The sequence below is a fragment of the Chlamydotis macqueenii genome, chromosome 11 (genome assembly GCF_036417535.1).
Source record: "Chlamydotis macqueenii isolate bChlMac1 chromosome 11, bChlMac1.mat, whole genome shotgun sequence".
Classification (NCBI taxonomy): Eukaryota; Metazoa; Chordata; class Aves; order Otidiformes; family Otididae; genus Chlamydotis; species Chlamydotis macqueenii.
Genome location: NC_141566.1, coordinates 890,498 through 1,003,382, shown reverse-complemented (window position 1 = coordinate 1,003,382; position 112,885 = coordinate 890,498). Strand labels below are relative to the sequence as shown.

General features: G+C 63.3%; 7 protein-coding genes and 1 long non-coding RNA gene across 21 annotated transcripts; 3 read left to right on the top strand and 5 right to left on the bottom strand.

Moving 5' to 3' along the window:
- Positions 1-1,258: 1,258 nt before the first annotated feature.
- SASH3 (SAM and SH3 domain containing 3) lies at positions 1,259-5,823 on the bottom strand. 3 transcript variants are annotated; one of them, XM_086756373.1, is made up of 8 exons: positions 5,635-5,823; positions 3,925-4,020; positions 3,542-3,691; positions 3,330-3,477; positions 3,103-3,254; positions 2,732-2,938; positions 2,290-2,440; positions 1,259-2,176 (listed from the first exon to the last, which is right to left on the bottom strand). In XM_086756373.1, exons 1-8 carry the CDS (start codon positions 5,686-5,688, stop codon positions 1,992-1,994), a joined length of 1,143 nt encoding a protein of 380 aa, XP_086612499.1. In that variant the 5' UTR covers positions 5,689-5,823; the 3' UTR covers positions 1,259-1,991. The 3 variants fall into 3 exon arrangements, with proteins under 3 accessions (XP_086612499.1, XP_086612497.1, XP_086612498.1); XM_086756371.1 differs by having other exon boundaries at positions 1,259-2,179; positions 5,635-5,821; XM_086756372.1 differs by having other exon boundaries at positions 1,259-2,179; positions 3,330-3,474; positions 5,635-5,821.
- A 551-nt stretch (positions 5,824-6,374) lies between these two features.
- On the bottom strand, positions 6,375-11,817 carry XPNPEP2 (X-prolyl aminopeptidase 2). 3 transcript variants are annotated; one of them, XM_086756241.1, is made up of 21 exons: positions 11,657-11,815; positions 11,342-11,415; positions 11,121-11,231; positions 10,973-11,036; positions 10,662-10,766; positions 10,436-10,522; positions 10,186-10,332; positions 9,993-10,094; positions 9,660-9,741; positions 9,100-9,295; positions 8,871-8,960; positions 8,658-8,767; positions 8,495-8,572; positions 8,317-8,388; positions 8,128-8,188; positions 7,951-8,020; positions 7,719-7,827; positions 7,361-7,420; positions 7,160-7,236; positions 6,966-7,064; positions 6,375-6,695 (listed from the first exon to the last, which is right to left on the bottom strand). In XM_086756241.1, exons 1-21 carry the CDS (start codon positions 11,700-11,702, stop codon positions 6,400-6,402), a joined length of 2,136 nt encoding a protein of 711 aa, XP_086612367.1. In that variant the 5' UTR covers positions 11,703-11,815; the 3' UTR covers positions 6,375-6,399. The 3 variants fall into 3 exon arrangements, with proteins under 3 accessions (XP_086612367.1, XP_086612368.1, XP_086612369.1); XM_086756242.1 differs by having other exon boundaries at positions 7,723-7,827; positions 11,657-11,813; XM_086756243.1 differs by lacking the exons at positions 6,375-6,695; positions 6,966-7,064; positions 7,160-7,236; positions 7,361-7,420 and adding an exon at positions 7,434-7,482 and having other exon boundaries at positions 11,657-11,817.
- A 4,226-nt stretch (positions 11,818-16,043) lies between these two features.
- APLN (apelin) lies at positions 16,044-17,794 on the top strand. Its single transcript, XM_086756559.1, has 3 exons — positions 16,044-16,175; positions 16,856-17,027; positions 17,112-17,794. The coding sequence occupies exons 1-2, from the start codon at positions 16,052-16,054 to the stop codon at positions 17,020-17,022; spliced, it is 291 nt and encodes a 96-aa protein (XP_086612685.1). The 5' UTR covers positions 16,044-16,051; the 3' UTR covers positions 17,023-17,027; positions 17,112-17,794.
- Positions 17,795-21,451: 3,657 nt separating this feature from the next.
- OCRL (OCRL inositol polyphosphate-5-phosphatase) lies at positions 21,452-42,747 on the bottom strand. Of its 4 annotated transcripts, none has more exons than XM_086756191.1 (24): positions 42,683-42,747; positions 42,498-42,577; positions 41,829-41,908; positions 40,890-40,928; positions 40,096-40,206; positions 39,939-40,010; positions 39,391-39,511; positions 39,141-39,302; positions 38,495-38,596; positions 37,914-38,028; positions 36,013-36,129; positions 35,676-35,863; positions 34,046-34,157; positions 32,836-32,945; positions 31,723-31,858; positions 30,593-30,703; positions 30,126-30,291; positions 29,671-29,906; positions 26,344-26,367; positions 24,391-24,510; positions 24,083-24,167; positions 23,583-23,710; positions 22,998-23,109; positions 21,452-22,882 (listed from the first exon to the last, which is right to left on the bottom strand). In XM_086756191.1, the coding sequence occupies exons 1-24, from the start codon at positions 42,713-42,715 to the stop codon at positions 22,758-22,760; spliced, it is 2,685 nt and encodes an 894-aa protein (XP_086612317.1). In that variant the 5' UTR covers positions 42,716-42,747; the 3' UTR covers positions 21,452-22,757. The 4 variants fall into 4 exon arrangements, with proteins under 4 accessions (XP_086612317.1, XP_086612316.1, XP_086612319.1 ...); XM_086756190.1 differs by having other exon boundaries at positions 39,915-40,010; positions 40,096-40,203; XM_086756193.1 differs by having other exon boundaries at positions 39,915-40,010; positions 42,683-42,744.
- A 723-nt stretch (positions 42,748-43,470) lies between these two features.
- Positions 43,471-47,690, top strand: ERCC6L (ERCC excision repair 6 like, spindle assembly checkpoint helicase). The gene is made up of 2 exons (XM_086756376.1): positions 43,471-43,526; positions 43,688-47,690. The coding sequence occupies exons 1-2, from the start codon at positions 43,483-43,485 to the stop codon at positions 47,520-47,522; spliced, it is 3,879 nt and encodes a 1,292-aa protein (XP_086612502.1). The 5' UTR covers positions 43,471-43,482; the 3' UTR covers positions 47,523-47,690.
- A 2,412-nt stretch (positions 47,691-50,102) lies between these two features.
- On the bottom strand, positions 50,103-51,263 carry PIN4 (peptidylprolyl cis/trans isomerase, NIMA-interacting 4). Its single transcript, XM_086756374.1, has 4 exons — positions 51,182-51,263; positions 51,000-51,070; positions 50,780-50,899; positions 50,103-50,273 (listed from the first exon to the last, which is right to left on the bottom strand). Exons 1-4 carry the CDS (start codon positions 51,219-51,221, stop codon positions 50,115-50,117), a joined length of 390 nt encoding a protein of 129 aa, XP_086612500.1. The 5' UTR covers positions 51,222-51,263; the 3' UTR covers positions 50,103-50,114.
- Positions 51,264-53,539: 2,276 nt separating this feature from the next.
- On the bottom strand, positions 53,540-80,608 carry NHSL2 (NHS like 2). Of its 7 annotated transcripts, none has more exons than XM_086756433.1 (8): positions 80,368-80,608; positions 60,086-60,238; positions 59,137-59,273; positions 58,779-58,983; positions 57,763-57,894; positions 54,861-57,068; positions 54,626-54,758; positions 53,540-54,242 (listed from the first exon to the last, which is right to left on the bottom strand). In XM_086756433.1, exons 1-8 carry the CDS (start codon positions 80,606-80,608, stop codon positions 53,930-53,932), a joined length of 3,522 nt encoding a protein of 1,173 aa, XP_086612559.1. In that variant the 3' UTR covers positions 53,540-53,929. The 7 variants fall into 7 exon arrangements, with proteins under 7 accessions (XP_086612559.1, XP_086612565.1, XP_086612564.1 ...); XM_086756439.1 differs by lacking the exon at positions 80,368-80,608 and adding an exon at positions 79,444-79,465; XM_086756438.1 differs by lacking the exon at positions 80,368-80,608 and adding an exon at positions 76,464-76,491.
- Positions 70,646-71,863, top strand: LOC147599330 (uncharacterized). Its single transcript, XR_015259704.1, has 2 exons — positions 70,646-71,095; positions 71,757-71,863. It is a non-coding gene; the product is annotated as an uncharacterized LOC147599330 (long non-coding RNA).
- Positions 80,609-112,885: the final 32,277 nt, after the last annotated feature.

Here is a 112,885-nt window from a genome sequence, read left to right as displayed (position 1 = left end):
TGCCTGGCTCTGCGTTTCTCAGCCGTCCTCCACCAGCTTGCAGAGCCGGGGCTCTGCCCTGGGCTGTGCCGGCTACCCTGGGGCTGGCTGTGTGGTGGCGGCCATGCGCCCGGCAGCTGGGCTGGGAAGAGCCTCGTGTCTGTGGGGTCCCGGCGAAGGCCAGCGGTGGAGGGAAGGCCGTTTTGGGCACTGGCAGCTCCGTCCACGCCGCAAGCGCTGGGTGCTGTGCCCCACGGCAGACGCGCGGTGAGCGGGTGGTGGGGGGAGGATGCCCTGCCTGTTTCTCCGCGATATGCTCCTACCTGGCAGCCTGACCTTGCTGCTCCTCCCCTGGCCTCGCACGCCGTCCTGCTCGGAGCAGAGCGAAGCGGGGAGCCTCGTCTCTCCGGAGCCTGGCACGTGCCTCCCGGCTTGCTCCTCTTTCCTGGCCCCTCGCGGCATTGGCCTGGGCCGTGCCTGGCAATGGGTGAACTGGTATTAACATGGCGGCCGGCGCTGCCCCCTCTCCCGCAGGGCCAGGGTCTCCTGTCCTGGGCGAGAGGGCAGAGCTGTCCCCCGGGCTGCGGCGGCACCGTCACAGCTGCCCTGCAGCTGCCCCAGCGCAGCCAGAGCTGCCGGCTCGCAGCTGCTGCCACCCCGCAGCCAGGCCCGTTCCGGGGCACAGGGGTCCCAGGCTGCTGCCCGCCCCTCCTCTCCACCCGCCCCAGCGCTACCGACCCAATCTCAAACTCGTGGTGAAAAAGTGTGATTTTTGGTTCTGCTGTTATTTTTCCCCGAGGCGGTGTGGCGTGCTGCCGGCCGGGGCCATTGCGGTGCTGCGGGCACCTGTGGTTCCTGTCTGCGCAGGTCAGGTTCTCCGTGAAGGGAGTGGGGGTAGGGCGAGGGTTGGGGCTTTTTTTTTTTTTTTAAATTCTCAAACAATGAAGGAAACGTAATTGGTTTGAAAAATGGCTGAGCTGTAGCCTCTGCCTCTGTCTGTGCCTCCCCGAGCGGCTGCCTCTCTCCTTCCCCGTGGCTCTCCAGCCGCCACACCTCCCATGTCCGGGTGGTTGTCCTTGCGTCCTGCTGTGCCCCCACGGCAAGTGAAGGGGGGTCCCGGTGCACTGATGCTGCGGCGCAGGCTGAGCCGTGACACATCCCGGCGGGTGCGGCCAGGAAGCGTCCTGGGAAGCTTTCGGCTGCCGGCAGACACTGCTCCATTCCCCGGCTCCCTCCCTGCGCCCTCCTGGCAGGTAGGAAATGGGCTGAAGGCCGGAGCGAAGCGGACTTGCACGCTTTTATTGGGATGGAGCGCAAAGGAGCTGGAGGTGGCCGGGAGCTGGAGGTGGTCGCATGCAGCAGCAAGAGCCGGGTGAAGGGGCTGGGGCAGGATACCCCCCGCTGGGGAGCAGCCTGGATATTTACTAGGGGCTGCCCCACGCTCCCGCGTGGCTGCCGTCCCTCGCTGGCTCCTGCCCACGCAGCGCGGGTCTCACCTGGCTCGAACCTTTCCCCACACAACCCAAACCTTCCGGCAAACCTTTCCCGGCCCGTGTGAGGAAGATGCTGGAGGGAGGCAGCATGGATGCCCACCCCAGCGCGCTCGGTGGGAGCTCCACGCTCTCACACCCAGCTGCTCAGCTCTGGCTTTGCCAGTCCCTGCCCGCCGTGGGCCTCCCCGTCCTTGGGGGCTCCTGTGTGCTCAGCCCGGCCGGCGAAGGATCCAGGAGCTGCTCCTAAAGCTGCAGTTGAAGGTGGGGCAAGCCCAGCAGAGGCAGTCCGGGCCCGCGGCATCTCTGCAGGGAGCGCGGCGCCCCAGGGTGCCCAGAGCACCCGCGTCGGGGAGCGGTGTGAGGCAGGGCTGTGCAGAGTGTCCTGGGGTCCCGTGCGCGGCCGTGGGGTCCCGCTGCTGTGGCTCACCAGCTTCCCCCGCGAGCTGCTGGCCCCTCCAGTCCGGAGCCGCTGGCAGGGCCGCAGTGGGAAGCGGCTGTGAGCTGCACCCATGGGTGGGCTCAGGGGGACTCTGCCAGGGAGAGCGCCTGCAGCGGCCCCTCAGGACCTCCTGGCTCGGCCTCGTCCCGGCTGCTGTCTAGGGTCTCCGATCCCTCGAAGCAGCCCGAGTCCCGGGGAATGTCCTCCTTGGACTCCAAGGGTGCAGGCTGGGCTTCGGAGCTGTCGCCTTCCTCCGGCTCGCTGGCTGCTGGGAGAGACGGGACGGGGCGTTCGCGGGCAGCGGGGCTGCTGCTGGGGCTGCCCGGCGTGGGGCCCTGGGCAGCGTGGGGTGCCCCCCGGCTCCCCCCCGGTTCTTACTGTCATAATCCAGGAGGAGCTCGGCGGCGGTGAGCAGCTTGGCGCGGTGCTGGGGGTCCGTGATGTTCAGCTCGTTGAGGTGGGTCTCCCGCAGCTCCTTGAAGTCCTCCAGTGTCTGGTAGCCGTTCAGCAGCAGGGTGGAGGTGTGCTCCTGGGGTGGGAGGGCGGCGGAGGGCTGAGCGGGGTGCGGCGCGGCTCCCCGAGGCTCTCCCCTCCGGCCCTCGCTGCTAGCCATGCAATTCCCGCCTTGGCGCAGCTCCGCGCCGGGGAACTTGCCACAGCATCATCCAGAAAAGCCCAGCCATGCTCGGGCGCGCGGTGGAGGGACCCACGGGGACGGGGGATAGCGAAGGGCCGCCGGGAGCCGAGGGGAGGGTGGTCCCGCTGCTGGCACCCTGGGCTGGTGCCGGGTGCTGCCGTCCCCCACGGCCCTGTCCCGTACCTGCAGGCTGATGCGCTCCAGCAGCTCGTGAAGGGTCTTGGGCTTGGGCCGCTTGCTCTTGCTGGAGCCCCGGCTCTTGCGGGCAGGGGCCGTCTCCTCGGGGATGATGTCCACGTAGATGAACTTGAAGGAGCCCACCCTGTTGTTGAGCAGCCCAGTCCAGGTGCCCATGGGCGGCTTCTCGATGATGCTGATGATGTCCCCTTTCTGGGTCGAGGGAGATGGGGGTGGGCGCAGGCTCGGGGAAGGCTGAGGAGCCCCCCACCCACTCAGGGGGGTCTCCAGCTGCCCTCTCTCCCCAGGGCCTGCGCCGCGGTCCTGCCCCTCGCCCCAGCTCTCCCCAGCGCCGGGCTGGCCGTGGGGCGGCTCACCTGCAGCTTCAGCGAGTCCCTGTCGTAGGGGCTGGGTGTGAAGTCGGTGTGGACGCGGGCCCGGCCGCAGAAGGGGCCGGTGTAGGCTGGGCCGCTCTCCTCCAGCCGCAGGCTCTCCCGGTTGCTGCACCCGGGGCTGGAAACCTCGCTGCCTGCGGAGGGGAGGGGGGTCAGGACGTGGCCGGCTGCGGGGCGGGGGTCCGGCGTCCCTCCGCGGCTGGGCTCACCACTGGACAGCTGGCGGCTGAGGGATGGGTGCCCATCTTCCTCCATCTCCAGGTAGGACAGGGGCACCTTTTCGTGGCTCGGCTCCTCCGTGCTGCTGGCTGGGGACAGGGGGCACAGAGACCCCTCCTCCTCCTCCACGTCTCCCTGCTGGGGGGACCGGGCTCAGGCCAAGGGAGGGGAGCCGCCCCCGCCCGCCCGGACCCCCGCGCACCTTGCCCTCGGCCAGGGCTTTGACGGCCATCCTGCCCATCTTGCGGTTCATGGTGCGGGAGATGACAGCCCGCCACTTTTTCCCCAGCTTCATCCCGCTGCTCCGCGCGGCGTCGCTGGGGCCAGCGCTGCTGGACTCATCCTCGGGGATCTGGCAGAGGGATGGAGAGTGAAGGGACAGCCCTGCCCCCCCGGCAAACCTCAGCTGGGTCACGCAGGGCTGCAAGACCCCAAATTCTACCGGGGCTGAGCCTCCGGGGCTCCCCGCGGCCCGTGGGCCACCAGTGGGACCAGGAGTTTGGGGAAGCAGGCTCTGAGAGGGGCTGTGCCTGGCGGGAAGGGGGTCCCGGGGGACCGGGACGTGGCGGGGGGCCGGGCACTCACGTTCTCCTCCAGGTTGAACTCCTTCTCGCTCGGCGCCGGGGAGCTGACTTTGGCCTTGGCAAAGTCCTTGAAGCTGCTGGAGCGCTGGAGGGAGAGCTGGGGGGGACGGAGGGGGGTGAGGGCTTCCAGCCGGGAGCAGCCCGCGCCGCAGGGGCTGGGCGCTCCTCTCCCCGCCCTGGGGTGCCTGTCCCACGGGGGACGGGGTTCCCCATGCCAGCAGCACCCTCGGTGCCGGCCGGGGTCCCGGCACAGCCACGCGGTCCCTGGGTGCCCGGCAGCGGTGCCGCCGTGGGAGCCGGCGGGGCTGGGCGAGCTCGGCCGGGCGAGCTCTTGCCCCGACCGCACCTCAGCGATTTCCTCTGCCGAGCCGCCGCGGCTGCTGCTGGGGCGGAGGCCGCCGAGGCCCTTCCCAGCCCGTGCGCGCTCACGCTCGGCCCCGCGCCTCCCCCTCCTCTTCATCCTCCCGCCCGAGCATGCTTTACGGCTTGCGTTTGCCCTTTGCCTGCGGGGGCTGGCTGGGATGCGGGACACCCGGCTGGGATGAGGGACACCCGGCTCCGCCCCCGCTGTGGCTTTGCTCGGCGGGTCCCGCTCGGCTGGTGCGTGCCCGCGGAGGAGGTGCCGGCTGTTTGCCCCGCTCCGGCCCCGGCACCCCCGAGCCCACCAGAGCCGGGCGGCTGGAACCCCTCGGGTGCCCCCTTGCACCGGTAATACCAAACAACTTCGTGCAGCCGGGAAAGCTGCAGCACCAGCCGGGGCGGGAGGGCGGCCGTGGGGCTGGGGCACCGTCCCGCCCCCGAACGCGGCAGCGAGAGGGAAGTGAGAGCGGCAGCGGTGGCAGGGCCGGGGCAGGGGATGCCCGCCGGGACCCGCCGGGCTCGCCGGGCCGCCCCCCGCACAGGGAGGGGGGGGCTTCACCCAGGGTTCCCCCGGGAGCTTCCCGTCGCGGAGCTGCCGCGGCGCCTGGCTCTCCCGGGCTGGCTGCCCGCTGCGGGCAGGACCACGGCACCGGGGGCTGACCCCCCCGCTCGCCTCGGTGGCCCGCGGTGGCCAAAGCCCACCGGGGCCTGGCGAGAGCCGCAGCGCCCGACGGTGCCGGACGCGGCGGGGGCCCGGCCGTGGCCGCACTGCCGGCTCCAGCCCTCCAGACGCGGGGCACGGGGCGGCACAGGGCCCCGCTGGGCCGGGGCCGCGGTGCCGGTGCGGGCGGAGCCGCCGGGGGCTCCCGGCGCTCGGTGCGGTGCCGCCGGCGGAAGCGGCTGGCACGTGACGGAGCCGCCGCCTCGCGCTGCCTCGACCGCAGACACCTTTGCGCGCGCGGGCTCCCGCGCGCACCCGCTCCCGCGCGGGCAGGAAACGGCGGGCGGCGGCGGCGCGCGCTGCGCCGAGGGGGAGCCGCTGCCCACCGGCAGAGCCCCGCGCGTCCCCCCGGCACCGCGGCTCCCCTGACCGGGGCTCCGTGCGGCCCGGCTGCGCATCCCACCGGGCTGCGAGCCGGGGCGGGAGCAGGGCGCGGGACGAGGCCGGGACCCCGCACCGGCGAGGCGGCGGCGGGCGGGGGCTGACTGCCGGCCCTGCTGCCCCCGGGCCCCGCGGGGCTCTACTCCACGGCTGCCCCGGCCCCCCGGCACCGGTGCTCCCTGCCCGGCGTCCCGTTGGCAGCGCGGGCTCGGGGATGCCCGCGGGCAGCCGGGCGCCGCCGGCGCTCACCTTCCTGTGTCCCGACTCCTTCTCGCCGGCGTTGGAGGGCTTGCGGCGCAGCATGGTGCCGGGGCCCGGGGCCGAGGGCGCAGCGCCTGGCACGGCACGTACCGAAGCACCGGCACCGGGGCCGGGAAGCGCACAGGAAGCCGGCGGTCACATGAGAGATGCTCGCAGCGCGGGGCGGCTGGCGGGCGCGCAGGCTGGGGCAGGAGGAAGGAAACCCGCCACGAAGCTGCTGCCCCGCCTGGGCCCCCGGGGCGGGGATGCCGGCCTGCGCCCCGCCACCCCTCGGCGATGCGTCCCCCAGGTGAAGGATGGGGGTGCCCAGCCCCTCCGCCGCGCCCGCTCCCCGCGCCTGCTCGTCCTCCCCGCCAGCACACGGTGGCCAAGGCCTCCGTGCAACGCTTGGGCTGGGACATCCCCATGCCCACTGCATCCGTGGGTCCCCCGGGCTGGGTGTCGAGCCCGCGTGGGACGTGTGCACCGGCCGCCATGGGGGTGGCCCCAGTCGGGCTGGCTGCCCTGCACCCTCTTCTTGCTCCAGTTCCTCCATCTCTCGTCCCAAGAATTAAAATTTGCCCTGAATCCACCTCCTCACCCCTGGTGATGACTGGGCTGCCCCAGGGCAGGGCACGGGCATGGGCACGCACGTGGGGCTGGGGGCCGTGTGGGGCCAGGCCCCAGCGAGGCGGCGCGCAGGCTGGCAGCGCACCAGGCTGCCGCGGCAGGGCACAGCGGCATGCAGGAACCGCCAACGTTGCTCATGTTTAATTACAGACGAGCAAAGGGAAAACAGAAAAAAAAAAAAGGAAGTGAGCGGCAGGGAGAAGAAACGGCTGGGGCTGGCCGGCGCGGGGTCAGGCCTGCAGCCCGGGGAGCAGCGCGGAGAGGAGGGAGGCAAGGGCCAGCGTGCCCAGCGTGGCGGCGGCGATGGCGGCATGGCCGCGCAGCGGGAAGGGCTCGGTGCTCCGCTGCAGCCAGCCGTACTCCTCCTCCAGCCGCTGCCGCTGCAGCTCCGGCCCCACGCGCGCCCGGATGGTCTCGTAGTAGGCGTTCAGGTACCGGATCTGCAGCCAGGCACCGCGGGGGGCTGCTGGGGGGCTGCCCTGGCCGCCTGCCCCCCTTGCCCACCCCATCCAGCTACCCCGCACCACGATCACTGGCCCCCCCTGCAGACCCCACTGCCCCTCTCCATTCGTGCATCCCTCCCCCCCCCGGCCCCGTTTACCCACCCTGACCGCATGCCACGGCCGTGATTTCCCCGGTTTGCACCCCCCCAGCCCCACACCCCGGCCCCGCACCCCGGCTCTGCCTCCCCGCCTCGAGCATCTGCGTACCTGCTCCGGTGACAGGAGGCTGAGATCGATGAGGTTGCGGTCGTAGGGCACCAGGGACACCACCTCGAAGGTCAGGAAGGGCTTCTCCGTGCTCTGGTGCTGCCGCGGAGAGGGGGCGTTGGGTGCCCTCACCCCTGGCTGGGCGCAGCCCCCGGTGCTGTGCCACCCTGCCCAGTCCAGCCCCGCCGCGCTACCTCGGTCTGCGCCTCCACCACAAGGGCAATGTCCTCGATGCGGATCCCGAACTCGCCATCCCGGTAGTACCCGGGCTCTGGGGGGCAGGAGGGCGCCTGCTGAGTCCCGAGCCCAAGCAACCCCCGCAGCCCGTCTCACCCTGGAGGGGCCGGATCTGGCCCCAGAGAGCCCGAGGCGCTGCCGGGGCGCTGGGCGCGTACCGATGGAGGTGAACATGCCAGCCGTCAGTGGCACGTTGTTGGACTGGAAGCCCACGGGCCCTGCAGGGGACAGGGGACGGGTTACAGCTCAGGGGGATGGCGTGTGCTGTGGGGATGAGGACCTGCCGAGGACCGAGGCGTCACATCGGCAAGAGCCATGTGGCCACCACAGCGAGGACCACAGAGCCACCTCGTCAAGGATCACGTGGCCACCCCAGCAAGGACCATGGGGCCACCCCGGCAAGGACCTCAGCACCCTGGAGGTTGGGGACACCCCCCCGCAGCCCCAGCTGAGCCCCTGTCCCCGTCCCCTGCAGCTCAGCCCACGTCCCCAGCGCTGGGGCCGGTGCCGCAGCACCTACACTCGTGGACCGAGAGGAAGTTGCCGATGCCGTGGCCGGTGCCGTGGCCGTAGTTGAGTCCCACGTCCCAGAGTGCCCGGCGCGCAAAGGACTCCACCGTTCTCCCTGGGGAATGACCGGGTGGGATGGGGGCCAGCGAGCTGGCGAGAGCCCCCACCATCCTCCTGTCCGTGCATGGGGGTCCTGGGCTGGGCCGGGGGGCTGCCCAACGCCCGGCTCAGCACCCACCGGCTGTGTTGGGCGGGAAGACGAGGCGGGACAGGTCAATGTTGCCCATCAGCACACGCGTGTAAGCTTCCTGCGAGGGGCGTGGGGGGGGGCTGAGCGTGGCGGTGCCAGGACACCCCCCCACCTCGGTGCTGGGTGCCACAGGGGGGTGCTGGCTGGCGTGGGAGGGGCTGGTACCTTCTGGAGCGGGGTCGGCACGCCCCAGTGCACCGTCCGTGTGATGTCCGTCGTGCCGTCCCTGCAACAGGGGGACATGAACGGGGCAGGGGGGTGATGCAGCCCCAGCACTGGCTTTGGGGGCCCCTGCCACCACCATGCGCTGGGGGGCTGTGCGGTGCCGGGGGATCCACGTTGAGGGCTACGCACAGGTATTGCCCTCCGGTGTCCGACAGGTACATCTCATCCACGGACAGCTTCCGGCTGCTCCCGTTGGAGGGGCTGCGAGGGGACGGGGGTCAGAGCACGCTCCCAGCCTCCTGCTGCCCACTCCCCACCGGCGCTGTCAGACTTGACACGCCCGGCCCCGACTGGGGCCGAGCCGTACCTGTAGTGGGCCAGCGCGGCATTGAGCCCGCTGGCGGAGATGGACTGGAAGCTGGGCCCGCGGCTGTGCTCCTGGGCGCTGGAAGGCAGCAGGGACGGCGATGCCGGGGGTCCCTGGCTGCCCTGCACTGGGCAGGGGCAGGGGCTGCAGCGGCGGCACTGACCGGCGGAGCGCGTCGATCTGCTGTGCTCCCGAAAACTCGTCCACCTGCCCCCGTGGGACCATCTTCTCCAGCCACAGCAGGTACTGGATGACAGCCACTGCGTCCCGAACCTGGGGGCGGCCCAGCAGCATCGGGGAGGGGGGTGTCAGCACCCTGCTTCCCCCACTGCTCCCCGCTTCTGCTCGGGGCTGTGGGGACGGGGACAGATCTTACGTGGGCAGCTTGCAGCATCTCCTGCTCCTTGGCGTTTTTCACAGCCTTGGCCAGCATGACAGGGGAGTAGCTGTCCTCCAGCAGCTTCTCCTGCGGGGATGGGCTGGGGGTGGCACGGCTGCTCGCCCCTCCCGTGGCCCGGGGGCGGCTGCAGCGCATCCTGTGCCCGCCATGGCACCACGGCTGTCAGCGGCGCGGGCGTCGAGGCCGGCATACGGCGGGGCCCCACCTGGGGGATGGCGCCGTAGAGGCCGTAGGTGGTGTACTCGCTGCCCAGCCAGACGGTGACGTTGCCCTGGGTGTAGCGGCGGAGGTGGGCGCCCGCCTGCTCGTACCCCTGCAGCTCCACGCACAGCGGCCCGGGACAGGCTTCCTGCAGGGACTGCCGCGCCGCCGCCGCCAGCCGCGCCTCGTCCACGAACAGGCTGGGGAGGGACACGGGATGGGGCCAGCACGGCCGTGGGGTGGCCTTGGGGGCATGTCGGCCGAGAGGAGGGGGCTGGGGGCTGCTGGGGGGCTCTGAGGGGACACTGGGTTGGGAGAAAGGGTTGGCCTTGGGCTGTGCTGGAGGGGAGGGGGCTGCACCCCAGGGTGGGCTGGGCAGGACGGGGCTGCACCTGGGGGGCTTGGACGGGACAGTCCGTGGAGCTGGGCACCGCAGGAGGGGGTGGGCTCTAGGGAAGGGGGCAGCTGGGCTGAGGGGAGGGTCCCGCGCGTGCTGGACCTGGAAGGGGAGGGTGGGTGCTGAGCCCTGCCCGTGCCCCCTGCCCGCGGGGCGACGCTCCTTACGTTATGCTGGTGTTGGTCAGCAGGGTGTAGGCGTAGAAGACGGGGTTGTAGGGGATGTCATCGCCACGCAGGTTGAAGAGCCCTGCGGGAACCAGACCTCCACGCCTGCGCTGCCGGCTGCCCTCCCACCCCGGGGCTCGGAGCCCACGGCACCCACCGCAGCACCCACTGCAGCACCCGCCACGGCACCCAGCACAGCACGCGCCGCAGCACCCGCCGCAGCACCCACTGCAGCACCCGCCATGGCACCCAGCACGGCACGCGCCGCAGCACCCACCGCAGCACCCACTGCAGCACCCAGCACGGCACGCGCCGTGGCACCCAGCTACTCACAGGCCGTCTCCTCCAGCCCCGACAGCAGCACGGCCGTGGGGCGTCGAATGTGCCGCTCCATCTGCTGCCGAATCCCGGCCACCTTCTCCTGCCAGCCGCTCCCTGGGAGGGGAGTGGGCGCCAGCTGGGCTCAGGGACCCCCACGGCCTGCCCAGCGCCAGCCCAGCAGCCCCGGGGAGGCCGGCGGTCGTACCCGTGAAGGCGGCCGGGAGGCTGTAGATCTCGCCAGAGGCTGGAGGAGGTCTCTGGTCGCCCCACGCCTGGTCCACCAGATTGGGCTCGATGGGGAGCAGGGTCCTGCCCGAGCCGGCCAGAGCCCAGCTGTAGCTGTTCCAGGTCTCTGGGGAGGGGGAGCAGCCCGTGGCGGGGGGCACCCGGTAAACCCTCACCCAGGAGCTGCCCTCCCGCCGGACAGGGTCACCCCGTGGGGTGGCCGGCCCTACCGACGGAGAACAGGAAGGGGTCCAGGCTGACGTTCCCGCCCTCAGGAACGGCTTCCAGGATCCACAGCGCGATGGACTCGATCAGGGCTGCGGGGGACAGCTGGGTGGCACCGCGGGGACCGGCCACATCCCGGCCCGCGCCGAGCCCCAACAAGGACGTGGCTGGGGCCGGGGGCGTCCCAGGGCAGGGGGGACGCAGCAGCCCCCCAGCCTGCTCCCCACTGACTTGTCCTCTGCAGCTCCCAGTTGCAGTCCAGCTGCCGCTCAGCCTGGGTCCAGTAGCGGCTGTCAGTCCACAGGGCAGCCTTGTCCTGCGTCACCACGCCAGTGCCTGGGACAGGAGTGGGGACTCAGGCGTCACCTCTCCCCCCTGCTCCAGGTTCCCGTGTGGAGCGGGACAGTGTCCTGCCCCGGGGATCCCCAGCGATGGGGACCAGCAGGCAGCTGGGTGCAGGGACCCCAGGGCAGAGCGGATGCAGTGAGGACGCGGTGAGGATGCAGTGAGGACGCGGTGAGGACGCGGTGAGGCTCCCTCACCTGCGGAGCCGGTGAAGCCGGTCAGCCAGCCCAGCCGGGCATCCCGCTCGGCGATGTACTCGCTCTGGAGCCGGGGACGGAGCCGTGAGAGGCGGGCGCGGGCATCGGCCGGCCGGTCCCCGGGCCCGCGGGCAGGCGGCTGCCTTACCATGTGGGCGTCCGTGGAGGGCACGATGTAAGCCTGGGCGCCGTGGGCCCGCATGGCGCCCCGCAGCGCGGCGAGCCGTGCCGTCGTGTCGGTGGCCGTCGGGGGCAGGTACTGGCGGCACAAAGGCACGCGTGCTGGCGGGGGGCACCGGCTGCGCCGGGGGGGCTGGCCCCGCGCAGGGCGCCCCGGCAGCAGGGGGGGCTGGGCGCTGCGGGGCTCACCGGCGGCTCCGCGGAGCAGTCACGCACGTCGGTCCTGGGGGAGGCGGCCCGCGGCGGCCGGCCCGCGGCACAGCCTGGGGCGTGGGGGCACCTCAGGGTGCAGCCCGCCGTCCCGCTGACCCCTCGCTCCAGCCCCCAGCCCAGGGCTGCGTCCCCCCTCCCCAGCCCCAAATACCGAGCCAGCCCGGCGACGGGGCTTTTTTTTTTTTCCCAAAAACCAGCGAGCCCCGGGAATAGCGAGTGAAAGCCACTTCGGGCCGCTGCCCGGCACCCCGCGCTGGGCCCACCCAGCTCCCCGCAGCCCCTCCGACGTACCGTGGAGCAGGAGCACCCAGGCTGCCGCGCACTGCCAGGGGTGCATGGCTGCCCCGGGGAGCCCGGCGGGACGGGGAGCGGCGGGGACGCGCGTCCCTCCTCCCGCGCCTTCGCCCAGGGGCGGGGGGGTGCCGGAGCGGACGGCCAAGGCCCGCAGCAGATACCGGGGGGTTGTTGTCCCGTGCGCGGAGAGCGAATCCTGCCCCTAAATAAAAGCAAACAGCGAAATCAGCACAAAGTCCAAAGATCCGCCGGGAGCAGAGGTGAGGCAGCGCCAGCTCAGCCTGGCACGGCCCGGCTCCCCGCGGTCAAAAGCCGGCAAGAAGGGGCTGCGGGTGCTCCTCTGCCCCGTGCCCCCCGCGAAACCTCTGTCCCCTGGGCTGCGGGGGGCTGGTATGGGGGCCCCGCGGGGCGAGGGGTCCCAGGAGCCTGCGGGTGCTCCGGGCTGCGTGAGGGGCGGTGGTGCAGGAAATCCCGGGGTGTGCTGGCGAGGGGACAGCTCTCGCGGGGTGTCCCCGGGCGAGGCTGGCTGGAGGGCACCCGAAATCCCGCCACTGCCGACGGAGCGGAGGCGGATGGGGTAGGGGCAGAGCTGGAGAGGGGTCGTGGAGGAGCGCGGGGACCCGCAGGACGCGGGACCGCAGAGCGACGGGGCCGCAGCGCGTGGGGGGCTGGCATCCCGGCTTTTAGCCGGTGCGGTTCCACGGAAAAGGTACCGGGCTCGGAGAGACGGGGCTGCACGCCTGACCCACCCCCCCCCGCCTGTGGGTACAGGTTTCTGGGGAGCAGGAAAAAAAAAAAAAACAGCGCTGGGGCCTGCTCTCCGTGAGATGCACCCAGATGCTCTCTGGGATGCGCCCTTCGTCCTGCCAAGCCCGTGAGCTCCAGACCGCAGCGGCATCTGCCTCACTAAAAACCTCACTGCGTTCGTCATAACGAGCCTTGACCCTGAGGCCTGGCGCTTTTATTGCACGTGTATTTCCTCCACTGCTACAATGGCTTCTCCGTGGTTATGGAGGAGGGGGGCTGGCTGAGGGACAAACCCTGTCGGCAGGCGCAGGGGTGTCCATCCCGGGCCAGACAGGGACTGTCAGGGGAGGCCGTGTGTCCCCACCCAGGACAGGGGTACCTCCCTGAAAAGGGAAGAGGTCTTGCAGGAAACCTGGGCAGCAAATCCCTGTGACCCTGGCGCGGAGGCCGGGAGGGAGCCGTGCCCGGGCAGGGGTGCAGGCAGGGATGCAGGGAGGGATGCCAGGGAGGGATGCGGGCAGGGATGCAGGCAGGGATGCAGGCAAGGATGCAGGCAGGTGTGCTGGCAAGAATGCGGGCAGGGATGCAGGTAAGGATGCAGGCAGGGATGCAGGCAGGGATGCCGGCAGGGATGCCGCGTTTGGGGCCTTGCACTCCCAGCACACCCCGTGGGGCCGGTGACCAGCCCTGCTGCGGTGTGAGGCCAGCACCCTCCTGCCCCGGGCTGGGGAGCAGCCTTGGCCCTGGGGCTGGGGGGCTGGGTGGCTGCGTGCCCCCATGGCCACTGCCGGGCCGTGCCTTCTGTCTGTCCGGCTGTGCCACCGCGGCATCTGTCCAGCGGTGTCACCGCGGCATCTGTCCAGCTGTGCCACTGGGATCCCGCTCACCACGAGGTGGCACCAGAACCGCGCTGTGCAGCCGCGCAGACCCCTGTTCCCGTGTCCCCGTGTCCCCCTGTCCTGTCCCCTGTCCCTCGCCCACCCGCCCGGCGCTGCCGCAGCCCCGCTGCAGCAAAGCCTGGCGGTCCCGCCGCCCCCCTGCCGCTGCCCGCGGGCGGGCTGAGGCCTGGCACACTCGTGTCACCAGTGCTCTCAGGCTGCCCGTGCCTGGTACCACCCTCAGCCCCCAGCTCAGAGGACCCGGGGAGGGGCAGTGGGGGATCCCCTGGCCCAGCACGGGCAGGACCGGGACGGGAGAGGGGGGACGCAGGGTGACACCAGAGCTGCCTGTAGTTGTTAGGGCAACAAAAGTTTCTCAAGGATGTGTGATGCGGTTGCCGTGGTGACAGTCAGGCAGCGGTTTGCTGCCATCCTGCTAGTTAGTGAAACATGCTAATGAGGCTTCCATCCTCCCTGCCTGGTCCCTGCCCAGTGCCAGGGTGGGGACTGCACCCACCGTGGTGCCCGGACCCCCGTCCCCCACCGCCCTGCCTACCAGCTGCCCCTCGCCGCACAGCCGCACACCAGGCCCCTGGGGTCCGCAGAGAGACGAGAGCGTCCCCCACCCCTGAGCCCAGCACGGCAATGCCATCCCCGATGCCACCCCCCCCCCCCCCCCCACGTCCAAGGGCTCAGCACAGGGGGGCGGCACCGGCCATCCCCAGGGACCCCCGGGGCCGCGTGCCGCGCCGAACACGCCAGCGTCAACAGGACGAAGCGCGTCCGGTGGGGCCCTTCCCTCCCGCGGGAGGTTTCCTCGAAGACGAGCTGGAGGAAGGCTTTGAGGGGGACATCCTCCCTTTGTGGGCTATTGTTGGCCTTCCGTCACCTGCGCGGGCCGCGGGGTGACTCAGGCCGGGGTGACGTGCCCGGCGAACAGGACGCGGGTCGGGCAGGCAGGGAGGGTGTGCGAGGCTGCAGGAATGCGGAAGCGAGCGTTGGCACGGGGGTGCTGCCTGTCCCGAAGCCCAGTGGGTGACGTGGGCCCGGGGGTCCCTGCTGTGCCCCAGAGCCTGGCAGCTGGCCCGCAGGCTCCCCACTGTGCTCCAAGGGAGCACCCCGTTCTGGGGTGACCCTGCAGCGGGGGGGCTGCAGGGGACCCTGCCCAGAGCCCTTGGCCAGGCTGAGGGGGACACAACCAGCAGGATGGCCTCCCTCCGCGGTGCCCGCAGGGCTGCACCATGGTCCCCACACGCCCCCCCCTCCCCCCGTAGCCCCTCCTGCAGCCCCCCAGCCTGCCCTCACAGCCCCACACAATCACCCTGTCCAGCCCCCCAGCACAGCCCCCTTCCAGCACAGCCCCCCCCGTACAGCCCCCCAGCACAGCCACCCCCTGCTTGCCCCCCCGGAGGTGCCGTCCCAGGGTCCTGCTGTACCCACCACCCACGTTTTGCAGGGGCGATGCCTTGCACCTTGTGGGGGGCTGCTGGGTGCCCACTCAGCCGCTCCATACCCCCCCGCAGCTGGGCACGGGAGGGAACAGGTAACGAAGAGCTTGTGGGTCGAGATTGGGGCAGGGCGATCGCTCCGTTACCGTCACGGGCAAACCAGGCACGACTCGGGGAAAGCAGTTTAATTTCTTGCCAATCAAATCGGAGCAGGAAAATGAGAGAATAAACCCGAATCTTAAACCACCCCCCCCCACCCCTCAGCTTTGCTCCCGCGCAGGGAGATGGGGAGCGGGGGCTGCTGTTGGTTCATCGCATCTTGTCTGCAGGGGCCCGTGGGGGTCTGTGGGGCTCTGCTGGGGTCTGCAGGGGTCTGCAGGGGGCTGCGGGGGCTGAAGGGTGACGTTCAGGCACGGTGCATGGGTCCCGTGGCCTCCCTGGCTGCGGGCAAGGGGGTCCCTGGGCTGTGGGAGACCCCAGCTCTGCCTTTGTCAGCTGCCACCACACCGTGCGGGGGGCTGCGCCTGCACATGGGGGGCGAGGAGGGGCTCTGTCTGCACCCAGGCTGCGGCGGTGGTCTGTCCCCCTCCCCACACGGGCCGCGGCACCCTCGCTGTGCTCCCGGCCAAGGGGGCTTCGTGTCCCCCCGGGCAGCAGCTGGATGACCTGGGGGCAGCGGGAGGGGGAGCTGCAGGACCCCTCTGAGGGCAATGCCCGGCTTGGGGGGGGCGGAGAGGCAGGGACTGTGGGGCAGTGGGCATGGGGGTGCCAGGACAGCCTCCTGCCCCCTTGGGGGCCTGGGGATGGGGGTGGGCTGGAAGGAGGCCTGGGCCAGGATGGGAGCGGGTCCCAGATTCAGGCTGGGTGGAGGGTCCCAGGGTCCCAGGGCCGGGGGGGTCCTGGGCTAGGAGTGGGAGGGGGGGTCCCGGGGCCAGGCTGGCAGCAGTGCTGGGGTCTGGGGGCCAGGCTGGGTGCTGGGGTACCGGAGCCAGCCTGGGTGGGGGGTCCTGGGCCAGGATGGGAGGGGGATGGTGGAGGCAGGCTGGTAGTGTGTCCCAGGTCCAGGCTGGGTGGGGGACCCCAGGATCCCAGAACCAAGCCGGGGGGGTGGTCCCAGAGTCCTGGGGCTGGGGGATGTGGGTAGGAGACCCCCGGGAGCGACTGATGCCGGTGGCAGGATGAGGCTGGGGGGGTCCCGGGAGGGGTGGGGGCTCTGGGGCGGGGAGGGGCGGGGCGGGGCGGGGCGGGGGGCGGACCCCCCCCGGGGGCCACATGACCGGGCGGGCGGCGGGGCCGGGCCGGGCCCTCATCGCCTACAAATGCGGCTCCCCCGGAGCGGGGCCGCTGCTGCCCCCAACCCTCAGCCCCCGGCCCCCGGCCCCGCCATGGCCGCGCCGCGCTGGCTGCTGGCGCTGCTGCTGCTCCTCTGCCTGAGCGCCCTGGGTGAGTGCGGGACCCCCAGGCGGGCACCGAGCTGGGACCCCCGCCCCGGCTTCGGGGAGGGAGGGGGGGCTGTGCGCGGGGGCCGAGCGGGGCTGGGGGGGTCCGGCACCCCCTGCCTCCCACCTCCGTGCCGACCGGAGCTGCTGCCGTTGGGCCGGGGGGGACAAAGTGCCACGAACCGCCCCCCCCGCCCCGTCCAGCCGGGCGGCCCCAGCGTCACTGCCACCGGGCGCCGCGGGTGACAGCGCGGGGTGCCGGCGGTGGGGCCGAGGGGGTAGGGCCCCTTCCCCTGGTCCGCACCCCCAGCCCCTGCCCAGCGGGGACGCTGGGATGCTGCCAGACCGGTACTGGGAGCGGGGAGCCGTGCTGGGAGCTGAGCATCTCTGCCAGGCTGCGAGGAGAGGAGGCTGGGGGCTCGGGGGACCCTGCCCGTGGCTGGCTGGGGGGCAAAGCCCGGGGCTGGGCGGCTCCATGGCCCTCGCCATGCTGATGGCAGCGGTGGCACGAGGTGGCTACGCTCGGGGCAGGTGGCCTGGCTGCCTCGGCGCAGGAAGCACTCGGCCGGCGAATGGCTCCTGCTCGGGGCAATTCAGGAAACGGGTGGCCCTGGGCCCCACGGCATCCCCGGCCCACGTGTGGGGTGGAGGGGACCCGGCTAATGCTCTTCCTGCCGTCCCCAGGGCCGCTGTGCCAGCCGCTGGATGGGACGGATACAGAGGACGGCCTCGTCCGAACCCTGGTGCAGCCGCGGGGTGCACGGCGTGGGGCTGGCCACCGGCTGGGCAGCTGGCGGAGATCCCGGCGGCCGCGGCCCCGGCTGTCCCACAAGGGTCCCATGCCCTTCTGAGGCAGGTGAGGAGCAGCAGGGTGTGGAGGGGGGCACGGGGACGCTGTCAGGAGGGGACTCATGCATGCCTGTGTTTGTTCTTCTTGCAGGGTCACCACCAGCGCTCCAGGGATGCGGCTCCTGTCGCCTGCTCTGTATCCCAGCCTGTGCCGCTTGTCTCCCGCGAGGAGAGCGCGGAGGTCCCACCCGGGAGCCCTCAGCTGGTGTCGCCTCCTCCCCACGGTGCCTGTGGGTGCCTCCCGCGTCCCCTCACCGCTTCCTGGGGCTGACTGGGAGCCAGTCGCCCGCATAGCTTGTGGTGGGGCCGGGTGCCGGCCCTGGCCCGATGGGCACGGGGCTGCCCTGGGCACCGCCAGGACCCGTGGCCTTGGCACAAAGCACTTTGTCGGGCGGAGGAGCTGCTCCACAGGGGTCTGTGAGCTCCTCGGGGCTCCTGCCCCAGCCCTGCCAGTTGCCCACATGCTGGGGTGAGCACAGCTTGTCCTGGGGGGGTGTGGGGGGGTGGTCCTATTTATTCCCGTGGTGCTGATCCTGTGCCCTAGGGGAGCTGCCCTCCCCTCCCTGGCGAGCGTGGGGTCCCCTTCCTGCTGGCAGACCCACTGTGGGACAGCGGGAGAAGGGGGGTGCTGGGGGGCGCAGGGGTTTCAGTGACAGACACTGACATGTGCCGAAGTGGGGGCCCTTGCTCTGGGCACTGCCGGGTCCTGTTGGTGAGCGTCTCTCCTGTCTGTAAAGATTTATTTTGTGTGAATATATCTTTGTTATAAAAGAGTTACAATGACAGTAAGACCTTGTTTTTGGAGGTGTGGGCAGGGGTTGCTCGCTGAGGGAGAGTGCTCCCAGGGCCCCTTTGCTCCCTCCTGTCAGGGCCCGGGGTGGATGGTGGCTGAGGCAGCCCCCTCCCCAGCCCAAAGCTGCCCAGCGAAGGGAGAAAGAGCTGCAGGACTGCCTAGCTGTAAAATCAGGGAGGAGGGTGGGAGAGCACAGGAGGTCTGTGTCCCCCCAGGCCGGCAGAGGGGCTGGCTGCTGGAGGAGGGGGTGCTGGTCCCAACTTGGGCAGCATGGGGAGAGTGGCTGAAGGGGCCCTGGGGCTGTGGAGCAGAGACCTTGGCTGCTCCGAGACCCCGTCTTTATCCCCTCCGGGGTTCCCCTGGCTTCCCCTCTGTGGCAGGCATCAGCTGTGCAGTGCAGGGCTAAGAGCGGGGTGGCAGGACGGGCTCTGCTGCCGAGGGCCATGCGGGGATGCTTTATGCCCCGCATAGGGGATGCAGCTGCTCACTGAGCCCAGACACCGCTGGGTTAACAGCTTTTGGAGGGAGGTATGGGTGCTCCTGGGATGCTGTTGTTGCCGTTGTTACCAGCACCCGCGGGTGCTGGGTGCAGCGCCTGTGTCCAGCAGCGATGCTCCAGCCCCGATGGATGGCAGGCAGCCATGCCCGTGCTGCAGGATGGCAGCCCAGTCCCGGGCACGGCTCTCTCACTGGTCCTGTTTGACTCTGCTACCTGCAGGCAGCCCCAGCAGCTGCCAGAGCCCCCTTTCCCCCCAGCCCCAGCAGCTGTGGGTGCCTGGTACCTGGCATCCCGGTGTCCCCATCCCCACAGGGCTGTGTGCGGCAGGACCCATACGGGGGGCCGCAGACTGAGGGGCCCTGTAGATCCTCGCAGGGGGGTGGGGGCTGAGCCCTTCAAAGGGATGGGAGCCCCCCCGGAACGTGCCATCCTGCAGCCGGGACCCCCGAGCGAGGCAGTGCCCGTACGGGGCCCCCAACCCCCTGTTGTGTGTGGGAGGCCTCCCACGAGGGACATCTCCGCGCGGGGGGGGGCGGCTCAGCCCCGGCACCGGGCAGGGGAGTGCGGCCGCCGCGGGGGCGCGGGCGGGGGGCTGGCAGCGCCGGCGGGGAGGGGGTTAACGGGGCCGCCGAGCAGCGGAAAGGCTGCAGCTGCGGGGCTGGGAGCAGAGCCTGGGGAAGCAGGGCTGGGCCCAGCTGGCCTCCATTAGCTCATCCTGCGGGACTGGGGCGGGATGTGCGGCCCGGCCACGCGCCAGCGCGCTCCCGCCGTGCCGCCTGCCCACGCCCGCCGTGACCCGCCACCCGCCCCGCGTGCCTTGGGCGACCCACGGCCGGCCCCGCTCCGCCGTCGCCTGGGGTGGGTGGGCGAGGGCTGCCAGCCCCGCCCCGGCCCTTGCGCGCGGCTTCCAGCCCCAGCAGCACCCCCCGGGGCAGGACGTGGTGCCCCAGCCGCAGCCCCCCACCGCGGCTGACCCCCAACTCCCGCTCCGGCCGGTGCGGGGTGGTCGTGTTGGGTACCACTCCTCCATTGCCACCCTATGGTGTTGCTGCTACTGGTTTGAACTGGGAGGGCTCCCCCCGCACCCCAAACCAGCCCTCAGCACTAATGGGTCACCCTCCCACCCTGCCTGTGAGCTCCTGCAGCCGGACCCCCCCTGCCCGGGCACAGGTAGGATGGAGCTGGGGCAGGACAGGGGATTGGGGCAGGACGGGACTGGGGCAGGACAGGGGACTGGGGCAGGATAGGACTGGGGCAGGACGGGCAGCTGGGGCAGGACAGGGGCCGGGGCAGGACAGGGGACTGCGGCAGGACAGGGGACTGGGGCAATACGGGTGGCTGGGGCAGGACAGGGACTGGGGCAGGACAAGGGACTGGGCAGGACAGGGGCCAGGGCAGGACAGGGGACTGGGGCAGGACAGGGGCCGGGACTGGCCCCGCAGCCTCCCCTGGAGCAGGCTGCTGCAGCCCACGCCAGGCGAGGCGGCAATGCCCCACAGCCTCGCTGGGCATCGCCCAGCCCTGAGCATGGGGGCTTGGGCAGCAGCCAGGGGCTGCACAGCTGAGCCCTGACCCCAGCCTTCCCGTGCCAGCCTGGAAGGAGGAGGCCAGGGAGGACCCCCCCGGTTGGGCTGTGGCCAGCCGATGCCGGAGGAAAAGGCTCCTGGGCCGGGAGACCTAAGGAATCTCTGGCTTTTCCTGGCCTGGCGGACTGCCCGCGGGCAGGTGGGAGGCTGCCGGGCTCGGCCACGTTCCCCGCACACCGCACACCACGGCAGCTCCCTTGCGTGGTCCCTGCGGTGCCGGAGCCCCTGCATGGCGGTGGGGAGCCGGGGCAGCGCGGGTGCAAGGGCAGTGCCGGGACAGGGGCACCCAGAGCGGGCAGGGAGCAGCGCGGTGGCCACGGCTGCCGGAGGTCGAGGCTGAGGGCTGCGAGGTCTCCAGAGCCGGGGCAGGCGGTGAGCGCGTACAGGCGGCCCCCACCCCGGGCAGCTGCCTGGCTGCGGTCCCTGGGTGGGTGCGCAGGCCCCGGCACAGCGAGGACGGGCGCTCTGCTGGGTCCCGGCTCGCTGAGTGGGGAAGCAAGGATGCTGGGTGTGCTGGGAGAGGGGCTGGGAATGGGCTGAGCAACCGCTGGAGCCCTCCGGTCCTCAGGGACCTCTGGCTGCACCCAGGGGACGGGCAGGGCCCAGCGCCCCACCTGGGGACAGCGGTGGACGTGGGACACTGGCTCTGCCAAAACCACGGGCTGAGCCCACCTGCTCCCGGCAGGCGCACGCTGCTGGGGTGCTACCAGCCACACCAGTCCCACCACCCTGCCGTCACCAGCACCCGCCAGTGCCCCCGATGTCCGTGGCGGGCAGACAGGCACGCGTAAGCCCCCTGCCTCTGTGCGGGGAGCAGAACAGCGCACCAACAGCCTCCAGGGTCCCCCAGGCACCCCCGAGCCCCTGGCCGAGCAAGGAGGATGGGCAGGCCCAGCCTTCAGCCTCTTCCCCGGGGAGCAGCAGTGCTTCATGCTCACTCCGGCATTTCCGCCAACAGTGGCAGGAATGTGGCGGCCGCAGGAACAATGCCGGCACCTTGCACCGGTCCCCTCGCTGACGGGGCTGGGAGCAGCTGCCGGGCACGGCCCTGCTCTCAAGGAGCCGGCAGGAAGCAGATGGAGATGACACCGGTGGCCGTTTCCTGCAGCAGGACGCGCAGGCTTTCTCCGCTGCTGCTCCAGGAGCCGAGCCAGCGGGGCTGGAGGGACCCGGGGTCCACGGGTGTCACTGCTCGGGCCCACACAAGCCCCGTGCCACACGCCGGCGCTGGCAGCCCACTGCGCCCGCTCGCCGGGCCAGTTCCCCCGGCTGCAGCGTGGCGCGTGCCAGGCCACTCCGCGGAATGGGCAACCGGTGCCAGACCCGCCGCCGTTGTCCCCTGGCCCTGCCCGGCACGCTGTTGGTGGCGGGCGAGCCCCAGGAAGGGCTCAGCTGCCTCTGGAAGGCTCCAGCTGCCGAGCCAGCGTGCAGAGCCCCGGGCAGGGAGGACGGCGGAGCCAAGCCGCAGCTCTGCATCACAGGATGCTGCGGCCCGGCAGCTACGTGAGGGAAGGCAGGCTCGGTGCGAGCGCCTGGTGCAGCCCCGCAAAACCTTGCACAACGGAGGTTTATTTGGAACGAACAATTTCCCAATAAATTATGTAATTTAAAAATTTTAAAGAAAAGGAAAAAAATAAGAGCCACAAGGTAGGGGACCCCCGGCAGCCCAGCCGGCGCACGGGGACCACGGAGCTCCACGGACCCCAGGGGCTGAGCACAGGCACTGGCGGGGGCTCTGGGACTGCAGCCCCCCACCCCGCGTCTCTCAGCTGAGGCCATGCAGCCCCCGGCCCATGCAGGCAGGACTCTGCTTAGTGTTTTGGGGGACAGGCCTCCCTCCTGCCGCCCCTCGCGGTGCCCCCTCCCCACAGCTGTGTGACCTTTGCACTATGGGCCCCTCCCTCAGCACGACACCCCCACACACCCTCCAACCACTCCTCCGGACCTTGCGGCGCATTTCTGGCTCATTCCCACTGCCCCAAACCTCCGCCCAGCCCGTACCTGCTGGGAGCACAGCAGGGAGGAAGGGAAGGACAGCACCCAACGCCACCCTGGCCACCCAGCCCCGGTCCTACCCCCGCGCAGGGCTGGGAGGGAGAGGAGCTGCGTCCTGCGCCGTGCCACAGACGTGTCCCAGGACGCTGGGGCACAGGTGAAGGGAGAGCGGAGCAAGGCCCAGGGACAGTGGCAGAGGCCAGGAGTGCGGGGACAGGACCGTGTGCCAGAGCTGCACACTCCAGCAGGGAGGGGAGAGGAGAACACCCCGCTGAAAGAGGCCAAATGTCCAGGTACGCCTCCGGGGACAGCCACAGGGACAGCACAGCGACGGGGCACGAGGGCTGGCGGGGTCTGCTGCGCGGCAGAGCGTGACATGCGCCCGAGCCAGTCCGGGGCAGAGCTGGGCTCTCACCAGTCCCGTCAGCACATGCCAGCACGTACGCGCAGCCACACAGCGCCAGCCAACCGCGCCGCGGCCTTCCGAGAGCACCGGCAGCCTCCACCCTTCCCTGCAACAGCGCCAGGGAGACGGGGCTGAAACTGAGAGAAGCGTGACTCGGGGAACCGGCGACGCTGCTGCGGGATGGGCGGGCCGCTGGCACAGTGCTCGGGTATCGGCAGATGCACCCAGCTCCCAGGGAGAAAGCAGGAGGTTCCTGTGTCGGATGGCAGTGCAATGAGTGCGCAGGTCCTCTGCAGCGCAGGGCAGAGCGGTGGGAAGGAGAGGGGAACACGTCCCTTCCTACTGTAAACACGGCCCCTGCCGTAGCTTAGAGCCTTTTACCCTTCTGGAGCTGCCAGAGGCCCGGCCTCCGCGCAAGGCTGGCGGCACGGGCCGCAGCTTTGGCACGCGGGCGGGAGTCACTCCTCATCCCCGGCAAGCAGGAAGCTGTAGAGGAAGTTGATGGCACGCTGGCGGTCCTGCTGGGTCTGCTTTGCCATCAGGTTGGGTGGAGGGCGCAGGAGCAGGCTGGAGAACAAGGCGGCTGCGGAGGTAGCAGAATCGGTTACCGGCCAGGAACGGAGGCCTTGCAGGGCGCCGGGAGGGGGTTATGTTTTGGCGAGGGCAGCAGGAGCCGAGCGGAGAAACGCCACACTTACCGATCATGGCGACAGTGACGTTGTTTTCTTCTGAGTATTTGAGCAGCTCTCGGAGGAACGACATCAGGTACCGAAACACGCTGCGATGGCAGCGAGGCAGCTGAAAAATCACCTGCAAAGCAAACAGCCAGGAAGCTCTCCCAGCTCGCACGGCCGCAGCCTGGGCTGCCGAGGCACGCTGGACTCCAGGTGGGCTGCACGGCAGCAGCACGAGGACCAGGACAAGGGGATTCCTGACAACAGTACCAAAAACGTGCCCCAAAACTTCTTCCTCTGCCCAAGGACACGTTTGGCCTTGCCTGTTGCCCCACCAGCTATTTTTAAGAGCCACTCAAGCCATAGTCCTTAAGGAAAGCACAGGAACCGAAGCTCTGAGCAAGCGCTTAAGCCCTCGAGACCAGCGGAGGCTCTTCCACTCCTCGGGGCACCTCACTGCGAAGAATTTCCAAGCGCCTGCTCCCAAAGCCCCTCGCCAGCTCACAGGAAGGGAGCAGGACCCAGCAAGCCCCAGCCCCCAGCTCGCAGCAGCGGGGAGAGCAGCCCTGAGCCCGCAGCAAGCAGACGGAGACAGAAGCAGCACCGTACCTGTCGGCACAGCCGGCTGCTGTGCGACCAGTCGAGGCACCGCTGATACAGCTCGTAGCAGATCACCGGCTCTGGCAGCGCCTCCAGGAAGATGAGGAGTGCTTCAGCCACAGAGTGGTTACTGCCCGCTGGACCGGGGGAATCAAGGGGCAGGCACGTGGAGCAAGTGGACCACCTCCCTCCCGAGGCTGCCCCACCTCTACCCCACAGAAGTCCGTGCTCCGTTAGCCCCTTCTCCAGATCGTGCTCCCCAGGGTCCACCCTCACCAGCCCTCGCGCTTGGCACAGCCTTAAGGAGCTTCCAGAGCCCTGGCCCTGTGGCTCCTTTACCCAGCACGCGCTCAGCTTCCAGAGGTTATCTTTGGGGGGAGAGCAGGGAGCCAGCCCCCAGGAGGGACACTGCCAGCGACAGGTTGCAGAGCAGCTCTCCTGAGAGGGGGCTCTCCCAGCAGAGCCCAGGTCCAGCAGGCTCCGGGGAAAGTCAGGCGCAGCAAGGATACGGATTGTCTCGGGGATGCTGGTGTCCAGGCAGTCAATGATCTGCTCCAACTCTTCCTGCATGCCGGGTGTCTGGAACAGGTCCTCCTGCCAAAAACAGCACAGAGATGGACAAAGACACCTTCCTCAGAAAGGCTGGGACACGCAGTGACAGCGACGTGAAAGCGGCACCCCCAGCCAGTGCCTCAAGCACAGGGGAAGAGCCCCGCCCTACAAACACCAAACTGGAGTCGATCTCCAGCTGCTGGCCATGAATCAGGTCGCCAAGCCCTCCAGAGCCTCCCAGCCTGGCAGAGGCCCTCTCCCTCACCTGGTGGCAGCCGTGCTTGAACAAATGGTCCACCAAGAGCCAGATCTCCTTCGGCACCTGCAGCGGCGTCTCACTGCCATCCTCGCTGTCCAGGGAGCCCATCTGCAGCACGGACTTCTCCTGGTGGCAAAGAGCACACAAGGTTTCAGGCAAACCTCTGGAAGGGCCTTGGTCAGGAAAGCCATGTCTGCCCTCCGGGCTCCAAACAAGCCCGGTTTTGTAAAGTTTTTTTCCCCGTTTTCCGAAGGAGAGGTGCTGAACACAGACTACCGACAACACTGCCACGTTTCCCCGCTTACTCAGGCAAAGCAGCTGACGAGCTCAACTGCTCAGAAATCTCCACCACACCAACCTTTAGCGGGATCAATTCTATGATTCTATGATTCTTTTTTGCTTGATGTCACTCTCACTTTGCGATCGCTCACGTTCCCGTGCGCTCAGGAGGAAGCCTGCACAGCTCTCCTGAAGCACATCCAGCAAAGCACCCGGAGACCGGCACAAGCAGGACCACAACCCAAGCACACAAGCAGAGAGGAGGGCCGCAAGCCAAGGGCAAAGCGCTTCATTTCGCCCGTCCGCTGAGGTGCCGACTGTGACCGCTGTCCCCTGCGGCACACACGCTCGCAGCCAGCGGGGGCTCAGTTCGGCTTCCCGGGGTGCACCCAGGGGCACCGCGGGCTGGCACGAGCAACAGCCACGCTTGCCGGGCAGCAAGGGACGGCTCTGCTTTGCCCCGCACACCGCAGGACTGTACCCAGCCAGACCCACCTCTGCCTCGCCCGGCCGAGCACCCGGGGAAGGCTGGGCTGCAGCGTGTCGGGCGAGCGCGTTGCGGCTTTCCTCTGCGGGGGCAAGGGTGAGAGCTGCGGACCCCCGCCGGGCCCAGCCCCTCAGAGCAGAGAAGGGCCGGTCCTGCGCAGGGCGCAGGAGGAGGAGGAGGAGGAGGAGGAGGAGGATGTGGGCTGGCCCTTCGGGTTCCCCGGAGCAGCGGCGGGCGCCGAGCGCCCTCTTCCGCCGCGTGCGGGGAAGGGACCGCACACCGCGCCCTCCGCGGGAAGATGCTCTGCCAAGGGATGCTTCCGCAAGGCAGGCACCGCTCCTGCCTTCCCGGGGCCAGAAAGGAGCCCGGGAGCTCCACCTGGTTCACCCCCCCAGCTCAGTCCCTCTCGGAGCGGGGACACCCACCGCCTCTCCTGTTTGGCCCCGTCCCTGCGCTGACGGCCCGGAGAGGGACAGGTCACCCAGCCCGGGACGCCTGCGCAGAGCCAGCCCAAACAAGTGACCAGCCATCTGAAGTGGCACAGCGAGCACAGGAACAACGCTGCCACACACACCCCCCAGCCCTCCGAGTGACACATTTCACTCGCCTGGCCCCCAGGGCAGAGCAGAAGTGAAGAGAACAGCAGCAATCCTGCTCACCGGGGGCTGCGGGGGCCGGCAGCCCGAGCCCTGCCGCTGGAGGAGGCACAGAAACATCTGCCTCCTCCGCGAGGCCCTCCCTCGGCCTCCGTAGGGACACCCCACGATGGGAAGAGCCAAAGCCTTCTGTTTTCTAATTCAGCACTCGCCCCACACATCTGAAGAGGGTGCTGTGGTGAGTCCCACCTTATGTGCACAGTTAGAGCTAATTCAGGTATGTCAACAGTTGCCAAATCCTTCAGGAAATATCTATCATTGCTGCTAGGATCAGGAGAATTTTGTTTTTTTTCCCCAAAGCAAATTTGGTGAGCTTTAAGCAGCTCAGTTGGGCTGGTCCGTCTTGGCTACGGGGTCACTTTGTGCTCCAGCACGTTCTCATCCCGTCCACAGCTGCGCTAAGAGGCTTTGCTGGAACAAGCGCTCCCTCTGCACCCACCTCCCCTTCCCTCTTTGGCAGAAAACAAGGGGAAAACTCTTGTTCTTTACAAACAAGACATTGAGAAGCAGACTTCCCCAGCAATTGCTTGCAGTTACCTTTTCTAAGAAGCTGTCTTCTCCCTGAGAGCAGTGGGAAAGAGAGAAGAGGAAAAAGTATCGTTAAGAGAGAGAACAAACTCTCAGATTAAGCAGAAACCTACTTTGCATTACAAGAACCACTAAATGCCAGGTCCTTCACATATTTTGCTGACATGGCAGAAGTTAAACGTGTGGCGAGAGATTTGCCTGCCAATTAGCAAAAATCCTGCTCACATGATGCACAGCCTCGTCAGGATTTCTACAAACTCCTCAAAGGGGCCTTGCAGCATCACTGCTCGCTGTCCAGCAAATGGCCAGGCCACAGGCAGGGGAGAGGTGTCCGCCAGGAAGAAGTTCCCCTTCCTGCATCTTCCTGGTCAGGAATAAATATCCCTGTATTATTTCAGCCATCTTGCCTCGTGAGCAGGCCAGAGAGAAAATGTTCACCAGGCTAAATCTGTATTTCTGAGCGTGTGGCAGCTGTGGAGCTAACAGGCCCCCTAAGCAGCTTTGCGTACAGTCAGGGAAATGAGCGTTTGTGCTCAAAAGCCCAGGCTGCTGTCTGTCTCGACCTAATAGCATTAACACTGCACGGAGGAGCACGCCAAAGCCCCTCCGGGCTGCACGTCCAATCCCCCCGGCGATCCTCAAACACGGCGTCCGCTTACCAGCGCGGTGCAGGCTGCCGGCGTAAGACACTGTTTAGTGGAGACTGCAGGAGGAAAGAGAAGCAGGTTGCCCAGGCTGAGTTTTGGCAGATCGACCTTTCAAGGTGGGAATAACCGAAACGCATTCCAGGGCTGAGTTGGAAACAGAGCCGCAGCCACCACGGCGCAGGGCATGCCTGGGAGGGAGCAGCATGTCGGGCTCCCCCGTGATTTCTGCAGCGCCTGCTTCCTTTGGGGGCTCACTGAGTTTTAACGCAGCCACAACAGACTGGCCTCTCGCAGAGAACAGCTTGCTCTGAACACGAGCTGGCGCAGGTTCTTCTTCCGAGGCACAGGGGGAGGGACGCAGTCACAGGTTTGGGAAGCCAGATAGCCCCGCTGTGCAGGAGAGGGGCTCGTTTCATAACTGGGTGAGTCATCTCTATGGTCTCACCACCACCTACCTGACTGCCTGCCCTGCTGTCACCTCTCTTCCTGTACTGTTCAGCACAATCAGCTCCGTGAGACCAACCTGCTCCTGACAAAGATTCTTCAAGAGGCTTCTGAAAGCCTACAGTAGGATCCCAAGAAAAAGTAGGATAAGACACTAATACTAAAATCCCAAAGGTGAGATTCTCAAGGAGAACTAGGAGAGCCATTTTCAAGGAAGCTCCCACCTACACTTTGCTGTTCTGCATCAAACTGCCGCCCAGACCCTTGCTGACCTGCATTCTCACTCCCGATGCAGCGAATGACAAGCCCTAACACTACAGAAGTGCAGGAGGGAAAGCGATTCTTAATACACAAACACACTGCCTCCCTCGCACGCAGTCTAATCCTCAGCTAAACACGCGTAACCAGACCAAAATGCTTCGGGGCTGCAGAGCGGTTAGCACGCGCACCACTCTCCCTTACAGAAAGTGCTCAGCTTGTCCTGTCTCCAGGAATTTCTCAACTCACTGGCACGGTCAAACCCAAAGCACTTAAAATAGCTCTAACGTGACAGCAGCTTTATCATCTAAGTGACTAAATTTTGCTTCGGGCCATTATACATCGTACTCCTTGAGTTTGCTCAGCGTGTTCCAGTGGAAGTACTGCAGTCACACCGACCTCACTCACACAAGAGACCACTCCTTCGCTGCAGATACCGGGACAGGGTGCTCTTCTCTGACTGTTTTGCTTCCTGTACTTCTGTATGTTTCACTGAATAACAGAAGGAGGAAACCTATAGGTAAAGGAAGCAGAAGCAGCCTCAAAGTACTCTTAGAGAAGTAACAGTGTGTGTCTCTGGGGGCAGAAGCTGAGTCCAGGCCCAAGTTCCTGTCTATCAAGCAAGAAGCAGTGCTGAGCACGCAGCAGGAAAAAGCGGGTGGAAAAGCCACCAAGACTGATGACACGCTGCAGACAAAGTTCAACACATTTCTAGAACAAGACTGACTTCCGGTTGAATCCTGAAAAGCATGAGGAGCCTGAGGCCTGGATGAGCTGCTTGAATCGAGGAGCCAAATGCCGTACCTCGCCACCGGGATTCTGCTTAGCCTGACCTTGTGATTACAAAGTCAAAATCCTTGCACAGAAACGGTCTTGCTGTACGTTCAGAGCCTGTGAGAAAGGCAGACAGCCACAACAAAAGGTGGGAACTGGAAGGGTCAGCAAGAGGCATGGGGCAACTGCTCAAGGGAAGAGCAAGATGTAAGCAGATGGGAGTGGAAGCTGTCAAATCTGCAGATGTGAAAAAGCAGAAGCTCACTGGACAAAAATGCATGTAAGGCTGAGACTGCAAGGTGTGAGAAGAGAGAAAGGGTATCACGTCAGAGAGACTAAAAGAATTGGGCTAATCTGCCAAGTGAACAGAAAAGGAATGCCTTTCCTGGGTACAAGCGTGGGTAAACAAACTAAAACTCAGGAACTGCCAAACCTCACCAAAGCAAGGCCAGGAAAGGCCATCGGAAGAGAGGAATGAACGCAGGCTGAAAACAGGAACGAAGCTCCCCAAAATGAGGCCTGACCTCTGAAACAGCCTTGAGACAGCAAAAAGATGAAAGGCGACTGGGGCACAATTGCATCCCCTCATGCACACACAAGTGCCTTCCGCAGGATCAATACTGATGCGAGGGGCCGGTGAAGCCTGGGGAGAGGAACAGTTATCTCTGCACCGCAGAACAGCTTGGTCACTGCAGGCGGCGTGAGAGGAACCGGCCAGAGAGGCTGCGAGACTGCTGAGCGGTACTCATCAGTACACCCAGCAGCATCAGTCCTTTCTTCGGTCCTCCTGCTTCGGTTGCTCCTTCCCCTGAGCAGTGCGAATGCCACAAACGTCCAGAAGGAAAAGGATCCTGGAGCCCTCGTCACCTCGGAGGAGAGCATTTCAGTCATGCCTCTTACGACACACCAGTGCCACCCAGCTGAGCCCGCCAGCACCAGCACGACAGTAACAAAACTGTCATGGGATCTTTTTGTCCCACCAAACAATCTTTAGAACCTACTCAGAAATAGGGGATAAAGTACAGGCTGTTAAAAACCATTGGTTGTGGAAGAGGGAAATAATAAAAGAGCACCTCAAGCTCTGGAAAAGTACATCAGCTCAGAGCCACAACAGCTGAGCCAAGCTGAAGGCATCACTCCCGTTTTTAGAAGTAAACAGAAGGGATATGCTCTCTCCCTGTTAAGAGAGCTGCTCCAGAATGCTGCCACTCACCAGGTCAATGAGTTTGGTGACTGGAACTTCTCGGATCGGCCGTCTCATTCGGCATAAGGCCTCCAGGGAGGTGCCAAAGCAGCTGGGCAGGTAGGTCCCACTGATGGTAAGGAAATAGTCCTTCCCTCGGTCCAAGTGGAGGACAAGAATATCTTCAATTTTATCCTCGCCAGAGTTCAGAAGGGTTACTGAGTCCTTACTGACGTACACATCCAGGGAGATGTCCGTGCTCTCATCTGCAACAGACAGGAGCTCTCAAGAACACGCAGACACTCTCCAAAAGGGATGACAAGGACAAACATACAGTGGCAGGGACAACGGCCACAAAACTGAGATGACAAACAGACAAGGATGATAGCAAGAAAGGTGAGACACAGGCAAGATGGGAAGGACTGAACGGAGATGGGGTGGCGGTCTACAACAGTAGACACTGTAGAAACCGTGGAAAAACTCACCTGGCTCCAGGTAACCTTCACATGGCTCGGCTCGAAGCCATGGCTTACAGTAGTGGCTATCGTTGAGCTTTGGGATGAAGGAGAAGTGACAGGTGACCTGCCCGTTATTGGTGATCTGGAACTTCTGCTTCTGCAGCTGACGGAACTTCACATTCTCAAACTCAAACTGCAGAGCAAAGAGAAAACACAGATCACGTTAGTGGCCACAATGGTACACACAGCGAGGCACCCAGGCTCTGCAGCGGCAACCCATGCCTGAGGAATGCCCACACAACGCAGAACTCCTGACAGAAGGCCTGCCGAGAAGGCAAGACATCTCTTCTAATCCAATTCCTGATCATAAGATAATGGATGAAGTTCAGTTTCCTATAATCCAGCTTACTGAATCAAAGTCTTTAAAAGTAGTTCTAGCACTTCTAAGGCTGCTGCGCTTGGGAAGTGGACAGTGATTCAGGTTTTGTCCTCACCTCTCTCCTGCTGAGCTCCAGCGAAGGAAGGAAGTCATTCTCCATTCTGTCCATTATACGAACGATGTCTTCAAACAACTTCCGATACTTCTGCTCATCCACAACCTTTACCTGCAGAAGATCAGAAAACATTCAGCAAAGTTTCTGACTAGCCTCACAGGAAGTCATGAGTAAATTACAGAAGTGAAGTATTTCTCTAAGCACTTGCTACGCGCAGCTGAAAGGCTAAGAGAATTTGCACGCATGGGTACACCTCCAAGCTGCACGTGAAACTTTACGCATATTTTACCCCTGCAGATGCTCCCAGGGTCTTTCTGGCTGCTGATCACACTACTGGGAGGTTACTGGGGGCATCTCTGTGGGACAGCATTGCCATCCCGCAGCATTACTCATGATGCTTCAGAGAAAGAGGAGAAAGGCTCTCCTTTAAGGAGACCTGAGCTACCTAGGGAGCAGCAGGTAGCAAAAATGGACACGGACTGGCTCTAGGAAAACCAAATCTGCTGCCAGCCATTCACCACGAAAGAAATCCAGATGGGAACCAGTGACACACTCTCTTAGCACATCAGAGGCAACACTGCAACAGCAGCTACAACAGCAGGGATGTCCCTGCTCCTTGCAGGGGTGTTGGACTAGATGACCTTTGAAGGTCCCTTCCAACCCTAACCATTCTATGATTCTATGATTCTACTTACAGGTTTGTGCTGTCTCCTTGCGGAGGAGAGAAAACCGCAGCTCTCCCACTCCAGCAGCAGGTACTGTGGGTTATACCCAGAAGGCAAGCAGCAGCACCGCTGAAGCAGTCCACGGGAACGCCTTTCCATTTACTGCATGACCACCCCTGCTCAGGTAAACCCCAGCGATCGCTTGCGTTGCTGTGGCCTAGCGCCGTCCCTGTGCTACGGAGGTAAGCTGCACTGCACACGAAGGCCACGGCTGCCGAGTTGCCTGCTGAGCAGAGGCTGGCATGGCTGTCAAACAGCAGCACGATTACACAGCGGACACACCTTATTTTTATTTACTCTGTCCTGTTGCAACAGCATGAGCAGAGGTGCCCTGACTGCATAGCCAGCTCCCGAAGGAATGCGTGACAATAACATGATCCTACCCCAGCGTATAAAAATAGTTACCCCGATGCGGAAAAGCGCGCTGACTGGCTTGTGGTCACTGGTCTTCAGGTCCATATGACTGCAATACCGGAGCTGATTTATGTTCCCTCCTCTCCAAAGGATCCGATCACACCATGCTGGCACACGACACTTCCCACTACAAAGAAAAACAGGTTACCAGGGAAATCCAACAATCCTAATAAACCATCCAAGCTGTTCCTCTTCCCAGCCCGGCAGCTCTCCGCCCCCACCATCAATGACTGCATCAGCAGTGATGGGATGAACTCCTATCACTTCCCTCAACTTGAACGCTATGTTATTTCTTCTGCTCTCTTCCCCTTTCCCTATACAGCAGCTAAAATTCCCATCCTTCCCAGCACCAGGAAACAAAATAACCCCAAACAAGACTGTTTCCACAGCCTGAAGCCATGTGCGCTGTGACCCAAGCTCCACTAGTTTCTTTTGCTGACAGATCTTTCTGCCCGCTACAGTCTGATCCATCGCTTATTGTTTCCGCTACGGAAAGTCTACTCAGCTATTACTATTGTGTTGTGAAGTCTGGATCCTGGGTTATCCTTCTCCAGATTAACTACTGTGCTGATTCATAAACACGGGCAGAGTAAAATCCAATTGCTCTATGGTTTGAAACTCCTTCCTGGGAGTTTCTCCATTTTGAGCATGCTTCTGCAGCAGATGCACAAATGTCTGCGGGAGACACCAGGCAGAGAGGAGCAAGCAGGAACCACTGCTGCTGCCGCAGCACAGCCACCCCTGCGGGTGTGCGGGTCAGGGGACAGGATGACTCAGAGAAAACATTTCCTTATCTCTTCAACTGCTTTTATACTGCTTGTCTGTCCCTGGCAGCAGAAAAACCCTCCAGTGCACGGTCACCTGCGAGTTCACGCTTTACCTGCCTTCACCTACTGGAATCAGGAGCGACTGAGGTTTAAGGTCAAAGTATACACGGTCTGCTTGTTTCAGAAAGTAGAGGAAACAAAGGAGCACAAACTTGTCTGTGCACTCCAGCCATCACCGTAACACTGAGAGGTATTTCCAGCTTGAGGAAGCAGGAAATCAAGTTCTGTGAGAAAGTGCTTTTTATGTCATAAACATGTCCATTGGCAGGCAATTTACCTGGAGTCCCAGCGATCTGTTTTAGAGTCATATTTATATGTGGGGATGAATTTTATCTCTCCCTCAGTGAAATCTGCAAATGCTTTCTTCTGAGCACGCTGAATATTCAGCTAAAGCAGAAAAAGAACACTTTGAAAAAAAACAAACACCCCAAACCAACAACCCCGCCAGCCCCCCCGCCGCACACGCAGCAGTGTCAGAGAGCAGATCTACGGGCAGAGGACGGCAGCCTTTGGCCGCGGGGTTCACCAGCCATTCCCCAGGCTGCCTCGCAGACCTTACACCCTTAACAAAGGTACAAATTCAACACACCAGTGGAACATTTTCAAAACAGACTGAATACAAACTGGCACAGCGCTGCTTACCAGACCGTGTAGACAGCACAAAACAATAGTTAAGGGAAATATTAATTGCTCCACTTGTGCTAAATGCCTTCTTTAGTTTTCAGGCTTAAGCATCACCATCATTAACATCTCACTGCCAATCATTTTAGCAAAAGTCTCCAGGAGTGCGCTTGGCTGACAACCTGATGCTACTTTCCTTTCTTATTTACTCTTCTGAAAAATTTCCTAGTTGTTTTCCTCACAAAATCTAAGCTACAGTGGTTTTCTGCATGAAGCTCTGCAGTAGAGCAGAAACGAGCTGCAAAAGAAAATCAATCAGATTTACTGTTAAATTGTGTGTCAGGGAGGATATTAAACTATTTCTGTTCATGTTTCACAGGCACAATCCTTCATTGTAAAGGCACCTGGTGCTGTCTCGGTTTCCAATGTGCTGCAAAGAAATGCTGAGTGGAGGAGACCAGAGCACACAATTTGGGTCAGACTGGCTGAGCAGAGAGCCTCGGCTACGAGCGCTGCTCTCCAGATCAATACCTCTTCCAGAACACCCATTACAGCAGCTTTTGTTGCTCCTGCAAATCCCTGTGTTCTAGCTTGTAGTTTGTATGTCAGCGAGAACTCTTCCAGTGAGATGCAAAGACGCTTCTATGGTAATTGCCCAGGTCGTCCAGTTAACCCCAGTATAACGTACGACCCATTTTTGTTTAGGGGGCTGATGTTACCAGGACACCCGGAGCTCTGTCTAGGGTCTAGCATCTATTTCTATAGACACTTATCGCAGAGCATCTGCCAGCTTCTTCTGAGCACAGCACATCTTACACCAAGAAGCCCTCACAAGCACAGAGCAAACAAGAGCGGAGTTCACTGACCTGGTCGTATGTCAGCAGCTTCTGAAGCTCGTTCTTACTGATAAGACTCTTCACTTCACTGGCATCAGGGAGACAAAGCCTGTAGTTCAAGTCTCCTAGCCAGATGACAACACTGAAAACAAACGTGGAAAAGAAGAGTGAACAGTTAGTATGGCAGGCCATACGGGGAAGAAGGGGCACAGGAGAACAGGGGGTTGGCTGCTGGTGTTTAAGGTTGAGACACGTGGAAGACAAAAGGAGACATGAAAGATGAGTCTGGCAGCAGAAGTTCCTAGTGGCGGCTGATACTCCAGGACTAAGTCCATCTCCGTTGGAATCCCACATGGAGCGAAGACTTAGTTTAATAGGAGGTGCTTGAGTTTGCCTCAGTCTGAAAAAAGCCCGAGAACATCACTGACTCTCTAATGAGGTGAAACCAGCGTATCTCACCAAGCTTCATAACCCCTCAAGCTACACAAAACCCATCCACTGTTCAGGCTCTCGTGTACAGAAGAGGGCAGTGACAGAGCTCGTTAAGCAGAGCCTGCTTGTCAACCAGTCAGGCAGCCTGACGCGCAGGTATCTGCGTGCTCATACCTCGTGTGATACCATCGTTTTACCAGTTTGTTTTCCACCGCCTGCCTTTCAACCACATCAGGCCACTACGGTATCATCTACCTAGCAAAGACTGGCTGCTGCAGAACTGGCAAAAGCAGAGTTAGGTTCCTGTCGAGTTTATCACCTCCAGAACGTTACTGTCCTGTCTCATGCACCAGGCATACCTCATCAGCACCTGCTCTTTGCTCGCCTCTGGGCTTTCAAACAGACCTACAGCCCTCTCATGACCAGCAGCTAAAGAAACAGTTGCGGAATTCACTCTTTACTCCATAAAGGTTTCATTTAAAGATTAAAACCTAAAGCCCTCTCTAATATCAAAGCTCTTCCTGTTTATAGTCAAACCTCACAATTTCCATTAGTGGATTATCAAGGATAATCTAATATTTGAAGTTTTTTCTGTACTAATCCACTCTACATTTTATTTTCAGTTTTTAAATGTTCTAAATGTTAACTACAAGAGTATTAATCATTTGTATCAGGTTTAAGAAAATTTAATTTATATGCTTTGTTGTACACACGTTTGGGTTTGACTTGGATTATTCAGCACCACTGTCACCTCATTAAAAAAAAAAAAAAAAAAAAGAAAAAAGTATTGCCTGTGTATCATCCAAGTCATTTAAAAAGAAGCTGAAACAGCAATCGTAGTCACTTGTAACTCAAAAAGCCTACATAGCATAGCGTCTGCCCATCCTGCTGTCCCTTTCCTTCCCCTCTCACACTCCATTTGCTATCACAAAAGCTCCCTCAGTTTCTTCAGGCCCTGGAATGCTCAGCCACTGACTGAGGGCCGGTGCCTGCAGAAGCGGAACTATCCTAAAGGACACGCAAGGAAAGGGCCGTTACAGACAGGCTGCACGAGTCACCGCAGCGAGAAGGTGACCACGTCGTCTGACTGCAGGAGCTCTAGCACAGCAGAAGCCTTGGCGTTTCCTAAGTCAGAAAACGCATCTGCAAAATCTCCTTTGCTGTGGCTCTGACTTGATTTGGATGATTCAACACCACTTCAAAACGGAAACCAGCAAAATAAGCTTACTCGTGTTTCGTGATGTTGAGCTGAGGTAGACTATCATCGGGGGTTACAAAACTCATCCGAGCACAGATATCCTTGTAATCCTGATTGCGCCGCTCGAAGTCCTCCACATGCGCGGCCAGGTGGGAATTGACAACGCAGAAGGTGGTGTTGTGGAACACGAACCGCACCGCCACACCGCCCTTGTTGCCCTGGGAAGAGCAGGTATCAGTGGTCATTAGGGAAGGCGGCAGGTGAGGCGCCAGGGAGGAGACAGGGAGGCACAGACAGGTGACCAAAACCAGACTGTGCCATTCCTTGCATGGACAGACGAAGTTACAAACCGGCCTCGGTGACTCACCATCTTTCCCATGATTCCCGTGCCCACAGATTCCGTCATGATCTCTCTGATATTGCTCAGCTGATCCTTCCTAGCAAATATGAGCAGCATCATCCCAACCAGACGGACCATTTGCACCTGCAAAAATAAAAGGGATCCTGAGTTCCCAGAAAGGCAGGGATTTGCCTGCTCCACCTGAGCTCCGGCTCTTTGTGCTCAATCCCCGTTGGCAGCACCGCCCAAAGGACCTCCTGGCCCAAAGCAAGGTTCCCCAGGAGCCATCAGCTGTGCTGAGCTCACTACATTCCCCACTCTGGCGCTTCCCTACAAACAGGGCTGCCTTGCGAGGTAACAGAAACTCAATAAACACGTAGCAGATCTGTTTGTGAAGTCTCAGCCTTTTACACTGAGTTGTGCCCTCATCAGCAAAACACCCAAGGAAGATGCTGAGCGCTCTAGTTAGGCACGTCGCAGAGAGCTGCTGGCTACGGCTGCTGCCGAGGGCTGCAGGTTCAGCTGGGAGTCGGCGCTCACCTTTGCTTACACAGAACCACAGCGGAGCCAGCAACACGTGCCAGAGGGGAACGGACAGAAAAGTTCTCATTTCCCGAGACAAACGTGCCTGGCACGTGAGATATCAAAAGGCAGCCGTCTCCAAGCTATATGGACTGTCTGTGTTTCAGAACACACTTGTTCTCCAATGCAAAGTCTCCTTCTGGAGGGAAGAGGTTCTCCTCCACTGCAGAGCTCAGCCCAGCGGTGTTAACACAGCGCTGATGTGCACTGTCCCAGCAGGCATCTCAGGTCTGCCGCTGATTCTTCTGCACACGCTAAGCCAACGCACTTCCCAGTCCATGACCTCCCTGCGCCTTCAGAACAGCGGGGTCACAACTTCGAAAGCCAGCAACAAGGCCTAATCTTCTTGAGCACAGTCTACGCGCTCACTTTAGAGCATAAAAACGTTAAGATGCGCTGGGATTAAGCCTGCGTAGTGAGGGAAGAAGCTGAGATCAGAGAATTCAACTGGAAGAGCCCAAGCACTCAGTCCATCCTGCAGGAGTGGAATTTGCACGCAACCACAAGCCTTATCTACGGTTTCAGTCACTTCCCCCTGCCTGCAGCCATATCCTGTTCTCTCCCTTTCACAAGCATAGGAGAAATTCACCTAAAATTCAAGTAAAGCAAAGGGACAGGAACACGAGCCTCTCTGCCGCAAAAGTCATGACCCTGGCTCCCTCTCGGTGAATCTCAGCTCAGTAAGGTGCTCCGTTTTCCTGCCGCGGTCACCTGTAACACGTGTCACCAAGCTGAACTCAAAGCAAGCAGGGCAGGGGTGTGACAGTCAACACATGGATTAAGGAGGAAGGGGAAACTAGTTACTGTATTTAAGGCTGGTACCTACGGCAGAGATAAAACACAACAGCCTGCTCTGAACCAGCCAGAATAAAGTCCTGCCGCCACAAGTGAAGCGATTCTGTCCCAGAGCAGTGGCCTCTGGAAGATTTCTCCTCAAAGACTCTCCAATTCCTTCAAGAAAAAGCTATTCATTTAATTTGCCAGCTCAAGACACACCTTGTTTTTCTAGCACAAGGGTGAGAGGGTAACACAGATACAGAATTTGAACCCGCTGCTATGATTCTACTGAGCATGCTACTTCCCCGACACCTACCTTGTATTTTATAGTTATTTTGATCCACGTCGTCATAAATTTATACCTCAAAGTATAATATCCCCCTGCAGCTCTGGGGTAGAAATAGACTCTCCAGATTTAATTCGCATACTTGCAGAGATACACATGTGCCAAGTACACAGCCTTTGTTTCTCCAGTCACCGCTCCTTGGGTCAGGTGAGGAATGGGGAGCCCCGTTTCTCTTTTCCGTCTGACTCCGTGACAAGACTCCGCAACGCTGAACAGAACTCACTTTCTTATACTTAGCCTGAGGGTGCAGGGACTTCTCCACAGCAGCCAGCCATTCCTGCTCCTTTGCAGAGTCAAAGTAGAAAAAGGCCTCTGTGCTAAGGTCCAGCTCCTGGAACCTAAAAAACCAAGCCAGCTTAGCACATCCCACCTCTCCTACAGATCACCCTCTTTCTATGGGAAGGTTCAACGGGAAACCTCTAGCAACAGCTCTTCTGGGAAGAGGCGCCCCTCATTCCCACTTGCTAAATAAAGCAGCAGAATTTCACCACAGTGCCCCTGAGACCCTGCTGCAATGTGGTCCAGCAGCCAGCTCTCTGAGAAGTATTTCTTTAGGCAGAGGACAAACAGAGCGCTCCGTGGACGCATCTAGGAAAATCTATTTTGTTACGTCATGCCAGCTTCATTTAACCTGATAGCCTGCCTCATCCAAATGGCTTTCCCCTCAGACAGCTCTTCTGAGACACAGCTCAGCTTTGTGCAACCTCTGAGAACACGACAGGACCTTAAAACAAATCCAGCCCACCAGTATCCGAGCAAGAGCAACAAGAAACTGTAAATAAATAGGCGGTCACTGCTGCTCACCCGATGCAGTAGAAGTCCGGAGGCTCTGTGTCACACACCAGCCAGGGTTCCAAGCTGCTGTCTGGAGACTGCCCGTTTACATTCCACGTTCCCACAAAAAATCTACAACACAAAAGCAGCTGAACTGTTAGAAAACGCAGTAAGGACCGCATCAGCCCAGTCTCTCCAGCGCAGGCACAGCAGCACACAGGCTGGGAGCAGACACGCCAACTGTCCACGCGCGGGGCCATGCCAGCTGCGGGGTAACTGAAAACTCTTCCAGGCTTGGCTCATCTTCAGTGGCACTCATCTCGGGGATTCTACAGAATGCTACAAAACTAAAGACACTTCACCGGGGCCAGCGAACACATGGCCCTTTTAACATCGTGTCACGTGGGGCAACAGCAGGACAGTGTGCTGGGACAGCTTCATTATCCCCCTTCTGCCCAGCTGATCAGTCTCACTTGAGGGCCAAGAGATCTGCACACACAGGGGAAAAGATGCAAAGGGAGAAGCTGCACTGCGGGCTCTTATTGACTCTGAGTTTGCACTGATCCTCATCAGCCACCCAAGCCACCAGATTTCAAACCTGGGCTAGATCTGAGCTCACAGAAGAGATTAAAGAGCTTCACCTCCAGGCACACCACTCCTCAGCCGCAGCTCTGACCTGAAGTTGTGCAGGTTGACATATGCCTTCTCTCTCTTAGCAAGCACATGTTTGATGAGGCCTTCTCTCTGTCCTGACTGCGTGCTGGGCAAAAACATTTTGCGCATAGTGTTGGTCACCTTTGGCTGGTCTCTGGATGTACCTTCTCTCTCCCGGTGAAATCTAGGAAGGAAGCAAGAGCAGAATTAAAACTGGTTCTGCTGTCTAGGAAGAGAAGGGAAAAAGGGAACAGATTCACCGTGCTACTTACTGCCTATTCTGAGGCACAGGAGGAGGTGGGGGTTCCCGGCGAGATCCTGTCTGGTGGTTTTGCACATTTCTTTTCTCTTCTAGGCTTAGAGTGTTGAAGTCATCCTCAAACTCCAGAGGTCCTATAGTAGAAAAACAAGCACAGTGCCCTGAGAAACAATTTAAAACAGCTCAGATCAAGAAGGAAAAAAAATATAACTCCATAGAAAGTGAAAAAGCAATATATCAACTCTGATGAGTGCGGGAATGAGAGAGAGGAGCACTAACCACAAGTCAAGGCAGGAGGGAGCTGAAAATGCACAAACCAAGGCACTAGGCAGAAGGCAGCAGTCAAGAAGGAATGAATGGTCCACAGCAACAGAATCCAAGGACCAAGATGTTTTATATTGTGCAGGGCAATGTGAAGTGAGGAAACGGGGCAGAGGCCAGACTACTGAGTGCAGGGTACGACCCAGCTCCCTGCCCCCACGGTCCCCATCACCCTGTGGACCACAGAGCATACAAAGGTAGCAGCCAGTTCAATACCCGAGGAAGAGGCCTGCGATAGACCTGGAAGGTTCTTCTCCACCTGATGCCAGCTGGCTGAGTCCTTTGGTTCACGAAGAGAAGCTTTCAGGTGGGCTGGAAGAAAAAAAAAAAAAATCAGCCCTGTTAGAAACTGCTGTCAGTCAGAGGATTTCACAAACACAGCAATAGCTCTGCTTACCTTCCTGTATGCTCTGCACTTCTGAAAGGAATCCTAAGCAACGCTCCTCATCAGGGATTTCAAAGAGCCGCTCTGCAGTCTCGTCACCTTGTATCCGGACCTTACAGCCTGCTTCAGGCACAAACAAAGACTCGCAGGGTCACTCAAGGCTGGTTCTCAGACATTATACCCGGAGAGTGACCAGGCTTTCTAGCTATCCCTTGAGCTCCCCAATGAAAGCCAACTTCCAGCTACTGTTTCCAATGGAAATCTGCACCTAAGCTCATCTCCCCGCACTTCTGAGACCCGCCCCCCCGCCTCCCTCGGGGTACCATCAGTCATGTCTTCCCGGTTTTAGGAATACTTCTCCCTACTGCGATCTTGCAGAGAAGAGCTCTAAAAGCAGTAAAAAAAAATTCCTTGAAAGGGAAAGCAAAACCAGTGACTAGACAGAGCGCTGAGAACACTGAAAAAGGCAGACAGTAACCTGGGCTAAGTACAGGTCAAACGGAAGGGAGGTGAGAACAGCTCAGTGTGACGCAGGGCCTTGAGAAAAGGTTTAAGAAGTTAAAGTCTGACCAATTGCCAATACTTCACTCCGGGCATTTAAGACCATGCCTGTCAGGACAACTGACTGTCTAAAAGAGCCAGACAACAACACTGGAGGAAATACAACCCCTGCTTGATCAAAAGAAAAACACGAAGTACGGAGGAAGGTTATGAAGTGGTAGGTAAAACATGCACGCGTTAGCGCCCAGTGGCAGCCTGTTTCCTGAAAGGAGCTTTCGCTGCACGACTGCAGGTGTGAAACTTACTGTTTGTAGCTATATCGATCAGCAGAGTTTCTTCTGCCTCTGGAAAAGAGAAAAACAGGGTCAAGAGAGTTCTCACTGAATGCTGCAGTAACCGAGTGCTCAAAAAAGCACCCTGCCTGCTGCCAGCCACAAAAGAGTCCTAACAAAGGAACAAAGTGTTTTAATTGACATCTGTACTATTGATAACAGTTCTAGGAGAAAAAAGGGTCACTCTGGTCAGCCATTTCCCACAGTCAAGGTGTCACAGGGGAGACTCCCAACATTCAGAGCTCTCGCGCCCCTGCATGGTTTGCCCCACATCAGTGTAGCTCCTCTGGGAAAGGGCAGCCTGACAATGAACCTCAGAGCTTGTCTACCCAGCAAAAAGGACGGGCAGAACCACACTGAATCACACAGAAGTCCCTAAGCCAGTCCAGGAACAGGTGCTTTTATTCCTGAACAAGCACGTGCCCCAGGGACATACACTGCTAGTCACGCTCTTCCAAGACAAGGCCTAAAGCTCCTTCCCATTCCACGAGTGGCTCTCCGGACCCGAGAGCTTGCCGGACCTCACAGAAGTTTTGATCTAAACACGCAGGAATCAGACTAAAGCTCCCAGCTCTTGCCATTATGGCGCAGACAGACAGACAGACATCAGCAGACACCAAACGTCAGCCGCTGCAGACAAGTGCTGAACATGCTGGCTCTGTACGACGCCAAGCCTGCCACCCGTCTGAGCAGCCAAGTTCCTCCCAGCCGCGTGCTGACATGGAAAGACTTCCCACTCGGATGAGGAGGAACCAGGATTCCAGAAACCGTGGGTTTTAGTTTCACGGGGAAGCACACAATCTACACGGGTGCTCAGGAGGCAGGTCGAGAAATGCCACAAAATCCGGGTTTTGCCGACCAACAGCAGTGCATTCCTGCCAGCGCAAGAGAGCCCGCTCCAGGAGTCAGTACCTTGCACGCATTTAAAGCGGCTGTTGATGGGAATGTAATCCGGATCAGAGTTTTCCTTCTCCTGTGACTGGATAACTATCCTAGAGACAGAAAAAAAGCCTTGTAAAGACACCTCCCTCCTCGTTTACAGACCAAGGTTAACACGAGAGCTGTGTTTGCAGAGAAACGCAGTGTTTGATTTTCATTGCTGCACGACAGGGACGGGAGAGGAGAAAGGGAACAAAGCTGGGAGCCACGCGGGATGCGAGCGCAAACACGGGAGCGTGCGGCCAGAAAGGCAGCGCGGCGCGGCTCTCCCCGCGGTGGGGCAGGCCCAGCCGGGGGCGGCGGCCCCGGCTCCCGGAGAGGCCCAGAGGCGCGGGGGGCCGAGCGGGACGCGCGGCCGGGAAGGCAGCTTCTCACCGCGCCGCGCCGGGTTCGGCCCCCGGCAGCTCCGCCGGTTCCCTCCGCGGCCAGCTCGGCGACCCGGGGGGCTCGGGGGTGGCGGAAGAGAAACGGGACACGGCGCCCGCGACCCCTCGGCCCCCGCAGCCGCAGCACCCGCACAAGCGGTCGGACCGGCCTGGGCGGCGGCGGCGGCTCCGCCGGGCAAACGACCGGAGCCGGGACGGGCCCGCACGGGACGGGGCCACCGCGGCCCCCCGCCCCCAGCCGCGGCCCGGCACTCACCCGTAGCGGCCGCTCCGCCGGCCCAGGCTGAGCACGCACGGCTCCCGCCGCCCGGCCCGCACCTCCGCGCCGGCAACGCTCTGCACCCGCAGCTAAGGAAACGGACGCTGCCGCCCGCTGCCCTCCCCGCGCCAGCCCCCCGCCCGCCCGGCCCCTCTCGCCCCCCGGCAGCTCCCGGCGGATACGAGGAGGCCCCAGGCCGCGGCCGGCGGCTCCATGGCGGCGCCTCCGTCTCCCGGCGACTCCGCGCTGATCCCCGGCGCGGGGCAGAGAGGCGCCCGCGGCCCCCGCGCTGCCCCCTGCCGGCAGGCGGACCGCGGCCGGAGGCGGGCCCGCGCTGGGAAAGGGGCGGGGCTCTGGGGCGGGGGTCCTCGCGTGGACTCGGCGGTCCGCGAGCCCGGCTGCGGGTCCGCCCCGCCCGCCTCCCGCCCCGCCCCGCCCGCCTCCCGCCCCGCCCCGCCCGCCTCCCGCCCCGCCCCGCCCGCCTCCCGCCCCGCCCCGCCCCGCCCCGCCCGCCCGCCTCCCGCCCCGCCCCGCCCGCCCGCCTCCCGCCCCGCCCCGCCCGCCCGCCTCCCGCCCCGCCCCGCCCCGCCCGCCTCCCGCCCCGCCCCGCCCCGCCCCGCCCGCCCGCCTCCCGCCCCGCCCCGCCCGCCCGCCTCCCGCCCCGCCCCGCCCGCCCGCCTCCCGCCCCGCCCCGCCCCGCCCGCCTCCCGCTCCGCCCCGCCCCGCCCGCCCGCCTCCCGCCCCGCCCCGCCCCGCCCGCCTCCCGCCCCGCCCCGCCCCGCCCGCCCGCCTCCCGCCCCGCCCGCCTCCCGCTCCGCCCCGCCCGTCCTGGGAAACGGCACGGGGCGGCCACCAGCGACGGCCTGGCCCCGCCCCCTGCGCTGATTGGCTGCGGGCCCTGCTTATTTGCATGTCCGCCAGGCGGCGCGGGGCAGGACGGGAAGCGGTGGCGTTTGAAGCACGGGGCGGGAGGAGCGGCGCCATGGCGGCCCCGGGGCGGGAGGAGCAGGAGGAGCGGTACCGCAGGTGAGCCCCGGGCGGGGGGCGTTGGGGGACCGGGGGGTTGCGGGGAGCGGGCTGGGGGGTTGGCGGGCTGCCGGGGCGGGGCGGGGGGGGCCCGGTGCGGTCGGTGCGCGGTGCAGGCCGGGCCCGCGGCGGTGCGATCGGTGCCCCGGTGGCTCTTGCAGGCTGGTGAGCGGCGCGAAGGTGGCGGCGGGCGACGGGGAGCTGGAGGAGGCCCTGCGACTGTTCCGGCTGGCGGCCGCCATCCGCCCCAGTGAGAAGCTGCGGGGCCGCATCCAGCGCGTGGAGGAGGTGCTGGCCGCGGCGGAGCAGCAGCAGCAGGAGGACGAGGACGGTTTCGTGGACGTGTGTGGCAGCGGCCTGCTGATCTTCGGGGAGATGCACGGGAAGCTCTTCCAGCACCAGCGGGAAGGCGTCGCCTTCCTGTACCGCCTGCACCGGGAGGGCAGGCCCGGCGGCATCCTGGCGGATGACATGGGCCTGGGCAAGACCATCCAGGTCATCGCCTTCCTCTCGGGCATGTTTGATGCCGAGCTTGTCCGGCACGTCCTGCTCATCATGCCCACCACCCTGGTCAGCAGCTGGCTGGCGGAGTTTGCTCGCTGGACCCCCGGCCTGCGCGTCAAGGAGTTCCACGGCACCAGCAAGATGGAGCGCACCAGGAACCTGGAGAGGGTCCAGAGGAAGAACGGCATCGTCGTCACGACCTACCCGATGCTCATCAACAACTGGAGGCAGCTTGCCAGCAGCCACGAGCAGGAGTTTGTCTGGGACTACGTCATTCTCGACGAGGCACACAAAATCAAGTGCCCGTCTAACAAAACAACCAGGTGCGTATATGCGATTCCTGCAAAGCACCGCCTCCTCCTCACGGGCACGCCGGTGCAAAACAACCTGCGGGAAATGTGGTCCTTATTTGACTTTGCGTGCCAAGGCTCTCTCTTGGGAACAGCCAAAACTTTTAAAATGGAGTATGAGAATCCTATTACGAGGGCGAGGGAGAAGGACGCAACTCTAGGTGAGAAAGCACTGGGGCTAAAGATATCTGAGAATCTAATGACAATCATCAAGCCGTATTTCCTCAGAAGAACCAAAGAAGACATCAAAAACAACCGCGCTGACAAACCAGATGCTCCCCTTCCTGAGGATCCAAGCGAGAACAGTGCTCCCGTCATGCCGTCTCTCACTAGGAAAAACGACTTTGTGGTGTGGGTGTACTTGGCACCCGTGCAGGAAGAGATCTACAGGAACTTTCTCTCTCTGGATCACGTGAAAGAAGTGCTGATGACAACCCGGTCACCTTTGGCTGAGCTGACGGTCCTGAAGAAGCTGTGTGACCACCCCAGGCTTCTGCCTGCGAGAGCGTGTATCCAGCTGGGCCTGGAAGACCAGGGATGCTCTGAGCAGGACCCCGGGAGCGAAGCAGGCGTGCTTTCAGGCGCTAACAAAATAGATCACCTCTCTGACGAGACCTTGATTCAGGAGTCTGGGAAAATGCTGTTCCTCGTAGGACTCCTAGAAAGACTGCGAGAAGAGGGACACAGAACCCTGGTGTTCTCGCAGTCGAGGAAGATGCTGGATATCATAGAGCACGTCCTGTCTCGCAGACGGTTCAGGATCATGCGTATTGACGGAACGGTAACCCACCTGCTGGAACGGGAGAAGCGCATTAATGCCTTCCAGAGTAACAAGGACCACTCCGTCTTCCTGCTCACCACGCAGGTTGGCGGCGTCGGTATAACCTTAACCGCAGCCAGCCGAGTGGTGATCTTTGATCCCAGCTGGAATCCCGCGACAGATGCCCAGGCCGTAGACCGAGCTTACAGGATCGGGCAGAAAGAGAACGTAGTTATTTACAGACTGATTACCTGCGGCACGGTGGAAGAGAAAATATACAGGCGGCAAGTATTTAAGGACTCATTAATAAGACAGACTACCGGTGACAAAAAGAACCCCTTCAGATATTTCTCCAAACAGGAACTAAGGGAGCTTTTCACGTTAGAAGATACTCGAACATCTGCAACTCAGATCCAGCTGCAGTCTTTGCACGCCACTCAGAGAAAGACTGACCTGCAGCTGGACGAGCACATCGCTTACTTGCACTCTCTGGAAATGTTTGGCATTTCTGATCACGACTTGATCTACACGAGGGAAATGGCTCACGAGGAGCAAGCTGAGAGTGAAGAAGCCCACCAGTACATTCAACGGAGGGTACAGAAAGCCCACGAGCTAGTTCAGTTGGAGTCCCAGCTGAGAGACCAGAGGATGGAGGAGATCAGAAACGCTTGTGAAGAGACGTGGCAGAGACCAGCAGCATCGGTTTCCCAGCAGAAGAAGCCGTCTCCAGGGTTTAACAACACAAATAACTCTGTTTCACCACCAGCAGCCGATAAACGTGAAAATGATGAAGTTATTGATCTTACAGAGCGCGAGGAGGTCCAGGTTCTTAATGTCAGCTCCAAAATGACAAGTCTGACTCTTGATGACTTGGATGAAGAGAAACTAGCACAGGATGTGTCCAGCATGGATACAGAGCTGCTTCATACCAGCAGGACAGCGAAACAATCCAAGATTCAGGAATCTGAGCAAAACCTTGACTCGAGCACTATACCATCATCACCTGGCCTTCACCTACTCGATAAAGAGAGTCAGAGCCTGGAACAGAAACAGTGCTCCCACATAAATTCCGACGGCTTGGCTGAGGCAGGGGATGGCCTGCCTGGGCCCTGTCAGCACTCAGCCGCACCAGACTCGTTGGAGGACCATCCCAGAAGGTTACGAGATGCAGAAATGTCAGGTCAGGTACTCGACCCGCATGCTGCCTTGGGCGCAGACAAGAACAACGTTCCCGAGCCAGCTTTGGCTGCTGCAGTGCCAGGTTTATCAAACATTACGCCAGAAATCCATGCTGGGCTCCAGAAGCCTCGCGTGTTGGAAGCCAGCTTGGAGGAGACGTCTGTGCCTTCTCTCCAGGATCAAGTTGACTTCAATCTGGTGTTGGAGGAGTCTGAAGACGGATGCCAAGATGCCTCAAATAGGGAAAGATCACTGGAGCACTCAGAAGAGAAGGGCTTCCAACTAAAAGCAGAAAGCTTTTGTGAATCGCCAACAAAAAAGTCTCCCACAAAAACCCGGCTGAATGAGAACAGTGGCTGTGGAAAACCCTGCTGCCCAGCTGGAGAAGAGCCAAACAGCTCCCTGCAGGGGAGCGAAGCATCAGAGGAAAGCAGCTGTGCCTTCACTTTCGGTAGAAAGAAATGCTTGCAAAGAATTGTTTCGGACAGTGAGGATGAAGACCACTCTGTTATGATCTTGGAGGAAAACCAGTCTGAAAAAAGGCCTTCTCCCTTGAACAGCCCTCTGCATCAGTTTCAGGAAGGAATCAGTGCGTCCACTCCTAAACGTGACAGAAGCACAGCGAGAGTGATCCTTTCTCCCCAGCTAACCAGCAGTGGCAACAGGTCTACTGCCTCCAGGCGATCTCTCACCAGCCAGGTGCTGGATGAGGTTGAGGATATTGGAGAAATCATGGGAACCACTGATGAAGACCACGATGACAGCGACGAGGAGCGGGACGAGTTTCTGGAAGAAGCTGAAGAGTGTAGCGGGGAATCTGCCGAGCCTGAAGAAGAACCCGCTGGAGAAACGCTCGGTACGGCTGAAGAATCCTTCCACCTGGACAGCATGTCCTCCGAGCAGTCTGAGGCAGGCGAGACAGAGTCGTCTCGGGAGGAATCCACCGGTGATGCCGAGCTTCAGTCGGGTGAGCAGATAGACTACTTCACCCGGGAAAGCGCCTCCGAAAAAGAGGCTGGTCAGAGTTCCTCTCCTGCCCCAGGTGACTACACCGCCTTGGTAGACAGGGGGAAGAAACTTCAGGATGATGGGAAGCTACAGGAGGCGCTGAACTGCTTCCTGCAGGCCCTTGACATAAGGAGCGGCGACCCTGAAGTTATGCTCATGACTCTGAACTTGTACAGACAGCTAGCCGAAAAGTGAAATGTGCACACGCCCGTTAAGCACAGTCTTCCTTCTTCTCGTTAAATGTTTGTCTGAACTACAGCACTGACTTTTTTTTTTTTTCTCCATCGGTTAAGACCGATGGCTGCAACATGCACTTCTTTCATGGTGACTGAACACGTTCAGCACCTCCTCCTGCGAGAGGAAAGTCTAGGAATCTGGTTGTTGGGTGGTGGGTGCTGGGGAGGGGACCACTGTGGACTCGGTTCACAAAGATGAAAACAGTTCCTGCTCCGGTCTGATTATTCAATAAAAACGTTGTCTCTGTCTGAACCCCTCTCCGAGCTTGCAGCCCTGGCTCCATCTGTCTGCCCTTCCCTGCCTCTCTCCTGCGAGGATGCCGCGGGGGAGGTTCCACGGCAGCTTCGAGCAGTCCAGACTCCAGCTGCTCCAGCTCCTCCCTCCCCGACCCGAACGAGCGTCACCCGCCTGCGGCGTGAGCTGGGTGCTGGGGCAGAGAGCAGAACTCCCGTTACCTGGTTCTACCCTGGCCGGAGAACGAATCCTGGGGGCCTGGTTGCTGCTGTAGCTGCCCCGAGCCGCGGAGGGCAGCACGCACCGCCCGGTGCCAGGCCTCACGCTCACGGCGGTGCCGCAGAACCCGCTCTGCCCGCATCCCTGCCGCACGGCTGCTGTAAAGGGGGCTGGGGGGGGCGCTGCAGAAGGCCTGCAGTAGCAATGGGGCCTCAGCTGCTGCAAGGTGCTGAACACCTCAGACCCTCTGCTGCTGCTGGAGGAGTCAAGGATCCAAAGGAGGCTCCAGCCTGACCGTGTTCGGCCCCCCGTGCCCCCATCTTTCCTCCCCTCTGCGCAGTACTGTCAGTCTGTTCCCGCACAAAGACAGTGGGAGGGGAAACACTGATTTTGAAGTTTTGAGCTGTGTTCCCACAGGTAAGGAAGTCCTCTGACCTCTTCCCACACGCGCTTTGGCTGCAGTAGATGAAATATTTCCCACTGCTGTAGGCACAATGGAGCGGGTTTGTGGTTCAGAACCAAGCAAGCGTAAACTCAGCAGAACCCTGTTCTGGCTTTTAGCAATGCTTGCCCCTCTGCCAGCGCGCTGAGACAAACCTGGCCGGGGCGCGCCCACCACCGTGACCACCTTCTGTATGGAACTCCCCGTGACGACTCGGCAGGGAGCTCTGGTGCTGCCTCGCGCCGCGTGCGTGTTTAGTGCCTAGCAAGTCTGCCTTGTGCACCACAGTGCAACAGCCAGGGGGACACCCACACCTCGCCCAGCTCTGCAGGTTGTGAAGAAGGAACTGGTCTGCTGCATTCGGATGCTTTGTACTAGCAGACACGACAAACAACGATCTGTTGGTCCGGGAGATGTGCCAATGTGCTTTTGCTGGTAGGTAGAACAACGCTCAGGTAGCTGGGAAACGAGTGGTTTATTAATAGAGCCTCCCTTAATGAGGTCACATCTGCTCTCGCGCTGCAGAAAGGCCTTTCTGCCTTTCACAACAAAATATTAATGAGCCAGAGCTTTGCACTCATTTGTTGGCCTCTGAGCTTTCCCTTCTCTTCACAAAACAAACACCCCAAAAAGGGAGGGAGGAGAAAGACCTGCCTGGGCTTCAGTCTCGCCTCTTCCTTGTGTGTCACCTTGGGAAGGGCCTTGCGTTCTCCGCGTTTTCTCCCCGTCAGAGCCCTCTGATGCCACCCGACGCTCGCCGGCACACAAAGCCGGTGTCTCTTGCTAGAGATGGATTCTGTGTACACTGAGTGCTGCCTGGCAGCAGGTCGGGGATCGCCGCGCTGGGATATCTGTTGCCAAGACCCAAGAAGCAGGAGAGGTACCGGGCTCTGACCTCGGTCGCTCACGCTGCCATTCAGGCAGCTTTACCAGGACGCAGCCTGCCAGGCTCGGGACGGGTACCGCACACCTCGCATCGGGGGCACGCGGGAAGCAGCAGTAAGCATTGAGAGGCTTGAATGAGAGAAACGCCAACGTTTCAGAATCTTCCCCCAGCTTTGAGCGGGTAAGACGTAGCTTTAGGCGTGGGCACCTCTGTACTCGGGAGGACTCCTTCCCCGCGCCGCTCAGGGCAACTGCGGGGACCAGCCGCCTGCCCGGCGCCGTGACCGCCAGCTGCAGCCGTGGCGTCGCCCACCCTCCGCCGAAGGGACCCGAGTCTGGGCTCTGGGCAGAAACTGCAGCACAGGAGCTGCCTGCACCCTCGCTGCCGCGGAGGGGGAGAACGACCAAGGCCCCGGGGAACCCCTCTTTCCCTTGCTGCATCACTTACACTGGCAGATAAAAGCCTGAGCTCCTTGTGCGGGTGGATGGATCGTTGTCTGCGCAGGGGAAAAGCAAGAGGCTGGCCTGCCAGCCCGAGCAGATTTCAGCAACGGTGAAAAGCTCCCATTTCGCCTTTTCCAAGGCGCGCTTTACCTCTCCAGGCAGGGTCCGGCTCTCTGCCGGCTGTAACCTGTGTGTCCTGCCACAACGGCAGCGACGGCCGGCTGCCTCCAGGCATGCCGCTGGCTATGACCGGCTTGCTCCAAGGTCGAGGTGCCTGGGAAGCTCTCGGGATTCAAGCAGTCACCAAGGCAACAGCCATTCAGATTTTATTTTCTGCCTTCCACCATGATAATGTGGTACCCAAACTTTGTTTTGACAGGAGGATCTGTGTACACTGGCTTGTCCATGCTGCTCACGGGCAAGGCGAACGCCGCCTCCTGGAAAGGTCCCACCATGGAGCCTCTGGTCATCCAGCCCAAGTCTCCCTGGAAGAAGGAACAGCAGGGTTGAGCTCGGAGAATCTCCCTGCAACGAGGGCTTTGGCAGCAGGGAGGGAGGGTGGGTGGGTGATGTGCGTGCGGTGAGCACGGCTGCGAGGGAGGGCAGAGCTGCTCACGGGGGGCTGCCCTCGGCAAGTGCTGCCCGGCTAACGCCGTGCAGGCTGGGCTCTGCCCTCCCCGAGCTCCGGGCCCCGCGCGGGGCTCACGGGCCTCAGCTTTGCTCCGAAGCAGCGTTTATGGCTGGGCCACCGGCACCTACCTGCGCCTCTGCCCAGCCGCTGCGGCTGCGCCGGCCCGTGCTCGCCCGCCCCACCGGGAACGCCGCGGCTGCCGTGCTCAGAGCTTTCCCGAGGGCCCCGGGAAGGGCTGCCCGATGGCGAGCGGCCTCCTCCGGCGCCGCAGCAGCAGGGTGGCCGCAGGACGCCAGGCCCCGCGCCGGCCGCGCTCCCCCGGACCCCGCACCGGCCGCGCTCCCCGGGCCCCGCACGCACCCCCTGCCTGGCCTTGTCCTCGCTGTACTGCGAGGCCACTTCGCTGAACCGCACGCCGGACTTCAGCTTCTCCATGGCCTCCATGGCTCTGCCGTGCTTCTCGCACAGGATGTGCCGAACCTGCCGGGGGGGGGAGCGAAGCGGGGCCGTGGCAGCCGGGCCGGGCCGGGGGGGGAGCGGGGAGACCCCGCCGCCCGGCCCCGCCGCGCCCCGCGCTCACCTTCACGGCGCTGCCGCCTCCCTTCGGGCCCTGGGCTTTGCCCTCGCTGCTGCCGCCGCCGCTGTCGCCGCCTGTGAACGCAGCGCCCTGAGCCGAGCCCGGCCCGGCCCCCGCCGCCCCCCGGCCCCGCCGGCCCCCGGCCCCGCCGCCCCCCGGCCCCGCCGGCCCCCGGCCCCGCTCACCCTTGCCCGCCTTGCCACCGCCTTTCCCTTTCGGCGCCATCTTGCCGCCCTCAGGCCCCGCCGAGGCCCCCGGGCTGCCCGCGGCGCGCCGGGACGGGGCTGGGGCTGTTCCCGTCCGCGCCCGGCCGCCCCCAGCACCCCGTGCTCGGCGCCGCGGGCTGACCCAGCACCCAGCCGGGGCTGTCCCCAGCACCCGTCCCACCTGCCCCGGGAGCCCAGGTCCGTCCCTAGCCCCCCCCCGCCAGCCCCAACACCCACCCCGGGCTGTCCCCGGCACCCACCCAGCACCCAGGCCTGACCCCGGCACCCACCTGGGGCTGTCCCCCACACGCAGGGCTGCCCCCAGCACCCCAAATCCGTCCCTGGCCCCCCGCCATCCCCAGCACCCCAAATCCGCCCCTAGCCTCCCGCCATCCCCAGCACCCCAAATCCGCCCCTAGCCCCCCCGCCATCCCCAGCCCCCCGCAGTGTCCCTGCGCCCACCCAGAGCCGCCGGGGACACGCGAGATCGTGCCAGAGGCTGCGTGGGGCCCGCGTCCCCCGGAGCCAGGCGGGGGTGTCAGGGGGTGCCCGTCCCGTCCCCGTCCCCGTCCCCGCAGCACCCCTCCCCGGGGCCCCGGGCCGCCGCAAGAACCAGCACGCAGAGGCAGCCTCAGCAGGGAGCAGTTTACCAAGCCGGGATTAAAAGTACAACGCCCAAAGTGCGGTCCGCGGCGGGACACCCCCGCCCGCGGGGCGCTCCCCGGGCCCGCTCTGCCCGCAGCGAAGCGGCGCAGACTCGGGGCTGCACCCCGGGCCGGCCGGCCGGGGACCCCTGGCCCCGCGGGGGGAGCCCGCTGCTCCGGGCAGGGGCACGAACGCCCCCGCCCCGCGGCCCGCCGGCGGCCGGCAGCCCCGCCCCGCCCGAAGCCTCCCGGACGCGTCTTCCCCAACACCGGGCGCTGGGTTTTTGCGGGGGTGTCCCCCCTTCGCGCTCGTCCCCAGCCCGCTTTGCCCGCTGCCACCCCCGGCTTCCTGAGCAGTCATGTGCAAAACGCACCCGTCCCAGAGCTGCCCGCCCGGCCCAGGGCCCCATCCCGCACCAGCACCCTGCGCCGGGCCCGGGGGCAGCCGGGTGCCTGCGGTGGAGGTGAAGCATGGAAATTTGTTAAGAGCTTTTTTTTTCTTTTCTTTTCTTTTTTTTTTTTTTTTCCTGAGTTTCTCAGCCTGGATCTTAATTACAGGCTTAAATCTGCAACCCCAGGAGAGGGAAGGGAGCGATGCGCAATAACGGGAGGGGAGGGGGAACCAGCCGCAAGGAGAGCAGAGCCCCATTTGGGGTCAAACCCAGCACGGGCTTGTGGAGGGCTGTGCTCCCGGGGGGGCAGAGAACCCCCCAGACCAGCCCCGGCCCCGCGGAGGGGCAGCTGCAGCGCTGCCGTGGTGCCTGCCTTGCCCCACCGCCGCCCCGACCCAGCCGCATCGCCCTGCCTTGCGCACAGGAGGGCCGGGGTGCTCCAGCGCTTGCAGAAATGTATAAAGAAATAAAGCAGCGATTTTCCTGAACACCCCGTTTCTTCACCAGCCAGAGTCCGTCCCTCTCTCTCTCGCTACAGGCGCACATCCTGCTCGGCCTTGCTCAGCTCCCCTGCGGCCGGGGGCACGGCGGAGCGGTGGGAAACCACGGAGGGAGAGGGGACCCCTGGAGTCACCTGGTGACGTCTGGCTGGGTTTGGCCAACGGCTCGGCGGCCACCCACGGCCCCCAGCAGCTGCCGCGGCAGATGTTTGCAGATGCTGTGGCGGGGTACTTTGGTGGGATGCAAGAGCTGCAGAAGGGCTTCCCAGGCAGCGCTGGCCTGCCGCAGCCCTGCCTTCCGGCAGAGACACAGCCGCCGCGCCCCGCGTCACCCATGTCGACAGCCTGGAGCAGGGCCCACTCGTGCCGGAGGCTGGCGGGGCGCGGGGGGGCTGGCGGGGCGCGGGGGGGCTGGCGGACTCCTGGGCGTGCTGCGGCCGGCAGCGCGAGGCTCCCTGGGGCTGGCGGCAGAGGCGACCCTGGGGTTTGCTTTTGGACCAAGAGCTGAGGAGCTCTGAAATGCAGCATTTTGGGGGCTTTTGAGGGGCTGGGTTTTGGCTTGAGGTCGTGGCGCTGGCCGCGGACACCGGGCGCCTGCTCCCCGTGCGGCGGGGAGGACGCTCAGGACAACGAGGGGGAACCGCTTGTGGCTCTTCCAAAGCAACCTCAACTCCAGCCAGCCCTCTTGCGTCTTCCCAAAGTACATCTCTGTGTATCCAGCCGAACTCAACCCCGGGATCTTTGCCTGGGAAACTCAAGGTACAACGTCAAAGGAAAGAGAATAAAACAGCATCACCACCGTGCATTAGAAAAGCCATTTAAAGTACCACATGCCGAAGTGACCAAACAGTTTCAAGCTAGCTTCGCTGCAGGCGCCGAGGCACGCCGGGGGCTGCAGTCCCGCTCTGCTTCCCAAGCGGGCGCCTTCGGTCCCGGGAGCTGGCTCAGCCAGGACGGTCCCAGCCGCGGTGCTGCCTCTTCCCTCCTGGAAAAGGCCCAGCTCCACCAGACGGGGGCTTGGGCTCCAAACGCTGCCTCTCAGCCGGCGGCTCTCCAAGGAAGAAACAGAAGCAGAAGAAAACCCCCGGCGGGACACATGGACTCACGCGGACAGTCAGGAGGCCCCTTCCGCAGCAACACTCCCTCTGCAGCCATCTCCAGCCCTCCATGGCCAGAAGGGACCAGGCAAGGTCAGGGGTGGCTTTTGGGGCTGTTTGCACTGTCCAGCTCGGGGGCAAACTCCATCATCACCCTCCGAGCCAGTGGGTTTGTGGTCTTGAGCAGTTCGGCAGCAGATGGCCGGGTGCCGGGGCTGGTTTTGCTGCTCTTCTTCTGGAGCAGGGCTTTAAAGTCTTCATTCCTGCTGGACGACTTCCCGGTGCTGCCCGCTGCTGCTGGGGACTCGCCGGTGGGGGAGCCCGAAGTCTTTACAGGCGAGTGGGAGTTGGGCCGGCTGCCAAAGCTGTCACCAGGCTCCTTCCGCCCCAAGACCTTCCTCTTCGACCTGGGCACCAAAGAGACGTGCGGTGGGAGCAGCCCCAGGCAGGAGCTGCTGCCGTTCTGCACGGGGCGAGGTCCTACAGCAAGGGGCACAGCGCCTGCCTGGCTGCGGCTGTGCCTGCTCCGCGTGCGGCAGGTGATGGACCTAGCTGGTGGCAAACGCTCTCCTGGCAGCCGGGTCCCACCTGCCCCAAGGCTGACGGAGCAGTGGCCCCCCCCCCCCCCCCCACGCTGCTGACCCAGCAACAGCCGGGTTGTCCCCAGGACCGAGCATCAGCCCCGGTGCGGGAAATTTAAGGTGTTGAGGTGAGGAGGACGCTGCGCCCAGCGCTGTGGCCGTGGCAGGACGCAGGAGGTGCGGGGTCTGTGCCCACGCAGCAGCCCTACCTGTGGATCACGGTGAAGAGATCCTCTGTGGTGCGGGATGTCACGAACACATCGTCATCCTCCTCCACGATGGAGTCAGCCGTCTTGTCACTGGCAAAGCTCTTCTCCTCCACGCTGGCCTCTGCTGAGCTGCCTGTGGATGAGGAGAAGGCAGCCGTGAACCGCCCTGTGCTGGCACGGGGTGATCCCCCCGTCCCCGGGATGAAACCCACCAGAGGAGTGCGGAGACCCTCACCTTGCTCTGAGGCAGGGTCGCCAGCCTGTGCTGTGTCCAGGGCCTTTGGGGACGGCGGGTCCTCGGCGTCGGGGTTGCAGCAGGTGGGGTCAGCGTCCAGCGTGATGATGGGGCTGGGGGTGGGCACTTGGTCCCCCAGGCCAGCTCCCAGCAGTGCTGGGGCCGGGCTGAGTGGCAGGTAGAGCACGCTGGGTTTTTTGGGCACCGGCGGGGGCACCTTGGCCTTCCTCCGCTCCCTCTCGCCAGCACTGCTCTGCTCCAGCCGTGGCTCGTCCTCCAGGCTGCCCTGTGAGAGCCGCTGGGGTCTTGCTGGGGCCAGGGGTGTGGGGGGCTCCCCCGGACCCCGCCTCAGCTCTCCTTTCCGCAGCACCAGGAAGCCATCCTGCGGCAGCCCCTTCTCCTTGCTGGCGGTGCCTGGCGGGGACGTGGGGGACAGGGGACCCTCCTCCCGCAGAGCTGGGGGCTTGGGCAGGATGCTTGGCGGCCGCTTGGCCAGCGGTGGCTTCTCTGCCACGGGAGGCTTCACCTTCCTCTCCGGCCCCAGGCAGGGACCGCGCGCTGGCTCGTCGGCGTGCTCTGGGCCATCGGCGTTGTCCTCCGGCTCCGAGCGGCTGACGGAGCGGAGGCGGACAGAGCGCAGGTCGGACTGTGTCACCACTGGCATGATGGGTGCGATGGGGCTGCTCTTCTGGGCCAGCTTGGTGCCGAAAGTGGAGTCGGAGTGGTGCCGGCTCACCTTTGTCTTCCCCTTCAGGGAGATTTTCAGCCCCAGGAGGTCAAGGTGGGCGGGTGGCGTGAGCGGCAGGTCAAAGGACAGCCTGGACTTGGGGCTCCTCTCCATGGGGGATGTGGGGGGCAGCGAGGATTTCCTCTCGGGGACCAGTGGCCTCACCCGCACCTGGTGCGGAGAGTGCCCGAGGACAGCTGAGGTGGTGACGGTGGGGGTCGCAGTCTCCGACTGGCTGGAGTACCCGCTGGACGGGGACATCAGCCCTGTGGGCCTGCTGGGGGAGGAGGCCTTGGGGTCTGCCTCGGCAGAGAGCTGGGAGGGTGTGGTGGCCCTGGAGACGGAGGGGGACGCGAGGGACTCAGAGCTGCCCCGTGCCTTGCTGCACTCAATGGCCGTGGTCCCTGTGGCCGTGCTCGAGCTGGAGAGGGACTGGTAGGGATCGCCGGCCTTCCAGTCCGTGAGATGCCACTGGTGGGGCGCAGCCGTGCCGTCGGGCTCCCTCCCCACGCTGCCCTGGGGGTCGGCGTGCACCAGCCGGTGGCCTGGCGGCTCCTGCGGGAGGCACAGGCTCTTGGGTCGCTGGTCCTTGGGCAGCGCCCAGCCGGGTGCCGTGGTGGCGTCCTGCCCCTCTTTAATCAGAGAGACGCTGCGCGTGGGCGGTGAGGGTTTCTTCTTCGCCTTCTTGAGGGAGATGCTCTTGGAGCGTCGCCGCCGCTGGCCCTCCTGCTCGGGCCCCAGGGAGACGTTGTCGGTGCTGGTGCTGCCCTCGGAACTGGCGCTGGGATAGCCCAGGGCGTAGTTGGCGCTGCCCCGTCGGGTCTCGGCGTACGCGATGTCCACGGAGCAGAGGGAGCCTGAGTCGGTGGGCACTGACAGCGACCGCTCACGGAACCGGCACCCTGGCCGCTCCACCTCCAGCCGCGCCGGCTCCGCCGCCGGCTCCGGCTCCTCTTGGCTTCTCGGCAAGAAGTTCACCTTGGCTTCTTGGCCCTCGCACCTCTGGCCACCTTCGGAGGAGCGGGGGGACTCGGGCACTGTGCTGGAGAAGGAGCCAGGCCCGTTGCTGCCCATGTGCTCCTCCGTGGCGATGAAGAAGGAGGCGGTGGCGGCGGGCGAGCCCGGGCTGGGCGATGGGCTGGAGACACCTGTCGAGGCGCAGATGGGCCCCTTGCCCTGGCTGGCGGCGGGGCTGGGGGGGCTCGTGTAGCCCCGGGCGCTCCAGGGCAGGGGGAAGGGGGTGCCCTGTGGCCCGTTGCACGTGCCGGCGCAGGGAGTGGCCGGGCTGTCCATGGCAGCGAGTGGCTGGCAGCAGCGGGCCCCAAGGTCGCTGAAGGTCTTCCTCAGCGGGGCAGAGAGGGGCGGGCGGGGGCTGGTCTCCTGGGGCGCCTTCTCCCCACTCGCGGCCTCGGGCACGAAGCTGCAGGAGAGGGACTCGGCGATGGGTGCTCGCGTGTTGAACGTGGGGCCGTTGGCGCCGCCTGCGAGGAGAGACACAGCCCGGTGAGCATCGTCCTGCTTCGCTCTCTGACGGCGGGTCGCTGGCACGGTCCTGCCCCACATGTCGTGGGGTCAGGACTGGTCCCACCCTGCGGATGATCTGTGGGGCAGCATCTCTACCCAGGCATGAAACACACCCAGGAAACACTGGTCCGTGGCCGCTCCGGGAGCGCTGCAGGCGCCCTCAGCCACTCGAGTGCCCTCGGCACGCCAGCACGGGCCGGCTCGCCAGCCCCAGCAAAGACCCAGACAGGTTGTGTGCCTCAAACCCCACGCACCCTGCGTGCGAGGTCTGCTCACAGCCGGGGAGGGTGGGCACGGGGCAGGAGCTGCCGGAGCTGAGGCTGGGCTGGGCGACTCCTGTCAGTAGGAGAAGTTTTGGTGACCTTCCCGCCTTGTAAACGTGCAGGACCCCAAGGAAGAGGCTGTCCCCAGTGCTATGCCAGCCCCAGCGCCAGCCTGGCGTCACCAGCACCTCGGTGCCCAGGAGGGAGCAGAGCCGGTGCGGTGGCCTTTCCTCCCCAAGGCCGGAGCGTCCCGGGGAGCCTGTCTGTGCCCGGGCTGGCTGCCAGCCCCCGGAGCGGCTCTGCCCACCCTCGGGGCAGCTCTGGCAAGTGCCAGCCCTGCCCAGGTGCTGCCGGGGCACGAAAGCGGCTGCGCGGTTCTTGCCGTCACCTTGGTCTCGCGGGGACAGGTTAGGGAATCCAATAATGGTCCGTCTACGCCGCAGGGTGGACTTGGGGTTCATCGCGGTCTCTGTGTTAAACAGGGAGTGACGAGCACTCGCGTGCCTAGCAAAGTGCTGCCCTGTAGCCAAAACAAACAGGCTGTACGCGGCGGTGCCAGGAGGGGCTGCCGGGGCGAGGGCTTGGACCCCCCTATTGCCGTGTGTCCCCCGTGGTCCCCTGGCCTGGGATGGCGATGGCAGGCAGGAGCGTGGGATGGCAGGGGTGAGCCATGCAGGGTGAGCCGCGCGGGAGACGGAGGCACGGCAGGCGCTGCCGGAGGGTGGGAAAATGGAGATGCTGCCAGGTGGAGGTGGGATGCACAGAGAGCTGCGGAGACCGGCCCCGCTCCATGTGACAGGCTCTGGTCTGCGCTGGTGATGCCAGCCCCACACTGCTGGGCTGTGTCATTAATGGGGCCACAGTGGGGACATGGACATGAGGAACAGCAGGGCGGGCAGAAGGACCAGAGTGGTCCTGGAACGTCTCTCCATCGCGGAGGGAAAGGGTGGAAAGACATCCTTGGCCTTCAGGAGGTGCACCCTGCCCAGCCCTGGGCCCAAGCTCCCACCTGGGGGCAGAGCATGGCACGTGTCTGCAAGGTCTGGGCAGGACCCTGCGGCTGGGAGTGGCAGCGCCGTGAGGGTGGATGGATGGACGGATGGACAGACAGACAGGTGAGACAGGCTGGCCGCATGGAGCACGGCGAGCACCAAGGCGACAACAGAACCGGCTGGCTCGGAGGCGTGGCACAAACAAGAGACCGGACGGTGGCGTGGCCAGTGGATCAGACGCACAAAGTTGTGGATGGCAGGAGAGATGGCTGGGAATGACAGATGCCAGCATGGCCCTGCTGTCCCCTGCTCTGCCCCTGGTGCCCACCTGGCCCGCAGGGACACAGGCTCGCAGCACCAGCCCCCCTCCCAGCGCCGTGCACCCTGCGGTGGCACGGAGACGCTGCCCTACCCGAGACATTGATGGGGACGATGTTGGTTTGGATGGAGCAGGACTGGTGCCACTGCTTCTCCTCCACGGTGGGCAGGGGGAAGGCCCTGGTCCAGGCTGGCTGCTTGTCCGGGCTGGTGGGGAGGCTCAGGGAGGCGTCGGGTTGCTGTGTACCGAGCGCGGTTGTGCCACTGGTCTCCTCTTCGGTTGCTTGCCGGCTTGAGGGCTGTGGGGGGAAAGGCACGTGACCACCAAAGGGACAAGGGTGGGACACAAACGGCCCCTCCTTGGCCCTGCTGCCTGACCGGCCACACCACCCCCTCTCCTGTGGGGGCTGTGTCGCCCTGCCCCACGCCCTGCCCCACGCCCTGGCACTCACCATAAGCACGAACTCGAGGCGCTTGGCAGGCGGGGGTCGGGGTGACGGCTCGGAGGGGGTGTCGGGGGGCAGGTGACCGGCGGCGCGGAAGGTCTGCCCGGTGACCCTGCTCTCGGCGTACTGCTCCTCATACTCCTCTGCAACAGAAACGGCGCCTGGGACCCCGCTCCAGCCGCTGGCTGGGGCTGAACGCTTTGCTCCCCGGGCGGGAGGAACGCGAAGGGATGTGTGCCTGTCCCCCGCTGTCTGTCCCTGGGCTGCCTTCCCGTCCCCGCCCAGCACGGACAGAAGGTGGGGAAGGCAGACCCCAGGGAGGAAGGCCAGGGCTGGGGGGCAGCCGAGGCAGCGCTGGGACCCCGGCAGCCCGCCCCGCTCCTCTCAGGGGGCTGCCTGGGAACGTGCTGGGTGCAGAGCCCCGCTGGGGACAGCCAGGAGGGAACTCAGTGTCTCCCCATCCTGTAATTGTTGAGCTAATTAATGCTAGTCGTTATGGCCTGGCGGAAACCAGGTCTGCTCAGGCTGACTTGATGAGATTACAAGCCGGGGGAAGGCTGGGCGGCTGCGGCCGCGTGATGGCTTGGTTAAGAAATTGGAAGGAAACAAAATCAACATCCAGGCTGATCCGGTTAGACAGATCGGCGGCCAGCTCTCCGAGGCCCTCGGGGGCAGAACCGTGCTGCAGAGGGTCTGGCGGGTGCCCTGGCACCAGTCTGGGCCGCAGTCGCTTTGCCGCTCGCAGCAGTGATGCGGGAGCAGAGACCAGAGAGGGGCTGCTGGAGGCTGGGACGCCGGGCACCCAACCTGTTCAGCCTGGCGAGGCGCGAGGAGCGGCCCGGACGCAGGCGCAGGGGAAACAACGTCGCTGTCTGCGTGGGGGCTGCGTGCCCAGGGCGGCACCTGTCCCTGCCACCCTCGCCCAGCCCACCGCCAGCCCCTCTCGCCCTGCTACCTTGCAGCAAGCTCTGGAGGTTGAGCTGGGCCTCCTGGTGCAGCTGCTCCATGCCCGGCGGGCGCCCGGCGGCCAGGAAGACGTTCACCGGCTGCTGCCATGACAGCTTGGCGTGGGCGGCTTTCTTGCTCTCGAGGTCCAGGTTAGAGGTGGCTGCAAGCAGGAGGGAGCGGAGTGAGAGGGAGGCGGATGGGCACCTTCCCTGTGGTGCTGCCATGGCCGACGCCGCGCCGGCACAGCGCGCTTGTCCCGTCCCAGGTCCCTCCAGGAACGTGGGGACTGGGATGTGGCTGTGTCCCAGTCCGACACAGCAACACAGGCAGTCTGCTGCCGAGTGGGACCAGACCCCATCCCCGCCACTGCTGTGCCGGGGGCTGGACGCTGTCCCCGCAGGCTGCCAGAATAAGCCAGGAAGGGAGCGGGGTGAGATTGGGGAAGGAAGCAAGGCCTGTTGCCGCGGGTGACTGCCCGGCTGCTCCTGGGCGCAGGAAACGCTGCACACTCCGGTGAAGCAACCTCCTGGCTGCAGAGAAGTTGCAACCGAAAAGGAGGGAGCGAAGGGCCATGCCCGTCCCCAGCGTGACTCGCGTTTTGCCAGGAAGAGCAGCAGTGGGGTGCCAGGGGCTGAGGGCTTTCTGGTGGCGCTGGCGGAGCAGGCACGCCCTGCCAGTGTGCCCGGCCCTGTCCCCATCGGTCGAGGCACTCCTATTACCAGCATGACAAACACTTCCCCTCCGCAGCCGCAGCGCGCGGGGCCACGGGGCGCCTGTCCCCAGCGAGCACGGCACTGCCCCGGCTGCCAAAACGCAGCCGCCTCTCGCCGCAGCACCCTGCTTTGCGCCACAGCCCAGCGCAGGCAGCGACAGCAATCCTGCTCGCCTCAAAGAAGGCTCAAGGCCCCAAAACGGGGTCGGGCTCCCCAGCACACCCTGCACGAGCCATCCATGTCCCCTTTCCCCGCGCCGTTGGGGCAGCCGTGCCCCGGCTCACGTGGCACAGCACCCCTGCACTGTCCTGCCCGGTGCCACCCTGCCCGCCCTTCCCCCTGCTCCGGCGGATGGAGCGGCACAGCCTGTACGACGCCCAGCACCCAAAGCAAGGTGCCACGTCCCTAGCCTAGTTACTTTTATAATTTGTGTTACCATAACGACGTGCCTTAACACCAGCCTTTTTTTCCCTTTTTTTTTTCCCCTCCTTTAAATAATTTGACTCGTTTCCATACCAACCAAGAGGTGTCCGGGCGCGCGCGTGTGTGAACCACGCGCAGGCTTCGCCCAGCTGCAGAGCCCCGTCCTGGAGGCCAGCGCCGCGCAGCCGGGATGGGGTTTCCCTGCACGCAGCCCCTTTTCTCACACAGGGACGCGCCTTTTCCTCCTCTCGCCTCCCAGTTTGGCGCTTGCCAGCTGGCCAAGCCCGGAGGGGCCCGGGGTCTGGGCAGAAGTGACGGCAGAAGGAGCCCCGTGCCCTGGCCCCCTGCCCCGTGCACCCAGTTGCACCCCGGGGATGGGAGCCGGTAGGGTGGCAGGGTCGGGGCACGTCCCTGAAAACCCAACGTGCAGGGCTGCAGGGAGACGGGGGGACCAGCGACCACACGCTCACCTCTGCAGACCCCAACCTGCTCTCTTTGGCGAAGTGAGGGCTCCGCTGCTGCCCCCTCCATTTCTGAGCGCGCCTCAAGGGTGGACCCTGCACCCCAGCTCACCGTACCTCTGCCTGGCTCGCACGGACCCGGCCTTCGGCCTCGCCGGGTGCCAATGCACCTCACCTTCTCCCACACGTCCCGTGGCGGCCAGCTCCTCATGCCCCGCAGCAGCTATGCGTTGTCCCCCCACGACTCAGGGACACCCCAAAGCGCAGCGCCCCGCCACCCTCCCCGAGCCGCAGCTGGGGTGCTCACCTCCGCAGCCTGGGCCCTGTGCCGGGGCACCCCGGCACCCACCCCACGGGCTCCAACCACGTGGGCAAACCGCAGCTCCAAAGCGGGGCCGCCCCGGGGCGAAGCGGAAGCGTGGCTGTGATGGCGGGGAGCGGGGCCCAGCACCCTGCCCTGCCCACGCTGGCGGCAGGCAGGGAGGGGAGGGTGGCACGGCCGCCGTGCTGGGCACAGGACAGGGCAGCGCGGGACGGTCGGGGGTCCCTGCCCTGCGGGGCTCTCCACCCTCTGCGGACACGCGCTCACTGGGGAAGGCGAGCGAGCCAGCGCTATCCTGTGCTGCGCAGGCAGTGGCGCGGGCATTGCCGAGGAGTGGGCATCGCCGAGGCGCTGGCAGGGCTGGTTTCAAGTCCCAGCAGAAGCGGCAGCCGAGGGGGAGAAGGGCTGAGGACGGGTGGACGAGCCAGCATCCCTCCAGCAGCCCAGGCGCCCCGAACGCGCACCGAGGGGCTGCACCCTGCTTGCACCCCCCTAGTGCAGGAGCGAGCGTAACGCCCTGGTGTTTCGGCTTCTGCTCCTCGGCAGCAGTCACTCAGAGGGCTTTTTTGGGCACAGCGCTGGCAGCCGCTCACAGCCTGGCATCACGCGGCGGCTCCGTGATGCGGTGTGAGGAGCCAGCAGCCCGGCCCGTGGTGGGGGCTGATAAGGCGGCACTGCTGCCAGCGCGCGCAAGGGCCGAGCGGTATTCGGAAGTGGCCCGGTGCGGGCTTGGTGCAAGCGCAGGTTTGGGATGTCTGTGCAAGCTGCGGCTGCCACCTGCATCCGCAGGGCTTGGGACGCCCCAAGCGAGTGGGAGCGCCCGGCGGGAGCACGCAGCCGCTGATGGGAACGGTGCGGCCAGAGCAGAGCCAGCTGCCCTTGGCGGTAACCCTCCTGCCTCGCTTATCAGGGACAGGCTCCAAATACGGAACGCCTCAAGGGGCCCCAGCCCGCGGCAAATGCCGGCAGGAGGCGAAGGGTGTCCCGGGAAAACAGAGCGGGAGGGCTGGCTCCATCCCACGCACCCCCAGTGCCCAACCTGAACCTGGCCAGCCTCGCTGCTACGGGGAAACTGAGGCACAGCCGGCGAGGTGGGGCTCACCCCACACACAGCTGGGCCCAGCTCCCTGCCCGCGTCAGTCCCTGCTCCCTGCCCCGGCGCTCGAGGAGAGGGGCAGGCGGCGGCCCCGGCTCTGCCCGCAGACAGGCGTGGGCACGGGCAGGGGTGCTCACGGCAGGCAGCCGAACGCCAGGCCTGCCGCAGGCTGCTCCCCGCGTGTCCCCGCGGCTCCCGGGGGGGCTGTCCCCTCTCGGGGCTGCAGGCTGGCAGCAACACGCTCTGCCCCTCGCCCTGGGGCTGGAAGCAGGGGCAGCACCCAGCTGGGACGGTCCCCGCCGGCTGCCCCGGGCAGGGGTGCAAGCCAGCACCATCAGCCACAGCGGGTGCTGCTGCCGCTGTGACAGCTCACAGAGTCTCACGGAGCGTGAGCGAGCGCTCAGGCTTGGGACGCCGCGGCCACCGTGGGAGGCTAGGGACGCTGCCTGACGCCAAGGGGAGCCGAGCTCCACTCTCTCCTGGGGCAAGAGTGTCCCTGCAGGACCCCCAGCCGCAGAGCACAGAACACACGCCCTCCGCGAGCATCTCTGCGAGTCACCCCCGCCCCGCACCCCTCTTTACCTATTGCCCAGGCATCCCGAATCCACAGGGAGAGATTCGACAGAGCCATCGCGAATTGGTTCGATTCGGGCCGAAGCTCCTGTGAGATGCCGCCTCTTGCTCGAGCTCCCCGCTAAACTTTTCCTTCTCAAGCTCGCTCCAAGCTCGCGGGAAGCACCAGCAATGCCGCCGGTGCGGCTCGGCTCCTCGCTGCCGATGCAGAGGTACCAGAGCAGTGATGTAACGGCGGCAGCAGGCGATGCACCATTAGCAGAGCAGCCATGGCAACCGGTATCGGCACAGCGGCAAGCCAGCCGCCACCGCCAGCCCTAGCACACCGGAGGACGAGGACTGCGAACCTGGAGGCTGAGATCAATCCCGACAGCGACCCAAACCCGACCGGCAGGAGCCGATGCGCCGCAGTGCCGGCAACATATGCCGCCGGCTTCGAGCAAGCGCCCCGGCCCGCTGCCGGCACCGCGACTGCTCGCTCCTGGCACGTGCGGCGTGATGACATTCCCTGTGGTACGGAGCCAAAGCGCACGCTGCTCTGCGACGAGCGGAGAGGAAGAGAAAAGAGCAAACAGCGGGAGCTGGCAGCGGCCGCAGCAAATGCCTCCTGTCCCAAGCTCACCCCCCGCAGAACTCAGACCCGCTGGTCCAGCTGCCCCGCCGGGACGCGGAGCCGCATCCGCGCGTGCGGCAGCTCTGGGGCCGGATGCCCACCCGGGTCCGAACGACGTCCCGAAACGACACCCCGCTGAACAGCCACAGGCCCGGTGCCATGAGGGAGCGTCGCTGGCTGGGCAGATCTGCCCAGCGTGCCGCAAGCACTCGCCACTCGCAGGCTGGAGCGTGCCCGAGGTGACCCTCTGTCGGGATGGCCGACATACTGTGCCCTGTCCAAATCTGGACCCTCCCTGGGACATCTTCCCTCCGTCACGCGTCCTGCGGGCCCTCAGCGAGGCAGGGCCATCCTTCCAGCCGTCTGACCTGCTGGGAGTTGAGGCTGGAGGGGCTGCGAGCTTTTTGGGGGGTGCCCATGCCAGGACTCTGGTGTCGCCCTGCCCTGTGCCCGCAGGACCGCGGGGCGTTGAGGAATAACACCACCCTGCTGCACGGATCCGCGGGAGGCTCTCGCCTCCTCTCACTCTCCCCATTTAACACGCAATCGGTTGATTTTCGTACTGACAGGAAATAATGCCACCACGGAAGCTGCTGGCAGGGGTGGTGGATCTGGCAGCTGTGAGGGTCAGTCAGCTTGTGGGGAGACGGCTGGATTACGAGGTTTCTACAGAACATGTTTGACAGAGAGGTTTCTATCAAAAGCAGCAGCAGCAAAAAGTCAATAACGTCACTGTCCATCAGTAGGGCTCAGAGCTAACAGTGTGCTCCGGCACTCTGCCTGGCTCTGCAATGAGATCCGGTAAATCAGACAGAGCCCTCTTTCTGGCGCCAGCCACAGTCCCCACGAGCTGCGGCACCGCTGGCTTGGCGACCGCCATCGAGCCCAGCAGGTGTGACGGCTGGGCGGCGGGCGGGGGCCACCGGTGAAAAGCCACACCAGGTATGTTTGGCTGCAGCAACGCGAGCTGGGACCCCATCAGGGAGTTTTGGCAGGCAGGGAGATGCACGTGCTGCGGGGAGGACTTGGCCGGCAAGCCCGGCACAAGAGGAGCCCGGCGTGCCATCCGCCCGTGCTGCGGGGACAGGAACCACCCGCGGCCGCGCTCGCAGCGGGGCTTAGCCTGGTACCGCAGCCGGCCAAGGTGAACTCATGCCATTCCATGCCAAGGGGCCGAGGACGGAGCGGCAGCCCCAGTACCGGCGGGGGCTGCTCTGGGCTTGGCCACGCGTGGTCTCACCACCCCGCCTTTGCCATCCCGCAGCCCAGCAGGACCCAGGTCCCTGCACCAAGCCGCCAGCCACGGCGGCAGGATCAGACCACTCGCAGCCGCTCTCCCAGCGCTGCCGCAGCTCCCTAGCAGTCTGGCTTCCTCGCTGTATCGCAACCCTCGCTCTCACGTGCTTCCCAGCCAAAAAAACAGGCGCGAGCCTTTCCCAGGAGCCTGAGGAGTCCCGGCACAGCAACCTGCCAGCCCCAGCCCCGGCCTGTCCTGAGCACCCCGGCACAGCATTGCCGCACACCGCGGCCAAGGGCACCCCCAGGCACGGGGCGGCCAAGGGCACTGCCTGCTAAGTTCCCCCGGCGATGTCCCCAGCCTGGCCGGGACGGTTCGATGGCACGCGGGTGCCCGGGGCAGCGCTCGCAGCTCTCCCCGGCGCGTGGGCTGCCTGTGCCAGAGAGGCTGCAGCCCCTTGCCGGGCAGGGGTGCTTCCAGGAAAGCGCCATTTCCCCCGTGCCTGGCTGGTTTTACACTCTGCGGAGCTGGGACAATGCGAGGAAGTCGCCTGAGAGGGGAACGCGGCCAGGCCCCGGGACAAAGGGGCCCGCGACGTGAAATCAGCCACAGCAGGAGCAGCGAGGGCAGCGAGAGCAGCGAGGGCCCCAGCTGAGGCCGACGCGGGCTGACCCGCGCTCCTGTGGTCCCCACTCCTGCCGTCACCAGCGAGCGAGAGCTGCCAGGAGGGTACAGCACCACGGGGCCGGGCAGGATCCGTCCCAGCAGGGCTCAGCCCCCTCTGAGAAGTGGTCGGTGGGACGCAGGGGTGGGGAGGTCTCTGTGCTTCTCTTGCTTTGTCAGAGAACAAGGACAGCCCAGCAGGCTGGGGAACAGCAGCGCGGATTTAAAAGGAAAGGGGACACACCGCAGTCGAGACCGCGCTGGGAAAGGCGGGACGAGACCCTCGCTGCCGGGCAGCACCGACCCCACAGCTATGGCACGGCCTCCGGAGACGAGAGCCCGGTCACGCCAGCCCGGGGTCTCGCCCTGCGGAGCGAGGGCACCTGCAAACCCCACCACCCTGGCTGCCCGTTCCTGCCGCGCTACCAGCCTTACCTCCCCGGTGCCAGGGTGCCAGGAGCCACTCTGCCTTGGCCATGGCTGTGGTGCGGGCGCGAGGGTGCTCGCTCCTGCAGCCCGCGAGCCTTTCCTCACAAACAGGCCGAGAGGAGCGAGCTTCCTCCGCCTCCCCAGCCCGGGGGGAGAGGAAGCGACCAGGAACTGGCTGTTTGAGTCAGCGCCGCAGCCCATTGTCCGGGCTCTGGCCCCCTTCCTTCCCCGCCGCTGGCCCGGGGAGGGACAGCCGAGGGGCCGGGGCTCGCACAGCCCAGCCCCTGCCCGCGGCGGTTCGCCCGGGGTGCAAAGGCGAGGGGTCGGGGCAGAGGGGCTCACCCCTCTCCGTACATCCCTACCACAGTGCCCGGAGAGGGGACGGGGTCCTGGGGGCCACGGCAAGGTCGGGCTGGGCTCCCCCCAGCTGACCAGAGTCACGGAGCTGAAACATCCCCCAGCCACATCCAGAGCAGTGACCTGCACCATCCGAAAGCCCCGGGAGAATTGGAGGGACACCAGCGCGGGCCGGCTCGTCCCCCAGCAGAGCATGGCTGTTCCTGCACGTCGCAGCTGGAGCAGCCGTCAGCATCCTCACCTGGAAATCAGCGCCCCACAGCCTGCCGCTGCCTCCGGCTGGGCTGAGCTGCCGTTTCCCCCCGACCTCCCAACACCTACTAGCTAAAAAAAGTGGGGGGCCTTTCCGAATTCACCTGACTTTGCCCTGCGAGCTGCAAGAGCCCCCAGAGCTTCCTCTCGCTTTGGCTCCTTCCAAAAGCCGCGAGCAAAGGCTCCTCGGGGACCACTTTCCTGCACCCCAGGGCTTTGTAAAGCTGCGGCTGCTTTTCCCGGAGGACAGAGCTGGGAGCCAGGACCACGGCAGAGACGGGAACGCAGCCTCGAGCCCTGGCTGGCTTCGGGAATTGGCTTTGGGGCTGCCGGGGCAGCGCGGGCAGCGTACACCTTGCCAGGGGCTGGCACCATCCCCCCCGCGCCAGGCGCCCCGCGACGCCGCAGACCCAGCGATGGGACAGGCAAAGGACGGCAGATACCAGCGGAGCTCATTCCCCCTGGCAACCCAGGCGGCACTCGCACGTGGCTGTGACAGGCGGGGGGACAGGAGGTCCGTCCCAACGGCTGGTGCTTCTCCTGGGACCCTGTCCCGCGGTTATCGTGCCAGCCGAGGACAGACGCCAGACTCCCAGCCCCACCAGACCTCGGGGCACAGAGACCTGTGAACTCATCGCATCGTGCGTCCCCAGCACCGCGGGTCCCTGTCCTCCTCTCCCAGCCAGCGCTCATCCCACCCTGCCAGCGACCCAGACCCACCGCAGCGCTGCTTCTTATCAACCTTCAGCTCGCTCCCCTCGGCAGATAAGCTCCAGCCTGGAGCCGCCGCCGCCTCTCCGCGGGAAGCCTGCATGCAGTTGCTCAGGAATGCCCAAGCCACTGAGGGCCCAGCAGCCCCAGGCTGAAACGGCCTGGGAGCACCCAAGTGCTTGCCCCACCTTCACGCCCAAGATGAGTTTTGAGCTGTCCAGCGCCAAATCCCGTTTCTCCCTGATCCCAGCAGCCAGGCACGGCTCTGCCATCACTCTGGGGGAGGCCAGACACCGGGAGGAAGATCTGCTGGAGATCTCCGGGCTGGCGGGGAGACGCGCCCTGCGCCCAAGGACAGAGATGAACCAGCGCTGGCGCGAAGGCTGGCCTCACGTCCCGCCCTGGGCCCTTCCCGGCAGCGCCGGGAAGGCGACTGCAGCTCCTAAGAATCCCTTTGATGATGAAGAAGTGCGATTAGCTCCGTCCCACCCCGAGCTGCACTGGACAGTTGCTAGGGTGGGAGAGGCAGGCAGGGAGCAGACCAGCACCCCGTGGCCCACACTGAGACCAGCAGTCCGGCCGCTGCCCACCTCCTGTGCCCCATGAGACGGGCACCGAGAGCGATGGGCTGGGTACCAAAATGCACTGCGTCCTCCATCCTGCAGGACCCACCAGATGTGCGTCCCTCCTGATCCCCCATGTAACCAGCAGCTCTTTTGCCCCGTTCCAGTCCTTCGCAACAATCGCTATGACGGCGCCTTCAAAATTAGACAGAGACAGGCTGTACTTCCACCCCTTCTGCCCGCTAATTATTAAGCTGTGACAGTCACTTGGGCTGTGACAATCACTCCCCATTTTCTTGCAGTTTCTAAGCGATTTTCCTGAGGTGTCTCGCAGGGCTGGCAGATCCCTGCGGCTGCCTGCAGTGCTGTGTCCCAGCTCTCCAGCCAGTGGCCCAGCAAAGGGCAGCGGGCGCGGGAGCCGGGGACGCGCTGCGCTCCAGGACACGGGGAAACAGACCTCAGCCGGGCCCCTGCGCCAGGAGCCGTGGTGGACCCCCAGCCTCCCGGGGCTTCTGGCACTTCCAGGAGCTGGGCTGGGTCGGGAAGGGGAGCTGGAGCCCAGAGTGCCTGGAAAGGGCTGCGGAACCGCCTGGGCCAGCCGGGGCAGTGACCGGACAGGCCCTGCTTGTTCAAACCAGCTTTTTAGAGGGCACCTGCGCTCGGCTGCCTGCTCCCCATTCAAGGGGACCTCTCCACTTGCCCTGCTCCCCAAAAACGCTCCCTGCAGATTTGCAAGGCTTTCTGCCTCCTTTGGAGAATTTGCGGTACCAGCTCCCCCAGAGACACCCACTGCCTTTGCGATCAGTGCGAGGAGGGGGCTGGGGATGCGGGGGGCTACGCAGGCACGGGCTCCCTCCAGGGCCAGCGGGCGCAGGGCCTCTCCGCACCCCGGGCTGGCTCCCCGCTGCCTGGGGACGGTTCCCCATCTTTGCAGCTGGCTCCCCACAGCCCAGGGCTGGCTCCCCGCTGCCCAAGCCTGGTTGCCCGCTGCCGGGGGCTGGCTCCCCACGGCTGGGGGTGGCTCCCCGCTGCCCGGGGCTGGCTCCCCGCTGCCCGTGGTGCGGGCCAGCACCTGTTCCGCGTGCCCCAGGACCGTGTGGGGCCCCGCCGCCAGCCCCAGCCCTCCCCGTCCCCGCCAGCGAGGCCAGCCCTCAGCCGGAGGTGACCTCTCCCCGCGTCCTCCAAGCGACCCGCAGGGGCCGGCGAGCCCGGGGGAGGGGGGATCGAGGCCGAGCCGCCCCCTCCCGTGCCGCCGCCGCAGCCGGCTCCGTCCCGGCCGGGGGCCGGGGTCCGGCGGGGGCCGCGGGGCCGGTCCCGCCCCGTCCCCCCCCGTACCTGTTGCTGAGCGCATCCTGCCCCGCCGCTGGCTGCGCGGCGCCTTCCGCTGCGCGTTGCCCATCCTCCGCCGCGGCTCGCCCGGCCCCGCCGCTCACGGCCCCGCCGCCCCCGGGCCGCTCCCCGCCGGCTCCCGGCCTCCCCCGCCGCCGGGCCCGCCGGGGAGGAGCCGCCTGGCCGGGCCGGGCCGGGCCCCGCCGGGCCGCATCGCATCGCCCCGCTCCGCGCCGGGCCCCCCCGCCCCGCTCCGCCGCATCGGCCCGACCGCCCCCTCGGAGCCCGCCCGCCGCCGCGCCGGGGCCGCCGAGCCGGGCGGGCGCCCAATGGCGGCTGCTGCGGGGGGCGGGCGGGGGCCGCGGGGCCGGGCGGGAGGGCTGGGGGCGGCGGGGGCTGGGGGGGTGGGGGTCCTGCGGCTGTGGAGCCCACCACGGGGTGATGGGGCTGGGCGGGGGTCCTGGGGCTGGGCAGCCCCCCGGGTGATGGGGCTGGGGGGGTGTGGGGTGCCTGGGGCTGGGGAGCCCACCACAGGGTGATGGGGCTGGGTGGGGGTCCTGGGGAGCCCACCGGGGGGTGATGGGGCTGGGGATGAGTGGGGGGTCCTGGGGCTGGAGAGCCCCCCGGGTGATGGGGCTGGGGGTGCGTGGGGGGCAGCAGGCCCAAGGCTGGCCCCGCAGGGCGGGAGGCTGCGCAGGGGACGGATGGAGGCAGGAGGGCAGGGAGCACGGCGGCTCCGAGCACAGCCTGAGCCAGTGCTGGAGCAGTGGGAGACGGGAGGGCGCAGGGTGGGCTCCTGGGGCTGGCACCCCGCGGGGAAGCCTGTGTGACAGCCACAGGACACCTGCGGGTGACGGGGGTCTCAGGCAGGAGAAATGAGGGGGGGTCTCCGGCTGCCATCCCTGGCACTGAGCATCCCGGGCAGCGCCACGGCTGCATAAGGCTGGGCTGCGCTCGAGGACCCCCACCCCGAGAGGGCTGCACGCGTGGAGCAACTATTGCCCCCAGCCCAAACCTCACCACATCCCTCTGACGGGGAAAAAAACACTCCCAAGTTGGTGGGAACTTGCTCAGAGCCCCCTGGCTTCCTTTGCACGGGGCGAGGGCTCGGCCCAGCCCCTCCGTCCCAGGCCGGAGCATCCCTTACGCGGCAAAGCTCACATCCGCGCAGCAACAGAAAGGACCAGAAAGCGCTGGGAGGTTGTTATGGAAACAGCCACAAATTGGATCAGTACTTGGCGCACGGAGCCGTTTGTGTGACTGATGTGGGAGCAGGTGGGTGTGACAGCCGCAGCGGTGCGGGGGCCCCGCGGCGGCACCCCCAGCCCTGCACCGTGCCCCTGCGCTGGGGCAGGGCTGCGGCAGCGCCTCAGCTCACGGGGACAGCCCGCTGCGGGGCTGCGGGCAGCGCAGGCGTCCTCCCACCTCGCCCTGGCCTCCGCGTGCTCTCCGGGAAGATGAAGAACAGAGAGGAGCCGGGGTGGTTTGCAGAAATCCCGCAGAGAAAATGCGGGATCCCATTCCCCCAAGCCCCCGGCCAAGCCAGGGCACGTGGTGCCGAGCCAGGCTGCAGCAGCACGGCTGCAAACAGCCCCACTGAGGGGTGCGGGGCCCACGATGTGACCGCACAGCTGCCCTTCCGCGCCCCGTCCCGGGGAGCCGAGCAAGCCGCTCGTCCCTCCGAGCTCCTCGTCAGCTCCGGCGGTGAAGCCCCAGATCCCGTGCCCTCCTCCGAGCCCCTGCGCTTTCCCACCTGCGTGCTTCTTGCAGAGCTCCCCGCACGCTGCGACGCAGCTCCCGGACGGCCCTGCCCACCCCACCTGCAGCACAGGGGCACCGAGGGCGGGAGGGCGCAAGCGGCCGAAAAGCTCCGTCTGGCCCTGAGTGTGGGGAGCAGCTCGGCTCTCCGCTTCTAAAGCAGCCCCTCTCTTGGCAGAGAAAGCAGCTTCTTTGAAGCAGCCATAAACACTCGCTAAGTGGACGAGCTGATGATTTTCTGGCCCAGAGACGACGTTAAAAAATAAAAACCAGCAAGGCAGATGAGCTCATTGGAGAACAACGGCTCAGGGCCAGGCCAAGGCTGGGGGAGCGGGGCCAGGGCTGCGGAGAGCGGGCAGCGCCGCGCGTCGCGCCCAGGGCTGCGTCGGACCCGGGGGGGGGTCCCACGTCCCAGCGGAGCGGGTGCTGGCGGGGTCCTGGCTGAGCTGGAAGGCAGGGACCCCGCGCCTGACAGCCCCCCGCTCGCCCCTGGAAGGTGACCTGCCGCCTTCCTGCACGCCCGCTGCCTGCCAGGCCTGGGAATCCGCCCGCAGCGACTGAAGAGCTGGGCTGAAACTGCCGTGCCACCTCGTGTCCCCTCCGGGTTCTGCATTCCTGGGATTCCTCCCGCGCAGCAACACATTTCCTCGCTCCTGTGCAGCCCGTGACACAGCCATCAGCCCTTCGCCGGGCTCAGGACCGCCGCTCTGCCCCTCCCCGCAAACACAGGGAAAACACAGGCAGGGCTCGGTGCCGGGGTCCTCTGATGGCCACCGTGCCACCAGCACGGGACAAGCTGTCAGGCTGGGGGGACACAGGGACCCCGGCCCCGATCACCCCAACAACCTGCACCCCCAGTCACCCAGAGCTTCCTCTGGCTCAGGAAAACTGAACGTACCCCAAAACCGCTGCACGACAGGACCAGTGCAGACCCGGACTGGTCGCGACCCCCACGTGCCGCGATGCCACCACTAGTTTGTGACATTTATGAGCCCATGACAGGGGACAAGGGGTGCAAGGCGCGGCACTGGCATCTCCCCCCGCACAGCCACCGGCTCCCCCAGCCCCTCTGCCCGCAGCGGCGCAGGGGCACGGTGGGCACCTTCCACCGGACGGCATCCCTGCAGATGCTCACTGCCCCAGCCCGAGCTGGCGGGGAGGAAGAGGAGGAACACATCCAGCCCCGGGGAGCGGGGGGCACCGCATCCCCCCATGGGGCTCTGCCTGCTGTCGCCACGGGCGCGTCCCGGCGCTGCGAGCCCTCGCGTGCCCCATCCCGCCATCCCATCGCGCAGGGCACATGGGCAGGAGCCCGAAGGAGCCAAGCAGGCGGCTCTGCCAGCCCCGGCCGTGCTTGCCAGCCCTGGGGCTGCCCGCTGCCAGCACCCACCTTTGGAGACGGCCGCCCATCCCGTGCCGCGCACCCACCGTGCTCCCTGCCCTCGTCCTGCGGTGCTGCCAGCCCCCTCCCCGGAGCAGGGAGGAGGACAAAACTTCTACGTACCCAGCTCTGCCTCCTCCTCTTCCTCCCTTTGGAACGACCACGGCCACGGGGGACGAAAGCTGCCCCATGCCCCACCGGCTGCTGTGAACCCCCGTGGCCGCTCATGGGGTGAGCCGGGGGCTACCCCGGCCGGGAGCAGGGGAACAGCCCCGGCGCCAACTCCGCCGCTCGCTCCGCTAACTCGATCCAGGTTTGCTGGGAGAAAGGCTGGATGGAAACGCTTCTCCCACCCCAGCCCAGGCCCTTCTTAAAGATATAGCTACACGTTCCCGCGGCGGGTGCCGGAGCCATGGAGACGGAGCGGGGCTGGAGTGTCCTGCCAGCCTGCCCCGCACGGCACGGCGGCCAGCTGGCATCCCTCCGGCAGCTCCCGGGAGCCACAACCAGGAGCGACATTGCTGGGACCCCTGGAGAGGAGATGCCACCCCACCGCCCACGCTGCCGGGCTGTGCCGTGGCAGCGCCAGCCTCCCCTCTCCTGTAACGAAGCTGGGCGAAGGGCTTGGCTCCGGACCCCAGCCTGGCGTGGCTCGAGCAGCCGCCCCTGCCTTCTCTGGGGAGGGGACGGCCCCACAGCCGCAGCGAGAGCACCGGGCTCAGCTCCTGGGTCTGCCCGGGGGCTTCCCCGGGGCTGGAGGAGTCCCAGAGAGGAGCAGGACAACGCGTGGGGCAGGCATCCTGCCCTCTGCCCTCACCGCCTGCCACGCCTGTGCTGCCAGCGAGCAGAAACCGGGGGCCAGCAGGCAGCTTTTGCCAAGCCCAATCCCCCCAGCCCTTTGCCCGACTTCCACCAGCCGAGCCCCCTGTGCCAGGAGCCCCCGGGCTTTCCACGCAAGCCTGAAACGAGCCATCCCCATGCAGCGTAGGCACCTGCCGCCTGTCCCAGGCTCAGCCGCACCCGGAAAAGAGGGATTGCGCATCCACAGGGCTGCCCGGCCACGCAGAGCCAGCGTGGGCTGCAGCAGGAAAGGCGCCGGTGCCGGCGGCGACCCTCCAACAGCTCTCGTCCCGAGGCGCCCGCCACCCATTCAGGTGTGTGTTAGCCTCACTTCACGCTGCTACTGCCCGTGCCGCGCGCTGCAGCAGAAAATCCCTGTCAGCCTTTCTCTGCCACTTCAGGAAACGATCTGGCAGCTTCTGCTGTCTGCCAGCTCCAGCAAACAACTGGGCGTGCGGCCCTGTGGCTCAGGCAGTGATTTGGGCACGTTCGGAAAGGCCGTGCACGCCCACGGCGCGGTGTGCGAGCAGATCTGCTGTGTCCGAGACGCTGCCTTGTGAGACAGCGGAGGGCGAGGGCGCAGCCGAAACGCGTCCTGTGCATGGATGAGCCGCCCCGGTGCGGGCGACGCTGGCGTGCACAGAGCACAAGCTGCCACGCGCCCAGAACCGCCCGCGCGCGGGTCACGTATGCGGTACGGGATGGATCTGCCGGTGCAGGCAGGTCTGGGGGATTTTAAGGGGCAGACGCAGCTCCTTCCACCGCCATGCGTGTTTCCCTACAGCCAGCCGTCACCTCTCACCCCAGGGCTGGGGGCAGAGCCTGCCAAGCAGCTCCCCGCACGAACACGCACTATCACCCCCTTCCCATCAGCAGCACCCCGGCTGCTCAGAGACCCTCCCTCTGCGCCGGCTCGCCCGCGTGCCCGCCCGTCACCAGGGCCTTCCGCCTCGTCCAGCCGCTGCCCAAACCTGCCCGCAGCTGGCGGGTTCCTCTCCCGGCGCGGGCTGCAAGGGGATGAGCTGGAGCATCTCAGCGTGCCGGCAGCCCTTCGCCAAAGCCATCAGCCCCGGTGCCTGCTGGGAGCAGCCTGAGGAAACCCAAAGATGGCCCCACAGCCCCCTGAGGCTGGACGCGGCCCGTGGCCATCGGGGAGGCAGCCACCCAGGCCCCCGCCTTGGCCGGGCTCCCGGCGCAGGCAGGAAGGGAGCTTGTCCCACACAGGCAGCCCCTCGCAGGTGGCCGGCAGCCCACGCACCGCCTGACAGCCGGGACCACCCGGGAGCCTGCCGGCTGCCGGCCAGAACCGCGGGGAGGGGAGCAGCCGGGGCTGGGGAGCCTCTCCGTGCAACACGTGAGGGTGCGCCCACAAGCTGGGTCTGCAGAGAGATCTGCTCTCTCGGCTCGGCAGGATGCGGCTGCGCGAGAGCCCCCGGGACGGCGATGGGCAAGCTGGGACGGCGATGGGTGCCCTGCTGCCCCCATCCTCCTCCCCGGCCATGGGGACGCTGAGGGAGCACCCAAGCTCACGCTGGTGCTGCACTGCTCGGTACAGAACGCGGCCGCTGACACGAGGTGCCAGGAAGGGAAGAAAATTGCCACCAACAGCCACTGCCTGGTTAGCTGGGGGAATGCGCTTGCTCCCCAGGCGGCTGCTTCGATCTGCCGTCATTAGATCAACTCCAGGGGCTAACGACCCGCTCCTGCTCTCCGTACTGACCGCCGGGCTCAGCCTGCCTGCCACCGGACATCTCCTGGGGCTGTGACGGGCTGCCAGCCATCGCAGCGTGTCAGGCTGGCATCGCTGTGGGGCTCAGAGCCCGGCGGAAGGGGGTCCGTCACCCCGGCGTGCCGGCGGGTACTCACCCAGAGCCACGCACACACCGCTGCCCAAAGCGCCAGCCTGCTCCCCTGCCAGCGGCATCCCGGTGCGGGCGGCTGTCCTCGCTGCCAGGCACGAGCGCAGGAGGAGGGTGGCAGAGCCCACTGGCACGAGCGAGAAGAAGAGCCGATTCTCTCCGCCAGCATACGCAGCCCGTTCAGTGCCGCGCCAGCTCTTGCTCAATCCAGGCTTTGTGCTGCCAGCAAACGGCCCCCGTGCGCGCGCAGCGGCCAGCGTGCTGCCCAGTCCCTGCCAGCAGCTGTGCGGTGCTGGGCACGGTGCTGGGCACCAGGTACTCAGGGAGCACAGACCAATTTGGGGCTGGATACGAGTCCCCAAGGGACCGATGGGTCCCCAAGCAGCAGCAGAGGTCCCTGGTGTGTCCCCGTGTCCCCCCATGGCATCAGGAGTGGGTGCCCAGCGCGCACAGGGCTGGCCTTTGAGAGCCCCAGAAGGCATTTGGGCTGCACTGAGCGGGGCCAGGCACAGCCACAGCCCCCCGCGGTGGCAGCCAGGCCACAGGACGTGCCTTGGGGTGACGCACGGGGCACCGGGCGGCACAGGAGGTCACCTGCGTTCCAAAACACAGCCCCTCCAGCTATCGGCGCTTGACAAAGCAACCGGCCGAAGGAGAGAGTGGGAGGCCCTTGTGCGAGTCAGAACGCTCCCTTGGGCGCCATCGGAAACCCAGCCTGCAAAACAACCCCCCTGCCGCTCCTCGCTGCCCGGAGAACCCACACACACACCCAGGGAGCAGTCCCGCCCGCGGGCTCACACCTCACCCCCTCTGAGCATCGGGGAGATGTCTGCAGCTGCAGAACCGGCTGCCAGAGCGAGCTCCAACCCCTGCTCCCATGTGGAGCTGGACGCGTCCTTCACACCGCTTTGAGATGACGCGAGCCTCCTTGGAGACACACAGCTGAAGCGGCTCCACGTTCCTGCGCGCCGTAACCGCTGCCATATTCACACCGACGTGATGCTGGAAGCGCTTCCTCAGAGGAACCCCGCTGCTGCTGGTACTCTTCCTGGGCAGCGACCGCAGTGGTGCAGGGAGCTGCCGAAAGGCAGGGACGGTGTCCCCTCCCAACCACCCCGCTGCCTGCGGCATGTGTTTTCAGAGAGTGGCTATCGGCCACCGCTGAGGACGGCTACTGGCCAAAGCGTGTCGGGGTGGGAGCCGTGCGTTACTGGTTTAACCCCCGTTCCACCCAGCCGCTCCCGCAGACGGTTCCTGTTAGCAGGGAGGGTGCGGCCTCCGCTCCCCCTCCCCTGGCAGCCGAACCCGTCCATCCCACCCCAGCCTTGGTCGGCTTCCCGCCTCCCGCCTGCGCCGAGGCGGCCTTTGGCAGAGCTGTGCTCTCCCGTCCGATGCTGAAATCACCGCTGGTTTAGAAAAAGCAGGCGGACAAAATGTCTCGGAGCTCTGGGAGGTTTCTGGGAGCTGCTCCCGGCAGAGGCGGCTGCGGCGGGCTGTGGCCAGGCTGAGCAGGGCTGGCGTCCCCGGGCAGGGACATCCGCTGCAGCCTCCGTCCTGGCAGCGGCTCTGCTGGGGCCGACCGACAGCCCGGCCGCTCCAGCCCAGCGTGACACTCCAGCACCCCTTCTTTCTGCTTATTTAAACCGGTGACAAGATCTGGGGGAAAACACCTGAGCCAGCCCTTGCCCACCCAGCGAGGAGAGAGCTGGGCAGAGGGCGCAGGGGCAGCAGCCCCCGGGGCGGCTGGCGGCTGCCAATCTCGACAGCATGTTTCAAGAGGAAGGCTGGGAGCTCAGGGGACGGCGAACGCTGCGCGTTTCGGCAAGAGCAGTAAACAGCTCGTCCTGCCAGCACGGCCCAGTGCTTTTTCCAGAGATCCGTCCCCACGGCTCTTCAGGGACGGCGGTTTAAACAGCGCTCGGCGCCAGGCCCCCAGCCTCTGCTTTGCTGGGATTTATTTCTAGAGCTCTGGGTCCCCAGGGGAGCGGGCTGAGCCAGCAGCGCTGGCTCGCGTCACCCAGCCGTGAGAGGGAGACAAGGCAGCTCCCGCCGGCTCACAGCCCTCGGACAGATGCACGGACACATCCTGCAGCGCAATGGCGACCGGAGCTCCCAGCCGCGGGGCTTCCCCTGCCAGCCAGGAGACGCACAGCTTTCGGACTCCTTTCACCCGCCTGGGAGGAGCCGGCGCTGGGCACGGGCTCCTGACCCAACTGAGGATGCCCAAACCCGGCAGCGGAAGTGGCGCGAGGACCATCCTTGGGAAGGGCACACCACCTCGCGCCGACCTGAGCTGGCCGGCAAGCTTGGTGGCCCAGGGCTGCACAGCCGCCCCCACGCCAGGCAGCGCGGCTGCGGTTCCCTAGGTGGGGTTCGGCAACGCCCGGCGTGCTCCCACTCCCCACAAAAGCCCCGAGAAGTCTCTGATCCCCACCATACGGTGTCAGCGAGGAGCCAGAGGACGGGATTAACCTGGCCCAGCGGAGATGGCGGCGAGCAGGTGCTGCAGCCGGTGCCGCACGGGGCCGGGCTTGGCTCCGGCTCTGCCCGGGAGGGACGGCAGCCGCTCGCCCGACCGGCTGCGACGCGTTGCCCAGGGCCCCTCGGCTGCACGGAGGCTACGCCGGGGCGCGTTTGGTCCTGGGTGACTTTCCCCCGCATCTCCAAGGCACAAGATGTTGGGGTTTTATGCCAGTTTAAGAGGCGAAGTTATTTTTGCCATTGGATCCTCTTCAAAAAATGGCAACGAGGAGAAAAAAACCACCCAAACCCTGAGTGGGGTGTTGTTAAGCATTTGCAGCTCGGGGGACCCTGCACGGTGCCGCAGCTCGATGCAAAGCGCTCTCGTGCAGCCTCGGGCCATCTCCGCTCTCCCAGCTGCGCTGGGGGCTTGCAAGGAGCTCCTGTCCTCCGGAGACACGAACCGTTCCCCCGCGACAGGCTGATGCTGGAGCTCTTAGAAAAACAAACAGCAATCCAAACAGCGACTGGAATTCTGTTCTTGCCCTAAGTAAAGGGCTCGGTAAAGCCGGAGGCGCGCATCCCGCCGGCTGCAGGACCAGCAGTGGTGGATGGATGAGGAGCAGGCGGGGGGGGGGGGTGTGCGCTCCCCTTGGGGTGTGGGGGGAAATGCAACCCCCCCCCCCCCGAGTCTCTGCGTTGCTGGGGTGAAGGGGAGGTGCGGGGGGCACGGCTCTGTTCACTTCGCACCGCTCCAGCTACTCCCACAAAAGAAAATGAAAGCATTTTTACCACCACGCACCTGCCCCCCCCAGCTAGGCAGCCGGCCCGGACAGCCATCCCTGCACATTCACGGGGCTCCAACGAGGAGATGCCGCGCGGGAGGACTCTCCACCTGCTGCCTTACGCACACCGCCTGCAGCTACCCAGGATGCCACTCCACGAGAAACTCCAGACGCACGGCACTGACGCTGGAAACACAACCCGCGGGCTACAAACCCAACGTGCCCGCAGCAGCGGCTGCCTCCCCGCCCTCCCCGCGCTGCAGCCGTCCCACCCGCAGCCACGGCAGCACGCAAGGCTCCCGCGGCCATGGAGAGCGTTCCCAAACTGCCAGCGAGACGCGGGTGGCGAGGGACCATCTGGTCACCCCCACGGCCAGCTCCTCCTCCAGGAGACACTGTTCCAGCACACAGGGTGATGACGCTACAGGGTTTGGCGCTGCACTGGAGCTGCGTACAGGTCGGCGCAGGCGGCTGTGGTACCTCCCTGTCCCCCCATTTCTCTACCAGCCGACGCACGGGACAGCAGGAGCTGCTTCTTACCCTGATTACCGATTTACTCCATCGGCATTTGTGAGAGCCGTGCAGCTCCGGGGCTGAGGCTGAGCGCTCTGCTTGCTCCAAGCATCCGAGGAGCGGGCGGCGAGGGTCTGGCAGTCATTTCCCACAGCTCCAAACAGATGGAACGGCAAAAGAGCGCTTGCAAGGGGTTTTGCAGAAAGCACGAGAGGCACGCGTTTTGCCAAGGGCCTGAGAAACACGCTGCGCTTCTGGGGAAAACATGCTCGAACAACGCTCCCCCTCCCCGCCCTGCAAGCCTTTTAAAACAAACTTTTATAAACAATTCCAAACCGAGCTTATTTTAAGCTCCTCCGAGCAGGCTGCCCGCTTCTGACCCGGCACGGAAGCCTGTGCCAAACCAAAAGGCTTGAAATGGGAAATGAAAGCAGCCCAGGCAGAAACAAACCCCGCTGGCTGCCAGGAGGGACGGATAGGGCGCCGGCCTCCAACTTGTCATCGTCCCCGGCCACGCAAAACCGGCTGGGAGCACAGCGAGCGACGGCCGCCCCGGGGTGAAGTATGCACGGCCGGACAGCGGCGCGGAGGCGAGGAGCAGCTCTCGACGCCCCGCGGCCCTGCTTTCCCGGGATGAAGTGGCTCCCGGTAACCAGGGCCGCAGCGCGAAATGCGCGCTTGGCCGCCAGCCTGGAAAAGGGGAGAGTGCCCACGGCGTGCGGGAACGGCCTGCGGCCGGGCTGTCCCCGCCTCACCCCGCACGCCGGGGCCTAAAGGGGCCCTCGACGGCAGGGCCCGGCGCGGTCACCCAAGACGCGGGGCTTCCAGCGGGGCCCACGTCGGGGGAACGGCGGCGGAGACCCCCTGGGTGCTGGGGAGGGGGCACCAGAGCCCTGCGGGAGCGGGGCGCGGCCCTGAGGGGTGGCCGGGGGACGCGGGCCGGGCCCTTACCTGGGCGGCCCCGCAGCAGCGCCTGCAGGCGGGCGGCTCGGCGGCGCAGGCGGCCGGCGCGGCGGCCCAAGGCCAGGACGCGACCCTCGATGTCTCCCAGGAGGGCGAGCGAGTGGCTGCAGAGGTCGGCGAGCTGCCGGAGCAGGGCGAGAGCTGCCGGGCTGCAAACGTCCCGCAGCTCGGGCAGCGGCACCGCAGGCCGCCCCGTCCGACACACCGCGCCCCACTTGCACAGCGGCATGGCCGCTTCGGCTGAGTTCGGCTAAGTTTTGCTGGGCTCGGCTCGGTTCAGCTAGGTTCGTCTGAGTTCGGCTGGGTTCGGCTCGGTTCGGCTGGATTCGGCTAAGTGCGGCTCGATCCGGCTGAATTCGGCTCGGTTAGGCTGAGTTCGGCTGGGTTCGGCTGAGTTCGGCTCGGTTCGGCTGAGTTCGGCTCGATCCGGCTGAATTCGGTTAGGTTCGGCTGAATTCGGCTCGATCCGCTGAGTTCGGCTCGATCCGGCTGAATTCGGCTGGACTCGGCTCCGCTCGGCTCGGTTCGGCTGGGTTCGGCCGGGCTCGGCTCCGCCCGGCCCGGCCCCGCTGCCCCTGGCCAGCCCCGCGGCTGCGAGGGCTCCGTGCCGGTCGTTGGGAGGAGAAGGAGGAGGAGGAAGAGGAGGGAGGGGCGGCCCCGTCGGGGATGCTCGGGCCGGCGGCGGGGCCTGGGGCCGCATCCCGGCAGCCGAGGGGGGGGACAGACCGGTCCCGGCAGGACCCCCGGCGCTGCTGGGGCTGGGGGCACGGCCACCCCCGGTGCCCACCCGCGAGGACGGACGCTCCACGCCAAGCGCGTTCTCGGCGTGTGTTCTGGCGTCCCGCTCCCGCGGGCGTTCTTGGCCCCTGGCAGCCGCTCTCCCCCGCCCGCCCCCCTCTCCCCAGCGCGACCAGAACAAATATTGGTGCTGGCCCAGCAGCGAAACCTGCCCCGTGTAACGCGCTCCGCACCCCGCCGTCCCCCGGGGTGTCCGCCTGCCGCTGCCCTCTGCGCCGGGCCGGGCCGCGGCGTGGGGCTGCCTTCTCCCGGGGGCGGTGGGCGCCTGGAACGAGACTTCGTTGCGGGCTCCGAAACCTGGGGTCCCCGCGCTGTCCAGATGAGCTGGGCGCCCCGGGAGGCGCAGGCCGCGGCCGGCGCCCGAGGAGCGTTTGCCCTTCCCCGGCCCGCCCGCGTTAACGCGTTCTTGTTGGGTCTGTTCTTCACGCCAGTATTTTTTCCCTCTTCAGCAAGAAACAGCGTGCATTGGCAGTATTTTCCTGGGGCTGCTCGGGCGTCCCTCGGAGGGGACGCAGGCCTGAAGCGCCGTGCCGGGGCTGGAGGAACCCTTCTCCGGCTCCGAAGAGCCTCGCAGAGGCCAGGTTTGACTGAGGGTGCGTTTGCTCGCTCCTCGCCCGCACCTGGCCCTGCGCTGGCGCGCGTGCTGGCAGCGTGCAGCAGCAAGAGCTGAGGGCAGAGCGGCCGCGGTGGTGCACCCCCAGACCCAGCTCGCCCGGCACCCTGTCCCCAGCAGCCCCAGTTGCCCGGGGCAGAGTGGGAATGGAATTTCCCGAGCTGGATGCTGTTTCTCCCTGCACAGTGAACCTTGCTGGGCTCCTGAGCTGTTCGTGCTCCGCCTGGGCTCGTGTAAATGTCTGTGCATCCAAACCCAGCTCCACAGGGCTGCTACCACCACGTGAAGAACACCCCGCTCCCTTCCCCTTCCCCATCCCATCCCATCCCGTCTCATCCCCTCCTCTCCCGTCCTTGTGATCTCAGTCACAGGTTCAAGCCCATTTACCCCGGAGATTCCCGTCTCCCACGTCGGGGAGCGGCCAGCTTTTGCGTACTGCCCGTGAAACCACGCAGTAGCTTTGTTGAGACGCCTCCCCTGCCAGCACCGTGCAGGTCTCTGCGTGTTGCAGGTGGGGAAACTGAGGCACGGGGTCGCATCTCACTGGGCGGTGCAGAGGGTGAAGTCAGCCCGGTTCTCTTGGCCTGGTCAGTCCCCAGTCGTGAGTCATCGTCCGGGTAAGGAGAGCATCTGGAGCCCATCAGATCACCGGTGTAGCGGGGAGGAACTGGCTGTGCCGAGTGTGGGGAGCTCACTCCGCTCTGCTCCGCTTGCCTCCCATCCCCAGCCCGCCCGCCCTTCCCGGCACCGACCTCTTCTGCTGCCAAACGAGGAAGAACACAGATGGACAACGTGCCTGTTTTGTGGCTTTTCCAGCAGAGATCTGCTCAAGTCAAGACTCCTGTACAGAGCAAAACCCAAGAGCCAGGTCTAAACTGTCCTTCCCAAGAGCTGCGATGCGCACCCAGACGCCATCCTGCCGGCGGTCAAGGGTGGAGGCAGGAACCCGGCTGAAACACGAATTTATCCAATTTTCTTCCGGTTTCGAGGCGGTTTCCCCCTGCTCTGCCTCGTGATGCAGGTTTGATCAGCGCAGTAGCGTCAAGCTGTGCAGTGTTTTCTCCGGCTCGTTCCCAGGGCTCGAGGCTGGCTTAGCAGGCAGCAGGATTTTAAGCCCGGAAGGGGTGAGGGCTTTTCCTTTTGCTCTCTGTGTGCTTTTGATCCCAGTTTCAAGCCTTTCTCTGCAACTGGAGGGGACTGAGCACCTCGCCGTTGAGTGCAACGGGAGATCCTTGGGTAACCACCCACCTCCGGGAGTTGGGGGATTCATAAAACCATCACACAGTGCAAGAGCCTTAATAAAATCACAAAATCTGGTTGCCTGGCAACTTAAACTGGCTTTTTTTTTCTACATGGAGTACGTCTGCCTTAAAACTTCTGTCAAGTACTTAGTGTGAGAAAACAAAACCGACCCCTTGAATGTGAAGGGAGCTGCGCGATGAAGTCACCACATGATGACGATGATGAGGAGCGGGGCTGGCCGGGGCGGGAGGGCTGGAATTGAGCTGCCACAGCCCTGCAACAGCTCCGGAGCTGCCGGCCAAGGCCGGGGGAGAAATCCCGTGGGGAAGCAGCACGGCCCTGTGCCAGGTTATTGCCTCTCAGGTGCGGGGTCGCGATTCTGTGCCGGGGCTGGACCTCCCGGCGTGGGCAGAGGCGGGAGCCAGGGATGCGACTCGCTGCCACGGACGTGCAAAACCCTGGCACAGGGAGCGATGGCCTCGGGATCCCGTGGGAAACGGCTCACTTGGCTACCGGCCGCTGAGGAGCTCAGCCAGTTCTGCAAACACTGATTGCAACCAGATGCGGCAGGGGAGGCTTTTCCTGCTCCGGCTCTGCTCTGCCCCACGGTGGAGCGTCTCCTCGGAGGAAGGGGACACAGGCGGCCCTGCGGGTAACGCCTCAGGTGGGCTTTTTTGGGTGCCAGGGCTTTGGATGGGTCTCGCTTGCTGGTGAGGGGCAGGGGGTGGGGATGCCAGGATCCTGGAGGGGGGTAGCAGGGAACCTGCCCTTTCTCCTTCTCCCCTGCTCATCCCGGGGCCTCCCGCTGCAGAAAGCACCAGGCAGCAGCTTTGGATCTGTGGAACGCTTGCCAAAGCGCGCCGGCTCGGACAGCATCTGACGGAAGCAGGATGCGATGGGTGCAGGCTGTGGGCCAGAGCCGCTCTGCTCCCAGGACCCTGCCCGGGTCCCTGCCGTGCTGCCCAGAGCCCGGGACCGTCCTGTGCCCAGCGAGCAGCCAGCAGCAGGCCAGCAGCAGCCACTGGAGGATGCTCTCTACTGAGGTTTGCACCCAGGATGCTCCCAAGCAGCCCCGGGTGCAGCAGCTGGTGGGAAAAATAGTGGAGGTTGGAGCGGTTTTCCTGGGATCTGCAGGTGAAGCCTCTTCCTCAGTGAGGAGGCAGCACTGGGCCCCCGGGAACACGTATGCCCATGCCCCTCACCGTGGCCTTGAGGCATGCTCCCCTGGAGCCTGTGGGGCTGTGGTGCCCAAGCCGTCTCTTATGGTCTCTGGAAAGTCCCTTCCCTGCTCCTGCTCCGAAACCCAGCAGTTTCTGCAGCCTCCGTGCTCGCCCCGCGCATCCTCCCGGGGCTCTCCAACCAGCCCGTGCGATTTCGTGGAGCAGCTCCCAGCATGGGCACAGGGGCCGCAGGTCTGGTCGGTCACGGTCCTGCAGCCCTGGTCGGACAGAGTCCCGCAGCCCCGGACAGGGAACAGCACCCCGGGTCAGACTGTTCTTCCACGCAATCCTCTTTCTTTGCTGAGTTACATGCAAGGTCTCCAGAATTTCATCCGGGTAGCGTGGAATGTCCCCACCCAGGCACACGGACCGCAGCTGCCGCCCCCTCCCTGTCCCCATCCGCCCTCTGAGAATCGGTTGGCAGAGCAGACCCTCCGAGAGCCTCCTGCAACCAGATCCTCTCACTCGTGCCACTCACTACCGAAACCGGGCACAGCATCCCCTGCTCTTCGCTCACACGTGGTCCCGTCCGTGGTAGCTCTTTCTCCTGGAACCAGCTCACCTCCACCCCGGAACGGGCTGCCGCACGCCTTGGAGCCGGGTCGTGCGCTCCCTGAACCCTGTGTGCTCGTTGAAGGGGACATTCAGCTACAAACTCACCACTGGCTCCCTGGCTGAGGTTTCCCTGAGGTGCTTTGGGGGTTTTCTGGATTCAGTTAACTTCCCCCTGTGTCACCGCCGAGCTGGGCTCCGCTTTCCAGCTCTGTCTCCTTTCCCGATCGCTGCAGAAAACATTAACACACACAGCAATGAGACCCGTAGTGGTAACCTTCGCCAAAAAAATTAAAGATTACGTCCCCTTAGTGTTCTGTCTGAGCTGCTTTTCCCCAGAGCGGTGTTCCCCTCCTGGCCCCTCACCGCACCTCGCTCGACCCCGGCTTGCCCAGCGGAGCCGTACCTCCCGTTGGGAGCAGCAGCAGCATCGGGGTGTTTTGGAGAGACGGAGACGTTTTCTGTCACGGAATCCATGTCATCCCGTCTGTGCTCTGTCAGGCTATTTTTACTCACAATGTGAGAACATTTTCCAGGAACAGACACAAAGCTTACTGACCTGCAACTCCTCCAGCCCCTCGTGATGCCTTCGGTCCAGGCGCGCAGCTTGCTGCCGGCGGAGCGGGATGCGTCGAGGGTTGCGTGGTTTTGAGAATCGTCCTGTGCAACGCCCAGCTGTCCTGGGCCGTGTCCCACCATTCGGGCGGTCTCTCTCAGTACCAAAGTGTTAATTAAAAACTTTGCGGAGCTCCGCTGCATTTCCTCCCCGGTATTTTGCAGCACGTTGCTGTTTAATCTCTGGGGACGCGGAGCTCACCGTTTGATGTGCTGGCAATGATGAGTGAGTGCTTAAATAAACCCGTGCAAAATAATAATTATCTGACAAAACCCACAGGCAAAATTCAATCTATGGGGCAAAGGAACACGGCTCTCCTAATAGGATCACCGTAGGTGTTTGTGTCTGTACGGAAACGGCACTGACGCTGCGCGAATACCTGTGGTTCCTGAATGGCTCCGACACAGGGGTCACCCGGGCAGAGCCGTTGTAGCTGTGTCATGCCGCGTCCTCGGAATTCCTTATTCTTTCCTCTCGCTGAAACAGAGGGCTGCAGGCACGCTGGCAAGACACGGCACTCTCCACAGCGGCATCTCCGTTTGATCTCTATTTCATCCTTAAGGTAATTTACTCTCGCAAATGAAGCGAGGTATTTTTCCTGAGCCAATAGATTTTGTAAGACTTCTACCGGTTTAAAAGCCAGGGGCTAACGTAGCCCTGGGGTGGCTCAGCAGCGGCGTGGGAGGACGTGCACCCACGGGTGCCAGGAGAACCGGAGCGGTCCGTACCCGTGACTGGGGAGAGCACGGCGGTGTCCCGCCGCATCGCTTGGCACCTGAGAGCGATGTGCCTGCTGAGCCCAGTGCAGCACTCGCTGCCCGAGAACCGGAACAGGGGCCGGCGCAGGGGCAGTTAGAAAAATAATTTGATTCCCAGGTGGAAGCTGGACACCTCCAGAATCAGCGTGAGCGCGTGGGGCTTGCCAGGGACCCGGGGCAGAGGGGTCTCCGGAACACTGCCTGGGACAGCGAGGCAAGAGAAAACCCTTAGAAATGGAGCAAAAAGGAACCAGCGGCCAAAGCAAACGGCTGGCGCGCGGGGGACCTGGCTGCAAGCGGCAATGCGCCAGACCTGGAGCCCGCTCTCTCTCGGGACCACTAGCGGTGGTGGTCCCGCTGCATCCCCCTGGAGAGATGCACAGGCGGGAAGCTGAGGCACACGGGGTGCCAAGGCTCTTTTTGGTAGAGGCTCTCGGTGCCCCAGCAGGAAGCCAGCAGCACGGGTCGGGCCCGGCGGCTGCGCTGTCGTGGTGCAGCACGCGGCGTGCACGACTTACGTGGTGCCAACGGCCGCCGGGGAGCAGGGGAAGGGGTGTGCTGGCAGTTCAACCGATGCCTTGCTTGGGAAGATGGGTGTTTCAAAAACTGTCTATTGATCAAGGTTGCTGATTGTTCCGTACTACTCGGTGGGTTTGAAAATGAGATTTTTTTTTTTTTTTAGGGGTGCACCTCACTGGCTGGAACAGCCAACTCAGCCATTCACCAATACAGGCTGCAGTTCACTGTTCCCCGCAGAGGGGCAGAGGGAGCAAGGGATTGAGAGGGGGCTGCGTGTTCCATCCAACGCTGCTGGGCTGCGGGCAGCGTTCCTTCAACCCCCGGGCCAGCGAGGGTCTCGCCTGGCAGGGCTCGAGCCTCAACAGAACAAGAGAACACAGAGCCACGGCTGGAGACACCCGAGACCACCACCCCGGCCGCTGCGCGCAGCAATCCCGCACACCCGCACACCCGGCACAGGGCGGCTCGGGTGCCTGGGGGTCCGCGGGGCTGCTGCCGCCCCCCTCCCGGGGCTGCTCCCGCCGCGTGTGCGGCTGCAGTGCTGCCTCTCCCAGGCAGAGGGCAGGAGATCGCTGCGGGATACAGCTCGCCCCGGTTTTCGGGATTCAGCTGTGGCCAGCTCCGGCTGCGCGAAGCCGGCGGTTTGCCTGAACCTCCCGTCCCAAAAGTACGCGGAGGCGGGCGCGGGCCGGGGTCCCTGTCCCGGGTGGCGGGGCCGTGCCCCAGGCCGGGGTCCCTGTCCCGGCTGGCGGGGCCGTGCCCCAGGCCGGGGTCCCTGTCCCGGGTGCGGCCGGGGGCGGCGGCGGGTCCGCCCTCTGGGGGTCACTGCGCACCCGCGCCCGGCAGCTCCCGCACAGGGGGTGCCGAGCCCCCGCCGCGTCAGAGGGACCGAGACCTCCGCACCCCCGCGGGATGGCCGGGAGCGGGGTCTGGAGGCGCAGCAGCTCCCACGCGGGGTTCGAGGGCTGTCGCTGCCCCGGCTCGCAGATGCCTGCCCGCTGGCAGCCCTCGGGTCTGGTCAGGGTGTCCTGGGGGGGGAGGAGGGGGCTCGCGGGATGGAGAGGTCTGCTCACAGCCGTGGCAGGTGGAGATGCCCGTTTTCATGGTGCCTGCTGCGCGGGCTGGGCGTCAGCAGCAAAACCCGTGTGGAGAGTTCCCAGCGAGGAAGGATGCTGGGGACGCAGCCGTGGCGTGAGAGGTGGGTGATGCTGGGCAGCCCGGGTTGTGTACCTGGGGAGCTCAGCCACAAAATGCAGGGGAGCGTGGGGAGGAGGAAACCCCGTTTCCAGCCCAGAGGAGGAAACCCCATTTCCAGCCCAGAGGAGGAAACCCCGTTTCCAGCCCAGAGAATGGCCCAGGGGCTCTGTGTGGTCAAGCCCTTCTGCTTTAATCCACTGCCAATGGGAGGGGAAAGGGCCACAGAGGGGGGCCTGGCAAGGCAGCGCTGCTGGGGACACCCCAAAGAGCAGCGAGGGTGTGAGGACAGGCCTTGGAGGGGCTTTGGAGAGCTGCCGTAACTGCTGACGGTTGCAGAGCTGGGGTGGAAATCAAACCTAGAGGAAAGGACGTGCTGGGAGGGCGTGGGGCAGGGGCAGGTTTATTTATGACCACCTTTCATTTTCTTTCTGACGCACTTGGCTGCTGCTGAGGTTCCCATACCTTCAAAAGCAACTTGTTCCAGTTTCTCTTCAGGAAAAACTTCACTTTTGAGTTTAAAAGCTCTTTTTGGAGGAGCGCATTGTACAGGAAACATCAGCCTCTCTCCGAGTTGCCCTGGTGAGGTTTTTCTGGCGTTTTTCTCGTGGCTCTGCTTGGGTCTCATTGGATGCTGGGGAGAGGAAGGGCCAGGATGTGCTGCGGTGGTAGAAAACTCTCAAGAAACTTTTCTGAACGGCTGAGCCATGAGGTCAGCGCAGTGCCTCACAGCGAGCACGGACATTTAATTACCGGGGCTGCAGGGCAGTTTGGCGTTACTGTGTCTGCCGCACTGCAATCAAATGGGTTCATCCAGGTTAACGAGCTCAGGTGGGGAATTCGTCATGACTGGCCGCTGACGGCAGGACGGGGCGTCGAGCACAGCGCTCCCACCTTCAGCACTCCCAACCGAGCTCCGAGACCCCCAGCAGGGTCTGGAGCGTGCCTGGGGCTGCAGAAACCGGGCACAGCCCGCACCAGCCCTGGCTTTCTGCGCTGACAGACCCTGCGGGGAAGGAGGGAGCCGTGCTGCTCTGTGCAGCCACTCCGGAGGGGCCGCAGACCCTGCAGAGCCCCCGCTCCGCAGTGGGGCGAGGGCAGGCAGAGGATGCGCCCAGGGCTGTCGGCGGCGTTCCTGGGAGAAGGGAACAGGGGAGGCTAGAAAGGAAGGAGAGCGACGGCAGGGACAGATGGAGCTGTGATTCCTTTTGTCAGGAAATCGATAAATCAGTGCGTCTCGCGCTCCTTTTGGCATCTCACCCCACTTAGAAGTCCAGCCGGGAGGCGGGCAGCGCAGGGAGCTGGTGGCTCTGCAGCGAGACACTGACACGGCTCATCTTGCTGAAGTCAGAAGACACTTAAAAATAGCAAGTGGGCGGCCTTCGCTGACCCCATTAGTCATCCTTCTCCCCAGCAGTGCGGAGGAGACCGGTCTGGACTCCAGCCGCAGCTCTGCTCCTCCCCAGTGGGATCGTGAGCCTGAGCCAGGGCCACTGCTCCCTGACGTGTGGGATCTCAGGCTGGAGACCCCAACGGTGTCTTGTGTTTTCCTCTCGCTGTTGCTTCCCGGCTCTGGCCCAGGGACAGGGTGAGGCAGCAGCTCCTTCTCCGTGGCGTCAGGCAGCGGCTGCACCAGCGTGGTTCCGTCACAGGTGGCAGGGGTACGGTGGAAACGCCTTCCGCTTCCTTTCACAAGCAGATCTGCTGGAGAGGAAAGCTGTTCGCGATTTTCTATCTCGCAGCACTTGTGTGTCTTTTATGGCCCAGCACTTCTGGCCATTTCAAGCTCCAAATTCCTGGTGAAACCAACCAGAAAATGCGTTTGATGGTGTAACTCCTGACAGTTAATTTGTGGTCCCCAGTTAGCATTAGCCGGTTTCCGTTTTGGAATTAGCAATGCTAATTGACAGCTGAGCTCGGGGTGACTACCTCTGGATGGAGCTGCTGTCAGCCTCCCGACAGTTCGCTCGGTCGCGGGATGATTTATGCAAGCTCAGGGCTCTGCAAGCGCGGTTTTCTGTTTCCCTGTCTGTGAACTGCTTTTATTTGATTCTCTTTGCCTCTTACTCCAGCTCACAAATTGATGCTCGTCTTCTGTCATTTGTCTGTGTTGGCTTAGGGCTGGGTGAACACAACACTCACCCAGGAGATGAACACAAACACGAGGCACGCGCGCGTGCACGCCGGGAGCCGGAGCAGAAGACGGAGCCCACATCCCCAGCGCGTGCACACACAAGTGGGCTCGTTGTTCTTTAATCGAGCCTCCCTTGCCCACGATGACGATGGCACAGAGGTGTCTGCCAGGCTGCTGGAGGAGGACCCGAGGACCGCAGGCAGGAGACGAGTCCCTGTTTCTCCAGGGCTCTGCGGGGCGGCTGCAGCGGCTGGAGGAGAGCGAACCCCACAGCATCCCTGGGGCAGCAGAAGCCACCTCAGGCACGTGGGTGCTCGTTAGGAGCCAGAGCCGTGACGAGCAGCGAGGTTTAGCCGCATGGGTCTGTCACGCTGCGAAAGCTGATGCTGCCCCGCACAGGGCTCGGCCACCGCAGCGCAGGGGCTTTCACCGGCGGGAGTGAGACCTCCGCAGCCAGAACTCTTCAGCTCCCTGCCCCAAGGCAAATGCTCTGTCTGCAAAACAGAGAACAGCATCATGCCACACAGCCTGCGCACCCCTGGGACCCTGGGGACACGGCTGGGATCCCAGGGACGTGGTCAGCCCCCTGTGACAGGGAAGCACCCGTCTGCGGGAACGGGAAGGTCGGTGGGACGACGGATGACGGACAGCACGGAGCCGGACAGGAGAGAGGTGTGCAGGGACCGTGCCCCATCCGGCCCTGGGGACGGGAGCTGTGGGGTGCCTGCAGGACGCTGTCCCGGCCAGCCCGGGGCTCTGGCCGTGCCTGTGGGCCGTGGCGCTGGCAGAAGAGCTCTCTTGCTGACTCGTTTCGGGCTGCCATGAGGGGCTGTCTGCTGGGCAGGGCGGGGTGGTGTAAGCCGTTCCCCGGCTCTGCCGCAGGGATGGGGATGGCAGCACGCTGCTCCGCGAGGGAAGGCTCCCGCCCCAGCCCCAGCCCCTTGCTTGAAGCCGCTCTGCCTGCCCGAGGCTGGGCACCTGCCGGCTGCAGCGCGTCCCAGCTCCGGCCGGGGCGCGCGGGGATGGACACGGCCCCGCAACGAGCCCGCTGTGGCTCGGCGAGCCGCAAAGAGGCACAGAGAAAGCCCTCGCCATGGCTAGCAGGAAGCCAAAAAGCAAATAAAAGGCCCTTTGTGCTCCTGCTCATTACTCTGTGTGCCTCCCCAGCGCGGGGGAAGTAATTACCCGTTTCTTCACGCTGGTGTGGAGCCTCCTCTTCCCTCGGTGCATGCCCAGGCACCTTGTCTGCAGAGTTAATTGGCGCGCACAACGGATTTCCTCTTGCCATCCCCATTCTCTGAAAGGGCTCTGTGTTGTGGGGGTTTTTTCTTTCTTTTTTTTTTCTCCTCTGGTGCCCGCTCAATTAACCAGATAGGGGCAATTTTGCCTTGGGGAAGGGATCATTCCCCAGGTGGAGCGCGCTGCGGCAGGCTCCCCTCTCCCGGCTCTGCGGGGCCCCGAGCGGGCGGCTCGTGCTCGCCATGCTGGCCGGCCACCGGCGCGGAGCAGGACATGCGGCTGGAGACCGGGGTCTCCGGCTGCTCGGCCCCGCAGCGCTGGGCACTGAGGTGCCTCTGGCAAATGGAGCGGCAGCGGTTCCGCAGGCCAATGCCACCCGAATCCCTGCGCCGCTGTCTAGCAGCCGTCTTGACAGCCCTAATGGTCTCCCAGTTTGGCCCTGAGCTCTGGAACACCTCCTCCGTACTGGTAGTAGCTGATTTGGAAGATGTTACTGAATTAACACTGCTGATGTCCCCTCCTGAAGGGCAGGCTGGTAATAAAGTCATGCGATAGTATTTATGCTAATATTAATTACCTGCCATTTTAATGTGTGCTAAGGATTTGGTTGTGATGCTCTTTGTAGCTGTAGTGGAAGGCCAGTGACTGATACACCCCTGTTCTTTGTGAATGCAATTAAAAAGAAAGCATTAACGCATTTATTCACAAATCACACCCACCAGGACCGGAACCTCAGCGGCGCGTGTGATCCACGCTGTTTGTTACACGTCAGATTCACAGTGACGGGCTCCCACGGGATTTACATGGGGTTGCCAGAGTGGGATGTGATCTCTAGGCACAGTGCTGGGCGAGCAACAAGTGGGGGCTGCAGCGGGAGCCGCGCGGCGCCGCGGCCGGGTGCGCTGTGGGCGAGCAGCGCGGCATCTCGCCCCCCTCGCTCTGGGCCTCCTGGCCAGGAAGATGCTCAGGAGCTCCTGGACGTGAGTGTCCTCTGACCAAATGCTGGGTCCTCACTGCGCCGCAGCTCGGGGAGCATCCACCGCGGAGGCTCGCTGCTCTCCCCGCTGCTGCGTGGGAGAGAAAAACACGGAGCGGGTTCCAATGAGCTCTCTGCATAGTATCGGCATGGTTAAGCCTCTTCCTCCTGGCTTCTCCTCCAGCCGCCTGACCTCTTCTCCGTGGCGATCTGAGACGTCACTGCTGATTTTACTGCTCGCTCTTTATGGGCTGCTGGTTTTGCGCTGGGGCTGGTTCCCGCTGCACAGGCAGCCTTCGAGCTCCGGGTAAGCGCAGGGCGCTGCTGGGCTGTCGTCTGGCTGGTGCCGGCTCTCTGGCAGCACATCCCGCGTTGTTCTCTGTTTGCCGTCCCAGCTGGGCCGCGTTTTCACCCCGTCCGCGCGGGATACCCGTGGAGGTGGGCAAGCGGCGCTCCCAGCCGGAGCCTGCGAGGGCAGCACCGCCGAGCACTGTGTGTCCGTGGGGTCCGGCTCCATCCGCCCCTTACTCTTCTGCTCTCCTTGCGCGTGGCCCACAGTGGCTTCCGATAAATCTGTGGGTTTTTTTCTTGTAATCTCTTCATTTCTTTTGTCCAAAGGGACTGTGGTAACGACTGATGTGTTCACAGCCTCCTGCAGCCGAGGTGTGGAGGGGAGGTTTCTTGCAGACCAGAGGTGACGCAGCCCAGTTCCCATCAGAGGGTGGCTGTTGTGACCGAGGAGCGTGCAGGGCTGCATCCCAGTTTCGCTAGTTTGGGATCCCTGGAAATGCGGGTACGGAGCGCGCCCGCCCCAGTCCTGCTGACCTGAGCTGACCCGGCCCCAGGTGAGGCCAGAGGCACGGCTGGCGACGCGGCGTGGGGGGACCCGCTGCAGACGGGACGGGGTTGCTCTGTACCCCCAGCGCTGGAGCTGCTCCTTTCCTGCCTCTGGGGAGGCAGAGGATGTGTCAGCCGCAGAGGGGAGAGCAGGGTTTTCTCCATCTTGAAGGAAAGAGAAGATCAGAACAGGCTTCAGAAAAGCTGCTTCTCAGCAGATTGAGACTGAGAAAAGAAACGGCTTCTCGTAGAACTAAAGTTTCTGACTCTGTTTTAACCACTTCCTAATGTTCTAAATATATTTCAAGGCCTTTTTTGAACTTACTCTGGGGAATTACTTCGGGAGAGGCTCTGACATAAGCCATTTGGCAGGATCAGCAGGAATCTGTCATTTATTTTGGAGACAAGCTTGTGTTTGCGATGCTAAAACCTGTCAGAAAGTCTCGCCCATCTCTAGCTCCCCATGAAGATGTAACCCGTGCCCTCGCGCCCCCTCCCCGCCCTGGAAACCTGGGAGGAGCAGCACTCGTCAGGCGCTGCCTTCACGGCGCATATTTCCGCCGCTCGGGTCGGTTCCCCGGGGCGTTTCTGCAGGGGGCAGCGGCGGTTGTGCCTCGTCTGCGTAAGGCAGCGCCCGGCGTCCCGGCCGGGTTGGGGCAGCGGGGTGGTGAGGGTCCCGCCTCGGTCCGCAGCCTGGCTGGGCGGACGGAGGAGCGGGAGCCGAGCCGCGGAGCGCCGCGTATGACCCCTCGTCGTGAGGCCGTGCTGTACAGTCACTTGTGCGGAGGGGGAACAATATTCTCTGCGTCTGATTAGCGTTAAATATTTCACAGCTGACAAAGTCCCGGCGCGCGTTAGCATATGGCAGAGCTGCCTGGGTTTTGGCTACTGCGGGAGGATGGTTAATTAGTAAGACATTTTTATGTATGAAAGGAAAAACATTACAATCCTGGTGGCTGGCAGCACGCTGATGTTTTACATTTCTGTAAGGAATAGGAGGATATGCTCATTGGCACGCTTCCCTGGAATGTTTACCAGCAAACATTCATCCTTGTTTTCTTAAATATAAAAATTGCGTATTATGTGTTAGAGCAAAAGCGTGTTGGAAATGGGTCCTTGGGAAGGCAAACGCGACAGCGTGCTCTCCTGCCGCAGACGTGCACTCCTCCACCTTTAAAGGAAAGGACAGCAGTAGCTGGGAGGAAAGGTGAGCTGGGAAGAGGGGGAGGAAGTGCGGGGGAGATTTGCGGCAGAGCCGTCACGAGCGGTGTGGAATGGAAACGGAAGTGCAGGTGTGTGACGGCACCGGGAGCAGCCCCAGAGACGGGATCGGGGTGGGGAGCCGTCCTGACAACCCCGACAAGGCTGCCGGCCGAGCCAGGAGCACTGCACGGCTCTCGGGTGCATTTCTCCTCCACGGCCTCAGCGGGAGCGCAGGGGGTGCATGAAGGCGCCCAGAGCAGAGAACAAAACACAACAGGCAGCAACGTCACCTGAGCACCTGAGATTCTGCAAGCAAGGTCCTGAGACAGAAAATCCCCCCCAATAAGCGTTTGACTCCTGAAATCTGTCAGAGCCAGCGTCCATTCACTCTGATGGGGACCCGGACTCGCCCGCCCTGAGATCCCCACCCAGTGCCCGCGCTTCCCCAGCTGCCGGCTCCTTTTGTGACCCCGCTCCGCGTGTCCTCGCGCCGGCTGCTGAAGGAAGGACACTTGCCGTGCAAACTGAGTGCAGGTTCAGCTCTCCGGAGCCCTCCAAGGAAACCTTCTTTTCACCCCTTCCCAGCGACCTGCCCTCCCGCGCCGCTGCAGGAGTGCCCCTTCCCTTCGCGCCCCCGGGAGCTCAGCGGCTCTCAAGGTCCACGCGCACGGATTTCTCTTTGCTTGCTTCTCCCTTGTTGAATAAGTGGTGGCAAATTAGGTCATGTGGAGCTAAATTGAGCATTAACGGTTCTCCCTTCAGAACTACTGCTGCAGCCTCTCTGGGGAAATAAAAGCTGTTTCAGAAAGTGACTTGGATCAGACTGCTTCCCCTCCAGCGCCAGAGACCGCTGGGCTTTCCAGAGACGAGCGGCTGGGAGAAAGCCCCTGGCAGAGCGCAGGGGTTTGGGGGGCGTCAGGACGAGCAGGGGCAGGCAGGGTGTTGGGGTCTCCAGCCAGCACTTGCAGCCTGCGGCTCCCCACCGCGCAGCTCCGCGGCCGCGTCTCACGGCTCTGCCGCAGCACCGGCCGCCAGACCCCGCATGCCCCGCGATGCTCGTCACGCAGACCCAAACCGCAGACCTTCAGAAGTTCAGCACAACTCAAAGGCCAAGCGGGACTCTGGTTCTCCTCTGGCTCTGACCTGCCCGTGGCAGGGAGGAGGCGCAGAGCCCCACGGGGCTGTCCCCGAGTCATCCTAGTCCCTGCTGCCTGCCCCGCTGCCCGCCCACGGTGAAGGGTGGGGGCCCGGGGCCAGCGGCACAGGCAGGGCTGGGGCGCAGGGCAGGGTTTCACCTCCCCATCGTTCCCAGCGTGGGCAGCGTCTCCATCAGAGCCGACCACCTCGATGTCCTCAGCCGTCGCTCGGCAGACATTGTCCTCTCCTAGGGTGCGAGCGTCCTGCCCGCGATCCCCATGGCAGCAGCACCGCGGGCTCCCTGAGCCCTGCACTGACCCTGCTCCCGTGCGCCCCCTCCCTCCGTGTCACAGGGTCTGCCCCGCGATGCACAAACCGGAGCTGCGCAGCAAGAGCCGCTCTCTGTCATGCTGCCTTCAGACCGGTCGTTCCTTCCAGATGGAGAAGTCTGTCTGTTGGCAGAACTCCAACGCTGGCAGGCAGGAGAAGCAGCATCTGCCAAGTCAGACACATGCAAAGCTTTCCATGTGGCGATGGTTCCATCCAAGGCCAAGTGCAGGCACACCGAGCTCCAAAGGCAGCCGGACGGTACGTCACGGGACGCGGGGATGGGGTGGTGAGGGACGCGTCCTCCTCGCTTTGAAGGCACCCGTGCTGCCACTGCTGCAGGCGCCTGTCTCTCCTGGAGAAGCCCAGCCTCCCCAGCCAAGCCCAGGGACTTTGGGATCAGTATTTCCTAAGCACAGCTTGGGCAGCGATGGGCGAAAGGTAGCAGGGAAATCTTCTGTGCTGTACAAAACGGTATCAGCGGGAGCGAGGGGGTAAGAGTTGGGAAAGGCTGAGAGCCAGGGACCGGCTCCAGACAGTGAGGTGAGGCTGGGCGGGACGGGGCCTTTGGGTTCAATGCCAGGGCCGCTCCGTGGGCTCGTTTTTCCTTCCCACTCTTTTCCCAGGCTGCCCTCTCCAAAGGGCCTGCCCTCACACGCAGGTTCGATGGGGATGTTCCAGGTTAGGGAAACCCGAGGGCTGCCAGTGGCCGCTTCGGCATCTCCAAACCACCGCTCTCCTGCATGTGAGATGGTGACAAACTCACCAGGGTCGCCTTAGCCTGACACAGGCTGCTGATGCTCCGAGCAAAGCACCCGTCCCCAAACCCACACCACCAAGGTACCTGGTGTGGGGTAAACCGAGCCAGCTTTGGGGCACAAAGGGCAAAACTCGAGGCATTCACAGAGCTGGGTGCTTCTCTAAGGGGACTCGGCGGTTTGTCCAGGCAGCAGGAGAGCCTGCGGCGCAGGAACACCGCTTCTGGCTTTCGGATGCCGCGTGCCCCTTTTCCCACCGTGTGTCCCCTTTCTGACAGCACGATGGACCAAGCCAGCCTGGTTCATCCCCAGTGACTCACTGGGCTCCAGAGCCTGCCCCTGCGCTGCGCTGGTGGGCAACGGCGAGCTGCCGGTGTGCGGTTCGCTGCCCGGGTGTTTATTGCCAGCGGGAATCACCCAGATTAATCACAACGGCTACTACAAAGTTTGGTAATAAAATCCTAAATGCAATAAAAGACGGTCCAGTGACTCACTGATGGAAATCCCTCCCCTGTTCCCAGCGAAAGCGCTTGCTGCAGTCTCCGCGGCGTTGTTCCTTTCAGCTCCCTGACTTTAATCCATAAAACACCGTTACGGCTCAGGGATAGCTCGCGGGTTGGGAGAGCTGGGAACAGGATCGTTCGTGCCAGGGAAACGGCGATGAACCCTTCAGGGTCAGCGCTGCCCAGGCGAAGCGGGACAGGGGCTGGTCGGCCCGTGCGGCGCGGGGGAGGCGAGAGCTGCCACCTCGGGCTGTCCCGCGTTGTCGGGCCCGTGAACGTCCCAAGCCGGGGCTCTTGCGGGAGCCCACGGCTGGCGAGAGGTGGCTGTGTCCTGGCCACGTGGGGCTTGCTCCCAGCGTCTGCAGGGCTGTGCCTGTCCCCTACCACGCTAATTGCGGAACCCAAGCTTTGCAATGAAGCTTTCAATCTCTTTTCAATCTCTTCTGTAGCATGAGAAGGTGGGCGTTCTTCATCAAAGAGATGTGCTTTTTGATGAGGCGCTTCAAACATTTATTTCCCAGCTGCCGGGTGTTTCCTCAGTGACCGATTAATGCTTTCTGGGTGGTTGCAGGTTGAAAAGCTCACACGTGTCTGTACAGGGTAGCGAACGGTGCCTTCCTCGCGCCTCTGTGCCTGCCAGCCCCACTGCCGTGCTCCAGAACACCGCGTTTTTCCCCAAAGGAGCTGTGCCCGCGTCACACCACCCACGCTCGCAGCGTGCTGTGCGGCGCAGCAAAGGGGCACGGACCCACGCGGGCTGTCGGCAGCTGGGGAGCGGCCTGCGGCTAGCCGGGCTTCCCCTCGGGACGCGTCCCCTGATGCGGGGTTCACGTGTTGCCTGAGACAAGGAGCAAATTCAAGCCGTGTATTGGGAAACTCCATGCCTGGGGGATGCACAGGAGCCTGGCCCACTTGGGCGGCCGGCCGGGGACCTGTGAGCCGTTCCTGGAAAACCCCTGGACTTGGCTCCTGCGCTCACGAGCCATTTCCAGCAGTTAAGAAGCCCCTCACAGCCAGCCAAAACCAGAGGGCTTCTGTGCTGCGGGGAGGAGAAAACCCTGAGAGAGCGGTCTGGGTCCCCGGGAAGCAGCTGATGCCCTTTAGGTAAAGATTGCATTTCTTACTGATGCTCCGCACCTGATCCTGCCCTCGCTCCCCTTTAATCGCCCTGCTCGGGCACACACGCACCTGTGTGAGTGGTTTGCGGGGGGGCTGGGGTGCTGGCTGGGTGGCAGAGGGCTCACTGTTTGGCTGGGGAGGAGAGCAGCAGGTGGGGTGTGGCGCTGGGCTCCCACCCTCCGGGTTGGGCTGAGCTGCTGTAGGCTCCCCGGCAAAAGCGTCCTGCAGCCTCGGGGGCTCGAGGTGATTCCTCCCCTGATGTCTGCCGATAACAGGAGCCTGCTGGGACTTACCCCCTTCCCCAGTGTCCTCCCCTCCTCGGGAGCCCGGTGGTGAACAGCAGCCCAACGGCTGAGCAGGAGCCCAGCGAGGCCGGCTGAGAGCTGGTGAGCCCGGAGCCAGGGCAGCAGCGCAGGACCTCCGATGCCATGGGACATCGGCCGCGTTCGCCTGGGATGCGATGCCCGGCAGCAGGACGTGGTGTCAGCGCAGAGCGGTCCCTCTCTCCTCATCCCAAAAGCTGTAAGTACGCCGTGGGGGCAATACTGAACGTGCGTGGCCTTTTGGAAAAACAGCCGTGTGCCCCAAAGCACAGCCTCCTGGGCACGGCTGAGACGCGCTTTGCCAAGGGCTGGCTTTGGGTGAAGCTGGTGCGGGCAGATCTTACTCGGTCACGCGGGGCTAAGGATGAGGAGGGTTCCGCGCTGCGGCCAGGAACAAATGTGTGTTAGCACAGACGGAAAGGTTACCTGGTTTCACTCCATCTGAGACGAGTTATTTACCATAAATATGTTTGCACTGGAGCTGTGAAAATCGAGGCATGTTGATTGAAAACCTCGCAGCAGCTGTTGTCTTCGTGTCCCCAGGAAACTGTCACCAGCGTCGTTTCTTAATGTGGAAGCGAGACTTGCTTCGGAAACGGTTTGGGAAAGGAACACTTCTGAGGAGGGGTTTGCGTTGCACTGCCAGCGGAACGGCGTATTCCTGTTTATGCGTTAAGCAACGTGTGAAAATTTAATCAAATCTGCATTTTTTATATATGATAGTGAAAAAGACAAAACAGCCAGGGCTCCTCTGCTCATTAGCCACCTTAAAAAGGGCTGGAGAGAAGGGGGTGCCTGCGCCTAGCACACAGGCTAGTGAGTGCTGGAAGTAAGGGCGCTGTCGTTAACGTCGGTGACCTGGGAAGGGTTTGGGGTGGGACCGCGTGTGCTCCCAGCCATGCCATGCGCAGGGTCCCTGTCTGCTGGGTCCCCGCTCCGTGCGCAGTGGGGAAGCTGTGCCCGGCCCGGGGCGGGGGGGTGCGAGGGCGGGGTGGGGGGAGGTGGCTGGGATGGGGAGCACGGGGAGTCGCTGGGCACGTTTGGGACGTTTCTGTTGAGGCTCGTGCTATGTTTTAAGGCTGGGTTTGATGGATGTCCTCGCGCTAGGGCTGCCCTCTCATTACCCCGAAGCTGCACGGGTGGTGGGAGGAGCGGGAGCGCAAAGGATGGGGGCTCGTGCCCTCCCGGGGACGGCCGAGCGGGCTGGAGAAGCTGGCGGGTGTTAATGGAAAGGGTGAAGGGCGATGGGAGCTCTTCGCGGAGCAAACAAAGGAACCAGACTCGCTCTGCGTGGTGCCTGTGGATATCGCTGGGGCTGAGCGAGGCGCTGAGTGTGGCTTGAAGGAGTAAAAACTGCATGGAAGCAAAAAAAGTGGGAAGAAAGAAATAAAATGGGAAAAGCTGGTGGGAGGAAAATGGATCTGGAAATCGGGTATCTCTGTGTCAGGGGGAAATCGTTTTCAGAGAAAAAGTTATTGCAAAATTCTGCATGAATAGGATTTTTACCCTGTCAGACAGAAAATAAAGCAAAGGGAAGACTGGACTGGCTGCAGTTGTAATTGGTTTTGTCTAATCTTGTAAGGGCAGGAACTGTGGGAGGGGGGCGTAGCAAAGACTGCATTCTCCTCTTGTGAGAGGAGCTGGGTGGCACGCTGCTAGAAATGGCAAGTCAGTAATCGCCGCTTCCCTCTGCTTTTCAGACCTTTGTTCTTGCCCGTGCTTCCCCCAGCCCTGCCCTGACACCGCGGTGAGCAGTACCGCTCGACAGCGATGGACTCTGGGTTTGCTGCTGTCTGTACCCGCATGGCAATGCGTGCAGCTTTCCTCACGTTTAATTTCAGATGATTGTGCATCTCCCCACTTATTGCCCTTTCTCAAAATTAAAAAAATTGCAGATGTTACGTGGTCTCAGGGGACGGTTCTCCTGTTCCACTGTGATCTTTGTGCACCACAAACATCTCGGATGTGACGTTTTGAAAGCTGTTGCTGGCGATAAAAAGCAGGCACGGCCTTGCACTGAGAGGATGCTCTCACTGTGCAGGCTCCGTCCTCCGCAGACCCGTCCTTCAGGGGACGGTGTGAGACCGGTGTTCACTGCCAGTGGTTACACACTCGAGAAGTAAACATCTAAACTTCGAAATAACGGACAGCAACAGAGATGAACTTCCCAGGGCTGTCTCTGACTTGCCGTGCAGTTTTCCACTTGGCAATCGCAATGCCAGCGCTGGCTGAACATCGTGCCTTGCCCTGTCAGGCTGTGAGACGGGCCATCGCGGCGCAGCGCTGGGTGTGATATTCTGGGAGATTTCACAAGGCGCTGCCCTGCTATGCGTTCTGGATGTGGAGGCCGTGAGTCGCAGCGTAAATCTTCAGGATCTGATGGTTTGGAAAATACATTGTGTTTGTGTGAGAAAATGTGTGGTGATACTCCTATTTACATAGGAGATGATGGTAGTGCTGGTAAAAACAGCGCGCAGCATGCTCTGAAGCAGACGGCGTTACCGCACTGACCGGAGCTGGCTGTGCGCTCAGGGAGAGATTCCGCAGATCTCAGCAGAGCGATGGTCCTGTCCGCACGCTGTAACGGGCGAGCGCCGTTGCAAGGGCGTGGGTACGGCTCTAAGGGAGTTGTACAACTAAGCTGCAAAAAGTTGCAAAAAGTAAGGAAAAAACCCAAACTCGAAATGTCATAACTGTGGGCTGCGGAAGGGCACTGTCTGTGCGCGGGCTTGCAGGGCAGAGGCGCCGGCGTGAGCGCCGGTGGAACGCTGCCGACAGCGCGGCTGGCATGGAGTTATCAGGGAAGCACGGCTTTCCTCGTTGGCAGCCGCTGTGTTGTTTGTGCCTGACAGACTGCCACATGTGAGTAATTACCTAATTAACCTCCCCTGGCAGAGGCAGTGTGGAGGAAGTGACGGGTCCCTCCTGCTTTATTCAGCTTAGCTCTGCTTCCTGGTGGGTTTCAGCAGGGAAGAGGAGCACCCCGCCACCGGACGCAGAGGATGCGAAGGGCCAGCAGTGCTGGCTGGGTGCTGCTGTTCGGGGCTCTGAGGGGTGTGAGGACCAGAGGGGAGCGTGGGGAGATGGCAGCTGCGTGAGGGGTGGGGGGAGCACGGAGACTGGGGGGTGCTGGTGGCCAGGGTGAGAGAAGTAAGAGCTGGTTTGGGACAAATACTGGATGACATTTTTCATTGTGATGTCTAAAGAAGTCTTTAGTTTAAACACACACAGATAAAAAAACACTTCTACAGAAGGTTTGGGATTTTCCTTTGCTTTCTTTTTCTCTCTGAAGTGGAAGAGGGTTTTTTGTCCTTCCCTTTTTTTATCTCTGGGCAGAAATGTTAGACATGGGAAGCAGAAGGGAAAAGCCTTTTGGGCATAAAGATGAAACCAGACAGTGGTGTTCTAGCAGAATTACGGAAAAAATCGGGTTGAAGCCAGCTGTTTGTAGCAGCACAGGAAGCCCTGGGTGGGAAGAGGTCCCTGGGGGTCTCGAGCCCAGCGATGACTGGCTAACCTTGTGCTTAGCCTGTATGCCCAGTGCCTCACCCCCTTTTCTCCCAGACCCGAGATTCTCCATCGCTTTCCAGTTCCTCTGTGACGCGTTGGGGTCTGCTGGGGCTGAGGCAAACCTGCACCACAGAGTAGGTGTGCACCCAGCCCGTGCCGGGGTGGAGCAGCAGATGTGTGGAGCCCGGCACTGTGCTGGAGCAGCCGGTGACACCAGGGGCCCGAGGACCTCCGCCAGCTCTGCTGCACCACAGGAGCCCGTGGTCTGTGGCCAGACCGGCCTTTGGTTTGGGCTGGGAAAGGAAGCCAGTTTGGCAGTGTCACCCGCAGACCCTGCGTTCGTTTTGCAGATGCACAAGTGAGGTGGGGTTGGGGAAAACCTGTTCTGAAGCCAGCGCGTGGACCCCTCACATGGACAGGGCCTGAGGTCTTGTCCCCTCACAGCCCTGCGGCAGTGATGCTGATGTGCGGGGGGGTGGGGGGGGGCTGCAGGGGCTTTCAGACCCTGGCGCCGAGGGGGTGAAGCACCCTTGCCCTGCCACAGCGGCAGGAGGGCTCCTACCAGGGCCGTTCCCAGCCAAAAAGCCCTTTCTGCTGCTCTAGCCTGTCGAAGCGTTAAAGCCCGCGTGGATAAACTCCTCCTCAGGAGGTGATACTCCCTGCCAGGAGCAGAGACCCCCTGAGCACCTCCCAAGGTCTGCGTGTGTTGCAGCCTCACTTCCCAGAGCCAGGAGCCTCGTGTCAACCCAGGACAGAAGATCCCTGCGGAGCAGCCGTTGTTTTAAGCAGAGCGACCAGCTGCACAGGGTGTGTGTGAACGCTCGAAGGAGTGTGGTGAGAGACCAGTCTTAATGAGGCTGCCAATGCCAGCCAGCGCTTGCCTGCTCTGGCGATGCTTGTTACTGCACAGCGCAGTGCCTGGCAGTAATTAAAGCTTGCCTTCCATGTTGTGATTAATTTCTCTTCTAATTAAGTGAGTTACGTGGTTACAGCTTGTTATTTGTGGATAATTAGCAACTTTTTCCTTCCTTTGTGTATTGAATATGTCTTATTTCTGTGTGTGCTGTGTCAATGGCACCGCGGCCCCACGTGCTCCTCTCTCTGTGAACTACTTGAGGGGTCTTTTGGGGGAGTGGGGTCCCGTCCTGCTGCTCTGCTCTGGGTCGCAGGGTGCTTCCCTGGGCAGGTGGACCATCGGCTCTATCTCCTTTCATTAGACATGAGATCTGCTGCAGCTGTGTGAGAGCTGTCCCCTTCTCTCACGTTTCCTGTGCTCCCCAGCCACCCACCCCTTCCCCGGGACGTGCACCGCTTTTCCAGCCATGCTGCACCGCTGTGACCCCCAGAAAACACCCCTGGTGAAAAATCAGGGTTCGTCCACCTTCCTCAAGCCTGCCGGCATCCGGCAAGTGGCCTGAAAAAGAAATTTGCTGGTGATGTGTGGAGACAAGGGAACGCTGCTGCTGGGTTCCTGCTGAGCTGTGAGACCGGCTCTCCCTTTTCCCAGTTCTGTGTATTTTCTGTTTCCTAAAGAGAGGAACAACTCTGCTTCCCGGACAAAATAAGGATGTGTGTGGGACTGTATTTGATGCTACCGCTGACTGAAAGGGGCATCACTGGCTCCCTACAGAGGGACCCTGGCCCGCCGCTGCTCCATCCCTGCTTCAGCCAGGCTCCCGGCTGGGATCCTGCAGACCAGCGGGGCTCAGGGCGGACGTGCTCAGGTCCCAGCATCCCGACCAGGGTCAAACCCTTGTCCCCGTTTCGTCCAGACATCAGCGCGTGGGCACAGTCTGTCTCGGGGGGCAGGAGGGACCCCGCGTGCCGACCGGGTCTGCAACTCCACGGATGTGTCTGCGCCGAGGCTGTCACAAGCCTGGGAATAAAAGAAAGAAAACTTTTCTGAAGCACAAACCCTAGCTATAAAATATTAACGGAACGTTCCCAGAACGCTGCGAATATCTGCATGTTTTACCGAGGAGAGTTACTGCTACGGTGCATACAGAAAAAACGTCTCCTAATTGTATCTGGGCAGAAGCAGCCCTTCCTGATCTGTGCTTTTTTGGTTTGAATATGGTGCCCCAGCCGGAATCGCTGGCAAACGGTGAATCTGGAAATGTTTCAGAGCCGCGCGGAGCGAGCGCCATACTGGGGGTCGTGGTGCCGTGCTGTGAGACGCAGCATCGTGCAGAGAATCCGCGGGGCTGGGGCCGAAGAGGCGATTTCTGTCTCTGTCCAACGGGATCAAATCAGGAAGCGGGAGCTGGGCTGACAGAGCCCGTTGTCCCGGGAAGCCCTGGGTTAAGCTTCCCTCTTTCCTTTGATTTAAAAATACAGATCATGTGCAGCTTCAGCGAGTCCTCTGCCCGAAAAGCTGCTGAGTGGATAAACGGTTTGAAATGGTTGCTACAAAAACTGGGTCTTGGCGTTTTCAGAAGGAGGAGTTCCAATGTCTTTTCATTTTAAAAAGTGCTTGAAAATGAGTTAAAAGACCGGCTGAAACTGAAGTGAAATTGTTTGAAGTTCTCTAAATCTGTATATACACACATACAGAAAGAGGGGAAAAGGGAGAGAGAAGTCAGATTTGTGGGGTTTTTTTTTTTTTTTTGCCTTAGGTACATTAATTTTATTTCAGCTTTTCATCTGCTTTTGTAATAAGGCCTTTATTTTTTAATTTTTTTTTTTTAAGGTGTTTCTGGGATCAGGATACGGCTTTGTCTGCTTCTCAGCAGCCCGGGGTGTGGGGAGGGAGAGCAGCCCAGAATGTGGAAGTGCCCCAAGGCTGGCCGTGACAGAAGTACCTGTGCCAATCTTGTGTGTTAGGGAGAAGAGAAGCTTTGTGCAGCGCAAGCGTGTCCAAATGAAGGGTTGTGCAAGGGTGGCGCGAGGATGCGGCTGGCGTGCGGTGGTGTACAGCACAGCGCTGAGGAATTCTGGCTACCGCGTGATTTCCTTCCTGGCTAATTCCTCAAGTCATCAATCTTACCAGACTCCTATCATCACCTGGCCTGACCCCGTGCGAGGCGCGTGATCAGTCACCCACGGGCACACTCTGCCCTTGCTGTTATTTACCGCCCCGCGTTCCTTCCTGGGCTCGGCTCGGGCTCTTCCTGCCGCTCGCCGCGAGCGCCCGCCGGCCCCGATCTGTGCTGTCTGACGGGGCCTCGCGGGGCAGAAAATCCTTAACGAGACTGCATTTTGGGGACTGGAGCGGGGGATTAATTTTTGGCCAGATAGCCCTTTCTGCTTCATTTTCAGGGCTTCGTCTCTCTGAGAGCATCTCCTGAAGTCCCAGGCAGCTTCCCTGTAGCGATCGCTGGCCTGGGACCGGAGGGGCTCAGCTGGGATTTGGTGTGCGGAAAGGGGCAGCTGCGCACGCCCGTCCTTGCCGCAGCACTGACGTGGGGGTTCCTTTCCCCGTGCTGTGCAGCGCTTGCCTGTGCCTCCCCTGCCCCGCGACCCCCCGCTCCCGAACCGCGCCGTCGCTTACATTGGCTGGGCACTTTTGGTGGTGGGAGGGATCCAAGTCCCACGTTTTGTGAAAAGGGGGAATATGCCTTTTTTTAACAAACACCGCTGTGATGGGTTGTATCTATTTAAAACACATCTCTTCCTCGGAAGCCAGCGTGGGGTGCTGTTAAAACCTCACATTGGGTTTTAAATGGGGAAAGAGACAATGGTGTGACACGGCCGGTTCCCGGCTGCCTCTGTCTGTGCAGCCCTGCTCTATTTGCCCTCCTAATGCCGTGCTGAACTATTTTACCATCGTCTGTTTTCTTCCGTGCAATTTCATTCACATCCCCAGCCAGCGAGTGCTGTAGGCGCGTTAAACGCGCTCCAAACATCCAAAGGTCTCTTGGGGCTGCAGGCGCCTCCTGCTCTCCCGACGGGGCTCTCTGTGAGACCGTCCCAGCCCTGGGTGACCTGCGGGACAGGGAGCAGCCTGGCCCTCCTCTGGCCCCGCAATGGAGATGATGGCTGGTCGCATTCCCAATGCCTCGCTCCCTCCCACATACCAAACGTGCTGTTCCGAAGAGGTCTTACCCATGGCTCGGGAGGCGTGAGGGGCGGTGCACGGCAGCGTTGTCATGGGTGGGAAACCTAACGGCAACCCGAAAGCCTTCGGAGGGATGTGAGGAAGGAGGAGAGGATGGTGTCCCAGGATGCTCCCCTCAGTGCTGCCTTCCCGTTAGCCCTGTGCGCCCTGGAGATTAGAAAGAGGCCGATCTAATTAAAGCCGATATAAATTTGGATCTCCTAAAATATGGCTGATTAATAATGTATTACAGCCTAGCAACAAGGAGCTGTGAATCACCCGGGCAGTGGCAGGGCTTGCTGTGTGCCACGCGAAGAGCTGCCGGTAGCGCCTGGCTTCTGCATCGGGCTGCCTGGGTCCATCTCCAGCAGGCGAGGAAGGCGTGGTTCTCGGGATTCAACAAATAACGCGTCTGCCTTAAACACAGCATGTAAATCATCGCCTCCTGTGTAACCAGTAGCTCAGAGATCTTCCTTTGAAGCTCTTTATGGGGGAACGGCCCTCTCGTGTGCCAGGCGTGGTTATGGAGCCTCTCATTTTCAAATGACTGGGTAATATCTTGTAATGCTTAAGTCTGGCCACTAATTAGAGAAATAATTGCTGCTCAGCATCTCTTCAGTGGCTCTAATGTGCTCCTGCTCTGGTTCGGGGTCAGGCCTCACTTTCCGAATTCCCGTGGGTACTGTTGGTAGAGGTGGATGTGCGCCGACGCGCGGTTTGCTGGGATGTGGGGCTGCGGTGCTGAAGGGAACGGCTTGGGCAGGGACCAGCAATCCCCTTCAGCACCCTCACCCCGGAACGCCGCTTGGAGCGAGAGGGTTTGGCCAGGCAGCCCTTTGGCCGTGGAGGGGAGCGGACGCTGCCCGGGGCTGCGCCGCAGATTCATGGGTCGGGAAGCAGGTTTGGCATCCAGGATAATCCCTGCCTGCTGAAAAAAAACAGTCCAGAATCGATGGCAGAGAATTCAATAACAAGTGCAAAGCGCTGTGCTTGCGCAGGGAAAAATCCCAAACCAACCAGTGGAACAAGATGAACGGAGGAATAACCGGCTGTGCAGCAGCGCCGCGGGGCTGGCTGGGGAGGGCCTGGGCGCCTTGGGGCACGTCTGGCGGCAGCGAGCCTCGCCCAGGGCTCGCTCATCGCGGGCCGAGCCGTCCTGTGCGGCCACAGCCCCGCGTTCGCGAGCCGCCGCGCGACGCTGGTGAGTCTGGGCTGCAGCGACGCAGGCTCTGACGCTAAGCGGAGGCTGGAGCTGATGAATGGGAAGCGGGATTCAACGTGCTTCAGTGTCTGTTTGAAGAGTCGGGAAACACTGGGATTATTTAATGGAAAGGAACCGTACAGAACCCAGAATTAATTCTTATTAAACATCCACTGTGACACTTTCCTAAGTGGAAATTAAACAGGGATTAGGGTGAAGCCTCCTAAGACTCTCTGTGTCGTGATCAAGAATATTTTAAGGCACCAGACTACATTAAATCTGAAGAAATGAGCTGATCCGGGTGCACTCTTATGTTTTTCCCTCTCTCACGGCCAAGCAGAGGGAGGGGGAAGGACTGGGGTGCTAAACAGAGATGCTCCCGAATTGTGTGCCCCGTGCAAGCCCTGGGGTCCGGGCCCAGGGTGTTTGCAAGCACCGCCTGCCATGGGAGGGTGTCGTAGTTTAGCCACATGCGTTTCAGCTGCCGGCGAAGCGACAGCCGGCGCAATGTTCTCCGGGAGCTCCCCGCTCAGAGGAGCCTGCAGGAAGGACTCCGTCTGCGCGGGCCGGGCGGCTGCGGAGGGGCTCGTGCCTCTGCCAGCGCGTCCAAACAGGTTTGGAAAAGCACCCGGTGCCCAGCCATTCCCGCAGGACTGACCGCTCCGGGTGGGATTGCGGGGGTTTGTATGGAGCCCTCTCCAGGCGCGAGCTGGGGAGCTCTGGGCACGGCTGACGCGCTGGGGGACGAGCCAAGGGAGCAAAGAACCGGAACCAAGAGCACTGTCCCATCGACGAGGAGCACAACCTGCTAGAAGACAAGGATTTGGCTGGAGATGGGAAGTTCTTGCCCCTCAGGGCAGCAGAGCTCCTGTGGGAGTGACAGGGACAGAAACCCGATTGTTTTGTGACAGCGCTCGTCAAGTTTTGGAAGAGGTGGTACGACCGTGCCCAGAGCCGGAGGAAGAGGGCTCCCACCCACCGGCTCCTGTCAGCGCCTGGCTCCTCCGCTCCTCACTCAGCTCCCAGGTTTGTCCATCTCCTCTTCTCATCCAGCGCGCTGCTCAATTAATTAAATATTCTCTCCTGCAGATTGCCGGCTGAGGGTGACACACGTTTAATGAACAGCTGCAGGTCCCTAATCACATTGGCAATTAGGAATGTAATTAGAGCACTTGCAAGTGGTTTTCCCGCTGATAAAACATGACAGAATAGAGCGTTTTCACTCACTGTCAGCTGCCAGGCAATCTGTTACCCATCTAATGGCAATTTACTGAGAAATTCCTTCACTGCCTTTGGTTTCGATCGCCCAAGCCCATTCCCAGACCGGGCAGCTCTGCGGTCCAAGCGCGGTGCCCCCGAGCGCGGTGGGGCTGGAGCTGCGGACGGAGAAGCCCCGGTTAGGGACAGGGGTTTCCGGAAAGGAAGGCCAGGACCCTGATCCTCCCAGGAGCGTGGTCGGAGGGCAGAGCCTCATCACAACCCTGCTTCTCGAAGGGCTGAGATGAAAAAGACAAAAGTGGGAACTGCTTTTGGAGGAGGTCCTGGCTGGCACGGCAGCGAGCGAGGCGAGGGCTGGGCTGGAGCGGAGGGCAACCCCCCTGCCCCCTGAAATGATGCAGATTTACCCCGGGTAAAAACCCGATGCTGAGAAACGTCGCGCTGGAGGCCTTTCAGAGGAGCAGCAAGGGACCTGCTTGTGGGGACGTCATAAGCAGGCGTGACATCCAGCCCTAAAAGCTTTTTATTTTGGGAAAGGCTCTCTTCGTTTCTTCTTCATTCCAAGGAGTCATCCGGTCTCTTTAGCACGGTACTGGAACCCGAGCTGGAGCTCGCCAGTCCCTCCCACTGTGCGCGGGTCGCAGCCTCCCAGGATTCACGCCGCGGATCAAACGTGGCCTTTTCCCCGTGACCCCGTTTTCAGCTCCTGAGCGCCCTTTACTCTCCTGGGCTTTACTCTGGAGCGCCAGCCCTGCCTGCCGTGGCCGGCACAGCCACGGGATGGGCTTTGTCTTCCCGCAGGACTGCGTGCACAGGAGGATTTGCTCACCCTGTCTTCCCTGAGCTGCAGCCCCGGGCAAGCGTCCCAGCTGGCGAAGGAGCCCTTGGGGTACAGGTATTGCCTGTGATGGTACCCGAGGCACCTCCTGTGCCCCTGTCATCGGGGACGCCTGGCACAAAGGCTTCCATCCCACTGACCGACCCCAAAAACGTGGCTGCGAGCAGGGGCAGAGCTGGTCAGGGCTGTGAAACATGGCCAAGTCTGCAGAGGAGCAGACGTAGAGCTGGACGTTCCTCTGGGAGTGTGTTCCCGCGAGGGCAGCCGTGTTTTCGGCGGGTGCGGAGGGGCAGGGGCTCAGGCTCCGTCACGGCGTGAGGATGAAGGATGCTGCTGTGTACTTGTGCAGTTGCTGCGCGCTGCCGAGCTGAACTAACGCTGCAATTTTGTCAGCAGCACTTCCCCTCCGTTCTCAAGGTGCTGTGTGAATGTTAAGAGCGTGTTTAACTCGCTAACGGCTAGAGCAGGATTAAGCAGCCCATTTGCAAATGGAGATGCGACTCCAGAGAAGTTATTCACACCAGGGTCACACACCGAGACAGCCGGGAACAGAACCGAGGGCTCTTAACAGCAAGTGACAGGCAAAGATCTGCCACATCTGCCACATTTTTGGTACATAAAATATCAAATCCCAAGAGTCACCCAAAACATTGCATCGGCCAAAAGCTGGGGTGCTTCCTCGTAACCGCTGGTGAACACAGGCACAGCCGGTGCTCGCAGTGCGGGGTGACCTGATGCTCTGCTCTGCCGGTCCCAGCGTCCCAGGGCTCCGTCCCGGCACGTCACCCCGCCGCTGCCCGGTAGGTGCGGGTAATTAACGAGGGATTGTCACAGCGGAGGCACCCACGTGTTAGAAGCAGGGTAATGATGAAGCCCCCGCCACAGGGCTCCGCAGTGCACGGCAAAGGCGGGGGCGGCATCGCTTGGATCCGGTGTGACGCCGCTGCGCCCAGCTGATCAAAGGCTGCGAGCTGAGGCGGCACGGGCCCTGTCAGCGACGGAGCCGTAATGAGGGTCTTCACGTGATGGCCTCTGCAGAGCATCCCTGGCAGCGCCCATCAGCCGGCTTACCTTTGTAAATAAAGCAGCCAGACTGGAGCAGGGAGCAACAGGGAAGCAGGGGCCACGCGAAGAGACAGCGCTTGGCCCAGCGTGGTTGAGAAACAGGGGGAAGGATGGGGGCACGGGTCCGGGGCAGTCAGGCAGAAGATGGCGGCTGCAGAGCGATGTCCGTGCTCACGGCTGTGCCTCGGGACCGCCCGAGCCCCACTCAGCACAGCCATGGGCTCCTGCACGCAGATGCACCCAGCGCAGCCGGCATGGAAGTGTCTCCCAGCTTTCCCACGGCTCCTCTCCCTATCCTGGGGCACTGCCGTCCCCCGGGGCTTGGGCTGGGCTGGGGACCCCGCTACGCCCTGCGGCGCGTGGTGGGAGCCATGATTTGTCTCTGGGGGTCCTGGGTACCCAGGTGCCCTTGTTCCCTGCCCCGTCCCCGTGGCTCTATGTCCCTTTCCCGCTGGGATTTTACTTCTGAAGCTCCTGGGAGTGCTTGCCACCTCGCATCCTGCAGCTGACCCAGTTCTTGCTCGTTGCCATGGAGAACCGGACTCCTCTCCATCTTGCAGCCTTTGCGCTGCTCCTTGACCGCGGACTGGCTCCACAGCGGAGCGGCCGCTGGGCCCAGGAGCGGGGCCGGGTTGGCTTTGCGGATACGGCCGAGCGGCTGGCTCCTGGCTGCCTTTCTCCAGGCGGGACAGTGGTGCTTCTGCAGCTCTGGCACGTCGGTCCCCGCTCCCAGCACATCCCGCCCTGCAGGTACCGCTGACCCTGTGCGGCTGAGGGAGCACAGACGCTGTAAATCGTTTACCCCGTGCAGCCTATGAACGGCTCAGGGGTGTGATCTTCGGTTCTGGCCATCTATTAAACTGATGTTGGTTTTTTTTTTTTTTTTTTCAACATGGAATGAATTCACCAGTTAAAGGAATTTTCATTCACGGATGGAGCTACGGCAGCGTTGTGTTCCTGGCTGGGATTATCACATCTCAGTGCAAGCCATCGTCGCCAGCAGACGGGAACAGACGAGGCGGGCTCTTGATGTCACTTGCTTTATAAAAACAGTAACTTGTCCTGTCTCTCTGCTTTGCAGCTTCCTAGAGAAGGGGTGAAGCCCCAGGGCTCCCATGAATTCGGTGGGATTTTGAGCTTTGGCAAGGGCGTTGTTTTGAATTTCCTGTTTCATGCACTGCAGAGGAAATAAAAAATAAAAAGCCAACAGCAACCTTCCCCTCGGCCCTCCCCAGGATGTGTCACTAGCCCTCCCATGCAGCAGCTGAGAAACCATCCTTGTCTCACATGCGTGCAGTGCGGGGGATCTGTCCCGGGCCCCGGCCCTGCGAGAGAAGCGGATCACCGGAGCCGTCCTTGGCTCCCAGGGTCCCGGCGGCTCAGACCCCCGCGCCGTGCGCACGCCTTGGCCGGGCAGCGTCCCGCAAAGCCAGGAGCACCGCTACCATCGCTGTGCTGGCAGCTTGCAGACCGATTGTCCTCTCCCAGCTGACACGAGGAAGCAATCTCTGGTTTAATTTGTGGCGCTTGTGACATTGAAGCCTCCTGTGTTCAACAGTGCATTCCTGGAAAGCAGTGACAAGGCTCATCTCATCTTCTCAGCAGAGTCTTTTCCTGTCTATGAAGCAGCCCGCCCTGTCAGTAATGGTTTTAAATTGACTTTCACCGGTGCCCATCAGCAGGCGAGGTTGTTTCCTAGAAACCAGAGGTTAGTGGAGACAGGTGCCAAACAAAGCAAGGAGAAAGAGGAAAAAGCTCCCTCCTGCGCTCGCCTAGCACCAGCCGCGTTGTAAAAACAGAGGCGACCAGCAATGACCCCCCTTTCACGGGGGTGAAATCTCCTTTGGCTTGCAGGAAACGTGGCTCGGGGGGCCCTGGGCCCCCCCCACTTCCCGAGGGGCCGGTGGGAGCATCCCCGTTCCGGGGCCGGCTGCTCCCACCCGGCTGCTGCTGGAGGGTCGCGGGGGGACGGAGGGTCCCACAAAGCCGACAGCTCCCCAGAGGGATGCAGTGGGGAAGGAGGGTCCCACAATGCTGACTGCGCTCCAGAAGGACACACGGGGGGACGGAGGGGCCTGCAATGCCAAATGCTCCCCAGAGGGACACGCAAGGGGACACGGCACGCTGCTGTCTGGGGCAGCCACCCCAGCACATCCCACCCGCGCTGCCCTGAGTCCCCCCCAGCCATTCCGGTGACCCCAAGGGACAGCGTGCGCCTCCCTCCCACCTCACACACACGCTCATTTCCCTGATTAACTCAGTAATTACTCGGACAATGAAGCAATCTCCGGAGTGCAGTGTGGCGTGTCCCTCGGTGGAAGGATGGGCGGGTGCGATGCACAGCACCCAGCGGCTCCCAGCCCTGCCAGCTCGTCAGACGCCTGGGTTAGCAGCTGTCCTCCTTTCCAACACTTAAATTGGTATTGTGCCTGGCAAAGGAGGTGAACCAGGAGGTCTTTGCTCAAACCCTGAAATTATGGAGAGGCAGGTTTTTGAAACAAGTATGAAGAATTATTTTCTTCTGATGTTGCATCACAGTTCACGGGCGGCACTGCTGCAGGAAGAGGACG

What these genes read in the sequence shown, in the direction of transcription:
- SASH3 (XM_086756371.1), bottom strand. Translation starts at nt 5,688, where the DNA reads ATGCTGCGCCGCAAGCCCTCCAACGCCGGCGAGAAGGAGTCGGGACAC. An exon ending in AGGAGTCGGGACACAGGAAG is followed by an intron (nt 4,021 to 5,634) that starts GTGAGCGCCGGC and finishes CGTCCCCCCCAG; the next exon opens with CTCTCCCTCCAGCGCTCCAG. An exon ending in CAGCCGCCAGCTGTCCAGTG is followed by an intron (nt 3,255 to 3,329) that starts GTGAGCCCAGCC and finishes TCCCCTCCGCAG; the next exon opens with GCAGCGAGGTTTCCAGCCCC.
- XPNPEP2 (XM_086756241.1), bottom strand. Translation starts at nt 11,702, where the DNA reads ATGCACCCCTGGCAGTGCGCGGCAGCCTGGGTGCTCCTGCTCCACG. An exon ending in CCTCCCGGCCGCCTTCACGG is followed by an intron (nt 10,095 to 10,185) that starts GTACGACCGCCG and finishes CTCCCCTCCCAG; the next exon opens with GGAGCGGCTGGCAGGAGAAG. An exon ending in TGGTGGAGGCGCAGACCGAG is followed by an intron (nt 7,065 to 7,159) that starts GTAGCGCGGCGG and finishes TCTCCGCGGCAG; the next exon opens with CACCAGAGCACGGAGAAGCC.
- APLN (XM_086756559.1), top strand. Translation starts at nt 16,052, where the DNA reads ATGCGGCTCCCCCGGAGCGGGGCCGCTGCTGCCCCCAACCCTCAGCCC. An exon ending in CCTCTGCCTGAGCGCCCTGG is followed by an intron (nt 16,176 to 16,855) that starts GTGAGTGCGGGA and finishes TGCCGTCCCCAG; the next exon opens with GGCCGCTGTGCCAGCCGCTG.
- OCRL (XM_086756193.1), bottom strand. Translation starts at nt 42,715, where the DNA reads ATGGAGCCGCCGGCCGCGGCCTGGGGCCTCCTC. An exon ending in CCGCTTTAAATGCGTGCAAG is followed by an intron (nt 40,929 to 41,828) that starts GTACTGACTCCT and finishes TCTCTTTTCCAG; the next exon opens with AGGCAGAAGAAACTCTGCTG. An exon ending in GCAGCCGGCTGTGCCGACAG is followed by an intron (nt 23,110 to 23,582) that starts GTACGGTGCTGC and finishes TTTGCTTTGCAG; the next exon opens with GTGATTTTTCAGCTGCCTCG.
- ERCC6L (XM_086756376.1), top strand. Translation starts at nt 43,483, where the DNA reads ATGGCGGCCCCGGGGCGGGAGGAGCAGGAGGAGCGGTACCGCAG. An exon ending in CAGGAGGAGCGGTACCGCAG is followed by an intron (nt 43,527 to 43,687) that starts GTGAGCCCCGGG and finishes TGGCTCTTGCAG; the next exon opens with GCTGGTGAGCGGCGCGAAGG.
- PIN4 (XM_086756374.1), bottom strand. Translation starts at nt 51,221, where the DNA reads ATGGCGCCGAAAGGGAAAGGCGGTGGCAAGGCGGGCAAGG. An exon ending in CGGTGGCAAGGCGGGCAAGG is followed by an intron (nt 51,071 to 51,181) that starts GTGAGCGGGGCC and finishes CTGCGTTCACAG; the next exon opens with GCGGCGACAGCGGCGGCGGC. An exon ending in AGGACAAGGCCAGGCAGGGG is followed by an intron (nt 50,274 to 50,779) that starts GTGCGTGCGGGG and finishes TCCTTCTTCCAG; the next exon opens with GGAGACTTGGGCTGGATGAC.
- NHSL2 (XM_086756433.1), bottom strand. Translation starts at nt 80,608, where the DNA reads ATGCCGCTGTGCAAGTGGGGCGCGGTGTGTCGGACGGGGCGGCCTGCG. An exon ending in CCTCCAGAGCTTGCTGCAAG is followed by an intron (nt 59,274 to 60,085) that starts GTAGCAGGGCGA and finishes TTTCTGTTGCAG; the next exon opens with AGGAGTATGAGGAGCAGTAC. An exon ending in CCTGTCCCCGCGAGACCAAG is followed by an intron (nt 57,069 to 57,762) that starts GTGACGGCAAGA and finishes CTCTCCTCGCAG; the next exon opens with GCGGCGCCAACGGCCCCACG.